General features: G+C 38.5%; 3 protein-coding genes and 1 pseudogene across 13 annotated transcripts in view; 2 read left to right on the plus strand and 2 right to left on the minus strand.

The window, feature by feature from the left end:
• The first annotated feature begins 8968 nt into the window (after positions 1-8968).
• On the plus strand, positions 8969-77906 carry LOC114046317 (four and a half LIM domains protein 2). Of its 4 annotated transcripts, none has more exons than XM_027866615.1 (6): positions 8969-8987; positions 30245-30424; positions 52894-53068; positions 68163-68332; positions 71396-71582; positions 77100-77906. In XM_027866615.1, exons 2-6 carry the CDS (start codon positions 30269-30271, stop codon positions 77249-77251), a joined length of 840 nt encoding a protein of 279 aa, XP_027722416.1. In that variant the 5' UTR covers positions 8969-8987; positions 30245-30268; the 3' UTR covers positions 77252-77906. The 4 variants fall into 4 exon arrangements, with proteins under 4 accessions (XP_027722416.1, XP_027722415.1, XP_027722414.1 ...); XM_027866614.1 differs by lacking the exon at positions 8969-8987 and adding an exon at positions 9168-9270; XM_027866613.1 differs by lacking the exon at positions 8969-8987 and adding an exon at positions 9354-9550.
• A 14436-nt stretch (positions 77907-92342) lies between these two features.
• LOC114046314 (ashwin-like) lies at positions 92343-113747 on the minus strand. 2 transcript variants are annotated; one of them, XM_027866612.1, is made up of 5 exons: positions 113279-113747; positions 111255-111371; positions 99918-100084; positions 96909-97278; positions 92343-95437 (listed from the first exon to the last, which is right to left on the minus strand). In XM_027866612.1, exons 2-5 carry the CDS (start codon positions 111300-111302, stop codon positions 95381-95383), a joined length of 642 nt encoding a protein of 213 aa, XP_027722413.1. In that variant the 5' UTR covers positions 111303-111371; positions 113279-113747; the 3' UTR covers positions 92343-95380. The 2 variants fall into 2 exon arrangements, with proteins under 2 accessions (XP_027722413.1, XP_027722412.1); XM_027866611.1 differs by lacking the exons at positions 111255-111371; positions 113279-113747 and adding an exon at positions 102538-102678.
• A 1319-nt stretch (positions 113748-115066) lies between these two features.
• Positions 115067-139545, plus strand: part of LOC114046248 (transforming growth factor-beta receptor-associated protein 1) — a 69917-nt gene continuing 45438 nt past the window's right edge. For 4 of the 7 annotated variants that reach the window (XM_027866513.1, XM_027866508.1, XM_027866512.1 and 1 more), the window contains exons 1-2: positions 115067-115126; positions 133026-133245. The gene's annotated coding sequence lies outside the window, so the exon portion shown is untranslated. Of the gene's footprint in view, positions 115127-122119; positions 122156-122796; positions 122818-130393; positions 130417-133025; positions 133246-139545 lie in introns of those variants that run through there. The other 3 variants (XM_027866509.1, XM_027866510.1, XM_027866511.1) reach the window with 3 other exon arrangements.
• On the minus strand, positions 128781-133277 carry LOC114046168 (annotated as a pseudogene).

The following is a 139545-nucleotide window of genomic DNA, read 5'->3' on the forward strand; positions in this document are numbered from 1 at the left end:
TAGATAGATAGATAGATAGATAGATAGATAGATAGATAGATAGATAGATAGGTAGATAGATAGATGTAAATATTTATCAGTCATGTCCAACTCTTCATGACCCCATTTCTTCGCAAAGATACTAGAATAATTTGCCATTTCCTTCTCCAGCTCATTTTATAGATGAGGAAACTGAGGCAAGCAGGGTTAACTTGCCCAGGGTCACACAGCTATTCAGGTCTTCCTGACTCCAGAGCCAGCACTCTATTCACTATACTACCTAGTTGCCCCATATGTGTGTGTGTGTGTGTGTGTGTGTGTGTGTGAGTGTGGGTGTGCATGAGAGAGAGTCAGAAAGAGAGAGAAAGAGACAGAGAGATATGATAGGTAGATAGATAGAGGACAACTAGGTGGCACAGTGGATAGAGCACCAGGTCTGAAGTCAGGAGGACCTGAGTCTCAGGCCGGCCTCAGACCAAACACTTGACACTTACTAGCTATGTGATCCTGGGCAAGTCACTTAACCCAATTGCCTATAAATAAATAAATAAATAAATAAATAAATATCAAATCTATCTGATGATTTACCAATCTACATACTCAGTCCCAGGCTCATTCATTGACTATTGGGCATTTCAAATTGGGTGTCATGGAAATATCTCAAATTCAATATGTCCCAAACTGAACTCATTAGCTGTCCTCCCAAATCTACCCTTCTTCCAAATTAATCTATTTCTGTTGAGAAAGACACCATCCTTTCAAGTTCATAACCTTGGCATTAACCTCAGCTCCTTACCCTTGCTCAACCCCAAGTGTTGTCAAATCTTGTTGATTCTACTTTCAAAATATCTCTTGAATCCAACCCCTTATTTCTGCTTTCACAACTACTACCTTAGTTAAGAACTTTAGCTATTGCCTAGATTACTGCAACAGCCTTCTAATTTGGTCTTTGTGTTTCTCCCCTCTCTTGTTCATCTTTTTATTTTCTTTTTATTTTTGGTGAGGCAACTGGGGTTAAATGACTTGCCTAGGGTCACTCAGCTAGTGTCAAGTATCTGAGGTCACATTTGAACTCAGGTCCTCCTGACTCCAGGGCAGGTGCTCTATCCACCGCACCACCTACCTGCCCCGCTCTCCAGTTCATCTTGATCAATGTTACCAGAGTGATTTTCCTTAAGTGCATAGGGAATTTAAATGTGACCATTTCACCACCCTATTCAATAGACTCCAGTGGCTTGCTATCACCTCAAGGATAAAATATAAACTCCTCTGTTCAGCCCTTCACAACCTGTACATCACTCCCCTTCCTATACTCTACAATCTAGAAATATTGGCTTTCTCTGTGCTGCATCCATGCTGTGTTCCATATCTCATCTCAATGCTTTTGCAACGTCTTAGTTGTCTGCTTAATTTTCTTCACGACCTTGGAGCCAGTGGCTTCATCCCTCTGGGATTCAGTATCTTCTGAAAAATCAAGAGGTTAGACTAGTTCACCCGGAAGGCTCCTTCCACCTCTAGAATTCAGTGAATTTCTAAGTCTCTTTTGTTAGTTCAGTAACATCTGCATAAGATGACATTTGAAGGTACATTCAGCTCATAATTACACATGATAAGAGCAGTGATTCATTAACTAAAAACAGTAGCAGCTTCAGCAGCTGTGGGGATGTGAGTTGTTGGGGGAAGGGGAGAAAGTGAAGAGCTTTGTTGCTATTTTGTTTTTTAAGGAGTTTGTTTTCAGCAGCTGGAGTAGATTGATGCTTCTTTGGAATTCTGTTTTGATTGGACTAACATAATACCACCTTACCATTTATATGTTTTTGTTTTGTTTTTACTTTTCTAGTATTTTCATATCTATTGTCTCATTTTATCCTCGAATACTATAAGGTAGTTAGTGTAAATGGTTTTATTTCCACTTTACAACTGAAGAGACTGAGGTGCAGAAGGGTTGTGCCTTACAGTTACATAGCAAGGCAATGTGATATGACGAAAAGACCATCAACTTTAGAGCTGTGAAGGCCAAGGTTCAAGACCAAATTCTACCAACTGTGACTTACTATATAATTTTGGTCAAGTAATTCAGCCTCTTAGTTTGTTCATCTATATAATGAGATGAGTTAGTTGTAAACATATATATGTACATGTGTGTATGTCTGTGGGTATATATATGTATGCTACATATATACACTTATATGTATGTATGCTACATATATGCATATACATACACACATATGTGTGTGTCATAGAAAACAAATAATGAAATATACTTCTCACCTCTCAACAACAAAGCAGGGGACTATGATGGCAGAAGAGTGTTAAATTGTACAGTTATAAGGTTGGCAAAGCACTTATATTATCTCTTTTGATCTTCATAAGAACTCTCTGAAAGAGGTATTATTTTTATCTCCATTTTATAGTTGAGGAAACTGAAGCAAACAGAGGTTAAGCAACTTGCCCAGGGTCCCACAGCTAGTAAATTTCTGAAGTGAGATTCAAGTTCAGGCCTTTCTGACTCAAGGTCCAATGCTCCATCTAATATGTCACCAGCTGCCTATGGTATAAAAACTGAAGGCAATAATAAAACTTTTTTTAAATGAGGGGGATAAACTTTAACATTCTATGAGTTTAAATTAGTGACCTAACATGGACTAAAACCTTGACTCTTGATCCCATATAGTTTTTGTTTGTTTGCTATATTTTCTACCATATCATGCGGCCTCTACCAAAATTAGTTTGTAATCCCTGAACAAAAAAAGAAATAGTCCCAAAGTCTAGTCATAACAGAACAAAACCAACCTGGGATTACAAATTTTGCAGCAGTTGTCCTCGAGATAAACAAGACACTGATGGATAACTGAAAGTTATGCACTTTGAAATAAACATTCTTAGAAATAGCTGATCCCGGGTGAAACTCTCCAGTTTCAGTGAAGCAATGGAGTGATTGTTAGAGACCATATGTGAAAGCTATTCAAGCATGTTAAGAAAGCAAGCACTGTTGAATCAGAATAAGATTTCACCAGTTTATACCAATTCTAGGAATTTACTCTGCCCCCCCAACCCCACCCAATGCAACTTTTAAAATTGACTTCAGAATAGATGGTAACAGGAAAAAGAATCCTTTTAATATTGTCCCCACTCAAGAGTAAAGCAACTTCCAAGTCAATATGAATGAACAGATTACTGCAAATAGGAGCTGAAATTTGAGATGCAGTAAAGCATAGAAACAAGAAAGTTTTTAAAAACTGTTTTTTTTTCCCCTTGACCTCACATGGAGTCAATCAGTCAACTAGTATTTAGTAAGCCCCTACTGTATGCCAGGTGCTCACTGTGCTAACTGCTGGGGATTCAAAGAAAGGCAAAAAACAGTGCCTGCTCTCAATATTAGGAAGACAGAATATCTAAAAAATTCCACCAACATGCAATGATAGCCAACTGCCATGTGAGCCCTATTGGGCTGAAATGTTGGGTCTGCAAGATTCCATACAATTGGTCATTATCCCCAAATAGCAGCTTTCTTTAATGGCCTATCAAGATTGTAATGGAAACTTGTATTAAGGACAACCAAGTTAAGATTGGAATTATTTTGACAATATGATGGCAAACTCTTTAGGACCATATAGTTATTTGTGGATTTGGCCAGAACATTGGAATGTCTTGAGACTTTAGACATTGACAATTTGTATTCATTTAATCATTTTTTCTTTTTCCTCAGAGAAAGAAATTGGATATGGAAAGTTTGCATCTAAGAAAGAAACCAGATTTTTCTCTTTCTAACTAGAATGGGAAGAGGATAGGGAATATTGGCCTTCTGTTTACTTGCAAGGATCAAGGCTGGCTTCACGGTGGGCTGAGCATTTCCTCTGAGCAAACAGAGGCAGAGCTGCAAACTATGCTTGTTTCAATACAAAGAAAACAACAGGAACAGGCCTTGTGAAAAATGGTTAGAGGTGACTCGAGTTTCCTGGGTGGTAAGACCTGTGGGTCACACATTACAATGTGTCATTGCACTCTTCTACCAGGCACTCACACAAACAACCACAACATTTTAGAATATAAAAGATGAAGTTTCCTATGCCCTAATTTTTCTTCTAAAAATAAGGGTTTTTTTCCTCCCCCCAATCTGTATTGTTCTGCAGTTTAAATTCTCTAGTAGCTCTATGATAATAATCAGGGCACGGGGAGTCTTTGAGTGATCTGCATTCTGATGTTGTACAGTAGTAAATGGTACTGGTAGAAATAGTACTGGTTCTTTCCTTAGAAAATCTGGGTTCAAATCTTCCCTCTAAAGTTTGCTACCTGTAGGAACTTAGACTAATCACTTAGCCTTTCTAGGGCTCAGTTTACTCATTTGTAAAATGAGAGGATTGTACTAGATTGCCTTTTAAGATCTATCTTCAGATCCAGATCTATGATACTGTGTATTTCCATTTTCCTTCTGCTTACCACAGCCGTGACAATCATATATGCCCAGGGAGAAATCAGAAGTAGTAAGAATCAGCAAAGGTATTACTAGATTATAAACTTCTTGAGGGCAAGAACTATATCTTGTTCATTTTCGTATCTCCCCTAAGCACAGTGTATTACACCTAAGCATAAGTTATACAGAAAATTAATGTAGAAAGAACCCATACTATATATATATATATATATATATATATATATATACACATACACATTTATGTGCATATAGAGAGAAGAATAGGGATAACAGTGAAAGTGAGAGTTAAGCCATAGTTTAGAGAAAGAGTCTCTTTAATCTTGGACATTGATGCCAAAGATATTCACATAGAACACACTCATCCTAGGCTGCTACTCAGCCCCACTGCTAGCCTGAGAAACCTGGAGTTATCTTTCATTCCTTACCCCCATCCTCCAGCCCCAGCCACAAGTTCCTGACATTCTCTCTTAGGACCTCTTCTCTCCAGATACATTCCTTGTGCTGAGTAGTACTCACAATGTGGGAGAACTTCAGTGTGAGTCACTACACAGGACCCTTCACCCAATTCCTTTGGGACTTAAATGATATTCTAAGACCAGATCAGATACAAAGATATTCATAGATTAGGTCTTTTCCTGTTCCTTCCTATCGTACCCCATTCATTTGTTCCTCTTATTTCTCTCCTACTTTTTTCACCCTTTTTCTCCCTCTTCTTGTTCTTTGATTCCCATTAACCTTTCTAGGTACAACAATAACACTTAGGGAATTAGATGAGTGATTTGTGCTGGTTCTTTCCTGGTGCATAAATGATACATTTAGAGGTCAAGACTATAGTAGATACTGAGGGAAAAAATAGAGGAAGGAGAATATCTTTAAATTATTTCTTTCATTTTTCCTTCCTTCTTTTGTTTCTTCTTATCTTCCTCCCTCCTTTTCTTCTTTCCTTCCTTTCTCTTTCTTTTTTCTTTTTTTCTCTCTTCCTTCTCTTTGCCCTTGAGGATCTTACAGTCTAGTCAGAGGATGCTGCAAGGTGGGGGAGGCACTAGGGAGAATCAGGTAGGGCTTCATGTAGAAGATGGTACTTCAGCTAAGTTTTAAAGGAAAGTAGGGATTCTAAGAGGCAGAGGTGAAGAGAAATTGAAATCCAGGCATGGAGGACAGCCAATGTAGGAGCATGGAGATAAGAGATGGAGAGCCCCATATGAGCAACAGGAAGGCCAGTTTTGTTCAACCATAGGGTGTGAAGAGAAGTAATGTGTATTAAGGTTGGCAAGATAGGTTGGGATCAAATTGTGAAAGGATTTAATTACCCAATAGAGAAGTTCATGTTTAATCCTAAAAGGAATAGAGAGCCCATCTTCTTAACATAAATATTCTCCTGGTGATGTTTTATGGTTGCAAATCTTAGCACAACACAATCTCCAAGAATCGAAGTTGTGATGCAAAGGGAAAGGGAGAGATGGGTGGTACACACAAGTAGGCTTCAGTGTATTTCCAATGATGGCTTATTCACAATCAGTAACATAAGAAATATTATTCCAGAAAAGTATAATAAGAATAGAGGATGATGAGCCATTTATGTCACGAGCCATAAGGCATACTGTGGACATAGCCCAAGTAGTGTAATGATACCAAGGAAATGCAAAAAGATACAGAAAGACCTCCAGCATGCTAGGTAGATTACAGAAGTACAACACTCTCACTTTACAGATGAGGAAATAGAGGCACAGGCAAATGCAGTGACTTGTCCAAAATCAAAGAGGCGATAAGCATTAGAGGTAGGGTTTTCTGTGGAACATTTTTGGGATTTTGGTGGATGAGGATAAGTTTAACACAAGCTGTGAAGGTGGAGAAGGGTTATGATCTACATCAATGGAGATAATATTCACAACAATGATTTCACAGATTTGTTGAAATATAATTTATATACTAAAGTATAAACATTATTTGATCTGAGTGTGACAAGTCAGATGAGCTCTCTGGGCCTCAGCTTCTTGTCTGTAAAACAGGTACGATAATACTGGAGATAGAAATGGCAAACCACTCCAATATCTTTGCCAAGAAAACCCCAAATGGGGTCATGAAGAATTGGACAGGACTGAAATGACTGAACAACAATACCTATATTTCCTAGTTCAGAGAGTTGCTGTGAACAAATTTCTTTGCAAAACTTGAGGCAATACAGAAATGTGAAGGGAGGAGGGACAAGGAGGAAGTCATTGTGTATAATTGGTATTGATATATTGTTGACTAATAACAAGATTTCAGTTCTCACCTGTTCATCTGTTCCCATTCTGACTGGTAAATGTGAGATGATCTAGCACCTGTCCTTTTCTCAAAGAAGGTCAGAATTCATCTGCAGGCATACCACTAGATCATAGATCTGAAGCTGGAAGGGACCTTAGAGGTTACCAAGGTGAACTGCCCCATTTTACAGATGAAAAAACTGAGGCCCTGAGAAACTGAGTGATTTGCCCAGGGTCACACAGCTAGGAAGTGTCTGAGGCAGGTTTTTCTGACTATATAAGTCCAGTACATTATACTATACTTCCTCTCATACTATTAACTCCTTTCTAGCTGTGGTCAGTCACACTGTGGGTCTAGTCTAGGCTTAGGAGAATGGGTCCATCTGTCTGCTGTGAGACTACCTATTAAAAACCACTTGTGCTCTTATGTGCCCTTGCAAAAAAAAAAAGCTGTCTTCCCTTTGAGAGAATTCTTTGTAAATTATTTAATCGTAGTGTTTTTAAAAAGACAGCCCATCTGACTTTTCTTTTCCCTCTAAGTTTTGCTAATAGAGGCTTCCCCTCACTCGAGGAAACTGAAAGGCTAATTGCAGTGAGGATTCAGAGTTCCTGATTCCTGTCTATATTTAGTCTATTGCCAACCCTACCCCAACCCCCAGGGAATTGCCCACTTCATAATGTGTCACTAGTAAATTATCAAGTCCAGAGTTTGAGTCACTGTGCTGTTTTACTTCAGTAATAACCTTTCCCATTCTTTTCTCAAAGTCCTTCCATATGCCCAGATGAGCATGATGTTGTACACCTGGTTTTGTTCTGGATTTCCATATGATTTTTAGTTGAGTGCCTGTGGGAGGCAACAAGGCATAGTAGAAATAACACTGGCTCTGAGGCCTGAGTTCAGATTCCATCTCTAACACTTAACCTACCTCTGTGACCATACTCAAGTCATGTCACCTCTCTAGCCCTCAAGTTTCTGGTATGTTAAATGGGTGTAATAGTATAAAGTGCAAATGATGACCAGCTAGTCAGAATGAAAATGGTACAGTAGAAAGAGCACTGACTCTGGAGTGAGAAGACTCTGATGGGCTGTATGAACCTGGGCAAGTCACTTAATCTCTTCAAGACTTACTTGGCTCACCTGAAAATGAGGGGCTCTGTGTTGGGTAATCACTTGATCATGTGGAGGCACCTTTGGGTGAATTCTGAGCTCAACAGAAAATAGCTGACCATCTCTTTTACAGAATTATAAAACATAAAAATGGCCTTAGAGATAATTTAATCAAGTCCCCTCCCCTAGCCGATAAAGAAAAATGGAGGCTCAGAAAGGGCAGATATTTGCCTAGGCACACATGGGCAGTAACTGGCAGAAGGGGGAGTTGAACCTGGTCCTCTGCCTCCAAATTCAGCGTTATCTCCCTTTGTCTACCTCCAGAGCATTTATTGTGATGAACTTCGTCCAATCTCTGAAAGGTACTATTGCCCAACATATTTCACATTAAAAGCAGCCACTGCAGTTAATCAGCTAATCTCCTTTGGCCTGGATCCGCACAGTTCCCAACTTGAACCTTCTTTACACATTGAAGAAGAAACAGTTGCAATCCCACAGCTTTTTTCACCAGCTTTTAACGAGGCCGCCCTTCCACCCCCCCCCCCACTCACTCACTCAAACTCCTTTCCCTGAGGGTTAGACTATGTTGACTTTTTTCAATTAATGAACCAGTAGAGAGTGTAGCCCTTTATTAGCTAAAGGGTTTTCATTTATCATCTCATATTTTGATTTGTCCCAGTGGAAAAGAAACTAAGGGCTGATCTTTTGCTTTCTTTTCTCAGGTAAAAAAAGGGAGACTTTGCATTTTCATTTCGTTTTGGTCCCCATTAGACTCTGAGCTCCTTGAGAACACTGACTGGCTTTTTGGTTGCTGTTCTAGCTGTTAGTTTCCCGTTTAGCACAGTGCCTGGCACATTGTATTCGCTTAATGAATGCTAGATGATTGACTGACTGACCTACTAGTTTCTTTTATTAACTGAAAGGTGTGCTGAAAGAAAGCGCCAAGCATGCAAATACCTTGCTTTCACTTTTCCTGCTCCTCAAATGCCCTGTCTTTATTCCTCTCTCTCACTCTTATTCCCTCCCTTCCAAAGTCTGTCTGCTTCCCCACCTCATTTGTAAACAGAAGGTGAATGTTTAGCTGACAGAATTATCCGCGTGTGACCAGATTCTGATAACTTCTAGACTAGCAGAAGCAGCAGCCCTGGGCTTGGCACTCTACCCCAGGTGAGGAGCCCTGGAATGCTGGTGTCAGCCTTACTGTAAAACTCTCCTTCCTGTAAGTTGATACGGCTGGGTTTTTCATCAAGATGTTTTCCATGAAAGACATCATTGGGTTAAAAGGGAAAGAAAACATGATGAAAAGAGGTAGCTGAAAGGGGGGTGGGAGTGGAGATGGCAGGAGATGAGAGGAGGGAGGATGGAGGAGGAGTGAGAGTCTGGCTGGAGCAAGAGAGCCTGACAAAGAGTGTTTGGGAGGAAAAGAAAACACACACACACGCACGCACACGCACTACAGACGAGAGAAAGTGTTGAATGCCAGCTGCTGGGAGCCTTAAAGAGTGAGTGTCTCCGATGCTTTTGTCTCCTTATATGGTAAAATGATACGGTGGGGGTTTCGCTAGGCTGCGAAGGCAGGCAGCTTGTATCCACACACCCTGGCCGCCCAACCGAAATCCGCGGAGGCGCCTCCGCTGCCCTTGCACGGTGGCGGGATCCCGGCGGGTGGGTCCTGCGCCTCCGCTCAGTACGCAGGCCATTGTGCTCCTTCCCAGGCTGCCCATGGATGTGACTCCCCATCCCTGGTCCAGCGAGTCCCACTAACGCGGCAGTGGCTGCTCAGTAAGTAGACCTCTCTTCCCTCCCTCGCTCGCTCCCCCGCCCGACTTCAGGCTGATTCCAGATCTCTCCAGAAGAGAAGCAAAAGGTTGGAGGTATGGCTGGAGGTGTGTTGCTTGAATAACAAAGGCTGCGGGGAGAGAAGTCTATTCCGCTGAGGAAGAACAAAAAGGTTGGGAATTTGGAGGGGGATTGTGAGTCTAGGAAGGATCCTGGCTTAACCGTCTCCTCCACATCACCTTACCAAGAGGGTGGTGAGGAAGGGCAGGAGAAAGGGTTCCTTGGGTAAATGAATTCCTTTAGATCCCTACTAGATGACAGAAAGGGACTGTTGTCATGTATTTAGTGAACATTTGAACAAAACTCTTGTTATGTGTGATACTGATGGTCTAATGCCTTGGCGTCTGGCTTAGGAGAGCCCGAGTTTCAATGTTTCTCTTACATCCCCGTGCATATTGAAAGCTTCCAAACTCAACAAAAGAGTGGCTTATTTTTGTGCTCTAACGGTAGTGTCTAAGAACGGAGGAGGATATCTAGGTCCATCTGCTTTTGTGTATCAGGAGTATTGTATTGTAAATAGAGAGAAAAAAAAACCAGATAGTTTAAGATAGAAAAGTTCTCTTTCTTGTGGGGAAAGGAATTGCAAAACCTACAAATCAAGAATCTTTCTTTGTTCTCAATTCAAATTAAAAAAAATTATTAAGCTGTATTCTATTAATTGCTATCTTTGGTTACCCTGTGATCATTGGAAGAAAGGAAAATGAAAATCATTGACTTGCATGCTTTTTCCTGCTTTTGCTTAATAAGACAAATCTAGTTTGTTTGAAATTTACTCCTTACTGCAATAACATAAAGCGCGTGTATTTTTGTTTAGGTGTCCAATTAAACCACTTATTTGGAAGTAATCGTAATTTGAGATTATATTAAAATGAATATAGTAGTGACAATATGTAGAGAAGCATGTCCCAAACCCAGCTGCTTAAGTCTAATTCATCTCAATGTAATGGTGCCAATGCTGCTTGTGTGTGTTTGTATCTAGAAACAGGAAAGGGTTGAGTGTTCTGATCAGTGAGCTAAAAATGTATTTTGTACAGACCTTAATTGGATAGAAATATACACATATGACACCTCTGTTTCAAATATTAGTAAAGTGAAAATGGCCTTGTTTTCCAAATAGTACCTTTACATGGACTTCTAAAAAATGTTGGTAGAGACTTCAGCCAGTTTGGATTTTGCAATATGCATTTCGTTCAGATATCAAATTTCAAATGTGTATGTTTTGGGTACCTGGAAATGTCAAGGAGGTTTTCTGCATGGCCAAAGACATCCACATATTCTTATCAATCCTTCACACTTTTTTTTTCAAAGCAACTCCATGACTAGAAGTAGTCAAGGTTAATAACACACCTGTTGCTTAGAAATCAATGGAGCAATTTTGTTAAATATGAGGAAGAGCTTCCTGAGAGTGAGGGTCATTCAGAAAAATGAAGTCAATAAAAGAGATGTGGGAAAGAGGTCTTTGTAAATAAGAGAGATGGTCATCTATCTAGGGTAGAGTTAGACCTAAGAGGCAAGAGAATAAATTAAACTGATTTTTTCTCCTGTGATTCTCCATGACTTTTCTTCTTTCCTAGAGTCTACCTTGTCTTTTCGTCTGTGAATTCCTTGCAAACTGTTTCTGTCCTTTGTAATTCCATTATACTAGAGTTTAGGCCAGAGTCTGATCTGGATCCTGGGTAGGTTAGTTAACCCAATTTTCTTCCTTCTCTGCATGTCTACTCCATATTGGGAATTGCAGATAAAAGTTGGTGCTTTTGACTTCTCTTTCCTGGGTCATCTAGCCATGAGAAGCTATGTACATGTTTTCTTTTCCACTTGTTAGGCTGCAAGTTCATTGACTCTAAGACTGCATCTTATTATTCATCTTTGTACACACTCACAGCCCCTAGGGTAGGCCCGCATACATACTAACCACTCAATAATTATTTGTTTAAAAATTTTTTCCAATAGAATATCCCTCTGTAGTTTTATCAGATAGAAGCCTCTAAAATGATGCTAAACTTATCATTTAAAAGACAGAACTAAACTTAAAAACCAAAAACCCTTATTTTTCTGAGGATAATCAACACCACTTAAAATATATTTTATAAGTGTGATAAAAAAAAGTTTGGAATAATCCACACATATTATGTCTGTAACAGGCTAGTTCAATTGATGAGTATGTAATGCAACGGAACACAAACTCCTTAATATCAGGGATTTTTTCCCCATTTTTCTTCTTTTATTCTGAGGTCCTTGCTTATAGTTGGCACTTAATAAATGTTGAATTTTTTTAAAGCTACATACAACCCTATACCTTTTTATGTCATGCAGCCACCAAAAAGTATGTCCAGAATTTTGGAAGAGGCAGTGACAACAATTCTCTGGCCATTAGGCCACCATGCTCATGTTCAGTGTCCTTACATCCTTTCTAGTTTTGTGCCTCAAAACTCATCTTCTTCATTAGTGTAAATCAGTCCTAACTTACCTGGAAAAATATATTGTGGGGTAGAATTTGGCTACCAAGAGTACCATGATAGACTTAATAAGTAACATTTCCAAAAAGTTTATAGACAGCAATGGTTTATATGCCTGTAGAGAAGGAAGCACATAAGACCTGATGGAAATGGAAGCAGAAATAGACTGCAAGAGGCAACTAAATAGGAATTGTCTCAATTTTTACTCGAATCATTTAAATAAATGAATGGTGGTGTCACAGTGAAGGATAGAAATAACAATAGTCCTGGGAGAAGGGAAGAGAGAAAATTTTTGATGGGCTGAAGCAGTAAGAAAGAGAACCTAAATTAACAGCATTCATATATAAGATGATCAAGAGAAGTAAAAGAATTTTTAGCTAGATTATGGAAGAGGATGTTGTGCTGGAGAATGATGGTGGTGTTAGAGAGTTAGGACAAAATGAGATTAAGAAATCAAAGATGAACTGAGAGATAAGTTAGAAGAAGGGGAAAAAAATGTAGTCTTCCTTCTCCTGATAGGGGACAGCCCGCAATCCATATAGGCAGAAACATTCATTCAACAATGATTTCTTAAGCAACTGCTATATGCTAGGTGGCACAGTAAAGAGAGTACCAGGCCTGAAGTCAGACTCATCTTCCTAAATTCAAATCCAGCCTCAGACACTTACTAGCATTGTGACTTTGGACAAGTCACTTAACCCTGTTTGCCTCAGTTTCCTCATCTGTAAAATGAGCCAGAGAAGGAAATGGAAATGGTAAACCACTCCAGTATCTTTGCCAAGAAAACCCCAAATGGGGTCACAAAGAGTCAGACACAACTGACACAAATGAACAACAACAATTATATGCTAGGTTTGGAGAATGTAAAGATCAGAAAAGAAACAGCCCTGCTCCCAAGGAGCTTATATTCTATTAGGGGAAAACAACATATAATAGATAAATACAAAGTGTGTTCAAAGTAGATATGAAGTGATTCAGGGATAGGGAGGAGGGTTGGTGAAAGGGAATACTAGCAATTGGAGGAGGGCAAAGATCAAGGTAGGCTTCTGCCAGGAGGAGGGACATCTAACACTGATACAGATGGAAAAGCAAGGTTTTACACACACACACACACACACACACACACACACGAGCCTAAGCCACTGAAACAGATGCCATTCCTCAAAGAAAGAACAAAATAGGGAGAAATATGTGTGTATAGGCATAGATAGATATAACATATATATATATAATGTATGTATAATGTACATCATACAATATACATAGTGTATGTGTGTGTATATATATATGTTATATGTGTTTATAGGCATCTTTATGTAATACTGGTGAAATCCTAAATCCTGGTGCAACTTACAAAAAAATAACCTTAGAATTGAGAGGGATCTCAGAAATCAACTAGCCCAACTCTTTTCTGAAACATGATTGCCTGCTATATCATCACAACTGACAACTATTTGAGGCGACCCACTCTACTATTGGATGTCTTTAACTGCTAAGAAGTTTGTCCTTTTATTGAGCTAAAATAGCTTCCCCTGTAAATTCAGCTAGTTCTGGATGAAAGCAGAAAAAGTCTAGTCCCTCTTCCACGTGACCAAATGCCAAATATTTTTAGGCAGTGATCACCCTCAAGTCTTGTCTTTTTTTCCGGGCTAAATGTCCCCAATTTCTTCAGTGAGTCCTCACATGGCATTATTTTGAGTTCATTTTGAGTTCAGAGGAACACACAGAGAAAAACTGTAAATCAAATGAGAACTGGAGATAAGACCCATAGGATCAAGGACCAGGGTTAGGAAAGAGGCCTTTGGTTTTATGGTAGATCTTCCTTTGCAAGACTAATGGCTGATGAAGAAACAAAGTAGACAAATAAATTTCCTGGATATATTCAAAAATCGGTGGGAAAGCTGGAAAATAGTGTCCTGTTTCATGAATCACAGACCCTACCTAAAGATGTATCTGGTACTGGTGATTCTAGGCACTAGGGTTATAGCCGTTTTTCACTTACTGATCTGGGGTGTTTGAGAATGAAGTACTAGCTAGTATTCACCATGGGCTTTCAGTTCTACAGAGAATGATTCTGTAGCACAAAATAGATACAGAACTATGCACAGTTGATACAGAATGATTGAATTATTATTCACTTTGTCAGAAGTGAATAATTTGGCATTTCTTCTTTTCTCATGTCCTTTCATTTCCAAGTCAATATTTGAAGAATATTTAAGAAGTGATCTGTTTTTGTTTAGTTAAGTATTATTCATATAAAACATTTCTCAGGAATATTTTTTAAAGTTTTGTACTTATAGGGACAGTTAAGTGGCACAGTATATAGCGCACCGGCCCTAGATTCAGGAGGACCTGAGTTCAAATTTGGTCTCAGACACATAACACTTACTAGCTGTGTGACCCTAGGCAAGTCACTTAACCCCATTGCCTAACCAAAAAAACCCAACCAAACAAAAAAACCCCCCAAAGTTTTATACTTACTTAACATTTTTGAAAACTAACAATTTACCTAGAAACACTGTTCACTTTTTCCTTGTGTCATTGATAAGGAGGTAATATGATGTAAAGGACAGAAAGAGAGTTAGATTTTGGGTCAGGAGACCTGTTGTAGTGGACAAGTATACCATTTGTCTATCTGTCTTTCCTTCCGATGTGGGGAAAACCTTCAAACTTTGTTTTCTCTCTTCAAAGCTCCAATCTCTTCTCTACATCCTTTCTCACAGCAGATGTCTTCATCTTCTATGAAAAGACACCAAACATACTGGGCTTCCTCTTTATACCCCATACCTCAGAACCACGTGACATCTTCAGCTGTCCTTTACTCCTTTCCCTGCAGAACAAAGAGGTGGCTTTTCTTTCTCCTTGCCAGCTGCTCTCCTCGGGGTCTCCTCCTTACCCCTACCTATCTCCTCTAAGCTTTGGTTTCACTGATTATTTACTTTCTGTCTTCTCTCTCTCTCCCTGGCTACTGACTATCTCCAGTGCCTATAAATGTGTTTGGATCTAACACATTCTTAAACAAAATAAGACAAACAAAAACTCACTTAATTCTTGAATTAATGTTGTTTTTTCAGAATTCATAAGATCTTTTCCCCCTCAATATTAAAAAAAAAATTGATCAAGTGCTATTCATTCTACTTCCTGAATTTAGTGGCAAGTGCTTCTCCACATGATTTTGTTTGGTGGTAAGAAGGTGATCACACTAGGGAAGAAAAAGGAAATAATCCACTTCCAAAATACTTACCTATCCAAATGAAATTAATTGAAGGACATTCTTTACAAATGGTCAAGTCCCTAGGATATCTGGAAATAGAGAATGCTGCAAATATCCAAGTGTATCAAATCAACAGGGAAGGGAGGGTTTAAGATGTAGCAGCTTCAGAATGGCTTCCCAGCTTTCTCTTTTGTATACCAAAGTGCTGTCACCTCTGATCTGTGTTAATTTTCCTCATATCCTAGGGATTCTAAGGCAGTGGTTGATGGGTAGTGAAAAGTGTTGTTTGAAAGGTCAAAGGAGGGAGAAAAGGAAGACAGAGAGAGTGTTTGACCCACCTCATGACTAACTTTGGACCTGTTCTTATTGACATGGCAGCCTTGACTCTTGTGGCCCTGGTTGGATTCTTCAAAACATTACCAGAGACCAGGAGTTTATTCTTTAGCAAAGTGTCCATGGGCTATATGGTAAAAGATCAAAGATGCCATTACATTTATTCATGGTTTAATTTTCTGATTTAACCCAACTCTTCTGACACTATCCAGACTCTAGTGAATGGTGTCAGTGTGATGAACAGATAAGCATTCGTTTAGGGTCTTAAGTTTAGTATTCCATATACTGAGGTGTTTTGCATTTGTAAGATAGACTAGCAGGCAAATATAAAGTGTGTATATATTTCCCAGTAAGTGCATATATTTTCTAGTAAGCAGTGTCAATCTATTTATATTCACAAAGAAAGAATGGCACTTGTAATTACAAAAATCTTAAATAGGAAATATATTTTTATGAGAAAAGTGACAGCACCAACAAACCAGGCATATGAAATGAATTGCCATGATCATAGTTTAATTAGACCTGCCATTTCCTCAAGCTAATATCTTATATCTCCCCTACTTTTCACTGCCAAAATCCTAGAAAGAGTCTTTACTTCCTTGCCTTCCCATCTTCACCATCCAGTCACTTATTAATTCCTTGCAATCTGGCTTCCTTCCCCCATTATCTGACCAAGATTGCTTTCCCCAAGATCTACAATTGGACGTCTTTAACTGTTAAGAAGTTTGTCCTTACATTGAGCTGAAATAGCTTCCCCTATAAATTCTACTAGTTCTGGATGAAAGCAGAAAAAATCTAGTCCCTCTTCCACATGACCAGATACCAAATATTTTTAGGCAGTGATCACCCTCAAGTCTTATCTTTTTTTGATACCTTTTTAACTGCTAAATCAATTCTGTCTTCTCAGTTCTCATCTATTTTGATCTCACAGCAACTGTCAATACTGCTAAACACCCCCCTCCTCCTGGACACTCTGTCTTTGCTTGGCTTCTGTGACCCTATTTTGTGATTCTTCACCTGTCTTAAAGGTGATTCAGCCAAGGAGACTGGAAAAAGAGTAATCATATATCACCTGCTCCTTTAATGTGAGTACAATCCATGGCTATAACCCATCGGTATAACCCATCTCTCTGTATACTTTCACAGAGAGATGGGTTATACCGATGGAAATTGTGGAAATTTTATCAGCTTCCATGAACCCCAGTATCATTGCTAGGTAGGTGACTTCCAAATCTTTTACTCAGCCCTAACCTCTCCCATGAACTCTAGTTGTAAATATATTAACAACTATCTCCTGGAGACCTCCTTCAGGATCCCTCCTAGTAATCTCGTGCTCAGCATATCCGAAACATAACTTATCTTCTCCTCTATACTCCTTGAGAGGATTGTTCTGTTTTTGTCTTCATATTTTCAGTGCCTAGCACAGTGTCTTGCACATAACAGGTGCCTAATCGTTGTTTATTAAATTAAATTGGGCTGTTATGGAGCTATGCAGGAATTTTATGCTCATGGAAATAGCTATGGGACAAATAAAAATGTAAGCATCTATGGGAATATTAACTTCCAGCAGTACCCTAGAAATCCCCAAATGAAGTTTCCCCTACCCAATATCTCTACTATCGTTACTTCCATAGAAGAATATTCCTTGACCCAAATTTCAGTGTTTTAAAGATGATCTCTATGTCTTTGAATGTGCATAGATTGTGTGTCTGTGCAGAAAGCCAGGGGCTGTTTGATGTTATCTAGAGCTGTAGTGCTTAAAATAAGGGAAGCTGGAGAGTATTCTTCAGGGAATTTCAAAGGAATGTTCTTTCTTTTTCTTTCTTTCTTCCTTCCTTTCTTCCTTCCTTCCTTCCTTCCTTCCTTCCTTCCTTCCTTTCTTTCTTTCTTTCTTTCTTTCTTTCTTTCTTTCTTTCTTTCTTTCTTTCTTTCTTTCTTTCTTTCTTTCTTTCTTTCTTTCTTTCATTCATTCTTTCTTTCTTTCATTCTTTCTCTCTTTCTTTCTAGGCAATCAGGCTTAAGTGACTTGCCCAGAGCCACACAGCTAATAAGTGTCTGAAGCCAGATTGGAACTCAGGTCCTCCTGACGCTAGGTCTCATGCTCTATCAACCGTGCCACCTAGCCACCCTAAAGCAATGTTCTTGATGGCAGCTACTTGACCTAAACTTGTCCTAGACCCCCTCCAGATTGTGCAGCTGGTACATAACTGGGTGCACCATTTGGAGAGATGTTTTCTCCCCCCTGTGGAAAACCATGAAGCTTCATCAAACTTACTATCACCTAGATGGAGGACAGCAAGGGAAATTAGTCTCAGTATGTTATATTCCATTCTTTAAATTAGGAGTGTTTAATACTAGCCATCTTATGTCAGGAATACCTGCCTAGGACCACTAAGAGGTTAAATGTCATAAGGCCACATTGCTAGGATATGCCAGAGCTGAGACTTGAACCAGGATATTCCTGACATCAGGTGGTTAGTCTATGGTGGAAAGGGTGACCTTGGGTCCTCAAAGACTATAATGTTTAAAGTTCACATTATGGAATTCTGGTCTGGAACGGCCCATGGATGAAGTGAAACTAAATTCCAAGATCGTCTAATCATTGACAAATGATGAATGATGAGTGATGACTATTTTTGGCCATAGATACTAAGGAGGCAAGAAGCTATAGTATGCACTGGTAGAAATAGAGCCCACAGGGATAAAATCTCATCCTAAAAGAATTGAAGGAAGTGTCTCATGTAAGACAAATTTACATTTTGGTGATTCATTTAACAACTATTTATTAGATACAAAAGCTCTCTGTGGCACTAAGGGAAATATAAAATATTTTATACCTTCTCTTCCCTAATGATACTTATTTATAAAAAAAAAATATTTCTCATGTCCATTCATTTGGGAGGAAATGGGTGGGGATGAGAGTAAAAGTAATAGTCCACTCTTTAACATATAAATAGGAGAGTGGAAGAAGAGAGAAAAGCTTTTTAAAAGAGTCAACATAACTTCCATTAGTGACTCATTTGCTGTATCCAGATGCATCCATAAATAGGGATATTTAAGTGTTTTCTTAAGGAATGAATCCTGTTATACATAAATTGGTAGGGAACATTCCAAGCTTTGGCAAAGAGGCATTAGGCTCTTAAGAAGCTAGCCTAATATAGATGGCTACATGCAGTGAGGAACTGACAGCGTAAACTAGGTGGTAGTGATTACTTAATGGGGCATCTGCTTACCCTAATGGAGAAGGAAATGGCAAATCACTCCAGTATCTTTGCTAAGAAAACTCCAAATGGGGTCACAAAGAGTCAGACATGACTAACCAACCAAACAAGAACAAACTTACCCTAAATCTCATGCTTGCCTGATCTCCACTGGGCTCCTGGTCATATAGTGAGTATTGAAAGTTACGTAGTAGGATTCTGGTGCAAGGTAGCCCAAATTTAATAGGAAACAAATCTGATTAGTGCTAATCTGTCAGGGGTCTAGCAAATTATAGATAGTTGAGAAATCCTGCTCAGAAAACGCCATCATAAATACCTGATCATGACATTCACAAAATAATAGATTTAGAGGTGAAAGTCATTTAGTCTAACTCCCTCATTTTGTATATGAAGAAACTGAGGCCCAATGACTCGTGCTACCTACATGACCTTCCAACTGTAAATTAGTGATCCAGATCGCAAAACCAGTATTTGAACCCAAGTCTTCTGACACTCTTTCCATGTTCTATCCAACCACAAGCTAAGAGCCAGTAAGACACCAATGACCTGAATGTGTCTCAGTTAGAGATTCTAATCAGAGAAAAATATCATATCCAGGTGTTAGGCAGGAAACCTATGGCTAAGTTTATAGATCAGGGCCCAAAATCCATAGAGAACCCATGAAAATATCAGATAGGATTCACTTCACCCAATCAGGATGAGGCAGCCTCATTTTAGGAAACCCAAGGCCCCACTAGCATTGGCCAGAACTTCATTAGAAATGAGAGCAGAGATAAATTACCCAGGAGGCATACAAGGTTCATGCTTAGGTGCCCTCAATAATAATAGCTACCATTTATATGTGCCAGACACTGTGCTAAGTGCTTTACAGTTATTCTCTCATTTGATCCTCACAACCCTGAGAGGTAAGTGTTATAATTATCCCCATTTTACAAGTGAGGAAACTGAGGCAAATGGAGATTAAGTGACTTGCCCAGGGTCACACAGCTAGTATATATAGGAGGCTGGATTTGAACTCTGATCTTCCCTACTCCGGGCCTGGTGCTGTATTCACTGCACCACCTATTTGCCCCAGTGGAGTTTAAACCTTTCATTTCTAATGCTGTACCCTGTGCATCATACCACCATCACACAGCTCTTGCTCTCTGTCACTCATTTCCAGTTGGAGGAGATTACAGGTAAGTTTTATGTATTTATATCAAACAGTACTGTATTCAAGCAATAATTCCTCCTTATAGCACACATCATGTTAAATATGTGAGCCAGCCTCAGAGCCAGAAAGACCTGTATTCAAGGTCTGCCTCTGACATGTACATACAGACTGTGTGACCCTAGACAATTCATTTAACCTCTGGGTGCTATAGGAGCACCCAGATTATCAGTCTCTCAGACCGTCAGTGAAGAGAAAGTGCCAAGGTTCCTCCCTGTTAGTTCCCTTCTGTTGTTGTTCTGTCATTTTCAGTCATGTCTGACTCTTTGTGACCTCATTTGGAGTTTTCTTCCCCCCCCCTCGAGGCAATCAGGGTAAAGTGACTTGCCCAAGGTCACACAGCTAGTAAGTATCCAGATTTTAACTCAGGTGCTACTGACTCCAGGGCTGGCGCTCTATCCACTGTGCCACCTAGCTGCCCTACCCTTAATTAAATCACAGGTTTAATCCCTCTCCCTATTCACTAATATTAAAAAGATTATGAATCTCTTCATGATTACGTGATCCAAAAAACAAGAAACTATCCATAACATTGTAAAAGGGTTTTTGCTTTTGAAATGCACGTTTGAGAACATAGGCAGAACTTATATACATCTAGCTCATGATTCTATAGAATTTGAAATACGTACTAACCATTATTTGGTGATGAGTAAAGCAGGTCAATAATAACAAACATCTGTATTATGATGTTTTATTTCACTTAATTGTCAGCTTTTCTCAAATTCATTTGACAGTGGAAAGGGCTGGCCCTGGGTTCAAATTCTATCTCTGATTCTTCCTACTTGAGTGACTTTAGACAAGTCATTTAACCTCCTAAGCCTCAGTTTCCTCATTTGTAGCCTGAGGGAGTGGGCTAGATAATATCTAAGCTGTTTTCTTGCCTAAACTGATTATCTTGTGACTTTATTTTTCACAGCTTCATTCAATCTATAGTAGTCTTTTTTTAATTTTCTCTTTGTTTCATACTTTACAAGGCCTTGTTTATGTTCTTAAAACAAATATAGAGCAATAATAATGGTTTATTTTGTGCTTAAATAGAAAATATGACTGAAAATGTTGAAAAATATAACTTGGAAATGAGTTTTTGCTGTAGGACTTTTCCCACTTTAAAAGTATTATAATATTTTTTCGAAAAATAATGTATGATTTGATATGATACCAAACTGTACCAAACATTCGAAAGAAATTCTCTGTAAGACTATGAATTGCAAAAAAGTGACTGATCTGAATTGGTAGTTTCCTTATTGGGAATTCTCTGTAAAGATGAAACCATAAATAATATTTGTTTATTAAATAATAGATAATATCTAATATTTATATTGCTGTGTGTACCATGCTAAGTGTTTTACAATTATTATCTCATTTGATCTCCACAAGAACCCCAAGAAGTAAGTATTATTATCTTGGTTTTATAGATGATGAAACTGAAGCAAACAGGTTAAGTGACTTGCCCAGGGTCTGAAGCCAGATTTGAATTCAGGTCTTCCTTAGTCCAGGCCTGGCACTGACCTAGCTGACCTGATATTTGGTTTTTTTAATGTTACAAACCATGAGAAAAGGTGCCCAAAGTTTTGGTGATTTAGATAGATAGAATTAGATAGGCAGGGATTGTTTTATTTTTGTCTTTGAATTTCCAGCATCTGATGTAATGCCTGGAGTATTTAGTAGGTGTTTAATAAATACTTGATAAGGATGACCAAAAGATTTTAATCCACCATTGAATGAAAATGGGAAGTGTTTCACAGCCCTTCTCCCTCTATAATATCATTTGAAGTGGGTCCTTGGATCCATTCTAAACACAATCTACAGGTATAAATTTCCTGTTTTTATCTTTCTTCTTCTTTGCCCTGAATCTCTTGCTCTTCTCTCCCTCTTTTCTCCCTTCTAATTACTTAACTCTCAATCTTTCTTTCTTCTTTACTTACCCCCCCCTTCCTTTTCTTTTCCTTCTCTCCCATACTTTCGTGATTTTTGAGTCTCCAACTTGAACAGGACAGGTCTTAAGTGTCTTGTTGGCCTGTAGATTATCTAACCCAATACTGGAAGATGTGTGTGTCCAATCGAATTCCCTGTTCAGAGGACAGTTTAATGGAGTAGGACTCAGAGGTCCTGAGTTCTTCTAGTCTTGACTGCTACTAACTGGATTCATTCATCCAATTTCATTCAGCCAATGAAAATAAATTTATCTACAAATATATTTACATTTTATTTGGAGAGATAGAGGGAAAGAAAAGAGAAGCAATTAATAAGCCTCCACATACCCAAAGGTGTTGATCCATATGGTTGGTAGTTGCCTGAGGTTTGAATTACATGTAGGGCAAGCTCTGGGGCTGCACTTAACCCACTTCTTGCTGACTTTCTGGATTTTTTGAGTTGGATGGGTAGCTGGGACTCTGTATTATTGTTTAGCAACTTCATTGGGTAAGTCCCCAACAGAAACAGCCAAATGCAGAGTCTTAAAGTACAGGATGGAAGGTGAGTAGGATGCCCTGCCCACCCTGGTTGTTCAGAAGTATTCTAACAGTTCTGGGAAATGACATCATGGCATGATTGAATCTGTCCAATCTGGGAATTTGTACCTTGAATCAGAGTCAATGAAATAACATTGCAGCAGTCATACCTCAAGCTTGTACGATACCTGTCTCCTTGTAGCTCCAAGTCTTCATTGCATAATCCTTTTCACATTCTTCTGAGCTGAGTAACAGGCAGTAAAGATGATAAGTGATTGGCCTTCCATGGTACCACATAGGGTCACTTCAAAACGGGCATGAAAACTCGAGTGCCCTATTTAAGTGAGAGCAAACTACTCCTAAGTACATTATACGGCAGTGAAAAGGAAGATTCACTGAGACTAGTTTTGTCTCTCTTTCATCTCATATGTCAAGTTCTAAGTCTTATCTTCTAAGTCTAAGGGAAATATGAAGTTGGGGGAGGTGGATACAGTGCAAAGCTCAAAGTAAACAAAAGTCTGTATAAGACAGGGTTTTTATAACTTAAATCCATGGATCATTTGGGGTGTGGGTAGGGATAAGAAAAATATTTCTCTTCTGTTTAGTATCACTTTGAAAAGAAAAGAATTAATTTTAAACTGTTTAGAAGTAGAGAAAGGAACTCCTAGGTCTCCTGATGGTCTGCAGACTATCTAACGCAATACTGGAAAATGTGTGTGTTCAATAGAATTCTGTTAAAATAGAAAACCCTCACTTAAAAAAAAAGAAAACAGAAAACCCTCTTCAAGGGAAAGTTTACTGGAGTAGGAATCAGAGGACATGAGTTCTTCTAATTTACTAAGTCTACTACCAACTAGATTTCATCCAACTGACTTTGGGTGAGAGAGAGTGACATATATAGAGAATAGCAATAAAGCCAATTTGGCTAGAACACGGACTTGGTGAAAAAGAATAATATAAAATAGGCAGGAGCTGTAGTAAAAAGGGCTTTGGATGCCATGCATCTAAGGTCTCTGTATCTTATCCAAAAGCAACAAGGAGTCACTGGAGTAACCTCCCTTGACTGTTTCCCAAGCCAGATGTATGGTTTTAGCCAAGTTGTAACTTCCCTGAGGCCCATAAAAATCTCTGCTAAATGAATGTAAAAGTACATGTCCTGCCTATCTCACATGGTCATTGTAAGGATTAAGTGAAATGTAAAGAACACATTATAGTAATTTATAATGGTGATATTATTGTAAAGCTACTGAATAATGACTTTAGCAAGTAATACATGTCTTAACATGTAGTTCATCAGTGATAGCCTAAAGTTACTGTTGCTTCTTAGGGAAGACACAGAGCAAAGTGGACAATGTATACACACACATACACACACACACACACACATACATGTTTATTGTTGTTCAGTTGTTTTCAGTCACGTCCTATTCTTCGTGACCCCATTTGGGATTTTCTTGGCAGAGATACTGGAGTGATTTGCCATTTCCTTCTCCAATTCATTTTACGGATGAGGAAACTAAGGCATACAGGGTTAAGTGACTTGCTCAGGGTCACATAACTAATAAGTGTGTGAGGCCATATTTGAACTCTGGAAGATGAGTCTTCCTGACTTCAGACCAAACTGATGGGAAATTGTGCAGGAGTCTGCTGGTTCACTCTCCTGACCACACAAGGTATCACACAGACCAGTGTCCTATCACAGACATATCAAACTAATGGATCTCACTTGTACTTTTACTTCAGTATTTAAATTTATGAGTTCATCATTGTGGATACTCCATCCACCCATGTGGATCACAGCCCTTCTACACCTTTTTTTGACTATGTCCTTATATAAATCTTCTGTAGTAGGACTGAATGCAATGAAAGCACTCCTCTTATGCTTAAGTAAAATTTTGTGAATGACATGACAACAATTACACTGTCCATTTGTTGTCATTTCCTCCTACAGTGTGATAGACCCATCTTCTTCTCAAATCATATGGAGTATGAGGGAGGTGATCAGGATAGCCCTGATCAACTGATTTCCCCTGGATCTGTTGATGCAGTTACAAAATATCAGGGTGGAGGGGCAGCTTGGTGGTGCAGTGGATAGAGCACCAGCCCTGAAGTCAGGAGGACCTGAGTTCAAATGCGGCCTCGGACCAAACACTTGACGCTAGCTGCGTGACCCTGGGCAAGTCACTTAACCCCAATTGCCTAAAAAAAAATATCAGGGTCAGCTAAGAAAGACAACAGGGTGTTCTGGCCTTAAAGTGCCGAAAGGTGTCTACGTTGTCTACTCTGTTACCCCTTTAAGTGGCGTGAAGAAATTCTTTAGTCAAGCTTTATGGAATTAGAGGGATCAGTCAGAGTTCCCAGAGGCCTATTAAAAAAGCAAGACACACTTTCTAAGAAGATAGTTAATGCAGGAGAGAGCCGTGAGGAATGTGAACTCTGATCGTTAATAAGAGAGTCAGTTCCTTGAACCTTAATGAACTTCTTAGAGAAGCCATAGTGGGTGGCAGCATAACGGAAAGTCATTGAAGCCATCTTGCCAAAGTACAAAAAACAGATGGTTATCTCAAACGCTTTGTGGAGGATCAAGATTGAGAAGCCAAGATGATCTGATGGAGGTCATGTATGAGCCAAGGACAGCATGAGCACAAGCATGTAAAACAGCACAAGCTGGTGAGATGCATTAAACCCAAGCTGCAACATTTTCCTTCCCATCTTCATCCACAAAGGATATATATGGAGAGGGAACTTATTTCTCATTTACTTCCTGACCATTCACTTCCTGTTTCCATCATTCCCTTCTAGGTTCTTTGATCTGTATTCGTTTTTATGTTTTTCCCCTAAATGCTTACTTTGATTTATAAGCCATTTTAGCAATGATAAATGTGTTTGGCCAGCAAACTCAAGCTATTTGCTGTAGTTATTGTATAAATTACAAAAGAAAGAAAGGATTCTCAAAAAGAGAGAATCAGTTATGGAAGAAGAATTCGGTCTTTGAGAGGGAATTATTCTCACCTCTGTGGCACTCATCCAGTAGAAGGAACAGCACCCAGGGGGAGCGACAAGAGAAAACCACTAAAGGACTAGAAAGGACTCTGAAAGCCTGCATGGCCAGAAGTGAGATTTGCCTGGACCACATATGTTCCCTATGTGTATGCCTCTCTACTAGTATACTCTATAAACCAAATCCTTCTCCTGACCACACACACACACACACACACACACACTCACGTATTTGTTGTTCAGTTGTTTTCTATCATGGCTGATAGAGGTGTGAGTGTAGCCCATAGAAAGGCAAGAGTTGGGAGATAGAGTTGCTTATGAGACGAACAACAAAAAGGCCAGCATTGTTGACTTGTAGAGTGCACGTACGTTAAAAAGTAGGGTGTAAGAAGACTGGAAAAATAGGAAAAGGCCAGGTTTTAAAGGGCTTGAAAAGTGAGTGGATTTTATGTTTGATCCTGGAGGTAATAGAGAGCCACTGGAGTTTATTGAGGCAGGGGATGGGGTGAAGGGAGCACGATGGGGACTATGACATGGTCAAACCTGTGTTTCAGAAAAGTCGCTTTGGCGGTTGAGTGAAGGATGGCTTGGAGTATGGAGAGACATGAATCTGGAAGACCATCCAGAAGGCTAATGTAGTAGTCTAGGTGTTAGGTGATGAGCTTTTTGAGTAGAGAGAAGGGGATGCATACAAGAGATATTGCAAAGGTAGGACCAATGAAACAACCAACAGATGGGATATGTGGGGAGGGGGGGTTTTAAGTGAGAAGTTAAAAATAACTATAAAAAAGTCTTTCTTGGTTTAACTCTCCCAAATTTCATCTTCTTAGAATTTCTCCCAATTCTTTCCATATAGGATTAGAAGGGAGGAGACATTTATTTAGTGCCTACCATGTGCCAGGTAGAGTGCTAAGAATTTTACAAATACCTCATTTGGTCATCACACCAATCCTGTGTGGTACTACTATTATCTCCATTTTATAGTTGAGGAAACTGAGGCAGACAAACAGAGGTTAAGTGACTTGCCCAGGGTCACACAATAGTGCATGTCTGAGGATCTGAACTTAAATATTCCTGATTCCAGGTCCAGCACTCCCAAGTTTCCCAGCTGCTTCAGCTAGGACAGGAAGACAAGATTAGCAAGATAGTGTAGAACATGTAATTTGAGATTTCAGAGCCAGAAGGAATTCTGGGCATCATCTAATACAACTTTCCCATTTTGCAAATGAAAAAATTGAGGTCCAGAGGTGAAGCTCACAGAGCTGGTAAATTATAGAGCTGAGATTTCCCTCCTTATCTTTTGACTCCAAGTCCAATTAAGATTCAGCTGTATGACACTCGTATGTCATGTGTTCATACCTATATACCTGAGTAGTGAGGTATAGCAGAAGGACCCTTGATTCAGAGTCAGGAGTGTTGGGTTGGGGGGGGGTTGGGATCTAATTAAGACTCTGATTCTTAACTGTGCAACTATGCAACTCTGAACCTTGGTTTCCTCAACTGCAAAATGAAGATAATGGGGGGCAGCTAGGTGGCACAATAGATAGAGCACCAGCTCTGGAGTCAGGAAGACTTGAGTTCAAATCCAGCCTCAGACACATACTTCCTTAGCTGTGTGACTCTGGGCAAGTCACTTAACTCCAACTGCCTCACCAAAAAAAAAAAAAATTGAGATGATGATATGTGTTGTACCTGAACTAAGAAAATGTATAGGAAGCACTTTGTAAAATAAAGAGCGGTATGTAATATCAGCTGGGATGATGTTTTCCACTGCCTTGTTCATAGCTACATGCTTAGTAAATGTTTGGTTAATTGTGTACTGTGATCACTAGTTTGCCAGAAAAAATCCTCTTGCTGAAGAAAATAGAAAAGGTACCATGTAAAGGCTTAAACACCTATATTAATAGCAGACTTTTCAATTCAATAATCTTGGTGATGTAGAATATTCATCTCCCTTCTTAGATGAAGTCACATGATTTATTTCAACCAAAGTTTATTAAACCCTCCTATATCCACGGCAATGTTTTGGGTACAGGTGATACCAAGGCAAAAAACAAACAAACAAACAAACAAAAATGAAACCCACAGCTACTGCCTTCAAGGAGGTTGCATTTCTGCTGGATACACCAACTACTACTACCACTTTTCACTTACCGTAGTTTGAGCATCATTGTCTTTTCAGGTTCAGTGGATATTTGTGTAAGTTCTATCTACTCTTCTCATCTCCTTTTGCTGCTTCCATTTCTGAACAAACCACCATCCTCTCATTTAAGCAAGCAAAAGATCCCATATATCTGTGTGTGTGTGTGTGTGTGTGTGTGTATAGATACACATCCCTTCTTACCTCCAGTTATTTTGTAGTCTTCCCTTGAAAGAAACTCATATTGGAAAAGCTATTGTCAGCTGTTAGAAGAAAATACCTGATTCGTGTTGACTTTGCTAATAACTGTTGACTTAAAGGAACGTATTAAATCTCTTGCCAGTATAACCACTGCAGGGCAAGATGGCAAAGGTACAAAGTATCTTTGCACGATGGGTTTTAGAAGAACAACTTAAATGCGTAAGGTTCACATTGTGCTATCCCAAGAATGTCCAAAACAATGTTTTCTTTGACTCCAAGAAGAAAGATTAAGTGGGGTGGACAATATCCTATGTGTCTAACTATATGTCTAGATTCCTTGAAAGAACAGTATCATATAAATTCAAGAGTAATTAAGAATGAATACACAAAAAGAAGATGGCAGTTTCTTTGCTTATAGCTATTCAAGCTTCAAGCACACAATAGCACCAAGTCAGTCCTTTCATTCTATAGGCTGTCACCACAAGCTATGCAGGTATTTTCAATTTGACTTTAATTGTGTCTTTCTTGTCATTTCAATAACTTTTTAAGTGAAACAAAAGTCAATTATTGGGTATCCTTTAGAACTTTACTCAGCTATATGGCACAAATTGATATACTTACTGATTTTTTTTGCCTCAAACTCAGAATCAAGTTTTCAGTAATCATAAACAGAAATGTTACCATTTTCCTTTAATGTACCTATTCATGACCATTTTCCATTTACAAAGTGCTGTTCATTCAAGGAATCTTAACATACAGCTGGTCATATGTGCCGACGTCCAACCTATCTTTCTTCCCTTTTGCTTTTAGTAAATTAACCATTCCTCTTAACTTGTAAAAGAAGAAGAAACACACATGTGCATATGTACTCCTGAAAAAAGTAAATTGTATCAAGTATTATTAGTACAATGGAAAAAAATTTCCCTGCCAAGTAGCACCGGTCATGATGCAATAAAATAATTGGAAGGAGTTCTGGATTATGAGTCAGGAAACCTGGATTCAGTTACTGGTTCTGCCATTTAATTATTTGTGGGAATTTGGGCAAGGTACAGAGCCTCCATTCCTCATCTGTATATGTCAGGTTAGATGGCCTCTCAAGTCCCTTCCAGCTCTAATTCTGTAATTCTATGATTCACATCTCTACTCCTCACTAGTTGTGCAACTTTGCATAAATTACTTCACCTTTTCTCAGTTTTCTCATCTCTAAAATAAAATCACCAAACTAGGTAATGTCCTAGGTCCCTCCTAGGTCCAGCTATTCATAAATCTTGACTTAGTACCCATAAATTTATGGAAAAATCCTAACAGGTCTGTATGAAATAGTCTATGAGGAACAGTGAAAAACATTCCCCACCCCTGCTTCCAGTCACCCCACCTCCACAGTAGTCAGGCACAGTATATGCTCATTCTGGAAAAATTCATCATGACTGTCTTATTGCCAAAGCACGGAGACTCATACTTGCTTCTCTTAGAAATGAGCCCAGTGTTGCCTGTCAGTGCTACTGTTTGAGGTCACTGCTTTTGAAATTGTACAATCGTCTTTGTGTTTTTGAAGAGAGCCCTTTTGCTTCATCCTGCTCCAGTAATGCCCATGCAGCTGAATTAAGGTTTTTTAAGTTGGGGATAAATGAAGCACTTGGGTCATTTCTCTTTTGCTTATGTATTTCCTAATGCAACCTCATAGTCGAGGATACTGTGCCCATTTTCCCTCAGATTGACTATCCCCTGATGCTCTGGCCCACCTCCTACCGCTGCTGTTTCTTAACATTTAAACTTGTGAATCATGAAAAGAAGCTCATGGAAAATCTTTTAATAGAAATGAACATATTGTTTTAAGTTCCTGCCTATTTCAGGGGAAAGGGGAAGAGGAAGAATTGATTTATGATGATATTACATATTTAAAACACATATAAAAAGCAAGAGAGGGGGCAGCTAGATGGTGCAGTGGTTAGAGCTTGGACCTTGGAGTCAGGAAGACCTGAGTTCAAATGCGGCCTCAGACACTTGACATTTACTACCTGTGTGACCCTGGGCAATTCACTTAATCCCGATTGCCTCACCAAAAAAAAAAAAGCAAGAGAGATTAAAGAGCCATGGTCTAGAGTTTCACTTTTCTGCCAAATTGATACGGTCTTATACAGCATTGAGAAAAAAAAATAGATTTTAGAATAGAATTTGTGGGAAAACTCATGCCACTAAGGGAAAAATAAAAAAGCTTTTTTCCCGTTGCGCACTAATTTAGTAAACAAAAGATTTGTGTTACTTAAACTAGCCAATGTGAAATTATTCACCAAGTAGAAACAGAATATCACTTGACTGAAACTGATAACAATGTCACTCTGCTTGATTCCTGAATGTGCCTAGTGACAAAGAAGCATTAATGGAGCTTGGAATTTTTTTTCCTTTTGACAGGTTGCCGGAAACAAAGGTGTCAAAATGACTGAGCGTTTTGATTGCCACCACTGCAGTGAGTCCCTGTTTGGAAAGAAATACATCCTGAGAGAAGAGGATCCCTACTGTGTGAAGTGCTTTGAGAGCCTGTACTCCAACACATGTGAGGAGTGCAAGAAACCCATTGGCTGTGACTGCAAGGTATCTTAGGCTGATGTCTTATCTTGATAGCCTCTGTCAGGCTGAACTGAACAAATTAGTTCCTTGGGCCAATCACGGGGAATATTGTTTGCTTTCATGTTCTGCATGTGTTAGAATTGTCTCTCTAGCTAAACTGTAAGATTATAGAGGGCACGATCACCTCAGATTTCTTCTCTATTCTCCACAGCACCTACCTTGGTGTTGGTGGCACAGAAAACATAGAAATCATGGAGCTTGAAGAGACTTTAATGATCGTCCAGCCTAACTCCCTCATTTTATAGCTAGGGAAACTGAGGCCCAGAGAATTGCTCAAGATCATAATGGTGGTAAGCAGCAGAAACATACAAATTTGACCCTGTTCCCTAAAATCCTTCAGGCTGGGAATTCTGATAATCCAATTTGAACTTTCTAGGGTTATAACCCAAGTAAAACTGGCTCTAACCTAAATTTATGGGATTTCATATGCCTTCTTTTAATCCTGCTGCTCTTCCTTAAGACTAAAAACTTTGGGGGAGTTTCATCATGTGTCCCCTAAAGTTATAAATACCAGATTTAACTATGGGCAGAGGGAAAGGTATCTATAATTAGATAATCCAGATATTTTTCAGCTTTTGTGTTAGCTTCATTTATCAAGTTGTCCCTAGGAAAGGCAATTCTAACAGGATTGTCTCATTGCCTTCTGCTGTTAAATGTTAAATGACAAGTGAGCAATAATCCATCTTTCCCTCCCCCCAACTCCCATGCACAGGAAGTCTTGTGAAGAAATGAGATGAGGAATGTGCAACATGGCCCTTTTTATGTCTCATGAAACCAAACTACAGCAATGTATTTTTTGGCTATAGCACAGGAGTGAGATGCCAAATGTAAAAGAAACAAAACTGAACGGTAGTATTGTGTAAACTTTGAAGGGTTCAGAGGTTTAGAGATAGCAAAAATTAGTTGACCTAGCTCATCTTAAAAATGATTTCTCTTCTGTCAATTAACTGACATCTCTCCCTGATGCTTAGTGAGAGTTATTGTACCCTTTCTCAATAAAGCACTCAACAAGTAGGTTATTAAATGGCTGTTTAGTGCAAGGCAGTATGCTAGGCATTGGCAACACAAGTACAAAGAACAGCTACCCCTGCTCTCAGTGAGCTTACCTTCTTATGGGGAAGACAACCAGTACATCTAAAAATATACACAGCATAAATATATGCTAAATCCATAAAAACATCCAAAGTAACCAAATGTGGTGGCTTTTGGGAGGGAGGGTACTAGCAGTTGGGGGATCAGGAAAAATATTATGCACAAGATAATATTTGAGATGGCTTGAAGGAAGGAGGAAGTGAATTCCAGACATTTAGGACAGTCACTGCCAAGGCATGTTCACCCTTATAGAAGTCCAGTCCTCTTCCTTCCTTCCAACAATGTCACCAGTTTTCTGGAGTGTATTTTCTTTGCACATCTCATGGAACCTGAGTCCCCAGTGTGGAAATTTCACGATTTTTAAAATGTGTATTTGGGTTAAAGTAAGGGCTAAAATTCCAGTAAAGTTGCCTGAGACAACTCAAATGCATGAGAAGTCCATCAGTTGGAAAGCCCAACTCTTTAGAGATAAGAATTATAGCTACTTGGGGCTACTGTTCCTTGGCCCGTGAATACATGAAAAAACTGAAATGACTTTCCTTTTCTTGGGAATATGATTTAGTCAAAAGTCTCTTTAAACCAGCAATCCTTCAAGAAATGTTTTATGTGTTAATGGACAAAAATCCCACCGAATTGGGCCAAAATCAACAAGTCTTTACCAAAGTCAGGAATTAATAAGCCTGAACTTTTCAACTTGGATTTAGAGGTCTTAGAAATGTGGTATTATTATTCAATGTGATTTTCTGTATTTTAAAACAAAAAGAAATCGATGGGGCTAGACCACCCAGATTGGGGAATTTTTAATATTAAAGGTGTTTGGGGGTGTGTATTTTTAGATGTTTAAAAGTGAATAAAATTAATTGGGGCGGGGGGGAAGGGGGGAGAATGTAGTCTTAGAGAAAATTGGTCTGTTTTTTTTCAGGAAGTGAAGCAAAAACTCCTGGCAGGACACCCAGCAGAGCAATTGAACTGATAAATCTGGTTTGCAGTTCTATTTCTTAAAATAATAAGATAGCCCACAAGTCTCTTCCCCCCACCCCTAAGTGGTATATGCATACAATTTTTAAAAAATCAGTAAGTCTGAGAGAATGAAGCTAATTTTGATGTGTGGACTTGTGTGGGTCAGTTAAGTCTACTAGCATTTATTAAGCACCTACTATTTGCTGATCATTGTGCTAAGCACTGGGGATACAAAAAGAGGCAAAAGACAGTCCTTGATCTCAAGGAGGTTATATAGTTTAACAGGGGAAACAATTCAAAAACGACTGTGTGTGAACAAGATGTATAAAGGATAAATTAGGAGTAGTCTCTCAGGGTGGGCACTAAGATTAAGGAGTACCGGGAAAGATTTATTACAGAAGAGGGGATTTTAAATGAGGTTTGAAGGAAGCCAAAGAAGATAGGAACATAGATAAGGAGAGAGAGTGTTTCAGGCATGAGGGATAGCCAGGAAAGTGCTTGGAATTGAGAGATGGAGTATAGTGTTCAAGGAACAGTGAGGAAGCCAGTGCCACTAGAAGAATAAGTAGAAAGGGGGCAGCTAGGTGGCACAGTAGATAGAGCAGTGGCCCTGGAGTCAAGAGGACCTGAGTTCAAATCCAGCCTCAGACATATGATACTAGCTGTGTGACCCTGGGCTTGTCACTTAACCCTGATTGCCTTGCCAAAAAAAAAAAAGGGGGGAATAAGTAGAAAGGAATAATGTATAAGAAGATTGGAAAGGTAAGAAAGGGCCAGTTAATAAAAAGTTTTAACGGTCAGAGAGTTCTGTTTGATCCTGGAGGTTATAGACAGCCACTGGAATTTATTGAATGGAGTGGGAGGAGATGATATAGTCAGACTTGTGTTTTAGGAAGACAAGTTTATTAGCTGAGTGAAAGGTAGATTGCAGCAAGGAGAGACTTGACATATTACAGGCTACTGCAATAATCTGAGCATGCAGTAATGACCACCAGGGTGGTGGCAGTGTCAGAGGAGAGATGGGGTGTATATGAGAGATGTTATGAAGGCATAAATGACAGGATTTGTCAACTGATTGGATATGGGAAGGTGAAAGAGAGTGAAGTCAGGGATTACATCTAGAAGATGAGACAGGGTGATGGGGAAGATGATGGCACCCTTTATCGTAATAGGAAAGTTAGGAGAGAGAAGGAGCTTGGGGTGGGGAAAGATAAGTGTAGTGTTGGACACATTGAATTTCAAAGAATAGTTTGAGATGTCTTACAAGTAATTGGAGATGCAAGACTGGAGCTCAGGAGAGAGGTTAGAGCTGAGAATTATCTGTACTGAGATGACAACTGAATCCTTGGGGGGTGATGATATCACTAAGTTATGAAGATAAAAATGGTAATATTTGACCAATGATTGAACATGGAGGCTGAGAGAAAGCGAGGAATTGAGGATGACATCTAGGCTGTGAACCTGGGTAACTGGGAGGGTTGTGGTAACCTCCATAGTAATAAGGAAGTTAGGAAGAAGGGAGGGTTGGAGGGAAACAATCATAAGTTCAGTTTTAGATATATTGAATTAAGATGTTTGTAGGACATTCAGTTCAAGATGTCTGCTAAGTAATTGGAGATGCAGGACTGGAGAGGGAGAGACTTTAGAACTTGTGTGCCTTCTCCTTATCCCTGTATGCTTAGCATAATCTCTATGAATTCCTTAAGCATATTTTATATTACTATAATGTAATTATATTATTTTAATTAAGTAATTCTAATTAATATAATTTAGCGTTATATTATATATATGTATATTAATAGAGAGGTATTGCAGTGTAATGAATAAAGAATAGATCTTGGATTCAGGAAGACCTGTGCTCAAATTCTACCTCAAACACATGCTGGATGCAAATCACTTAACCTCTCAAGGCCCCAGGCAACTAAGATTTTAAGTTGCAGAGATGGTGTCAACCTTTGGTGGTGGAAGGCATTTGCCCCATCAGGAGATCCCCGGAACAATGAAATCACAGGTCTTGCCCTGTGCTTAACTCTGAGAAAAGATGGAAATGTTCTTCAAGGAAAGATCTCTTGTTTTTCTGGACTGGGGCAGGAGTGGTGGTGATAAGGACTTTGTCATTTCCCCCCAGAAATATGGACTCTATGGGGCTTTGTTGTCACTAGTAATATGGTTCTTGTTGACTGACAACTAATTTCATTGGATACTTTCACGAGAGAAGCTGGGAAATGAAAGAATGGGACTGAAGCAGGCAGATTATAAACATCTATTAAAGGGGTGGAAATAAATGTTTACATAAAGCCTATTGTGTGCCAGGTACTGTGCTAAGCACTTTTTTACAAATATTTTGCAAATATTCTCTCATTTGAGCCCTATTATCATCCCTATTTTACAGTTGGGGAAACTGAGGCAAACAGGTTGTTTTTTTCGTTTTTTGTTTTTTGTTTTTGTTTTGTTTTTTGTTTTTTTTGTTTTTGTTTTTTTAAGAGACTTGCCTAGGATCACACAGCTAGTAGGTATGAGGCCAGATCTGATCTCAAATCTATCCTGACTTCAGGCCTTGCACTATATCCACTGTGCCACCAGCTGGCTATGCTTACCGTGGCATTGTTGTGGTTGTATGGTTTGTCCTTTGTTCTCAAAGAGGACCGTGACATCAGGTTGATGATGACATGATTTGCAATTGACTTTGATTTAGGTGAGGAAAGGCTGTGCAAAGTCACCAGCGTGGCGTACAAAGAAAGGCAAACACTTTTTTTTTTTATGAAGAAGCTGACATTTTAATGGAGGAGATACTATGTAAATAACTAGGTGGTGTTGTTCAGGTCTGTCCGACTCTTCACGACACCATATGGGGTTTTCTAAGCAAAGATACTGGGTTGGTTTGCCATTTCCTTCCCCAGTGGATTAAGACAAACAGAGGTTAAATGCATTACTCAGAGTCACACAGCTAGTGCATTTCTGAGGCCTAATTTGAATTCAGGTCTTCCTGTTGTGAGGCCCAACACTCTATCCACTGATACCTAGCTGCCTCCAAGTAACTAGGTGTTGTTTGTCCTTTGATTTCAAAGAGAACCAGTGACATCACGGGTAATGTCTTGACTTGCACCTAAATTGGATTTCAGTGAGGTAGAGTCATCCGCCTCTCTCTCTCTTCCTGAGTCATAGAAGTCCAGTGACAGACAAAAGTCAGGACAACTGGCAATGGCTGAGGATACAGTGGTTGGCACCTTTGTGTCTGACAAAGCTCTAAATGCTCCACAATACCTGCCTCAGCCATTTCATGGCCATTGGAACAAATTGTCCTCACCTCCACTGGGCAGTCTTCACATGCTTAGGTAGACATCCCCCTAACTTACCAAAACATTTGAGACCTATGGGTTACCTTCAGTCCTGGTTTAGCCCATCTGTCAAGGTGGTTTTACCAGGGTGTGGCTGTTGTGCATGCTGGTGAGAGCTGGGTGAAGGTGGACACCAAAGGTGAGCGAGCAGCTCTCAAAAAGCCTTGGCAGCCCTCACACCCTGCATTTGAGGGGCATCTCCATGGAGATTGAGGACATATCCTGGATGGTATCTGGCTAAAAGGGCAGCCGAGTGGTGCAGTAGATACAGCTCTGGACCTGAAATCAGGAAGACTTATCATCCCGAATTGAAATCCAGCCTCAGATTTACTAGCTGTGTGACCCTAAACATGTCATTTAACCTTGTTTGCCTCAGTTTCCTCATCTGTCAAGAAAACCCTAAATGGGGTCATGAAGAGTCAGACACAACTGAAACAATTGAACAGCAACATCTGGCTGAAAGGACAAAGTTGCTGAATGGGTCTTAGAGCTGCCTCTAAGATGACTGGCAGGCTGGTATTGGGGGACAGACACAGAGGGGCAATCTCTCGGTGCTCTACCAGTTCTTTCAGACTCTCTCTTGGACTTCCGTCTCACACTCAGAAAACAGATCAGTGAGCAGCAGAGCAGATTTGGTCCTTGGGGGGCTTAGGGGAAGGGAGAAGGAAACATTCATGCTCAATTAGCTCTCCCCAGGAAGTATGAAAGGTTGCCTTGGGGCAAAAGAACATAGGAATTGCCTATGTTTGTATATGACTCACAAGAAAAAATTGTGTGTGGGCTTTGCCAGCTCAAGAAATGGTGTCAATCTACAGAAGCAGACATGCATATGCTGCATATGCTGAGGAGAGAGCTCAGGCTTGGGCATTGTCTCATGGGTGTGACCTCAAAATCAAGAGTTTCAAAGCTTGAGAGTGCAGACATTGGACTTTGTAGAGAGAAGGGAATTTCCTGCTGCAGTGTGCTCCTTGGAAAAAGAGAAGGAAAACCTATCTAGTTGTTGAGCATTATCCTGCTTAGAAAGTAAAGGCAGCAGGTATTATGATTTTGTTGTTTAGTCATTTTTCAGCCATGTCCATGGGATCTTTGTGACCCCATTTGGGGTTTTTTAAGCAAAGATACTGGAATGACTTGTCATTTCCTTCTCCAGCTCATTTTATGGATGAAGAAACTGAGACAAACAGGGTTAAGTGACTTGCCCAGGGTCACACAGCTAGCAAGGGTCTAAGGTGTGTGAACTCAGGTCTTTCTGACTCCAGAGTTGGCATTCTATTCACTGTGCCAACTAGCTGCCCCAAACAGCTATTCTGATAGGGAAGGTCTAATGGCAAAGGCATACTTGTTATTCAGCAGCCCCAAACTGTTTTCCTCCTTCTGATTGGAATCCAAACCACAGTGTGATGCTAGCCAGCTGTGAGGAAATGTGTAAAACCCTGTAGGAGGGCCAGGTATCAACCAGAATGTCAAAGAATTGCTGTGAAGATGTGTAGTTTAATCCCTTTCTAAGGTGAGCTGACAGGCCGAGTGTTTCATGTGTTTCTGAATCTGATCCTTGGCTCCTATGAGACCTTTGCATCTTCAGCATCTTTTGTGGGATGAGGTAAAGATTCTGGTACCCACATGCCTTTGAGTGCTTCTATAGGATCAGTTACCCACCAGTGGAAAAATCTAGGAATGAGCTCTAGCACAAGTACAGTAGGAGGTTTTCCTAGAGAAACTCCTGGTGGGAAGCAGTGAGCCAAGGGCAGATCATGACCCTTTTGGGGGCCAGCTCCCAGGATAGAACCTGGTCAATTCAAGCCTGGAATCTTGGGAGAGTCTTGGAACATGGATTCACTTAGTTTAATGTTTATAAAATTATTGATGGATGAATAAAAGAAACTTTCAAAGTCCTATAACTGAAGACAATCTTGAAACAATGAGAGCACCTGCAACGCTCACAACCAGTACACATCTTTCTTTTTAGACTGCCTCTTAACTTGTCATGGAATAGGGACTAGGCCTGTGATTTTAATTAGTATAGAGAACTCCCAGATGACGAAACTACCTTTACCAGTGCAGGTCACCGCCATCTTCTCTGAGACTTGTGGTTTTAGAGAATTGCCTGGAGGCCTGAGAGGTTAAGATTAAAAATCATCCCTCTTTTCCAGAGCAATAGAAATGGGTAAAACTCTCTGCATTCTCAAAATTGAAGTCATTACATGGTACAACACCGGAGAAGGCACTGTACCTAGAATCAGGAAGACCTGAGTTTGAATTCTGCCTCAAACATTTCCTGGCTGTGACCCTGGGCAAGTTACTTAACCTCTGTCTGCCTGTTTCCTCGTCTATAAAATGGAGATAATAATTGCACCTACCTCTCAGGGTTGTTGTGGGGATCAGATGAGGAAATATATGTAAAGCATTTTGTAAACTTTAAAGAGCTACATAAAAGTGAGTTATAATAATAATAGTTATTATTATTTACTGTTATTATTGTTAGTTTCCCCACTGATGTTTCCTCTGGGAATACCTTTTTTGCTAACTCTCACTTCCACATTCTTAGTTAACAATCTAGCGCTTCTGTTAATTTGGTGAAGGTATTTCTACATTCTTAAAAGATAGTAATTGGTGGGGGGGCAGCAGTTAGGTGGAGCAGTGGATAGAACACTGGCCCTAGAGTCAGGAGGACTTGAGTTCAAATCCAGCCTTAGACACTTACTAGGAAAAAAAAAAGACATTTACTAGCTAGCTGTGTGATCCTGGGCAAGTCATTTAACCCCTAGAGGCAATAGGAGTTATTGCCTCTAAAAAAATTAAAATTAAAAAAAAATAAAAGGAAAAGATAAAAATAAGTCCCTCTAGGAATTTACTAGTAACATTTGGATACCCAGGATATAACTAGCACCAGAAATACAGTAAACATATTTGTATCTTTCCTTACAAAAGAATAAGTTATGAAAAAGAGAAGAAAAAATGTTAAAGCAGCATTCAGTATTTGGAAACGAAAGAGATTGGGTAGTAGAAGGGAGAGATCTGATTGGAGTGAGAATATTGAGTCTCAAATCCTGTCCTGTTTCCCTGAGGCTTCAGTTTTCTCATTTATAGAATGGAGTTGGGCTGGCTTGGAGGGGCAGAGGAGGAGATGGGGAGTGGACAAGTTGAGTTGTTGACAAGTTGATCCTGTTTAACTCTTTTTGTCTAAGTGAAATTATGGCATAAAATCATCTTCAGTTTACAGCAGAGTCCAGTTAATTCTAAGTCATTAGCTCAGCTATTCTCAGAAACAACAGTGCTGCACATCAAATTCAAGTTAGAAGCATTTCCCATGTCTTGAAATATTTCTGAAATGAAAAATTCTGAAATTTTTTTGGGGAGAAGGATTTGATCCCAATCTTGTTATATTATCAGCATTCTCTTCATTTAAGATTTCTATGGGTACCAGGTTTGTCTTAGTATTTTTCCAGTGGGCTAAGAGGTTTTAAAAGTATCCTTTTATGGGTACCTGTCTGTTTATCTATCTATCTACACATATACACATATATAACACATATACATATATACTTGCACGCATATATACATATATATCTAGGATAATTTAAGTTCTTTGAAGATAAATAAATGACTATAAAATTCAGAGATATTCAGGTACCTCGGGGGTAATAATAGCACCAATTTCATGGAGTCAGTGTCAAGATCAAATATGATAACATATGTAATACACTTTGCAGACCTTAAAGATCTATATAAATGATAAATATTGTTAATTAGGTAGATAGGTGACATAGTGAGTAGGGTGTTAAACTTGGAGTCAGGAAGTCCTGAATTCAAATACTGCCTTCAACATGTAATAGCCATGTGACCCTGGGCAAGTCACCTAACCCCTCTCACACTAACGTTCTCATTTGTAAAATAAGGTTAATAATAGCACCTAACCCAGGGTTTTTTGAGGCTCAGATGACATAACATCTAAAATGCTCTTAAAGCATTATATAAATGTTAGCTGTTATAATTACAAAAGCTTAAAGCTGCAAGGATTATACCTTTTGGTAAATTGAGTCTAGTATGTAGCATGGGAATGTTTGATGAATAGAGAAAGGATCCAGGTAAGTGAGGAAACTCTCTCCATGCAGGCTGACACCTTTTCTGCAACTTACAGATTTAGAGGAGTGACTCTTAACCTTTTTTGTGTCATGGACCCCTTTGGCAATCTGGTGAAGTTGGTGAACCCTCTCAGAATAATGTGTTTAAATTCATAAAATACAAGAAAACCAAGGGTTATTGAGAATGAAATATATACATACATACATATGCACATATATATACACATGTGTGCATACACACACACACATATACATACACATATAAAACACATGGCCGTATTTTTTCCCACTCATGTTCTCTGGCAAAAGATCTTCTAAAATCTATCTGTAGACTCAGGTTAAGAACACCAAATATGGGGCAGCTGGGTGCACAGTGGATAAAACACCAGCCCTGGAGTCAGGAGGACCTGAATTCAAATTTGACCTCTGACACTTACTAGCTGGGTGACCCTGGGCAAGTCACTTAACTTCAATTGCCTAAAAAGAAAAAGAAAAAAAATTATCAATCGTACCAAAATACCTAGAACACTGAGAAATTAAATGAAGACTTGACCCCAGGTCTTAATGTCTCTAAGGCTAGCTCTTTATCTTCTGTGTCATGCTGACTCTCTTGTATTAAGTTAATTTGTTAAGTAAAGTAGCAGTGAAATCTTAGGTCAGATATTGAAAAATTTATACCGTAGGCAGCAGAAAGGGAGTTTGGGAAAGAGTCTTTCACTGATTAATAGCAAGATTATTTTTACCTAGCACAGTTTCATGCACATGCATACCTGTATATCATTTTAATTTTTAGCTTCTTTAGCTTCATTGTTTTGAGATGTACTTGGGGAAGTCACAGAGCTAACATCTTGCTTCTTATGTTGAAGTTACAATCCATCAGTGTCACTAGCTCAATGGTATTCCAGTAGAAAGCAGCTCAGATAGATGTATTACTTTACATAGTCTTCTAGATACAGCTTGGTGGTGCTAGGCTTGGAGTCAGGAAATCCTCAGTTCAAATCTCAGCCCTTGGACACTTAGTAGCTGTGTGACCTTGGAAATGTTACTTAACTTCTGTTTGCCTCAGCTTCCTCATCTATAAAATGGGGATCATACCTTGTATATAACCCTACCTTGTATATAACCCTACCTTGTAGGGTTGGTGTGAAGTAATTTGTAAAGCATTTAACAAACTGCATAACAGACAGTAAGTACCATAAAAATGTCTATTCCATTCCTTTTCTTCCTTTCTAACGAGAGTACAAATTTAGAATTTTTTAGGTATAGGAAAATATGATGAGCTCTTTTGAATAGATAAGATAGTTTTGTTAATGTTTAATGCTGAAAGATGTTTATCATATGTAGACTGCCTTAAATGTTATGTAAAAAGCCCTCATTTTTTACCAGATTTTCAAAAAAAAATATTGAACTCTCCTCCTTACTCCATGTTTTTTATAATGCAATTTACTCATTAATTATCTTGGTTCAGATTTTATTCCAATAAAATTAAGAACTTCATAGAATTTTTTACAACACAATTTGAAAGGTCATAATAAAGATAACATAACTGATATTTATTAACAAAATCTTCACTGATCATATTTTTACAGAATCTTTTTAATTTTAGGATAGGAGTTGAACCCATGACTTAATTAGCATAGGAAGGAACTTCCTCTGTTAATATAGCTTAGCATCTTCTCCGTAATGTATGTTGTTGTTCAGTTGTTTTCAGTCATGTCTGATACTTCTTGACCCCATTTGGGGTTTTCTTGGTCAAGATACTGTAGTGGCTGCCATTTCCTTTTCCAGCTCATTTTACAGATGAGCAAACTGAGGCAAACAGGGTTAAATGACTTGTTCAGGGTCACAGCTAGTAAGTGTCTGAGACCAGATTTGAACCCAAAAAGATGAGTCTCCCTGAATCCAGGCCCCACTCTATTCACTGTATCACCTAGTTGCCATTTCGTACTGTATAATCTTAGACAATTGTGAGAGCACTGACAGGGTAAGTGATTTGCTCAGGATCACTTAGTAAATTTCAGAGGCAGGATTTGCACCCAGATCTTTTTGGCTCCAGAGTCAAATCTCTATTCAATACCTAGGACTGCCACTTTAGTTTTATGTCAAATTATTTTTATTATTTTATTATCTATTTTTCATCTCTGTTCATTGTTTGGTAAGAATTCTCTCTTTTGCTATAGTTATGAAAAGTGCCTCATCTCATTCTCTTCTAATTTGTTTTTGGTGTGATCCTTTATAATCAGATCATATATGCATTGTAATCATACTGCGGTATATGTTACAAGATATTATTCTAAATCTAACTTTTGCCAAACCCCTTTCCAATTTTCTCAACTGTCCTTGTTAAATAACTTCTCCTAGTAATTTATGTTAGGTTTATTAGATACTGGACTATGGTTTTAGCTTGCATCTATTCCTTAATTATCAAGTCTCTTCTCATCTACTTTTCTGTTTCTATAACCAACACAAAATATTTTTTGATGATTACTGCTTTCCAATTTAGTTTGAAGTTAGGTAAGAGCAGTGGATAGAGTACTGGGCTTGGAATCAGGAAGGTTCATCTTTATGAGTTCAAATCTGACCTCAGACCCTTATTAGCTATGTGACACTGGGTAATTCACTCAACATTGTTTGCCTCAGTTTCCTCATCTGGAAAATGAACTGGAAAAGGAAATGGTAAACCACTCCAGTATCTTTGCCAAGAAAACACAAAAGAGGGTCACAAAGAGTCAGATACTACTGAACAACAGTAATGCTATTGTAAATATATTCACACTCTCTTAAAATTCTAGATCTTTTGTTCTTCCAAATTAATTTTGCTAATTTGTCTATTCTAAAAAAAAGTAACCTATCAGTAATTTGATTGATATATTACTAAATCTGTAAATTGACATAGGTAGCATTGTCATTTTATTATATTAGTAGGCTCCACCTGTGAGTAATGAGTATTTTGTTATTTAAGCCTTCCTTTATTCCTCTCAAAGAGTTTTATAGTTATATTTATATAACCATGTGTGTTTCTCAATCGGGCAAGTCCCTACCATTTTTTCAATTTATAGTTTGTTTTTTCAAATGGAATTTCTCTTACTTCTCTCTGGGTATTGTTAGTAACTGTGTAGAAATGCTGATTTTTTATGGCTTTATTTTGTAGCCTATGATCTTACTGCAGTTAATTATCAATAAACAAGCATTTAAATACCTACTATGTATCAGAAACCTGCTGTGCCAGCCTCTGGGGCTACACAGAATTAAATAACCTACTTACTTAGATTAATTTACCTTAGATTCTACTGGGGAGGAAAGGGTGGGACAATATATAAATACAAAATAAATATAAGGTAGTTATGAAGGGAGAGCACAAGCATTGGAGAATAGGAAATGGGATGGGGAGATGGATGGAGAAAGACTTAATGTAGAAGGTAATAGTTGAACTTTGTCTGGAAGGAAGAAAAGGGTTTTATGAGGCAGAAGTGAGGGGTGAGTGCAGAGGCACCAGGGCTGGGAAGGGGCCCCGTGCAAAGACGTGAAGGGGGGAGAAGGAGTGTTGCATGTGAAGACCAGAGAAAAGGACTGTTTGGCTGGCTCACAGAGTGCCAGAGAGAAGTAATGTAAAATGAGGCTGGAAGATAAGGTGGGGCCTGGTATCAGGTGATTCAATATTAGCTATCAGAGGTCTCTGCAATTCAGCCCTCTAGGCAGGAAGATGGAGAGAATCATTTTTGAGCATCTGCCCTGTGGCAAGCTGATTACAAGTCACATCATCTGAAGAAATCTGGCATAGATTACTGGGAAACAACAACAGGAACAGTTTGAATCTTAGAAGAGCTTAATTTCTAGAATATTTTTTAAACAACAGAGAGCATGTTTTGGTAGAAACAGTGAAAGGGTTATCAGAGGCTCACAGACTATCAGACCATCACCATTGCAAGTAATTTCAGAGGCTATCTAATTCAACAGGAACAGGAACCCTGGTCGTCCATTCTTTCCATGGAGACCTCCAGGGTGGGCAAACATAATACTTCTCAGGTCAGACCATGCCACTTTTGGATAATTCAAATTTTTTTGTTGTTGTTGTTCAGTCATTTCCAACTCTTTGTGACCCCATTTATTAAAGATACTGGAGTGGTTTGCTGTTTCCTTCTTCAGCTCATATTACAGGTAAGGAAATGAGACAAACAGAGTAAAGTGACTTGCCCAGAGTCACAAAGCTAGTGTCTGAGGATAGATTTGAACTCAGGAAGACGAGACTTCCCGATTCCAGGCCCTGCACTTTATCCTCTGCACCACATAGCTGTCCTAGTGTTTCCTTATATCAAGACTAAAGCTGCCTTTTTGCAACTTCTACCCAGTGTTGCAAAGAGCTGAGTAACATAGACCTTCTCCACATGATTCCTTTCAGATACTCAAAGATGGCCATCATTTTCCCCTCCCCCAAGTCTTCTCTTCTGCAGGATAAATATCCCCAATTTCATCTCATATGACATATCCCCCAAACACCCGATCATCCTGGGTGCCTGTTTCTGGATGCACTCCAGCTTGTCAATATCCTTTTAAAATGTGATATCCAACAAGTGAACTGAATACAATGCTCTAATTACAGTCTGTCCAGGATAGAGTATAACATGATGATCTTCTCCCTAGTCTTGAGCAGTATAATGCTCTTAAATAAAAGTTAAAATCACATTAATATTTTGGCTGCCATCTTGTACTATTGATTTCTTGGGCTCATAGGGTGCTAACCACCAATCCCCAAAATCTTTTTCAGATGAATTTCTGTCTAATTACCAGACCTTCATTTTATATTGTGAAATTAACTTTTTGAATACAAATGTAAGATTTGACTCTTCAATATTCTGCTGGATCTGTGACCTTGGCAATGTGGGTACTCTATCCAAAGAGGTAGATCACAACCCATTAACACCTTTTCTTCCTGAGCAGGAGTTGTCTGTGACCTCCTATAAATCCTCCACTGGGAGGTCTGTCTCTTCTGATCTATCCTAAGATCCATTCTAGCTCTTAAAAACTGGGATACATTGATGTTATGAGTCTGAGCAGAACGTCAGTAGCAGACACGTTTGAGGTTGAAGGTGAAATCAGAGTAGGAACCCATGTCATAGTAGACTATGAGTATGAGTCAAAATGATGGTAGAGCCAGTCCATTGGTTGTAATTCATTTTTATTCTTTGACTAGCCTATCTCCTTTTCAATTCATTCATTTTGTTTCATGCCTTATTTGATTTTTAATTACCATCAAAAAATTATCTCAGCTGTTAACATCTCTTAAAGGAGTCTTGTGTGACTTTAGCACGTGCATGGGAGAAACCTTGTTGGAAGAGGGAGAAGACAGCATTTTGCTCTCCCAAATTAAGTGCTTGGTATTTCGGTTATTTTAAATACCTATCCCTCAAAACTGTGTCTCCTTCATGACACATACCACCTCTGGTCTACTCTAGTGTTATTCTCATCTTTCTTTTCTTTAGCACCATTTATAATTCTTCGAACAACATTTCAGGGACTGTAGGATGGGAATCCAAATTCAGTGGTTCCATTGTAGATAACCCTATATTTAGCCCTGTTAAATTTTACCTTATTTAATCTAATTGGCCCAGCATTAAGGTGTGTAGAGTTCTTTTGGCTCCTGACCACATGACCCAAACTGTAAGCCATCACTTCTAGAGTTGTGTCATCTGTAAATTAGATAATTACATCATCCATCATTTTATTTAATATCTATCATATTATCTATTTATCATAAAAATGTTAAACAGCACAGGGCCTGTCCCAGATCTTTGGGACCCTCCATTAGCAACTTCCTTCCAAGTTACATCAAACCATTAATATCAATCCCTTGGATGTGAACAAATTGTTTTTAAGCCATTTATCCTATGTCTATCTTTCTCAGAGGAATGGGAAGTTTCTGTTAAATGCCTTGCTAAAGTTTAAGCAAATTATAACTACAGCATTTTCTGATTGAATAATCCTGTGAACAAAAGAAGTGAGATTAGTTTAACATGATTTGTTCTTGCTGAAGCCCTGTTGATTGGATCTTCATGATCAATGCTTCCTTTCTTAGACATTCCCTAACCATTCCATTCACACATTCAAAATTTTTGCTTGGAATTTAAGTCAAGCTCATTGGTCTTGAATCATAAGTCTAGATTCAAATCTTGGCAATATTACTGGTTGAGTGACTTTGATCAAGTTATTTAAACTCTCTGAGTCTTATTGTTCTCATTTGTACAGTGGAGATGGGGATACCTGTCCCATTTACTCCCATGAGGTTGTTATGGAGATCCAATGTAATGATGTATTTTAAAGCACTTAGTATATTGTTATTGTTCAGTTGTTTCAGTCATGTCTACCTGTTTGTGACCCTCTTTTGGAATTTTCTTGGCAAAGATACTGGAGTGGTTTACCATTTCCTTTTCCAGCTCATTTTACAGATGAGGAAACTGAGGCAAACAGCGTTACGTGACTTACCCAGGGTCAGATAGCTAGTAAGTGTCTGAGGTGGCATTTGAACTAGGTCTTCCTGACTCCAGGCCCAGCACTCTGTCCACTGTGCCACCTAGCTGCCTGGGAATGATGATACCTGCTTCACTTACACCATAAGGTTGTTGTGGAGATCCAATTTAATGATGTATAAAGAAGGACTTAGTGGATACTAAAATTCTATAGAAATGTAAGAACCATAAAGTGATTTTTCTTTGTGCACTCAAGACAGGCTTATTCGATTCATCTTCTCTATGTATATAAGCGTTCACCCTAAACTTCTCCTTTAGTGGTTACTGGGGACAAAATAAGCAACACAGGATACCATGATGAAGTCCTTATGGTTTTCTGCTTTTATGATGTTTTGCTTGGAGGTTCTTTCTCAAAAATTTTTGAAGTTCAGCCTAAAAAGGCAAAATCCCTTGGACTTCTATTTATTTTTCTTTTTTTCCTTGTCCTAATAACTTGTATCCCGGGTCTCTGCATGAGGTTTACCCTCTGAGCTGAGTAGCCAACATGTATAAACAAACCAGCATCAAAAGATGCAAATCATTAACATTTCTTCCCCTTTTCCCCCCTGCTCCTGGGTTTCTCATCTCATGCTAGGAGATGAGTCACTGGACGTGGAAAGCATTTTGCTGTTTTTCCACCATGGGGAGGGCAGTACTTTGTCAGGTGACATGATGAGCACAGAAGAAACAGTTGACTGACTGAAGAGAAATTTTTCACTTGGTCTACTTTAATCAAGATCTCAAATCCTGTTTTTTGGTCAGAGGAGGCAAGGTAATGCAATGGAAAGAACCTCTGGACTTGGATCCAGGGAATCTGAGTGGGAATGCCTGTCTGGCACTGTTACTGCCTGTGTGACTTTGGGCAAGTCACTAACCCTCTCTGGGCTTCAGTTCCTTTCATCTGTCAAATGAAAGGGATGGAGTAGATGGCCTTTAAGGTCACTTGAAACTTTTGATCCATTCTTTGAAGATGTTTTGTTAGGCTTCTCAAATGACCAAAGAAAGCCAAGAAAGAAAAATGAAACACAGTGGCTTAGTTTTAATGATAGCAGCTATATGCTTAAAGCTAAAAGGACTTTAGGTATCATCCAATTCAGCACCTCTCCTCCCACTCCACATTTTGCAGCTTGAGGAAATTGAGACCACTAAGCTTAATTGGTTAAGTAGCAGAGAATTTGACCTAAGTCTCTGCCTCCGAGTCCTGTGCTCTTTCCACTAATAGTAATAACAGCTGGGATTTAAATAGCACTTTGAATTTACCAATATTCTCATGTTAACCCTGGGAGGTAGATGCAATTATTAGCCCCATTTTACAGAGCAGGAAATTGAGGCAGACAGAGGTTATGTAACTTGCCCAGGGTCACACAGCTAATAAGCATCTGAGGCAGGATTTGAACTCAAGATCTTCGTGAATTCCAAGTTCACTGCACCATTTAGGTTCCCCATTTGTTGCAGTTGTTCAGTCATTTCAGTTATGTCTGACTCTTCATGACCCAATTTGGCAAAGATACTGGAGTGGTTTGCCATTTCCTTCTCCAGCTCATTTTACATATGAGGAAACTGAGGCAAACAGGGTTAAGTAACTTGCCTAGGGTCACACAGCTGTAAGTATGTGAGGCCAGATTTGAATTAAGGTCTTCCTGATTCCAGGTCCAGAGTTCTATCCATTGTGCAACCAGGTTCCCCATTACACTGATATTAATGTAATGAAATGAAAGAATAAGGAAAGGCCATCAAGTAAGAATGCCAGACTTGAACTGGCAATTGGGGGAAATTAAATTAGCAATGCAAGCAGCAGAACTATAATTAAGAGCCTTTTCACTTGAGGCAGAAAACAGTTGAGCAGGGCAAGAGAGCAACAGCACAGAGAGAGGGCAGTCCAGTGGTGAAGTGGGGTGGGGTCAGAACAGTCTGAAAAAATCCATTCCTAGGTCCCTAAGGAGTCTGAGGGGTAAAGGCTTCTAATAACCCCCAGGAAAGTGGGGGAAAGCACATACCCTAATATTAGTCTCCTGACATATAGCCTCTATCACCATGTCATTCTTACGGCTCTGGTAAAAAGTAACTAAAAAGCATATATAATCATGGACTTCATCTGTAGTCATACTGCCTCAGAAAGATGGAAGCTTGGGTCCCTTCTGCATGACTAGCCCCAGAATGTAGTATTTCACAATTGGCACTTACTGATTAGAAAGTAGTACTAGAACAAGGGAAGAGAACATGGCATGTTCAACTTGAATATATAACAAATATGACATCTAGGTAGAGGTGCGTAAGAAGTACAGCAAGAGTATTGAAGAGCAGAAAGGTAAACACAGTTAATTTGCCTGATATTTTAAAGCTGATTGAACACGTGCTATCAGAGAGGACAGAGAAAAGGAGGGAATTGTATGTAATTCTACTGTGTCTCTGATCTGTTAACATCTTTTTTTTTAATGGCTCAAGAGAAGGAACTAGAAAAAGCAGAGAGACCAAGAAAGGACCAAATGGGCATGTTCCATTTTATTACACCTTCTTGTTATGATAAACTACAGCTGTTTTGTAGTTCATTTCCCAAAAATTCATTCATATTCAGAAGTCTATACCTATAGAATACAAGTCATTTAGTTTTTGGTTTGTTGTTTTCCTCTCACATCAGGAGTCTGAATCATATTTTGATTTCTGCCTAAAGAAATCTACCTAGGAAAAGAGGGAATAATTGAACACTATTTGTGTGTATGTGGGAGGGGGAGTTTTGCAACAGAAAACAACCCACATACCAATCTCATCCAGAAATCAAATAGCAAGCTTGGAAGGTGCGGAGGATTGTAGGTGAGACCAGGGGAGAAGACAAGGAAAAAATAACAAGAAATATGTGTATGTTTTCATGTCATGGAAGATAATAGTAAAGATAGCCTATCATTCCATTTTCCAGAGCACCAATATCAGAGTTTTAAACAAACAAAAACAACTCTTCCCAATTGAATCTAACTTGCATTTTTCTCTTAAAAGATAGAAAAAAAAAGATTGCTCCCCTGAGACTGATTGTTTTTTTTTCAACTTCTTTTGTTGGGGTGGGGAAATGAATTGAATGAATTGTTGCAAAATGTGATACTGAAAGGTTTAAGATTTTGGTTGCTTCAGAAGTTTGAAATAGTACAAAACAGAGTTCATTATGCAAAACCATTATAGAAAAAGACATGAGAAGTATGAACATCAGGACATGCTGATAGCATACACATAAAGGAAAATACCTGCGAGGGTTTCTTTCTAAACGATAGATGAGGACAGGACCCAAGCTACCCGAAACCTCTTTTGAGTAGAGAGGTGTCTGTTAATGTGTTACGACCAGTGACTGAAATGTTGAAGGAGTTTGTATTCATCTCCATTTGGTTAAAAAAAAACAAACCCATTGCATCATGATGTTCCAGATTTCTAGCCCACCATGGTCTTTCCCTTCTTTTTGGTTTGTGGTAAGAGGAGCAAGGAGCAGTTGTTTCACCATGTTTTCTTTCTAGTTATCATGATACATGATACTCTTATTGATCTCAAAGAGGGGGCAGCTAGGTGGCACAGTGGATAGAGCACCAGCCCTGAAGTCAGGAGGATCTGAGTTCAAATGCAGCCTCAGACCAAATACTTGACACTTACTAGCTGTGTGACCCTGGGCAAGTCACTTAACCCCAATTGCCTAAAAATAAAAAAAAATAATTATTGATCTCAGAGAAACCCAGGGCATGCAGGGGACAGCCGTGATCTAGACAAGAAGATACATCAAGCAGTAAACATTTATTAAGTGTTATGTTCCAGGAATCATGCTAGGTGCTGGGCTTGAAAATACAAATATGAAATTGTCCCTGCCCTCAAGCAGCTTAAATTCTTAGAAGTGGTACAGTATGTTCACAGATAAAAAGATAAAAGCAAAGTGGTTTGGAGGTGGGGCATCAACAACTATGGGGATAACCAAGAAAGGTCTCCTGAAGGTTGTTGTTCATCCTTCGTTCTGGATGAGTATCAATGACATCTCTTTCAGGAGGTCACACTGGCACGGAGCCTTGAAGGGATTTATGCGTCCCAAGAGGTGGAGGTAAGGAGGGGGAAGTATTCTAGGAACGAGGCTTAGCCTGTGCAAAGGTACAGAGAGACATCATGAAAACAAATGCCTACAAAAATGCTTTGGCACAGGTTTATGGTCATCTTATCAAACATCTTCCAACTATTGGGTAAAAGAGGTTTCTAACCAAAGTGGGAAGAAGGAAAATGTGAAAATCAAGACCAGAATTAGGTTTATCCTTTCAGGTATCTGTCCATATACATAATTGTTGGTTAGTGGATTTATTCCTTTGATTTTTTTTTTTTGGTACAGACCCATGATTTTGTTGGTTTAATGAGTATTTGGTGAGAAAACAATGCAGCCTGATAGGCATCTGTCATTTATAGTACTAGAATTACTTGGAGGCTCTGAAAGGTTGAGTGATTTCCTAAGGGTCACTAGTTATCATAGGTAGTGTGTATCAAAGGTAATATTTGAACCCAGGTCTCGACTCCAAGACCAGCCATCTGTCCAGCACACCATACTTCATAGGCATCTAGAAAAGGATTAGAGGTGAACGGACTTACCTCTGATTTCACTGGTATAGAGAACTTATGATTCTCGCTGAAACTTCATCTATAGATGTGGATTTGTACCTGCTTTTTAGTTTAGAGTCATAGAGAGTTACTTGGCAGCATTGAGAGATTTAGTGTCTTGCCCACAGTAATACAGACTCTATGTGTCAGAAACTGGACTTGGTCCAGTGCCTGCCTGATTCAGAGGCCAACTCTTTATCTGAGACCCCACACTGCTATAGCAGGTAAATGCATCAATTATTTGCAGAGTGTTAACATTTTTCAAATTGCTTGAACTAAACCATATTGTAAGTGAAAAACAAACCAACTGACTTTAGCTTGATTTACCTCAATCAAAAGATCTGTGATTTCTTTGGTGCAGTGCTCCCAGGACCAATGCTGATCCCAACATTTCCACGGCTACCTAGATAGAAAATCTTCGTGAGTTTTTAGGACTGAAAAAAAGTCATAACCTGGTGGTCAGACCTCGCTGTACGTCAGAAAATTGCATTTATGGATTTGGTTTAGTTTACATCTCAGCACGATAGTTCTGTCATGTTTTGGGGTCCGTAGCCTCATCCAAATTTGTGTTCCGGTCGCCGAGTCAGTACAGTTCAACATTTCACACTCTAGTGTTTTCCCCCTAGCAATTCTTAGGTCTAGAGTTGGAAGGGACCGCAGGAACCATCTAATCCTTTCCCTTAATTTTACATTTGAGGAAACTGAGGCTGAGGAAGCTAAGTAGCATCAGAGGGGGGATATAAGTCCTCTTAATTCAGAGCCAGCCCTCTTTTTCTGCCTTGTAGATACCTTCCACTTCTGAGAAGGGTGGGTAAAATGGGTTGCTTTGGAGTATCTTCTTGCATGTGGCTGTTTCTCAACATGCTTCCTGTTAACCATTTTCAGTAACAGAAATACCTTGAGAAAGATATTTTTGTCAGGAAGCTTTAATTGTGTAGTCCTACTGCCTAGTAGCATCGTGAGGAGAACTCGCCTCTGGCTCATAATTCTGTCTCTTCTTCAATAATAAATAGTTTCTGGTCAGTTGTGAATAAAAACCCAAAGGAAAAAATAATGTAAAAATATCAATCATAAGAGGAAGATAGGACAGAATTGGATGTACCTTTTTGATTTTGCATTAGCTCTTTCAAGACACTGGCATGTAATTTAGTAAATTACCTTTGCTTTTTGGCCCCAAAGAGCCTTAATGATCCTCCCAAATATGAAAAATGCGTTCTTAATTGTCAGTCAGCATTGGGGGTGTTATCCATCATGAAGACTGATGTTTACTAAAAAATGAGGCTCCTAAGTGAAATGCTGCCTGTTTTTCTACAGCATTACAAAAAATCCAACTGAGATGCTTTTAGATTTTTAATTTTAATTTATTTTTTCAATTAGCAAGAATTTATTTTCTCTCCTTCCCCACCCATACCCATTTAGAAAAATGAAAAGTAAAGCACACCCATTGTAATAAATAAGCATAGTCAAGAAAAACAAATTCCTGTATTGACAATGTCAAAAAATGTATGTCTCATTCTGCATCTTGAGTCCCATTACTTCTCTGTCAGTAGGTGATAAGCATCCTTCATCATTGATCCCCTGGAATGGTGGCTGGTCACTGTATTGGTCAGAGTTAAGGTGGTATTTTAAATCGACATAAAAATGAACAATTTTACTCTCTCTTCAGCAGTCAGACAGGGCAAGATTAAAAAAAATCAATGTCTGTCCTGATACTGGACATTTGATTGTTTTGCATTGCAGGTTTGCATCATAAACCCCGGTTAGGAATTGTGCCGAGATGTCTTTAGGGTTCCTTGACTCTTAATTCTGCCAAATATTCACCATTTTCTTGGTGGTTTGGGATTCTGCAGGATCTGTCCTACAAAGATCGGCACTGGCATGAGAGCTGCTTTCACTGCTTCCAATGCAAGAACTCTCTGGTGGACAAGCCTTTCGCTGCCAAAGATGAACATCTCCTTTGTACTGAGTGTTACTCCAATGAGTACTCTTCCAAATGCTCGGAGTGCAAGAAGACAATCATGCCAGGTCAGGACATGTTGCTTTCTATTTCAGAAAAAGGATTAAATATAAAGGGATTAAATTAATGGTTATACTAATCCTAACATTTTGCCCTTATGTGAAAGTAGCCTTGATCTGCCATTTGCATAGCCTTTGGTCCAGAGTTATGTGCTGATTGACTAGTTACACCCTTTTGCTTACAGTTTTTGATTACATAGAAGTAGTTAAAACTCCCAGAAAACCCAGGTGGGGGTGTACTGGATCATGCTTTTTAGGAATAGTACCTTTATTTAATGGAGGTATGCTTTGCATGTATCTAAAGGAATGATCATATCAAGCAACTAACTGTTGAACTCAAGCCATCTCATTGCGTCTTCATCATCAACGTGCAAGTTGTTTTCTCTCATTTATCCTCCACTAACAATTGAATTTTGAAGATGAAATCATGTTTATTGATGGGAAAGAAAGTAGCTTGAGAGTAGTCAGGTAAGAAGAGACTGATAGAATTGGATGGAGGTGGGGGGAGGAGGTAACCCTTTTTCCCTCCAAATCATTGTCACTGTGTGAGAACCAGATTCAAAGCCAAGAAGAGTGGTTTCAAGTACCACCCCTGATGCACATACTGGCTTCATAACTGAACAAGTCACTTAACATCTCAGTGCTCTAGGCAAGTCTCTAAGACTGTTAATTGGAGAGAAGATGCCAATGTGAATTGGTAGAGGGAGTTTACTCCCCTGGGAGTTTGCCATATAAATGAAATTGCAGTCCCTATCACCATTTTTATATAACTTATACCAAAATAGTCTAGATTTTCAGACTTATATTAAAAATCAGAGCAAATTTTGTAAACCTTAGGTCCATGAGGAGGCTTGAGAAATCATCTCATCTGGTGTCCTGCTTTGGTCAGCAGACATCAAAATCAAGATAAAAAATAGACCAAAAATGATTGGGGGAACCCCTGAATTACTAGACTAGAGCACCTCCCATGAAGCTGGACTTTGACTCTTTGCTGAGGATAGCCTAGGGAACTACTGATTGGGTCCTGTTGACTAGGGGGTTGAGCAAAAGATGGCTAATAACTGAGCATGGAGGGGTTGGGATCAGAGAAGATAGATGATTGCTAAAGCAACCTTTCCTCCCCTCTTTGGTCTACAGGAACATGAAGAAAGCCCCTCTACTCTCTTACTGAAAGTCCAAGGGAGAGAAAACTTACCTAAATTGAGAGGGAGGGTAGAATCATTTCCACATGTCTTAGAGACTCTGTTCAGGGAGAACATTTCTTCAATAAAAGTCTGAACCCTCTGACGCTTGATCACATATTGTTGTCTCAACTCCCCACACCCCAAGGTGCTGATGAACCCATTAGGAGTTTCTTGTGAATGTCCCTGAGCAAGCAGTCAAGATGAAATCCAGTTCCATGGGAATTTACCAATTCAGAGATTCCCTGATCACTTCTTATAACAGGCAGTAATCTTCCTATTTCAAACAACATGGAGAAATTCTGCAACCTCTCTTTAAAACTCAGTCCAAAATTTAATAACTTCTTACCATCATATAATTCTCATTATCCTAGTCTGAGACCCTGTTTCAGAAGTTTAAAGTAACTCCCTCCTAGTATGAGAAACCAAAGACACAAAAAATGATTTCTTTTACCCATAGTATGAAAAACCTAGGTTTTCTTTTTTCTAAAGGACAGAGAGGAAGGTAGATCTTTTCCTGGCTTGTACAAACTGTTAAAAGGAGGGAAGTCCTATTTGGAAGCTAATCTCATAATGATATTCTCCTATACAAGCATTCATTTGGTTCTAATCTTTTAAAAAGTAGTTTTTTTGGACTAAATCAAACAGGTTTCCATGTGGAAGAGATTTGCTTTCAAACATTCATCTAACAAATAAGTGTTTTCCAGTATTTCTCAAATATAGCCAGGTAGAGCCAGAATGTCTGTACCATATTTGTAGAAATATTTGAGGTTTTGCAAGCAGTTATGGTTAGTGTTTAGTATGCTATCAAAATAGAAGTCAAAGCATTTATGTATTTTCAGGCTGTTTCCAAAATGAAACCTTTTACTTACAAATTCAGTTCAGGGTTATGTGAATTTTGATTCAGTTTTTCCATTTCCTGACAGCAAAAAAGGGAAATTAAAGATTGCTAGGAACCCTTTAATTAAGGTTTCTTGGCATATTTACTTTAAGTCTAATCCAATATTTTCCGGACTTGATCATCATTATGAGTACCATTAAAAATTGATAAACATTTGTGGAATGCTTACTAGAGCAAGGCACCATGCTGGCTGCTAGGAATACAAAGAAGTCTATGAGACAGGAGCCCCTGCCATCAACGAATATTTAATCATCTAGTTTCCTTTAGTTGTTAGTGCTATATCCCACCTATTCAAATTTGTGCACATGTTATATCCCCATGCTATATCCCGCTCAACCCTCCCTAAAAGAAAGTAAAATCCCTTGGGAGGAAGAAAAGTGGATCAGTCATGGGTTTTTTTTCCTTCCAGCTATGTCCAACTCTTCATGGACCCATTTGGGATTTTCTTGGCAGAGATATAGGAGTGGTTTGCCATTTCTCTTCTTCAGTTTATTTTACAGATGAAACAACTGAGGCAAGCAGGGTTAAATGACTTACCCAAAGTTACACAGCTGGTGTCAGAGGCCAGATTTGAACTCAAGTCTTCCTGACTTCAGGCCCAGCACTCTAGCCTCTGTGCCACCTACCAGCCCAAGATGGCCACTAAGGAAAGAGGGCTCTTTTGCTATTTCTTTTGTCCTTGTAGCCCTAGCACATGATAGGTACTTTATAAAATGTTTGTTGGGTTAGACTAGCCTGAAAGTTGCAGAACAGGTGCTTTTTTTGCACTGGCAAAAAGAGTTCTTTAACCAGAGCTCCTATACCAATGAAATCATAGGTTTGGTAAAAAATAATAATAATAATAATAACAACAACAACAACAACAACACTATGGGGATAAAACAATAGTTACCTTAGAATCAGGAAGATGTAAGATCAAATTCTATATTTTACACACATTAGTCATGTGACCATGGGTAAGTCTTTTAAACTCTTAGAGCCTCATGTGGTTTTTTAAGACTGAAGTTATAGAGGAATTGTTGATCTATATTAATGGAGGAAGTTTCCACACCAGGAGATTCCCCAGACTCCCCCCCCAAAAAAATAAACCCACATCTGGAACGAAAGCAATTAAGACTACAAAATGGCATATGCTAAACACCAAATGAATGATGTAAGAGTTTAGAGGAGGGAGAAATCACTGTGTACTAGAATGGCCTGAAGAGTGCCAGTAAATATTTAACAAGTCCCTCCCCCACAAAAAAAAAAGTACATACAGTTTTAACTTTAGTCTGAATTGTTAACATTTTCTCCATCATTTTGTTAAGTCCAGACAATCAACAAAATAATAAATCAAGCCCTAATATATATTGTTTGTCACTTTCTAAGGTATAAATACACTGAAAATTTGACAGTGGATTTCATCAGAATAGTTTGAGCTGACTCTGGCTCCCCCTGGATGAAGATGAAGGATGCCCCAAAGATGTCTTCATTTTAAGACTGGATAACTGGGAGAATGAAATATTTCATTCAATGCCTAATACAATGTTTCTTAACATAGTAGGCATTTGGCAAATGTTTTGGGGACAGATCAATGAAGAACAGAACTTTTTGTAAGGAAATGGTAAAATTTAAGACAATAAAGTGAAGTAAGTAGAACCAGGAGAGCATTGTACACAATAACAGCAACATTGTATGATGATCAACTGTAAATGACTTAGCTATTCCCAGCAATACAGTGACCCAAGACAAATCCAAAAGACTCACGAGGAAAATTGCTACGCACATCCAGAGGGAGAACCGATGGAGTCTGAATGCAGATTGAAGCGTACTATTTTCACTTTCTTTGTGTTTTTCATACTTTTTTCTTTTGATCTGTTTCTTCTTTCACTACATGACTAATATGGAAATATATTTTTCATGATTGCACATATATAACCTATATAAACTTACTTACCATCTTAGGGCAAGGGGGAAATGAGAAAGGGAGGGAGAAAATTTGGAACTGAAATTTTCAAATGGATGTCAGAATTTGTCTTTACATGTAATTAAAATTTAAGAAAAGAGAGGTAAACGGAGGCCACATTACAGAGGACTATTCTAGGAAGATTGGATTTTATTTTGTAGGCAATAGGAAGCCACTGAAGGTGTGACTGAAAGACAAGAATGACATCTACAAAAATTAATCTGGTAGTGGTATATAGAATAGATGAGAGGTTAAGATGCTGAAGGCAGGGAGCCCTCCTTGGAAACTGTCACAATAGTGTAAAATGAGATAATAGTGAGGGCCTGAGTTGAGAGAATGGGAGTGGAAATAGGAAAAACAACACAAAACGGAGGAAAATATGTAAAGGAACTACCCCAAGATTTGCTAGGCGTAGTGATGGAGGATGGGAAAATCAGGGATAATTTCAAGGTGTATGTAAGCCTGGATGTCTAGATGAATGCTGGTATTTATAAGAGAAGTAGGAAGTCCAGAGAAGCTGCTGTTTTAGGGGAGAAAGATCGTTTTGTTTTTAGACAAGTTGAGTTTGACATGATGGCAAGATATCTAAATGGGAATGAACAAGAAGCAAGTTAAAATGTCACACTCAAAGACGAGAAAGATGAAGGCCAAAGATACAATTTTGGGAGTTGTCCATATCTACAGAGGTGATGGGTGCAGCTATTAGAATGGATAAAATCTCAAGGGAAAAGGATGTAAGTGAGAGTTATTTGTTTAGTGGTGACTGTCCTGCCTGAAGTTATTACTACTCAACTTCATGACTGTTTCCCAAAGGTTTAAAAATACTTTCCTGTCCGGAGTCAGAAAGTACGAGTGATATCCCTATTTTACAAATAAGGAAACAGAGGCTGAGAGAGGTAATATGACTTAACTACAGTCACAGAGCTAGCCAATGTTAGGGCTGGGTTTCAAGCTTGAGACCCTCCTGAGAGGGTTCCTTTCCATTAGACCATAACTCTTCTATAATTCATATTGAGAAAAATAGTTCTTACACAGGATGGGCTAGCCCAGAATGCATCTGAATGTTTAAATCATAGAACTCAAGAACTGAATAGACCTTAATTGTTATTTTGTCCAATATCTTCATTTTAAGATAAACAGATGCTTTTGACTTGATTTTCATAGAAGAGGAAACTGAGGCCCAGAATGTTGAAGTGACATAGTGGGATAGGGGTAGAACCAGGACTAGGTCACAAATCTTCTGACTCCCAGTTGATTGTTCTAGAATATGATTTCAGGGTCGTTGAAGTCCTTTGGTGATCTATTAGATTTATAGGGGTGGGGTAACCTGCAGCCTCGAGGCCACATGTGGCCCCTCTAGGTCCTCAAATGAGGCCCTTTGACTATTTGGATTCAATCATATATATTAAACAGAGGCATATAGATATAAAACAGAGACATAATATTCATTAGGGATCTAAGCAAAAGTGCTAACCTCCCCACCTGTATGGTAAATGAGAATCAGCTACAGTCATTATTTCCATAGGGTAAATAAATGTGTACAACAAAAACTCTGTTTCCATCAATTCTTTCGGAATCCAGATGCACTCTTTTTATAGAGAGAGGGCATAGCACAATGATCGAGGGCTCATCTTTTGAGTCAGAAAGGCCTGGATTCAAATCTTGGTTCTGACAACACTAATTTGTCACCCTAACTTAAGTGACTTAACCTCTCAATGACCCAGGTAATTTTTTAGAACTATGAAAACAGAACAGTTGCTGATCTGCCTTGGTATTATTTCCACACTGGGACTTCCATATTCTCATGAAAACACAAGTGGATCCAAGAAAAATGGAAACAAAACAAAACTCATTATTTGGGTTACAATACCAATAAAACAGGATGGCGTCAGGAAGATTAGGAGTCAGGAGGCCAAGATTAGTGACTCAACTCTGTCCCCAAACGGCTCTATTACACTAGACAAGTCAGTTCAGTCCCTTCAGTCTCAGATTTCTCATTTGTAAAATGAGACAAGAGGGGAAAACAAGGAAAGGTAGATGGTATGATAACAGAGAGATGATATAGAAGATATATATGTGTGCGTGTGTATGTATGTATATGTATACATGTATGTGTGTATGTATACACACACACACAATATGATATAGGAGAGACTGTGTAATTACTCATCTCCTAGTTTGTTTCTGTTTTCTCTCTACCACTGAGAATAATCTTCAGTCTGGAAAGAGTAGACACAAAAATTTTAAGAAGAATATGAAACAAGATAGGTCCTATAATCTCCTTATTTATCAGCTCTCAATGAATTTATCACCTTAACTTGAAGGCACAGTGGTATACAGGATAGAATGCTAGACTAGGAGTCAGCAGGACTTTGGTTCAAATACCATTTCTGATACTGTGTGACCGTTAGCAAATCATTTAATCTCTCTGAGCCTCAGATTCACCATTTGTAAAATGAGAGAATTGATCTAGATGGCCTCTACAATCCCTTCCTGTATCTGTGTCTAAGATCCTGGGGCCTTGTCCAAAGGATTTGTATCAGATTACTGAAAGACCTTAGAGATGTCATTAGGAGCCATTGTCAGTGACCTTAGAGGCCAGGAATAATGGGAAAATGTAGCAAGCCTGGGGACAGACAGATATTGTGCTGGCTTTCTAAAAGGGAGGAAAGGTAGACCCTTCAAATTATGCCACAATGAACTTGACTTTGTTTCCTGGCAAAACTCTAGAATATGTTATTAAAGGTGTATGAGCCCTAATAGGGGAAGCTGAGGCTGAGGCTAGTGGATTGCTTGAATTTGGGAGTTTTGAGTTTCAGTATGGCTGAAACTGAGCAGATGGTTACACTGAGTTTGTCAGCAATATGGTGAGACCCCAAGAGCAGGGAAGCATTAAGCTGACTAAGGAAGGGCAATCAGGCCCACATTGGAAATGGAGCAGGTCAAAACTTCCATGCAGATCAGCAGTAGTAGGGTAAGGCCCATGAATAGTTTCTGAACTTTTAGATTGGGTAAGATTGAGAGACTCCCAAAAAACAAATAAACAAACAAAAAAAACCTGAACAGACTAGAATCATCTTTCCGAGTCTAATAACACACCATTTAATAGATATAAGTGTAAAGTCCCTGACTTGGGTTCAAAAAAATTAACCACATGAGTATTTTATGGGGAAAACATAGCTGTAAAGCAGATCATGTAAAAGGTTTTAGAATTTTAGTGAATTTCAAGCTCAAATGAGTCCACAGTGTGGTGTGGCAGCCCTAAAATTTAAAGGGCTGTTGGCCTGGATTAACAGAAGTACAATTTCAACAATTATAGAAGTGAAGTCTCATCATACTGTACTCTGATCAGATCATATTTTTTATGTTCAAAAAATGTTAGTGTAGTAGTATAGTGTTCAATTTAAGGTCCTTTATTTTATTTTATTTTATTTTCACATTAGTCATGTTGTAATGAAGAATTAGAACCAATAGGAGGAACCACAGGAAAGAAGAAACAAAGCAAAACAGAAGAGAAAAAAAAGCAAATAGTGTGCTTCGATCTGCATTCTAACTCCATAGTCCTTTCTCTGGATTAGCATTTTTCGTCCTGAGACTTTTGAAGATGTCTTAGATCCTTGCATTGCTGAAAAGAGCTAAGTCTGTCCAAGTTAGTCATCACACAATGTGGCTGTTACTGTCTACAATGTTCTTCTGGTTCTCCTCACTTCACTCAGCATTAGTCCATATAAGTCTTTCCAGGTTTTTCTGAAGTCCACTTGCTCATCATTTTTTTTATAGCACAGGAGTATTGCATTACATTCATATATCACAACTTGTTCAGCCACTCCCCAATTGATGGGCATCCCCTCAATTTCCAATTTTTTGCCCCCACAGAAAGAGTTGCTTTAAATATTTTTGTACATGTGGGTCCTTTTCCTGTTTTTATGCTCTCTCTGGGATTCAGCCCTGGAAGTGCTATTGCTGGGTCAAAGGGTGTGCACATTTTCATAGTCCTTTGGGCATAGTTTAGGTCCTTTATTTTAAGAAATATAATGACTAAGCTGGAGCACAGAAGACAAATGTGTCCTTACCTTTGACTTTTCTATCTATTATTCCCTAATTGACATTTTGTTTTGTTTACACTTGCTGGGTTTTCACATAACTTCTCAGTTATTAGTACACTGAGGAGAAAATGATGGGGTTGCAGAAATGATTTTTTCCAGTGACTACCTGTAATTGGAGTGGTAAGTGAAGTAATGCCTAAGACCTGAACTCCTAACATGAGTCATGATGTAAAACAAAATTTCAAAATTAGGAGGTTCAGGTTCAGTCATGTCCGATTCTTTGTGACCCCATTTGGGGTTTTCTTGGCAAAGATACTGGAGTGGTTCACCATTTCCTTCTCCAGCTCATTTTACAGATGAGGAAACTGAGGCAAACAGTGTTGAGTGACTTGCCCAGGGTCATAGAGCTAAGTGTCTGAGGCCAGATTTGAACTCAGGAAGATGAGTCTTCCTGTCTCCAAGCTGGGCACTCTAACTGCCCCTTAGAGATCATCAACTTGTTTGATTCCTGTGACTTCTGTCTCTGCTCTGACAACCTCCCAAAAGGATGGTCATGCAGATCTCACCATTTCCCAAAACTATTTTACCTTCATGATAATGAGCTCCCAAATCTTCTGTGATCATTCTTACCATGACTTCCAAATCTTCCATCCCTCCGTTTTCCCAGTGTGTCGTTTCTGTTCTGGGCTTTTCTTCACCACATTGACCCTATGGCTAACTAGTTTAGACTTTGAATCCCTCATGTTTTTACCCATCATTCTTTCCTTCCCTATCTGTTCTCACCCCTAGCATATCCCTTCTCTCCTGCTCCTGAGCTGCTCAACACTCATAGTCAAAGTCAGGCACTATGTCTATTATAAATATATATTACTTAAACTCAACTGGGCCCTCACTACTGTATTACAAACTTTTTACTTACTCTTCACTGGTTGTCTATTATGTTTGTTCACTGCAATACCATGATGACTGAGAAATTTCTCAAAAATTTCTCTCCCCTCAAGTCCCCAGTGCCTAGTATTATGGGCAAATTGAACTGAATGCCACCCCAACCGTTTTCTCATAGCAGATGACCTTACCTCCTACTTTACTGAAAAAATTAGACCACCTATAATGAATTTCCTACTTGTCCCTTACTCTGTATCTCTAAATCATTTTATATCTTCAACTGTCCTTCTTTCTCCTCCTTCTCTCCCTCATTCTCTAGAAGAAATGCTCTCTCTCTGTCTCTGTCTCAGTCTCTCTGTCTCTCTCTGTGTCTCTGTCTCTCTCTCTATGTCTCTCTCTCTCTTCATCTCCATCTAAGAAAAGAGGTGACCTTTCTCCTTTTCAAGACTACATCGTCTTCTTGTGCCCAGCCCTTTCCAACTCTTCCAAGAGTTCATCTTATTGAACATTCTTTCTCCCTTTTATCTTTATTCTTTCCCTTTCAAGTGACTTCTTCTCTATTGATTACATATATATTGAGGTCTCTTTGTCCTTAAAAAAATCTTCATTTGACCCTGCCAGTCCCTCAAGCTATCAAGCTTTTATCTCACCTTCCTTTCACTGCCAAATTCTTCTAGTCATCTGTATTTATTGACTCCTCTTTCTCACTATCCACTTACTTCTCAATCCCTTACCATCTTGCTTCTGACTCCATTACTACTGAAACTACTCTTTCCAAGGTTACCAAAGATCTCTTAAATGATAGACCCAATGGTCTTTCCTCAGCCCTCATCTTCCTTGACTTTTCTGCAGCTTCTGACACTGTTAACTATTTTCTCTTCCCTTCAGTTCCATGACACTATTCTCTTTCATTTCTCCTCTTAGCTATCCAAATGTTCATCCTCAGGTTCCATTGCTACTTACTTATTTATCACCAAACCAATATACAAAGGTGTTCCTTAGAACTCCTTCCATGAACCTTTGCTCTTCTTTCTCTGTGTCCTCTCTTCATGATGTCATTGGCTCCCATAGGTTCAACCTTCCTCTCTTCACAAATTATTCTCAAAGCTACCTCTAATTTTTCTTGTGAACTCCAGTCCTGCAGCACTAATTACCTGATGTTGAAAATACCTTGCATTTATGTAGCACCCTCAATTTGTAAAGCATTTTACATTATCTCATTTATTATTTACATTGTCTCATTTGATCATCACAGAAATTCTATGAGGCAGTTGCTATTATTTCCCCCATTTTATTGATAAGAAACCTAAAGCTGAGAGAGGTTAAGTGATTTGTTCAGGCTGACATAGCTAGTAAATGTCCAAGACAGGATTTGAACTCAAGTCTTCCCAATGCCAAGTCCAACACTATCCACTGTGCCACGTAGCTGCCTATGCACACTCCCACCTGAATGTCCAATCAACATCATAAACTCTACCTCCCCAAAAATAGAACTCAACATCTATCCCATTACTTGCTTTTCTCCTAAACCTCCTTATTTCTATTGAGACCACCACCATCCTTCCAGTCACCCAGGATGACAACATTGGAGTCAAATGAAGCAATACCTCTCAAGTGCTTTGTAAATCTTAAAGAGCTATATAAAATATTAGCTGTTGTTTGTTGTTGTTTTTATTCTAAGAGGCTTCTCTCTCCCTCACTTTGATATCTTTTGCAAAATCCTGACGGTTCTATTCTCGTGATGTGTGTTGTATTGTCTCCTCTCCACTCATACCAGTCACCACCCTGATTCCTGCCCTTATCATGTCTCCCCTAGACTGTTGGCATAGCCCCTTGATTGGTCTCCCTGACTCTGGTCTCTCTCCTTATCCAGTCCATTCCCCACACAGCTATCAAAATCATATCCTAAGGCACAGGTCTGACCGTGGCATTCCTTTGCTCAAAGCTTCCCTACTGCCTTTAGGAAACATACAAACCCCTCAGCTTGGCATTTAAGGCTCTTCACAACCTGGTCCTAATCTACCTTTCCAGGTTTATTTAACATTGCTTCCTTTTATATACCTCTATTCTAGCCAAACTTGGGACTCCAACCTTGGTCAATCTCACAAGTTACTCATTCCCCTTGCCTAGAATGAATGCTCTCTCTCAGTCTCTGTCTGTCTCTGTCTCTCTCTTTCTCTCTCCATCTCCATCTCCCCCTTCCCCTCTCTCCCTCCCTCCCTCCATTCCTTCCTGTCCTCCTCTCTCCTCCCCCTTCCCCCTTTCCTCTCCCTCTCTCTTACCATTTCCCTCCATCCCACTCCCTCCTTCTCCAATCTCCCCCTCCCTTGCTCCTTCTCTCCCTCACTCTCACTCTCTCATCTTCCTCCCTCCTGCCCTTTAAGGCTCAACTCCAGGACCACCTCCTCCATGGAGCCTTCCTAGGTCCCTTCAGTGGTCAGTCCTCACTTCCTCTCCAACTTAGCATATGTGAATATATTTGTGTGCCTGCAATATCAGTGCGTAATATAAGTTCCTTTAGGGCAGGAACTGTTTATAATTATGTCTCTGTATCTCCGATGCCTCCGTGCTCGCCCATAATTGGCACTTAACAAAGTTTGTTAAATTAAATTCTAAGGGGAGGCAAAAGAGTAGGGTTACAGGATTATTATTTTTTTCATTCTTCACAGAGGAAAGTTCAGTAGGATGAAGGTTTGTAAAGACAGAAGGAACTCAGAAGGCAAGACTGAGTATGTCTCACTAATAGATTGAAAAGCCAGGAGATGTTCATGAATTTTTACTGAAGTGTTCATTTTTATGATGAAGTCTTACTTTTAGGATAGTGTTTTTGAAGTCAGGAAATTAGATAACTTGTCATTGGGATCATTTCTATTCAAAAACTGATAAACCATCATCTTCTAAACATAAAGCCTTTCCTGGTTCCACCTAACTGCTAAAGCCCTTCCTCCTTAACTACTTTGCCTTTAGCTACCTTGTATTTGGGGCAGCTAGATGGCGCCATAGTGCACAGAGTGCTGGGTCTGGAGTCAGGAAGACTCATCTTGCTGAGTTCAAATCTGGCCTCAGACACTTATTAGCTATGTGATCCTGGGCAAGTCACTTAACCCTGTTTGCCTCAGTTTCCTCTCTGTAAAAATGAGCTGGAGAAGGAAATGGCAAACCACTCCAATATCTTTGCCAAGAAAACCCCAAGTGGGATTACAGAGAGTTGGAATATGACTGAACAATAACAAACTTTGTATATATTATATATATATACATGTTATAGATGTATATATAGTATATATAAAGTATATAGTATATATATATAAAGCAAACCAGCAAACCAGGTTCGGTCCTGGGGGAGACTAGTCTATAAAAGTTGAATATGACTCTTTCTTGAATTCTCTTAGGTCTTTATACCTCTACCCAGGAGAGGATCACTTACAATTTACATTTGGCTCATGTCTAGGGTCTCCCCAAAAGGAGAAGTAGAAAGTTACTCAATGTACTATGTAGAGCAAGCATAGGACAGCTATTTATTTTCTCTACGGTAAAAAAAAAATTCTTAACACACACAAAACCCACACATAGGCACTGGCAGAAAGGTAAACAATCAGCACTAATATATAACTACAGTTACCCTCTCCTGGGAATTTGAGACTTCAGTGTATTTCGTATCTCAGCATTGCACTGTCCAAAAACAATTCCCTCCAATTCCATGTCTTCTAGCAAACCAAACCAGGCATTGATTGGGCTCATTCTCTTGCTGATGGTCATCTGGAAGTTGCCAAAGGAGCTCTAATACACATTCCATGAAATGACCCCTTTAAGTCCCCTACCCATGCATGCTCCCTGAGGTGAAACCCCTACTATGTATAAATATAATGCCTCCCCCCCCCCAAATAGCATATAAGCTCCTTGAGAGGAAAGACTGGGGTTTTTTTTGTCTTTATATCTTCATTTCCTAGCACACAGTAGGTATTTAATAAATGTTTGTTGATTGATTGATCTTAATCATTCATGGGTTAAGTTTTTACAAGTGGTACAGTTTTCTCTGCAATTTATAGTCATAGAGAATGGGTAAGGCACTGAGAGATTTGTCCAGGGTCACATAGACAGTATGTATCAGAGGTAGATTTGGAACCTAAGTTCTCCTGGCTCTGAAGTTAACTCTCTATCCACTGTACCATATTGCCTCTCTGATATAATTACGAGAAAATGAGAATGTGGGACTTTTATTAAAACCACACATCTGGAATTTACACAAATCTAAATTTTAACCTACCAAATTGTGTGTCCATGTTTCCAGATACCTCTCACAAGAAACATTCAGGACTTCTAACCAGGCTTAACGAGAAGTTTTAGAAATAATTCCTCATAGAATTTTCTGGAGTTGCTTCCTGTCATGTTAACTGCTTACTTGTCCCAGCTCTCTTTTTCTGAAAATAGCAACTTCTCACTCTTTATGCTACCAGAGGGAGTGAATAGATTACAAACGTATTAGAGCTTCCTCTGCACAGGTGTCAGTATAAGGCAGTTATTCTAGAACCCTTCAAGAATGCTGTTTTATCATATTGCTTGGTATATTGCTGATATATTCATATTACTAGGGAGTATTTGATTTTCAAAAAGAAAATGGTAAGGGTGTGTTGAGAAATGATATGTGTGTTATTTTCACACATTGTATGTGATATGCATGTGATATTTTATATATAACATTTATACAGGACTAATGACATATGTTGCATGATTGTATTATGCATATATCATATCATATATTTACAACTGGAAGAAACTTAGAGGTCACCCACTCATTTCATAGATAAATTTCAATTCAAGAAAATATGCCTATATTAAGCATCTACTATGTGCAAGGCACTGTGCTAAGTGCTTGGGGTAGAAAAACAAAAATGAAACAGTCCCTGGCTTTAAGGAGCTTGGGTAAAAACAGAATTTGACAGAATTCTACTAAAAACAGAATTTGAGAGAAGCTAAGTGATTTGCCTAAAGTTACACAGGTATTAAGTGACAGAGTCAAGATTAGAACCCAGATCATGTATTCTTTCTCTTGTATATTTTTAAGTCATATTTTATTAATGTCCTTTTTCAAAAATCACATTTATCTACAAATTTATGCCTTCCTATTTCCCTATTCAATGAACCATCTCTTATAACAAAGTTTAAAAAAGAAAGAGGTGAAAAAACAAAACAGTTCAGGAAAACTAATCAACATGTCAGCTGTGTCTGGAATCCTATCCAGTATTCCATACCGTAGCCCCTTAGCTCTGCAAGCCCCCTGCTTCATGCCTTTTTCTTTTAAAGTAGAGGTTTTTTAATTATTTTTGTGCAATGGACTCCCTTGGCAGTCTGCTGAAACCTCTAGACCCCTTCTCAGCACAATGTTTTTAAATGCATAAAATAAAATACATAAGATTACAAAAGATACCAGTTACTAAGAGCTTCTTGTTTTGGAGTATCTGACACATAGAAATCAAAACTATGAACAGATATCACAACTTGGATTAAATAACTAATTTTGTAGAGTGGTGATATCAAATTCAAATGGAAAACAGGCCACTAAAATGTTCATAAGGATCCCTGCAGTGACATATTGACTTAAACTTAGAAATCCACCATGTAATGTTAATACATTACATTCTTTTGTGTTTTCATTTTATTAAATATTTTCCAATTACATTTTAATACGTTTGGGTTACACTCCAAAGTGTTGCGGGCAGCAATGTGGTCTGCGGCCTGTGTTTGGAACCTATGAGGCTAGTTTATTAATATAACCATCTTCTCTTTCTTCAGATACACTCATAGAAAACTGCCCTCCCTAGAAAGTAGCAGGGATACATTGACTGGCAGCTCAAGTTGTGCCAACAGGGCACATAAGTAATGTTGAATATGTGGTCCCTGCATCAGTGAATCTTCCACTGTAAAGACCTCAGTATTCCAAGCTGATATAACTAAGAGAAAATGAGAATGTGGGTCTTTTATTAAAACCACAGATCTAGAATTGACACAAATCTAAATTTCCACCTACCAAATGGTGTGTCTGTGTATCCAGATACCTCTCACAAGAAATGCTTCTCAGTGTTCCAACCTGTGCATTGTGAAAAAAAATAATAATTTTGTCCTTGGTTCTTGTCCTCGGCGGCAGGTACCCGCAAGATGGAGTACAGGGGCAATAGCTGGCATGAGACCTGCTTCATCTGTCATCGCTGCCAGCAACCAATTGGAACTAAGAGCTTCATTCCTAAGGATGATCAGAATTTCTGTGTGCCCTGCTATGAGAAGCAATTTGCTATGCAGTGTGTTCAATGCAAGAAGGTACTTTTACTCTCTCAATGACATTTCACAATTTTGTCACTTTGCTTCTGGACTTCCCCTGTGTGATTTTGGCCTTTAACTCCGTATACACACACACACACACACACACACACACATATACACACACACACACATATATATATATATATATATATACACTGCTTCATTAGATTCACCCTCATTTAAACTTCTTGAGCTCTCTGGTATATCATGAAGTTAGAAATCTTTTATCTGTGCCTCCTTCTAGAAAACTTCCAAATATTTTTTCACATAGGTAAATATTAATTTTTGAACTTTATTTTTCTCATTAGTCTTCTTTGCTGTGCTGCTATGTGTTTTTTTCATACGCTGCTCTTCCACAGTATAAAGAAAGGGTGCTCATGCTATTGTTTGCCTTCTTGAGGAGAGCATACACTATTTACTATCTACCTCCAGTTTCAATTCCACTCCCTTTTGATATTGTTTAGATCCATCTCTGGCTCAAATTTCATAGATTTTTAGAGCTGGAAGGGGTCTTAAGAAACATAATGTAATAATGTACATAATGTAAAGTGTTTTGCAAACCTTAGCACACTAAATAAATTCTAGGTGGTGGTAGTAGCGGTGGTGGTGTTAGTAGCAGTAGTCGTAGTAGTAGTAGTAGTAGTAGTATTGTCATGATACAGTACAAACAATGCTAGCCTTTAAATCAAGAGACTTGGGTTTGAGTTCCACTGCTGGCGCTTAAAGTTATATGATCATTGGAAAGTCATTTTACCTTAAGTTTCCTTATCTGGAAAATGAGGTTTGTTGTTTTTCAGTCGTTTCAGTCATGTCCAACTTTTGTGACCCTATTTGGGGTTTTCTTGGAGTGGTTTGCCATTTCCTTATCCAGATTATTTTGCAGAAGAGGAAACTGAGGCAAACAGGGTCAAGTGACCTGCCCGAGATCACACAGCTAGTAAGTGTTTGAGGCCAGATTTGAACTCAGGAAGATGAGTCTTCCTGACTCCAGGCCCAGCATTCTATCTACTGCACCACCTAGAAAATGGGGTACCTGTCAGCTGTTATCTAGTCTGGGTTGCTTACTTTTGAGAGGAAAAAACTGAGACCCAGTCACATAGCAGCAGAGCCAATGGAAAGAACACTGAATTTGGAGTCTAAAAACCTAGGTTCAATCCTGGTTCTGCCACTTATTCCCTCCCTGTGTGATCTTAGGCAAGCTGATTAACCCTTATGACTTTGGTTTTCTCATCCATGAAAAGAAAAATGAGAGGCTTATACTAGCTGATCTCTAAGGGTCTTCCAAATCTAAATTTCTGTTATTTGAACTCGAGCCTTCTTAGTCCAGGTCCAGGGTATATTCAGCACCCTTCTCAGAACCTGATTTAATTTTTTGCAGATAGATAGATGGATGGATAGATAAACAGATAGACAGATAAAGTTTCTTTTAAGAAAGCAAACACCCTCATAGATTGTGTCCCCAGATTTCTTGGTCTTATAATTAACAAATATGTTCTGGGCACTATTAACTTCATCTAGGTCAATTGCAGAATTTATTTGAAACCATTACTGATGCCTGCCTTTATCTTTATCACTAAAATTCCTTCTGTTTCACCATTTAAGGGTTTTTTCTTCCCTTTTTCAGGAAGGCCTATTGTTTGGGGAAACTGCACATTAATCTCTCAGTTTATCACTATTAACTTTTGGCTAAGTCCCACCCCATGCTTTTCCTTTCTGTCAGTCAACCTTAGCCAAAGTGCTTTCAATGAGAGACTTTACTGCCCCTTTTGGAAGTATAGAATCTGTGTGCTAATTTTCAATAATTCAATTCAATAATTTTCAATAATTCACTTTTGAAGCTGCTTTCTCAGACATTTTTTCCCTTTTCTCTACTTACACTGCTTTTAATTTCATCTCTTCCTTAATCCCTGCCTTCTTTCTGCTTCTTATACTTTTGCTTAATTTTCTTTCCATCCTTAAACAACAATCTCCTTTTGTTTGGAGCTCTTGGTTGGTTTTATCTTGGTAAGACCTGGGCAAAATTCATTGTTACTTCTAGCTTTTGTCCCAGCAGGGAAATTGAAATAAATACCTCTTCCCTCTGCTACTAGAAATTTGCCTCTAATACAGAACTTTGAATTTTAAAAATCAGTTTATATCAGAAGCTACCTTATAAAGGGCAGCTAGTTGGCACGATGGATAGAGTACCAGGCCTGGAGTCAGGAGACTCATCTCAGGAGACTCATCTTCTTGAGTTCAAATCTGGTCTCAGACAGTTACTAGGTATGTGACTCTGGGCAAGTCAGTTAACTATTGGCCTCAGTTCCTCATCTGTAAAAGGGACTGGAGAAGGAAATGGCAAACCACTCCAGTATCTTTGCCAAGAAAATCCTAAATAGGGTCACAAAGAGTTGGACAAGACTGAAAAATGACTGAACCTTATAAGGGGACCAGCACCCCTCCTCTAATTGAAAAACCCACCACAATATTTAAACAGTAGAGTTAACAGGCTCTTTTAAAAAGCTATTTACAAGGTTTCCATCACATTCATGACTTTCTTTTTCTAATGAGGGCTGATCTTGGGCTGGCCCTCTTCTTTCTCTGTCCTGCTCTAGAAGTTCCATAAGTTAAAATGTTCTGGAGTATCCAGTATTTCTACCCTAAGTCCTGGAATGTAGTGTATCCATTATGTTATGGTCAGCCCTTTCCAGGCATAGATTGTTTAATTTTTGAATTTGTATCCCTATCACCTATCATAGGACCCCAATGAAAGTACATAGCTTGATTATGCCCCCAAACTACAGATTGCTGCAACATCTCTCCCTAGGGACAAATATTTCAATCGCCATTTTAGAGCTGAAGAAACCAGAGGCAAAAGGTATTGAATAAAATTGTGTGATAACGCTATAAGAAGAAAGAGTGAGGTCTGTAGGGAAATTTCCAAAAACTTACCTATTTTGCTTTAGAAGAATTCTGAAAAGGACCAAATATTGGCAGGTGAGAAAGTTCATTGCTCCGTGAACACACAGGCGATTGTCATTAAGAAGTTGACCCTATAAAAACCTTTGTTTTTCTTATTAGGCCATTACTACTGGAGGAGTCACTTACAGGGAACAACCTTGGCATAAAGAGTGCTTTGTCTGCACTGCGTGCAAGAAGCAGCTGTCCGGACAACGTTTCACTTCTCGGGATGAGGATGCCTACTGCCTCAACTGCTTCTGTAATTTATATGCCAAGAAGTGTGCTGGGTGCACCAACCCCATCAGTGGTAGGTGTTTGCTTTGAATTAAGCAGGAAATGCCTACAAATTCAAAGAGAATCCATTTTTGCATGTGTCAGCTTAAAGTTTGAAAGTATAGCATTTTATAAAAATGAATCTGATTTTGTTAACTGCCTGAACTTTACTCACCATAGGCCAGGGGTGTATGGATCCCTTGGGCAGTCAAGGGCAGCCCAATACTACCATGGTTTGTACCCTGTATTCATAATTGAAGAAAAGGTTTTAGCTAGAAAGAGGTGAAAATAAAGATGTAATTATTTTCCCCATCCAGGTTCATGGACTGTTTAAAATCTACCCCAGGTTAAAAACCCCTGCTGTAGGCTAATATTCTGAGAAAACCTCTTTAGTCTCCTTGACCTATCTCTTTCCACAGATTGCTATTCAACTTTAGCTTGTCTGGTCACTTCTCATCTATCAGGTCTTTTGACATGGAGTTTACTATTTCTGCTTCAAGTTGGATTATTTCCTGCACTGCTGTTTATTAACACATGACAAGCACATGCGATAAAAGAAAGCAGGTGATTCAGACTTGGCAGCTTTGCCCTGTTGGGACTCCTGTTCAAGGTCAAATTGACTTTTTTTATTATAAGGCCTGGCGTAGTGGATATAGAGCAGGCCTTGGAGTCTGAAAGATCTGGGTTCAGGTTTCCCCTTTGATATACATTGGCTGTGTGACCCCATGCAAATCCTTTCATGTCTCAGTGCCCCATGAAACTCTCTGAGTTGCAGAGTAGGTACCTGTCTGAATAGTGGAAATTTCTCATTGAGGTTCAGATCACAGGTCCAGGCCACAAAAGAAAAAAGAAATCCATAGCTCATTGAGGATAAACATAATGAAGTTTTGTTTCTAGTTTTGTTTTTTAATTTCACACCTCTAGTCAGGGTTCACTAGTGGCTCAAAAAATATTTGATTGGTTGACTAGACGAGGAGTGGGGAACGTGCAGCCTCAAGGCCACCTTCCAGGTCCTTGGGTGGGGCCTTTTGATTGAGTCCAAATTTTACAGTACAAATCCTTTACAACACAAATTCTCTGTGAAGTTTGAATTCAGTCAAAGGGCCACATTTGAGGGCCACATGTGGCCTCGAGGCTGTAGATTCCCCACACCTGAATTGGACTGTAATATACACATCAAAGGATCAGATGAGCAATGAGGCATAGTTGGTAGTCAAAGTTAGGAAAAGGGTTATTGTTGTTCAGTTGTGTCCAACTCTCTGTGACCACATTTGGGGTTTTCTTGGCAGAGATACTGGAGTGGTTTGCCATTCCCTTCTCCAGCTCATTTTCAGATGAGGAACTGAGGCAAATAGGGTTAAGTGACTTGCCCAAGGTCACACAGCTGGTAAGTGTCTGAGGCCAGATTTGAACTCAGGAAGATGTCTTCCTGACTTCAGGCCCAGCATTTTATCCATTGCGCCACCAGCTGGCCTAGTTAGAAAAATACAGGTCTACAATCCCATCTCTGAAACTTAGTGGCTGTGTGACCGTGGGCCAAACACTTAATTTCTCTGAGTCTTAGTTTCCTAATCTGTAAAAGAGATAATAACACCCATAGTACCTACCTCACTGGCCTGTTGTAAAGTTTAAAAGAATGTCTGTAAAGAGCTTGACAGATTTTAACACATTACAAGTGTAGGTTATTAGTTTTAAAGTCTTTCTAAGACTGTAAGTTCCGTGAGGGTAGGGACTGTCTTTTGCCTTTTTTTTTTTAATATCCCCAGTGCTTAGCACAGTGCTTGACACATATTAGGGATTTAATAAATGTTTATTGGTTGATTTTCCTGTGTTACAATGCAAAGAGTGACTTTGCATATCTTAGCATTATCCTAGAATTATAAAATATTAGAGCTGAAAGGGACCTTGGAGGTCATCTAGTCCTTTGGCAGATAAGGAAACTGAGGCCCAGAGAGGTAAGGAGACCTTTTAGAATTAAAAAATAAAGAAAAAGGAATGATGGAATTTATTTTGATTTGAAATTCACCTTCCAATGTTTCTTTTTTAGATTTCTTTCTTAATCATACAACAGTTTCATGGTATTGGGCAATAAAATATTGAATTCACTACAACCTCATAGACGTTTCTATTGTAGGAATAATAACAATAATAATAATAGTAATAATAATCCAGCACTTGACAGTTTGCAACATGCTTTATGATTACAAAGTCTTCTCTAGACAGAAACTGATAGGATAGAAATTCCATGAAAAGAGGGAAACTAATTTTCTGAAAAAGAAAAGTAGAATCTTGAGGCCCATGAGAAGAACTTTTGAAAACATAGTTAAAAGACACCTTTTCTGGATTTTCACACCAGTGCACACGGGTCTGGTAAGGTGAATTTCTGGCAAACATCAGGACTCTTATCCTGATTGAGAAAAATGCAGTTTTAAAAACATGATTTCTTTTTAAAGATTAGAATTATCACACTTTGTGAAAGAAGATGCTTAATGTGACTATAGACTCCTTCCATCCCTCTTGCCTCCTTTGCTGTATTCTTTCTATTGGGCTAAGCAAGACAAATAGTGGTGCTTCTTATACTAGGTTTTTGTTTTTTTTTTTTAAATTGGGATAGAAGATATATTCTTTCTTCTCAGGCTTAGCCAACTGACTCCAACCTATGGAACATAGTTAGTAAAATAGCAACAGGGATAAAAGGGCTTCTCCATAATTTCACAGTTTGGTAGAGTATTGAAAAGTGCATTTCTATCACTTTCTGCCTATATGATGACCTCTGGGAATTCACTTTTAACTCCCTGGGGTCTCAGTTTCATTAAATATAAAATGAGGGAATTGAACAAGGAATAAGTGAGACTCATTTGCCCCCTTCCTCTTTATTATTCCACGGTGGGAGGAAAGGCTGGTCTCTTACTGGAAAGATTACCAATGAGAAACCAATCTCACAAAGTACTTTGTTTTGCACCTATTTAGAGTATTTATTGTAGGATATTGTATATTATATGTATATGTGTGTGTCTTATTCTCAGTTCCATGAGGGCAGGAAGAACTGCATATTATTTAACTTTGTATCTCTTTCATTCACAAGCATTTATTGAACTAGTCACTGCGCCTCAGAGTCTATGTAGATATTTAATGCTTTTTTCATTGAAGTGAACTCTTGCTTTAGGTTTTACATAACTCAAGGCATGGTCTAAATGACTTCAAAGTCATTCCTACCTGTAGTGAGTTAAGTAATTTTAAGGCACTTTATAGCTGTGGTGTTCATGTGTCCTTGATTTTCCAGGATAGCCCCAATTTCAAGGAAAGAAGGGTACATTTAATAAGATATGCAAAAATAATATTCTTTGACCATATATTCTTGGTTTAGAATATATGGTCACCCATTGCCTTAAAATACAGTATTCCAGTCATTGGGTCTTTGTTGGTTGTTCATTACAAATCAATCTAGTTCCTCTTGAGAGATGCCATCTGTGAAGGTGGAAGATATATATGTGGAAATGAAGGTGATGTTTTACTTAATTTTTTAAATTAATTTTTATTGAAATCTTTTTTACATAATCATTTTCCTAGTATCCTAATATGAGCCATCTCATATTACAAGTAGTATTTTTAAAGATTAAAAAAAAGGAAAAAGAAAAAGGAAAGGAAAAAATCAGTACAACTGATCGATACTCTGAAAAAGTCTAAAAACATGTGCAATGTGGGATCCCTGTGGATGCCCCATCTCCTCAAAAAGGAGACTTGAGATAATCCTTTCATATTTCTTCTTTTGAGACATGTTTATTCTTCATAATTTTGCAACATTTACTTCTGATTTTTGTGTGTGTAATTTTTCTTTCCATTTATATTGTTGTAATCATTGTCTGTATTGTTTTCTTGACTCTGCTTTACATCAATTCATGTGGAAATGAAGGTAATACAAAAAAATTATATCAGTTGCTTAAAATCCATTAAGAAAGAGTTGTAGGATTTGGATTAATATGCTTTATCTGTAGTAGACTGGAGGTAATCAATGGTCAAAATTCAGCTTAAGCAGTTGATAGTAATAATAGCTAGCCCATACAATACATACATACATACATACAGATATACATACCAGCTGGGTGGCACAGTGGATAGAGTACTGGGTCTAGAATCAGTAAGACTCATCTTTTTTAATTCAAATTTGGCCTTAGACATTTACTAGCTATGTGACCCTGGGCAAGTCACTTAACCCTATTTGTGTCAGTTTCCTCATCTGTAAAATGAGCTGGAGGAGGAAATGGCAAACCACTCCAATATCTTTGCCAAGAAAACTACAAATGGGGTCACAAATAGTTGGATATGACTGAAACAACTGAACAACAACCACAACTCTGTGTTTGTGTGTGTGTGTGTGTATGTATGTGTGTAATCCCATTTTAAGGTATGCAAAGCAAATTACATACATTATCTCATTTGATCCACGTAACAACTCTTGAAGGTAAGTGTTAGTATTGTTCCCATTTTACAAATAGGGAAGGGCCATTGCCAGTTGGCTTGACTCACATCTTGCCACTAGACTCACATGACCCTGGTAGAGAGAGTAAGGCTGATGACTTTGCATAGCTCTGCCTCACTTAAATCCAGTTCACTTGCCAGTTAAGGCATTGCCCTCATGATGTCAGTCAGTCCTTTTCAAGAACAGAAAGACGAACAACCAATAGGGAAACTGAAGCAAAGAGCAGTTAACTAACTTGCTCAGGGTCATGCAGCTACTTGGTGTCTGAGGCAGGATTTGAACTTGAGTCCTCCTCACTGCAGGTTCAGTGCTCTATCCACTGTGCCACCTAACTGTCTGAGTTACTCAGCACTAGGGATTCTAGGAATAGACATTACTCAACAGTGGTTTTTTTTTTTCCTTTAATGTAAATATTATAGGGACATTTTGCTTTAAACTACAGCCATAAGGATTTTTCTTATAAGGAACTCCTCTCTATAATTTAAATCTACGTACAAAATTTCCCTAGAATTTGTTTTAATAATTACAGAAGGCATGCCCATTTGAAAATTATAGCAGACTGCATTTTATTTCCAGATGACATACTGAATTTCAGAACTAAAGGTATCCTTGTGGAGTACCTTTCTCCTTTTCAGCTTCCTTTTCTGTGTTAGAAATGTAAGCCCTTTGAGGGCAGGGACATTCTTTCTTTCTACTTATATTTATATTCCTGATGCTTAGCACACAGCAAGTACTTAATAAATATTTGTTGACTAAATTACTGAATTTAATGTACTTCTTAATACCCTTTTCCAAGTCTACTATTTTTTTTTCTAATGGAGTGATATTTAGTCACAGTCAGTCAGTTTCCTTAAAGATCTTTGTGTAGACAAATAGGAAAGACCAAGCAGTCAAGCTCAGAGGGACTTCATTTCCTTTGAGCAAAAATTAGCCCCAGTTTCCATAGGCTTCTTGTAAGCCTTAGCAATAGATGATTCATATTCCTCCTACTTCACTCTTCTTCTCAGCCCAAGAAGCCCTAGGTCGATATGCCTTTAGTGCTGTATCTGATGCAAATTTTCCTTTCACCAGGACTTGGAGGAACAAAGTATATCTCTTTTGAAGAACGCCAGTGGCACAATGACTGCTTCAACTGCAAGAAGTGTTCTCTGTCCTTAGTTGGACGTGGCTTCCTCACCGAGAGGGATGATATCCTTTGCCCAGAGTGTGGAAAAGATATTTGAAGCTCAAAAACAAGGGGAAAGCTGTGCTTGCCAAATACATGCATACATATATATATATATTTTTTTTTCCTGAAATATGCCTATGTTGTATACTAGCTTTAATGAGCCACACGCAGACTTTCTTTGTGGGTTTTGCAGTGGGCCTCACATCTATAAAACTTTTTTTCTCCTGGGTTGGACGTGTCCAGAGGAAATAGCAAATACTTTTTCTTCTAGCTATAGCAAGGGAAGTGGTTCTGAATTTGTGTAACTGAGGCAGGTCCAAGAGTGAATAGATAACCGATCAATATGAGCTAATTTTCTTTCTTTGATTGAATGATTGATGCAAAGAGAAAATACGGTCAACGTAGGATTTGAAAATCTTTCCAAAACACGAGGGAATGTCCTGGCTGAGGATGGTGTTCGTTGACTGTGTAACCACATGTGATACAAGGTGTAGAGTAAATTCTTGTGGTTTAGAATGTGTATATGTCAGAACAAAACTTTGTGCCACACACAGTGTGAAATGATAATTAATCACTGAAGGCAGAAATGTTATGTAACAAGCACCTGCTGTGTTGCATGATTAGGTAATTGACTGTGTCAGTGTTAACTGAAATTGCATCACGCCTTATCTTTTTCAAAATAATAAAAATTATGTCAGCCAACAACGTCACATTTCCCTTTTAATTGTCTGTTTCTCCCTCAAAATATTTTTGCTTGAAATTTGTGGCTTTGTCAACAGGCATTTATTAAGTGCTTAACTATGGTGCCAGGCACTGAGCTCAGTGCTGGGGCCACAAAGGAAGGAAAAAAACAATCCTTGCCCTCAAAGAATTCACATTCTAATGGGATGGGCAACAACAGGCAAATAACTATGTATATAAAATATATATACAAATTAAATTGGAGGGACCAGCATTAAGTGGGAAAAACTTATAGAAGGTGGAAATCCAGGGAAAATACATTGGGTAGAGAGATGGAGTGTGAGGAACAGCAAGGATACCAGTGTCACTGAATCATAAGACTAGGTGGAAGATAGAAAGGTGTAAGAAGACTAGAAAGGTAGGAAGGGGTCAGGGTGTGAAGGGCTTTAAAAACCAAAAAGAGGATCCTGGAATTAATAGGGTACAGGGAGCTGAGTAGAAGATGGGCTGGAATTGGGAAAGACTTCAGGTAGTGACACTGTCCAGGACACTATTATAATAGTCCAAGTATGAGGGATGAGGATCCATACCAGGGTGATGGCAATGTCAGAGAGGAGAAGAATAAGGCATATAGGAGAGGAGATGTGACAGGCAACAGATTAGATATGTGAGGTGAATGAAAGTGATAATTATACCTGGGTTGGTAGCTTGGGTAATTGGGGGCATGGTGTTAACCTTCAACAGTAATAGAGAAGTTCAGAAGAGGGGAGGATTTACAAGAAGAAATGATGAGTTCATTTTTGGATAGCCGAGTTTAAGATGTCTTTAGGACATCTAGTTCAAGATGCCCAGAAGATAATTGAAGATATGAAACTAGAGATCAGAAAAGGAGTTTAGGACTGAGTAAATAAATCTGAGAATCATCTGAATAAAGATGGTCATTGAACTCTTGGAGCCAATCTCACAAAATGAACTAGTGTTGGGAGAGAAGAGAAGTGGGCTCAGGACAAAGCCTTGGGGTACCCAAGGTTAGTAGGCATCACTTAGATGATTGAGGACTGAGCAACCAGTGACTGAAGAGCCAGAGAGGTAGGAAGAGAGCTAGGAGACAACAGTGTCTCAAAATTTGAGAAAGAAGAGAGTATTAAGGAATAGAGAGTAACTGACAGTATTAAAGGCTACATAGAGGTCAAGAAGGATGAAGGCTGAGAAAAGGCCATAGATTTGGCGATTTAGCGATCACCAGAAACTTTGGAGAGACAGGTCAGAAGCTAGAGTGCAGAGAGTTTAGAAGAGAGTGAGAGGACAAAAAGCACCATTTGTAGATAGCTTTTTTTTTTTTTTTTTGGTGAGGCAATTGGGGTTAAGTGACTTGCCCAGAGTCACACAGCTAGTAAGTGTTATGTGTCTGAGGCCAGATTTGCATTGTAGATAGCTTTCTTAAGGATTTTAACTACAAAAAGGAGAGATACAGAAGATAGCTATCAGGGATGGATGGGTCAAGGGAGGGTTTCTAAAGGATGGGAGTAACATGGGTGTTTATGTAAGCAGTAGCCAGGCAGAGATTGAAGATTATTAGTGAAAGATTCGCAATGATGGAGAGGGCAATCTGCTGGAGAAAACAAGAATAAATGGAATCAGGGTGCATGTACAAGGGTTAGCCTTGGCAAGGACAACTACCTCTTCATGTGAAACAAGTAAAAGAGGAGAGAGGGAGAGAAGAAATATGAATGACATGCTATGATCGCATGATGTCTAAGGTAAGCAACAAGTTCAAATCTGCAGTTAACTGGAGCTAATGATAAAGAGATCACCATCACAGGTTTACTCTTTGCTTGAATATTATTTCATGGTAAAAGACAATACACCTAGCATTGAGGTGCTATTCATTGCTAAGTGTTAGTGTGCTATTATGTTGGCTATGATTTTTTCTAAAAAACATACCTTTGTGTCACAAAGGCTAAAATTTTAAATTGCTTAAAAATTTAATAGGAAAACCACAAGCTCACACATAAGCTCAAACTGCTGACACCAAGTGCTCAATTAGTAGTTATTATGATATTACAACACTTATCTTAAGAGAGCCAATTAGAAGGAAACAAAATATCCTGGAAAGGGTACTCGAATATCACTATTACTGTTGAGAGCAGTACCATTTCCCCAGGCACCCAGGCTCACAAATAAGGGGTCATTGTCAACTACGATTCACTCACTTCACATACCCAAATGGCATTTCTACCTTCACAACATCTCTCACATCTGAACCCTTCTTTCCACTTACACAGCCATCATCCAGGTTCAAGCCCTCATTATGTCTTACCTAGAGTATTGCAATAGCCCCTTTAAAAAATTCAGTTTTATTTTCAGTTACAAATTCTCTTCCTTCCATTTCCCCATCCCTCACCAATTGAGAAAGCACCCATTACTATATGTGTGTGTATATATATATATATATATATGTTTTGGCATTAGCTATGTCCGAAAAAAAATGTTTCAGTCTGTACTTTAAGTCTGTCACCTGTCTGAAAGTAGATAGCATATTTCATCTTGAGTCCTCTGCAACTATATAATTGGTTCCTCTGTATTGATCAGAGTTCCTAAGTCTTTGAAAGCTGTCTTATAGTATTGTTATTGTATAAATTATTTTCTGATTTTGCTCACATCATTTTGCATGTATGTTTATACAAGTATTCCCAGGCATTTCTAAAAGCACCCCCTTCATCATTTCTTACACCACAGAAAATCCCATCATAAACATATACCATAACTTACTGAGTCATTCCTCAATTGATGGGCATCCCTTCAGTTTCCAATTCTTTGCCACCATGAAAAGAGCTGCTATAAATATTTTTGTACAAATAAGTCCTTTTCCTCTTTCTTTGATCTCTTTGGAATGTAGACCTAGTAGTTGTTGCTGGATCAAAGGATATGCAAAGTTTATTAGCTTTTGGGGCATAGTCCCAAATTGTTTTCCAGAAAGGCAGGACCAGTTCACAATTCCACCGACAATGAAATAATGTACTTGTTTCTCAAGTCCTTCTAATATTGTTATTTCCTTTTTTTTTTAACTTTGCCAAGCTGATGGATGTGAAGTGGTATCTTGGAGTTGTTTTCATTTGCATTTCTCTAATTATTAGTGATTTAGATTTTTTTTTTTTTGGCATATGGCTATTGATAGATTGGATTTCTACTTCCAAAAACTTCCTTTTCACATCCTTCAACCTTCAGTAGCCTTCTAATTGATTTCCCTGCCTCAAGACTCTTTCTACTCCCAGCCTATCTTCCACTCAGCTCCTAAGGTCATCTTTCTAAGGTATAGGTATGAGTGGGTCTCTTACCTACAGAATCAAACAGAAATTCCTCTGGCTTTTAAAGCTCTTCAAAACATAGACCTTTCTGGTCTCCTTACACCTTACTCCCCTTCATGTATTCTGTGTTGCAGCTATACTGACTTCCTTCTTGTTTTTCAAACAGGATACTCTGCCTACCATCTCTGTAGCTTTGCCCTAGCTGCCCCCCCTCCACACCCACCCTATGCCTGGAATGCTCTGCCCTCTCACCTCCACTTTTTCATTTCCCTGGATTCTTTCCAAGCTCAACTCAAATCCTATCTTTTACAGAAGGCCTTTCTGGGTCTCTCTAGCTACTAGTGCCTTCCCCCCTTATATATTTTCAAACATGTTGTTTGTCCCTAGTTATTACATTTTGTATGTAACCTCCTTGAGGACAGGGACCATTTTCCCCTTTCTCTCTATCCCCAAAGCTGGCCTAGTGCCTGGTTTATAGTAAGCATTTAATAAATACTTGTTGACTGAGTCAGAGGACTCAAGTTCTGCTACCAGTGTTATCACTAACTGGTCACATGATCTCAGGCAACTTGCTTAATATCCCTGGGATTCAGTTTTCTCCAATGTTAAAGAAGGCGAATGAACTAAACCATTAAGTTCCTTTCTAGTTCTAAAATTCTAAGATTGTATAACATCTGTTGCTACATATTTTAAAAGTGACCACCACTTAGAACTTTATCCAATGCCCAGAACAAGGCAGTTTTCATTATATTCCCTGAACTAAGGTTATAATCTCTCATTCTGCCATTTCTTATGTCATGGAATCATAACTAGATCTGAGAGAAAAGTTAGAGCCCCTCCAGTCCACTCATTTTACAGGTAAACAAACAGGTTCAGAAAGCTTATAAACTTGGGAATTATAAACTTGGGAAACTAAACAGAATGATGCAAGTGGTGATTTATGATGGAAAGAGATTTGGGGTTAGACCTGGATTCAAATCCCAGGTTTCCTACCATCTATGTGGCCCTGGGCTACAACATCATCCTGTTAAGTTTCTCAGTTTTGTAATTTCTTTTGAACTTAAAAAGACACAAACATCTGGAAAACAGGAAACTACATTTAGATTTTGCTATCCTGTACTTCTTAGAGTAGCAGGTGACTTTACCAAAAAACCTATTTTTAAGCTCTAGACAGATCATCTCACCTATAGGGCAACCCTAAAGCATTTAATTTTTAACAACATTTTATTTTCCCCCAGTTATGTGTAAAGACAATTTTTAACATTCATTTTTTTTGGAAATTTTGAGTTCCAAATTTTCTCTCTCCCTCCCCCACATACCGTGCTCCCTGAGACAGTAAGCAATTTGATATAGTTATACATGTTCAATCATGTAGCATCTAATTTTTTTGAATGTATGAAGTGTGTACCATTTACAAAGCACTGTGCTAGGCACTGGAGATACATAGATTAAAAAAAATTAACAAGTCTGGGGGCAGCTAGGTGGCGCAGTGGATAGAGCACCGGCCTTGGAGTGAGGAGGACCCGAGTTCAAATTCGGTCTCAGACCAGAGACTTGACACTTACTAGCTGTGTGACCCTGGGCAAGTCACTTAGCCCCAGTTGCCTTGCCACCCCCAAAAAATTACCAAGTCCCAAACTGCAATGAGCTTTTATAATCTAAGGTGGGGAAGGGGGATAAGTCTAGAAAAAATATTATAAAAGTCTTTTAATTGACTCCCTAGTTACATTCCCTTCCCCTTTCCAATCCATCCTGCACATGGCTGCCCAGATAAGCTGCCTAATGCACAAGCTTGATGTGATACAGTGAAAAGAGCCCTGACCCTAGAGTCAGAAGACTTGGGTTAAAATCACACCTGATGCTTTTTATCTGGGTGACTTTGTGCAAGCAATCAAAGACCTCAGTTTCCCAATGTACAAAATATAGGGGAATGGTCAGAGGTGTTTAACATGCTGCCCTCAGGCCACATACAGACCACAATACTCCCTAGTTCATTCCAACCAAATTAAAATGTAATCAATAAACATTTAACAACAACAAATATATATGAAATAGCATGTAATGTTAATATGTCATTTTCTAAGTTAATATGTGACCCTCAAGGACTCTTAGGTACAGTTTGGCGGCCCCAGTTTTATTTCAGTTTGATACCACTGGTCTTGTTCAATCATTCAGCTATGTCTGGCTCTTTGTGACTCCCTCCATCAAAGGTAGTTTGCCATTTTCTTCTCCAGTGGATTAAGGCAAATAGAGGTTAAGTGACTGGCCCAGGGTCACACAGCTAGTGTGTCTGAGGCTGGATTTCTACTCAGGTCTTCCTGACTACAGGACCACCTAGACCATCTATAATGCTATGGTCTTCCTAAGCATGTCATGCTTCTACTCAAAAAACCTTCAGTGGCACTTCCAGTGGTCATTAGGAAAAACCCCACAAATTCTTTGGTAAGGCACTTAAGACTCTTCACAATCAGGCTCCTAACTTCCTTTTTGGCCATATTTCACTTGACTCCCAAATCTCTTTCCATCATAACACACCACTTGCATCATTCTCTTTAGTTTCCCAAGTTTATAATTCCCAAGTTTATAAGCTTTCTGAACCTGTTTGTTTACCTGTAAAATGAGTGGACTGGAGGGGCTCTAACTTTTCTCCCAGATCTAGTTATGATTCCATGACACAAATAAGAGTATTCACATACACTACCTTCTAGGCAAATTGGACTAGTAGTTTTTCTCCATTCTTTTCCTACAGTTTCCTTGTCTTCCTTCTCCTCCTCTGCTTTATCCTGAGGCCCCACTCTCCTAACTGATGACTTTCTACATGGACCACTATTCCAGTCATGCCCTACCTCCACCTCCTAGCTTTTTAGCTCCTATCTATGAGCCATCTTTCCTTATTAGAATATAAGCTCCTTAATGGTAGAGACTGTCTTGGTTGCTTGTATTTGTATCCTCAGCACTTCAGCATAGTGCTTAATAAATGCTAATTTATGCCTAATTTCCCACAAGCCATTCCTGGAACAGACCAATCAATTAATATTTACCAAGCACTGGAATGCTGCACTGGGTCTGGATTCAGGAAGACCTGAGTTCAAATCCAGACTCAGACACTAACTGTATGGCCCTGGGCAAGTCACTTAACCCTGTTTGCCTCAGTTTCTTCATCTGTAAAATGAGCTGGAGAAGGAAATGGCAAACCACTCTAGTATCCTTGCCAAGAAAATCACAAATGGGGTGGCAAAGAGTCAGACACAACCAAACAACAAGCACATACTATATGCCAGGCACAGTGCTATGTACTAAGAATATAATTACAAAGAATAAAACAATTCCTAAAAATAATAAGCTTACAATCTAATAGGGGAGACAAATATATGTATATATATACACACATATATATTTACATCATTAATGTATTATATGCAAATACATAATTTATATTACATATATGATTTCCATGTATTCCATGGGATCTCATGTGTATGTGCATATATATTTACATAGCATATAGAAAGTATATTAATACAAGGTAACTTAAGAGGGACAGCACTAACAGTTGGGAGAATCAGGAAAGGCTCCATGTAGAAGTTGGGGCTTGTGCTGTATGTTAAAGATTAAGAGGTACTCTATGAGGTGGAGTTAAAGACAGTGCATTCCAGAAACAGGGGATGGCCAGGAATAAATAGGCAGTTGCAAAGATACAAAGACAGGAGATAGGGTGTTGGGTACAGAAGAGAAAGACAGTTTGGCTGGATCTCAGAGTGCAAGAAGGGGAGTTGGAAATATTTTGTTGTTTGGTCATTTGAGTTGTGTGCAACTCTGTAACCCCATTTGGGATTTTCTTGGCAAAGATACTGGAGTGGTTTGCTATTTCCTTCTCCAGCTCATTTTACAAATAAGGAACTGAGGCAAACAGGGCTAAGTAAAACAGTAAACAGGCCCAGGGTCACCCAGCTGGTAAGTACCTGAGGCTGGATTTGAACTCAGGAAGATGAATCTTCTTGACTTCAGGCCTGGCACTCTATCCATTGTGCCACCTAGCTGCTGAAATATAGATTGGGGCTAAATTATGTAGGGATTTAAAATAGAGTAATTTATATTTTATTCTAGAGGCAATAGGAAGACATTGGAGTTGGTGGAATCTGGGATCACATGGTCAGATTTGCAGTTGTGTAGGATGGCCTAGAGTGAACAGAGACTTAAGGCTTGGATACAGGAAACTGTTGAAATAATCTAGGGGGGAAGTGATGAGGGTCTGAACTAAATCAGTAGCTGTGAGTAATGAGAATGGTTTGGATATAAGAGATTTTGTGAAAATAGAAATCACAAGATTTAGCAACAAATTCGATACATGGGGTAAAGGAGGATTCCAGAATAAGGCAGTAATAATCTCTCTAACCTGGGAGACTAAAAGGATGGTGGTGCCTTCAACAAGAATAGGAAGTTTTAAAGAGGAGAGGATTTGGGGGGAAAGATAACATGTTCAGTTCTAGCATGTTGAATTTAAGATGTCTCTGGCACATCTAGTTTAAAATGTTAAAAAAAGCACAGGGTTGAAGATAAGGGGAGGTAATGAGGAATGGACATACAGATCTGAGAATCACCTGCATAGAGAGGACAGTTAAATGCACAGGATCTCATGAGGTTACCACGAGAGTATGGAGGAAGAAGAGAAAAGGGCCGAGGATAAAACCTTGGAAAACAGTTAAAGGGCATGATGTGGACGATGAGCTAACAAAGGAGACTGAGGAATGGTATGACAGCCAAGAGAAACTATCACCATTAAAACCCAGAGAAGAGACAGTATCCAAGAAGAAAGAATGGTCAGCAGTGTCAAAAGTAGCAGATGGGTCAGGGAGGATTAGTCTGAGAAAAGACGACTAGATTTGGCAATTAAGAATTCACTGACAGCTTTGGAGAGAGCAGTTTCAGATTGCAAAGGGGAAAGAAGGGGAAAGGAAGTGGAGGCAAATGGAACAAATGTAGACTTTTTTTCAATTTGGATGACAAAGAGAGGAAAGATATAGGACAAAGATTTGAGGGGAGAGTAGGGTGAAGGTCTTTTTGTAGTTTTTCACATATATTTTTTTTCAATTATTAAGCAATTATTTTCTCTACCTCTCGCCTCCCTTGCTGTAACTGAAAAAAAAATTAAAATAAATATGCATAGGTGGGATAAATTCCAACATTGCCCGTTTCCAAAACTGTTCGCTTCATTCTGTATCTTCAGTCCATTGTGTTTTGTCACTTCAAGTCTTTCAAATTTATTTTTCTTTAAGCTGTCATTGCAAGTCTTTCTCATGGTGTTTGCTTTACTCTGCATCAGTTAATACAGATCTTCCAAGGTTTCTCTGAAACTGTCAAGTTTGTTATTTAAGGCACAATATTCTACTACCTTCATACACCATATATATATATATATATATATATATATATATTTTATTTATTTTTTTTTTTGGTGAGGCAATTGGGGTTAAGTGACTTGCCCAGAGTCACATAGCTGTAGTGAGTGTTATGTGTCTGAGATCAGATGTGACCTCAGGTCCTCCTGAATCCAGGCCGGTGCTCTATCCACAGTGCCACCTAGCTGCCCCTATATGTCATAATTTATTAAGCCATTCCTCAATAGGTGAGCACTCCTTCAGTTTTCAATTTGGGGTTGCTACAAAAAAGAGCTTCTATAAATGTTTTCATGCATATGGGCCGTTTTTCTTTTGTTAATCTCTAACCAGGTCAAAAAGTATGAAGAGTTTGATGACTTTTTGGGTATAGATCCAAATTGCTTTTCAGAATAGCTTTACTAATTCAAAGCTCCACATTAGTGTGGCTGTTTTTCCCACACAGCCCTTCCATATCTTTTTGTAACTTACACTCATTGCTCCTGGTCCTGTCCTTACTAATTAGAGTTGTCCAAAAGTGAAATGGGTGGCCTCCAGATGTAGTAGCCTCGATGAAGATCTTCAAGCAGATCCTCAAGGAGTTTCTTTAGGATATGAGTTAGACAAGATGGCTATTGAGGTCAGTTCCACTCAAATTCAGCAATTCTATAAAATCCATCTTCCTTCAGGTCCAACTCAGGTGCCGTAATATTCATAAAATCTTCTCTGACCCATCCAGCTTTAGTTGATTTCTGGCTCCTCAAATGTTTTATGGCTCTTTGTCCAGATCTTTCTTTTGCCCCTACATTATCACTGCTTTTTTAGGCACATAACAAGTCCTTATTCCTATTCGACTTCAATCTACATTAGGAGAAGGCAAGGACCATGCCAATTTTCATCTACATATCTATTGCCTAACACATCTTTCACATGCCAAGTATTTAATAAATGTTTAATGTTCAAGGGTCAAAAAAGAGCAGTACGAGAAATTCTAGTGAGAAGGGAATACTTCTAGTTGGGGGTACCAGCACTCTTGGAATATGTAACATCTAAGTTGGGCTTTAAGAGGATTGGGAACTGCCATGAAGTGGAAGACAGGTTCAAGGAGGACAGTGGGGAAGAGTCCCTTTCAAGCATGGTAATCAGCATAAAACAATATCCAGGGGAGAAGGTAGGATCAAAATTAGGCAATAATAAGAAGTTGAATTTGGCTAGAATGTACAGTGCAAATAAAAAATTTAGAAAAATAAGGTGGGGCGAGATTTTGGAAGTTCCTGTTCCCCCACCCCAATCTGGGTCAGGAGATAGTGTGAATTATATCCTGTACACAATGAAAAGCCTCTGAAAGTGTTTGAAAAAGAGAGTAATCAGATTATCTTCTGAATTAGGAAGATTACTTTGGCAGCAGTGTGAAAGATGGATTGGCACGGAGAAGAGACTGCAGGCATGGAAATGCTGGAACAATAACCAAGCAAGTGTAACATGACCTCAAATGGTCACAGTGTGAGTGAATAAGGTAATGGATGATATTTTGAAGGTAGAATTTATAGGATTTAGCAACTGACTGATGTACAGAATGAGAAAAGGACATCAAAGATGTATCCAGTGTTTCAAATACCGGTGACTTCTCAGTGCCATCAACAAAATGAGTGAGGTTGAGGATTAGCTTAGGGGGAGATGAAGAGTAGTTCACTTTTAGATACATTGAGTTTGAGATGTTAGCAGAACCTCCTGATGATGTTAAAGTGGGTAGTTCAAGGACTGAGGATGCGAAGAGTTCAAAGGAACAGGTTGAACACAGATGTATAGATTTGGGAGTTATTCTTACATATACTCTGAATTGACTTTCACTTACCATACTGTTTTGTAAGCTTAAAATCCACTATGAACTGTCATATTTCATAACTTACCTATGAAGACTAACATCTGCCGTCATTCATTGTCCAGCTTTTAAGGGTATACAGTAGATTAAAGAGTGAAGGTTGGGCACAGTGTAGGTTATCTCTGAATGTAACTGCAAAGTCATAAAATCTTCTATTTTATTATCCTCATATCTTCTACTCCCCATTAACTTAGGTAATTCTACTTAGGACCAGTAATAGTAGAATGGTATCAATGGAGTTAGTTACAAAGTAACAAAATACCCACATTACATGAACTTACCTATGAAGCAGTCTAATTCCATTCAGCTCAACAAATTTAAGTTTGGTTTGTGTTTTGTTTTTTTTTTAATGCCTACTATGAGCAAGTCACTTGCTGAGTTTAAACTATATGCTATTGAGAGGTACTATAGAATAGTTGCAAGAATACTGGCCTTAGAACCATAAGACCTAAATTAAAGTGCCGCTTCAGCTATTAAATCTGGTGTGCACCTCTCTGGTTCTAGGTTTCCTTATATGCAAAATGAGGGAGATGGACTAGGGTTCCGTTAAACACTAACTTCTTGTTGTTCAGTCATTTTTTCAGTTGTGTCTGATTCTTCATGACCCCATTGGGGTTTTCTTGGCAAAGGTAGTAGAATGGTTTACCATTTCCTTCTACAACTCATTTTACGGATGAGGAAACTGAGGCAAACAAGGTTAAGTGACTTGCCCAAGGTCACACAGCTAGTAAATGTCCGAGGCCAGATTTGAATTCAGGTAGACGAATCTTCCTGACTGCAGGCCTGGCACTTTATCCACTGTGCCACCTAGCTGCCCTTAAGCACTAAAATTTTTTTCTAAATGATGGCTGGAAAGCATACACTTCAAGGGCTTATTTTTCTCTCCATATAAGTATTGATGTAGACACATCTGAAAGTAATCATTAGCTAAATGGTGTTTAACAGTTTGAGTAAGACTAAAACTACTTGTAAATGAATCTTTAAAATTAGATTATTTCCCATCTTACCATGATGTCACATTTTGGCATTTACTTATTTGATATGCTTTGAAGGATAAGAATTAAAAACTAAAATAATATAAAAATTCTTACACATTACAAAAGATGATCGAGAAAATGAATATTCATAATTTTTTGATGTTATGGACATTTGGGAGTAAAGTGTCTGTCTAGAAATTATATATTTGAAACAGTATATGAATTAAGGAACTGACATTTTAAGACCTGGAAATTTTTCTTAAAAGATGTCAACAGTAAAATTTCAGTCACATCATGTTTATAATGCTAAGTATCTAGGAAGGAACTGGAATTGGAAATAAGTGAAAAATCACTCGTGCTTTATAGAATCAAAGGATTAAAGCTTTATAGATCTCAAAAGAAGTTGAAAGGCCAACTCCCTCAATTTTATAGATAAGGAAAATGAGACCCAGAGGACTCAGATATTTGCCCAAGGTCACAGGTAAGCACCAGAGTCAAAATTTGAACCCAAGTCTTCTGAATCCAGAGGAAGTGCATGAATTGTCTTGTTAGTCTCACCCATTAATAACCTGACCATTAATTTAAGGTATTAAGAAAGAAATAACACCAAGAGAAAGTAGCCATTGCATAAAACATTATGCAATGTCTTGTGTAATCCCAGACCCTCAAATTCGTTGGCTTCCATTCTGAGTATGTAGTCAAAATTCAAATGAGACCCAAACTGAGATAAATCTATTCTCTTCCATCACTACAACTTTAACAACACTAGTGTTAATTTCATTTTGTAGAAGTGTAAAATATTTAGAATAGGCTTACATAAATGATAGTTATGTTTTATACATTATATATTTCTCTAACAGTACAACTGGTGACATTTTCCTAAATTTCAGGAAGACAGGAATTACCAACATAGAAATATACATTAATGGAAAAATATTTTGTCTAAAGACTAATTTTATTTGATAAATTTTAGATTATTAACTTCTGTCATTATATTAATTTTGTCTATTACATTGATTAAAATGGAAGGGTTTTTTTTTGCACATCTGGAGGAAATAGGCCATATTACTGAAATTATGGATCTAGGTGCACCAAAAAACTAATAATTTAGAATACACTGAAGCAGCTTGTAATTTTATATAAACTTAAAAAAGGATCTTCACAAAAATCTTTGCAACAAGATTGTCTGATAAAAATCTCATTTCCAAGATAATAAGGCACTGATTCAAATTTATGAGTCATTCTCTAACTAATAAATGATCAAATGATATGAACAGGCATTTTTTGCAAAGGAAGAAATCTAACCTATCTATAGCTATATGAAAAAATGCTCCATATCACTAATAGTCAGAGAAATACAAATTAAAACAACTATGAAGTTCCATCTCACACCATTAGACTGACAAAGCTGACAAAACAAGAAAATGACAAATATTGGAGGGGTTACATTAACACCCTGTTGGCATCACTGTGAATTGGTCCATCCATTCTGGAAAGCAATTTGGAACTAGCTAAAACTTGGTAAAGCGTGCGTGTTTTTTGACAGCAATACCAATACGAGGCCTATACCCCAAAAGAGAGAAAAGAGGAAAAGGATATATATGTGCAAAAGTATTTACAGTAATCTTTAATAGAAGCAAAGAACTAAGGGGCAAGGTATTAACTGTGAAAGGCAGAACAAATTATGTAACACAAATGTAATGTAGTTGTGACACATTTAAATAGATAGGGATTCTTGCTTTGGAGCCTACAGCATACTGATTTAGAAAACCACAAATTAACATAATTTTTGTTATATTTTTTATTTATTTTGTTAAACATTTCCCAATTTTAATTTTGCATTTTAATTTGGTTCGGGCTGCACTATGGAATTGTGCTGACCTTGAGTTTGATACAACTGTAATATAATAGAACATCACTGCACCATAAGAAATGATGATAGGGATAGTTTCATTCAACTGATGCAGTGAGGCGAACAGAATCAAATTTATAAAATAATACTGTAAAGAAAAGCAACTCTGAAAGACTTAAGAATTATGATCAATGCAATGACCAACCACAATTCCATAAGATAATGAAAAATGTCATCCACCTCCTGACAGAGAGGTGATAGACTCAAGATGTAGAATGAGATATGCATGACTAATATGGGAATTTTTTTTGCTTAATTATGTATATTTCTTACAAGGTTCCCTACTCACCCAAGAGGGGAGTGAAGAGATGTGAGGAAAAAATAAATGCTTATTAAATTAATTAAAAATATAAATAAAAGTACCTTTACAGTACTTAAAATTCTGGGATAGAAATTAAGATGCAGAGCAAACCAATTTATCCTGATCCCCCCCCCCCATCTATGTATCCCTGATTTATTTTTTATTATCTTCTTGAATGAACTAGTTCACAGAAAGGTATTTTTCCAGCCCATCCCTCTGGAATTGTAAAGAGGCTGAACAAGTTCCCATGTGACAGTTTTTATAGCAGAATGCATCTCTATTCCCAATCCTTTACAATTCTTCTCCCACTGGGAGCTGAGGACTGGGATCTGAGACATGTCAAGATTATTGGCATTTCAGGAAATCTGGACCATATTCCAATCAAGATACGGAAGTCTGTGCTATAAAAATCTATACATTCTTCTTTTAGAGTAGTTGATTAAAATAAAAAGGACTGTCACTTTATATTCACATATTAGTAGAAGGTGCTTTACAAATAACAGACTTTTTCAGGGCAGCTAGGTGGCGCAAGTGGATAGAGTATCAGTCCTGGAGTCAGGAGGACCTGAGTTCAAATGCGACCTCAGATACATAACACTAACTTAGCTGTGTGACTCTGGGCAAGTCACTTAACCCCAATTGTCTCACCAAAAAAAAAAAAAAGTGACAAATAAAAGACTTCTTCAAAAGTAGAGCTGAATTAATTTTATTTAAATAAGGATAAGGCTACTTAAAAGAATCTTTACATACAAAAAAATGTACATTACAATATTAAACTTTCCTGTACTGAAGTACAAAACCTGCACAAATGTTTAGTAAAAGAGCACACTTTTTAAAAAAGAACATTTTGACCATTTTACAGCATCTAAATGTAATTGAAAATCCACAATAGTGAAGAAGGGAAGCTAACACCTATTCATGACAGTCTATTGGTATTTTTACTTAATGTAAACTTAAAAAAAGTAATTGCTACTTCATGAGCTTTCAGATCACTTTTAGGACCCTTTTCCACAGTTTAAGTCAAGGAAACGCCAAGAAGCACATTGTGAGAGCTTCAATAAAGACATTTATTGATCATGGTCATTTATAAGATCATGGTCATAATATTAGTTGAACCAGCTTCTCCTAGTGCCTAGTAACTTTTGAGGTTTTAATATGAGATTTTTAAATGGTACATTACTTTTTAGACCAGTGATGCTATTTGGTATATCTGTATAATGCTATCTGTAGTTAACAGGAACCTGTGGCTCAAAAGTGAAAGAATATCCAGGGCTTAGATAAGGCAGGAGCAAGTAATCCCTTCTGCCCTCAATGTCATCAATAGACCAAATGCCCATGGGTGCCATTGGCAAGACTCAAGCTTAGGCAGTGGAGAAGGGGAAGAAATGGATGAAAATAAAGGAAAACTCAAGAAGAAGGAAAAAGGAATAAAAAAATTTAAGAAAAAGGTATATATGAAGGGCAAAAGTGACACAATGCCACTAAAATTTCATCAGGCCACACAGTGACACCAATACCACATTGCCTACTCCTACACTAAGAGAATCTGGCTCTTGTGGATGGTAGAATTAGAAACTACAACTTAGACTTGAAAAATGTTAGTGAATAAAGGATGATCCAAAAAGAAGTTCTTCTAAGTTCAAACCAAGTTCTTCCAAAGCCCTTTAAAACCATTATAAAAAGAGAGACATAAACATACTACACAAAAATTTAAAACATTGAGCTTCCAATACTTTTATACCCCAACACCTGTCCTTTAATGTACATTATTATGTGGAGAAAGGTTTTTCTTGGATTGAGAAAATGCATCTATACCTTGAGAAGATGCTTATATTTCATACATATGTGGCATGGCACTCTTCTACTCTGACTTCTCCACAATGTTTCAAACAGAAAAAAATAGCTTAATAATGTGCTGCCATATGTGCATTTTACTCTGAATGACCATAATATAAACTTCAATTTGAAGCAATGGTGTTACACAGTTCAGCTGTTATTACCAACTTAACCTGTATGTTAAACACACAAATAAGAAATTAATTTCATTGAGTAATAAAAGCAATTATAATGTTTCCATTGACTAAGAATTGCCAATAGGATAATTTTCACTCAACTGAGAGAGAAATGGAAATGAAAGCAAAGTGTGACTACAGAATGCAAAATATAATCTTTCATATTACTCCAAATTTGTAATTGTGTAAATACTTAAACATATACATTTATGACTGTAGTTGTCCTCCAAGATCATATAAATCAGCCCTGCAGATTACCACATATCCAAAAATCATCAACACCTAGGCTTTATCTAGTTTACTATACATAGTACAAGTTATACAGCCTGAGCTGAAGGCATATGATGTTTAAAGAAATCATGGGTTGGAATTTTAAAAAGTATTATCCACAAAGCTAAATTACAGTTTATAAGGCTAGTCAAGAACTAAACTCAAGTAAATAAGCTCAGCATCAAAAAGTAAAGGTACTACTCTACAAAATATCAGAAAAATTCTACCCCAAATTGAAAGTCGACAAGTACTTTACGGAAACAATGTTTTCAAGAAAAGTTAGATGTAAAGCACATTAATGTAAAGTGAATCCTTCTTTACCACTGGCTTTCACTGAAAAATCAGAACTGTATGCCCAATGAAACAAATTATCCAATAAATTAAAATGTTTGGTGATTAAAGAGTTAAGACAATGGCCACTCACATGTCAGGCCATTAAAATATACCAGCATGTTATACCTAGTTAAGAGTTCAATTAGACAGTTCATGTTTCCTTTGTAGGAAATTTCTAGCTCCAGAACCTTTTCTTCTGCCCATGCCAGACCATTTCTCCTTGCCTCTATACATACAACTAATACAATTCTTTCTTACCTAGGAGTACTGACAGTATCTAATAGGGTTGCCTACAGTAGCACACACTGTCAACAGCTGCTACTATTTTAATAAGCCTTTAAGTTAAATATGAGTTGATCACTTCTGTATGTTCAAAATTTCTTTAACCTCAAATTCAATTGCAGTGAGTGATATCTATATTCTTAAGTGCAAGATCATAACAGATCAAAAAGGTGACATGTAAATTCCCACAGGTGGGTAAACTTTAGATTAAACATCATTATACCTAATAAATTCATAACTAAACCAGTCTGTCGTCATTACTAGTTCCATCAATGAAAGTAGCAGCAGCTTACAGGTAAATTCTGATTATGTTTAAGTGCCATGTTATGAATTCACTTTACTTGATGATCTCTTGGGAATTAGTTTAGTGATATTTGCTGACACATCTATATGACAAACATTCTTCCACTGAGCACATATTGATGGAGGAAACCCACTAAACTGGCTATAACAAAGAGTGGGAGATGAACAAAAATTTAGAAAATTGTCACATACTCTGAAGTTGTCTGGTGAAAATTATTTCTGTACTAAATCAGAAAGCTTATCAAACTTGCAAACAGCCATTTGGCCAAGATGATTAATGACATATATCAGGACTTTAGTAAAAAATACTGATTTTTAACGATTTGACTACTAGTGTATGAGAGGGAAGGATTAAAAAGAAAAAAATGTTTAAGGGGAAGGTAAATTTTTGGAACTTATCTGCAAGGCTTTCTTAAACCTTTTAAGAAAATTCCACAGCAATCAGAATCCCTGTAAATATAGTACTTAAAGTGGTCAATAAATATGACCTTTTTGTTCTGAAATCTATGGTTATAGGATATATTTACATTTTGGGGAACCCCATTCATTCATGGCCATGTAACATGCTGGATCTTCCTCTTTGCTTCTGTGGGCTTTAATTCACTCTGAAAAGAAAGATGGTTAAATAAATTATTACATGTATTTCAATGAAAAACAAACAACATATACAACCACAGGTTTGCGAAGATGGTGCTACATGGTAGATCACTGCTGCCATCTGGTGGAAATACATTTTATTTCATGTTCAGTAAAATAAAAGCCAGAGATACTAGAAAAAAACTGAAAAATCCAAAAAACTGAAAATTTAACAGCAAATTCTAATTTAAGGAGAGACAGCAGGGTATAGTGGCTAGAGAGCCAGCCTCAAAGTCAGGAAGACCTGGTTCCAAGTCCTACCTTTGATATATTGTCTCTGTGACCCTACATAAGAAGTCACATAACTTCTCTGTGACCTATACAACATTCTAAAACTAAGCTGTAACCAATCTGCATTAGTGGAGGGGGTTTTCTCACCAGAAGCTCCCTATACCAATAAAATCACACGTCTAGAACTCTTCCCATGCTTCCAAAAAGAATAAACCGCATGGCGGTTGCTAAAATATTATTTATACAAGTGCTACCTAAATTGTGAAGTACCATAATATTTGTAGTGGGTTTCTTTCCATATTTAAGTTGTACAGGTCTTATTTATTAAGATTTATTCTATTTTATTTGTACTATTTGGAGTTATGCTCTCCCGAGTGATCCCTCCCTCCTAAAAAAAAAAAACAACTTATCATAAAAGTGATTTCTAGACCTCTTCCTTGTCTGTAAAATGAGGGTGGTGTTTAAATAAACCATCAATAAGACACCACCCGCATAAATCTTAAAACTAAAAAATCACCCAACAGTTAGTTGTGAAGAATGTCTGAGTACCTCCACAAGCACAATGAGAAACAAATTAGGGAAATGAGCTAACTTAAATTCTCCTTTGTTAAAAAGTGAATTCTTTGTAAGAATAGTGAATATATATGTATATGTGTATGTTTATGTGTGTGTGTGTGTGTGTGTGTGTGTATAAGTATGTGTATACACACACAAGGATCGCAAAATAAACTTTTGAAGAGGAACTACCTAGCTAGCTAACCCATCTCGAAATATTCACCTAACAGATTAAAACATCTACCAGATATATTCACTAAGTATATTACACTACTGTAGCAATTTTATGAGTTTATGATAATTCCAAGCATTTCAGTGTTAAATGATATTAACTGAATACAGCATAACAATGACTTATCTAAATAGTCCTCAGAAAAGGAGAGTTCATATAGCAACTCTCTACCACTTAGAAGTAAGAGTACAATGTGTTTTTCTGACCTAAAAATAGTTCATTTAAAGACATTATAAATGGATACAAAAGTGAATGAGACAGAGATTGAAACCATGGTTATTTTTTAGTTTTCCAAGCCTCAAAGTATTCAAAAATGAAAAAGAAAAACAACCATTAATAGATCGAAGATGAACAAGTGAGATCTTAGCCTCACCATTCACTTTTCAGGCCCCTTATTAGTATGAAAACCACCATATACCTACCACTGATTCTGCTTCTTCTTTTGGAACAGTTCTCTTTAATTTCACAACAGTAGTTCCACCAACAGGAGATAAAGGTGGTGATTTTACATTGGCCAATGTACTCCTACTAGTCATTAGCACATGGTTCTGTTTAGTGTCATTATTGGTTTCCACTTTAATGTCTGTAGGCAAGGTAGAAGGCAGAATAAGGGAGGAAGCATTTGAATTTGGTAACTTCCTAAAGGTATTGTTAGTAATGCCTACTGATGGAGGAAGCTTCAGATGATCATTAGCTCCATTTTCAGTCTTTCTCACTTTTATGCTTGTACTTGTTGAATTTCCATCAAAGACAATGAGGGGTCTTTTCCGTAAACCTTCCACACTCATATCCCTGAAAAATAAAGAAACCTTTTAACTCCTGAAAAATAGCATCTGCACTAGTAAACCAGTTACATGAAATTCAAATACAAAATAAGCTATTTTGTTTTTTTAAAAGGGTGAAAGGAGGTATGAAGCACTGTGTGTGTGAGGGGAATTTGTAAAGCTATGCCTAAGTACTAATAACCAGGTTTACAGTTACAAAATAGAAGAAAATGATTATTAGTAATTTATCCCAATATTTTATATATACATAATACATTGAAACTCAAGCTTTAATGTGCATACAAGGTAATACAGAGGTTGTTTTAAAAATGGAAATCTACACTAAGAACCAAACTTTCTCCAAGAACTTAGATAATTGACACTCATAGCTGTCTTTGCCTTGAGCAATAGTCTAGATTAGATATTGAATTCTAAGACTGCATGAAATCTTTGAAATGTTAGCAAAATCTATGGTCAATGTAGCATAGTAATTCCATTTCCTTAAATAAAAGATATACAAAGAAAGGGTACCTTGGATATTTGCTGTAAAGTCTTATTAGTGGCATCACATCCAGTATCTGGAATACTTTAATCATTAGTAGCTAATCTATACATTCAATCATAAATGGTAAACTGATCATGAGATTCATTTGTGAATCCAATATAATAAAGGGCCTAAATTTATGGAATAGATCTGTTTCTGAAAAAGTGGTTAGCTAGCTCATCCTAATAAATCAAATAATTTTAAATGCATGAAAGGGAGCTTGAGGAAGGAAATTGTACTATGATGCCTTTCATAAACCAAAATCATTCTTTGTTTATTTTTTGAGCAAATCAGGACTTTCACATGCCAGATTTTAAGTACAGCTATGTTATCATTAAATTTTTGCTCAAAAAACACTGAGTCAATCATGTGAGAATTGTCACGTTACAAATCAAAACAGGCAACTATAGCAAAGTATGTGTAAAAAGTCTTTTTGTTGACAGCTCTAAAGAGACTGCCACAGTATATATTGTTACAAATTACTGGAAACCAACAGCAACACATAAACTGCTTTATCATATAACCTTTAAGACAAATGGAGACAAAAATGGCATGTTCATCATCAAGCAAACAAAAAGCTGTCTCAGAGGCTCAACTATCTAACGTAGTTAGGTTTTATGCAATAATAGTTTTAAACCAATCTAACACTCTGAGATAATGATAACAGAATGTTCAACATTAATACATTAACAATTTGATGGATTTTGTATATGAAGATGACTCTGGTAACAAACTATAAATGAGGCAAGAGCTTTGAGCTGTCTTTCCAATAGCAGTAATGGATTTCCTAATGATCAATCTACCTTCCCCTCCTAAGTCTTGTTACCTTGTGATCAATGGCATATATTTGTGAAATGCCTAGGTAGGATTTCTTGTGCAGTCTGTAGCTAAAGAACAGAGCAAAACTTTCTGAATCAGTCTAGGATGGAACCAACAATGATGGTCTCTTCAGCAGGATGCTCTAATTTAATGAACTAATGACACTATCCTTGGAACATCAAAGTACTGTAACTGAAGCAGAATGTTGTTCCTTGTTTCCTGAATTAGGCACCACCTACACAAGAACAGGTAACCCAAGATGATAAGCCTCTGTCAGCCCCTATAAAAAGACACACAGCAGAGACAGCTGGAAGGGCTTCCATGGTTTGCAATTACCTTTGAGGTAATCACCAATCTGGAAGTGATTCGGATGAAAATGCACGAAACCAAGGACAGAAAGCCAGTAAAATGGAAAGATGAACCTAATCCTAAAGCCTATCTTTCCAATGCCCAGCTCTGTCAGCACACAGGCCCTGATAATATCAGAACCACAGAATCTTAGAGGAAGATAGCACTAGTCCAAGTTGTACCTAAACAGGAATAGTCTCCAAAACATCCTTGACAAATGGCCATCCAAACCTTCACCTAAAGACCTTTAATGAAAGGAAAACCTAATATTACATTTTAAGGCAGTCCTAAGTTGTTAGGAAGTTTTCCCTTACATTAAGCCTATGGCTCTTTCTCTGAAACTTCTACCCACTGCTCCTACCTTTGTCCTCTGGAGTTAAGTAAAATAGGTCCATTATCTCTTTTCCACATGACAGCCCTTCAAATACTTAAAGACAGCTATCTTGTCTCTCCTTACCCAGCTCCACTGCACAAAGTTTCCTCTTCTCTAGGCTAAACATCTAGAGTTCCTTCAAGTGGGCTGTGTATGGCAGTTTCCAGACCCCTAAACAGCCTGCTCACCCTCCTCTGGGCATGATTCAGCCTACAAATATACTTCTTAAAATGTGGTACACCAAACTGAAAACAATATTCTACATAGGATCTGCCCAGGACAGTCATTCTGGACACTGTACTTCTCTTAATGAAGTCCAAGATTCTATTAGCTTTTAGCTTCCATGTCACACTATCAACTCATACCGAGCTTGCAATCACTGAATCCCCCAGATATGTTTAACACCAACTAGTGTTGAACCATACTTCTTCCATTCTATAGAATTTCAATCCTCCATTCCTGAAAGAAGGCATTTGACTGGGTAATATTACCTTTACATCATACATTTTTGTAATACCTTAAATATTTTCATAGGTGCAAACTATATGAAATGAAATTAAAACCAGAAGCACTACAAAAGTACCTTTTATGCTCATTTTTCAATTCATTTTGCCCTCTTTTCTTTTCCATCATTTTCCCCCATCTACTTTTTGGTAATTCCCTTTGAGGCAATGGTATGGCATATTGAACATAGAGATCAGTAAGGTCATCTTTGCTGATCTTTATTTCCTCTTCAACAACTATATTCTTCTGTGGAAAAGAGAACAAGAAAATTTTCAAAAAGTTAACATGATAATGAAATAAGCTTTTTAGACCATTCCTTCCTAAAGCCTAAAAAAGTCTAATAACTATAAAAGACCCAGATACACATAGTGAAAAAATACAAGATGTACTGTAACAGTATCAAGTTTGCAAACAGCAATTATAGCAAAAACCTAGACTATTTTTATGAGCAAAAAAGACTGCTTAGCACTACACATTGGTCACTTTAGCCACACAAAAACAAAAAGGCTAATGTTCCATAGTATAAATTTTACCAAGCATAAAAATGACTATCTACTACATCCTCCCTCAAAACTTTTTTTTACTGCCACTAAGTCTCCATTCTGTGTTGGACAACCTGATCTAGTACAGCATTTATGCTAGCATCTAAAAGCATTATTCCTTATATCAATGATACCTGCAGGAGGTATTGGAATCAAAAGCTGTACCTTCAAAAAGCTATTTCTGAGGCTGGCAGTAGTATATTATTAGAGCAATCTGTTCTATATATTCTATCAACTACTGTATTTTGGTTTTGTTTTTGTTTTGTTTTTCCCACCCATCATCCAAACATCCTAACTATGCCTCGCTCTGTCACCTCACTCCCTTCCGCTCCTAACTATTCTGGAAAACAAAAGGCAAGATATAATCATAACTTTTTTCTTCTATCAACAGAATGGCAATCTTGTATTATCTCTACCCAACTCCCAATCCATTTCTAGTTATGGGATGAAAAAGTTCAAAGAATCAATCAACAAGCATTTATTAAGTGCCTACTAGGCACCAGGCACTGTGCTACGACCTGGGGGATTCAAACACAAAGAATGAAACAAGCCCTTCACTCAAGCTTACAACCCCTGTGTTCTAGAATAATATACAGCTTTACATGACACTGGAATTTCAAAATTTAAAAACATTCAATTAAGAGGTTGATATGCTTATTTCTTCAGAGTTGATTCAATAATAGAGGCTGAAGTGTGAATGGGAAATTAAGTGATACTACCCTTAATTCTTTCCAGAAAGGCCTAAAAGTGCAGTGACATCTTTTAGTTTAATTGTTCAAAAGTATCACCTACTTGTAAACATACTACTTGCTATTTCTCCAAATGAACACAAACTGCTCTGACCTATTTTTTCCCTCTATGATGAACCATAACTTTCTTACAAATTTAAATCCTTTACCAACTTAAAAACAGTTAGAAAAAAAAAAACACCTTGGGATTTCAGATCTTCATTAGAAAATATATCATTAGATAATAGAAACATAAGTGCACAATATGTAAAACCTTCATAGTTACAAAGTGTTTTATAGACATTATTTCATTTGATTAACAAGCCTGTCAGATAGGTAGGTAATGCAAATATTCCCACCTTAGCTATGATGAAACTGATGCACAGAGAGGTTAAATGACTCACCTAGTTTTATAGCTAGTTAACTGATATAAATGAACCCAATTTTTCTGACTCTAAATCCAGTATTTCCCCCCTTACAACACTCTACTTATTTTAACTTAATAGTCTATATGATTGAGTAGGGAAAAAAAGAAACAGGGGAAATTACCTCAAGCATCAGACCCTCGATTTATTAAGTGCCTAACACATGTCAGGCACTGTGCTAAGTGCTGGGGATACAAAGAAAAGTAAAAGACAGTCCCCTCTCAAGGAGGCCACAATCGAATAGGGGAGAAATAATGCAAACAACTATGTACCAAGAAGCTATCTAGGGGACAAATTGGAAATAATCAATAGAGGGAAGGCCCTAGAATTAAGAGGGATACACAATGCAAATGCAGGGTAGGTTACCCAAAGGCAGACACATTTTTGGTAGTTACTTTTCTATCCTCAGTTTTTCTTCTTTTTCACTCCCTCCCTCTGTCCTGGCTCCTATTCTCCCTTTCTCCTCCTTTCCTTCCGTGAAGCAACATGTTGCAGTAAAATACGTGCTGGAGTTAAAGTACAGGAATTAGTCTACTACTTACCAGCCCTCCGCAAACCCCTTAAGACCCTGCGTCTCAGTTTCTTCACCAGGATAATGGGATATAAGACTTGCATCAACTACCTCCGGGGCTGGTTCTGAGGAAGTGCCACAGATAGGTGGACTCTTATCATTACAGTAATTCCCTCCCTCCATCCTCACCTAACGGGCCTCTTTCCGCAGGCCTGCCCGGGCCTCTGCAGTTGGCACCTAGAAGCTCAGGTGGAATGAATGAAAGAGGAAGAGGCCCGCACCCCCGCCGTCCAGAAAACCATTTCAGACGCCGAGGGGTGTGGCAAGCGGTCGCCAGGCAAGCCTCGGGCGAGCACACGAGGGCCTCCCTCCTTCGCCCGCCGGGGCTCCCGGGAGCGGTTGCGATCACCACCGCGACCCGTTCCGAGGGCCAGCGTCGCGGCGGCCTGAGGCGGAGGACCCCACTCCCTGGCCCGGCCGGGGGGCGCCTCACCTGCTCCAGCGTGAGCAGCAGGAACTCCTGGGACAGCAGCTCCGGGTGCAGGAGCATCTCCGAGCCTGGGCAGCCACGACCTCCCGCATCCCCGGCCATGGTCGTCTCCAGGAGACCCCGGCCGGCCACCCACAATGCCTGGCGAGGGAGCCTGGTAGGAAGTGACGTAACGGGGGCGGGGACAGGAAGGGTGGGTTCCGTGCGCGAGCCTGGCCCCGCCCACTCCCCTTCAGACTGGGTGACCCTCCTATGGAGGAGGGCTTATCTCTGCTCAGGCGGGCTTGGGGCCCTGCTGCTCTTCTCCCGGGGTCCGCTTGTGCATGAGACGGTTTTGTGTTTTATGTGGAACCTTGCAGTGTTAATCTTACGTAATTTACACGTAGCTCATGGTACCTTAAGGGGATTAAGAAGAAAATGCAAGAAGCAAAAACACTAATGAAAAAACCACAGGAATGGAGAAAAGAATGAAAAGAACGGAACGCGAGATAATTGGCTGCGTTTTCTGTGACGTCAGCATAGTCTCAGGAAACCAAAGGTTCCAAGGGCACGTAGAAGGCGCTTACTGGATACTTGGTTATTGAATAAATGTTTGTACTGCCTGTCAGGACATTCAATTTCCCATTTGGGAAACTGCCATAAAGTATTTCCGCATAATAGTAGATCGTCGATTTGGAGCTAGAAGGACGTTTTAAGTCTTCTAGCTCTATCCTCTCATTTTACAAATGACGAAACTGAGTCTGGAGAAGTGAAGTGACTTATCCAAAGCTACTCAGTAATAAGGAGAACTGAGATTTAACCCTAAATCCTCTGATGCCCGATCCTCTATTCATTGCCTCAATGCCTTAATGATGGTTGTAGTTAAAAGATCAGAGTTTCAAGCTAACAATACAATCACAAACTAGATTGTTAGTGGAAATTTCTAGAGCTCAGAAGAGATATTCATTTCCCTAGATGCCCTGAAACAGGAGGAAACTGTCCCAGAAAGCAACATAATCACAGCCTCCCTTAATGCAGTATGGAATTATTGTGAATATCAAATGAGATAACTTTCTTAAATTACAAAGTTGCAATAGACCAGCAAGCTGTTGTTATCATAATATGAATTTCCAGCATAATATGAATTTCCAACATTGAAGATACAGGGTTGAAATGAATTCTAAAAAAACAAAGACCTCCTAAAGTCTTTCTTTAAAGTGAAAATAGAGTGTACTACTACCTCTTCAAGAGTGGAGTTAATATGAATCAGGCTTAGAATATTAAGAGTTTTACAAAGTTTCAGTCATCTACAAATTCATTTATTCTTTCCAGATTTCCAGTCCCATATCTCCAAAGGTATGCTTGATATCATCACCTAGATGTCTCATGGGCATCTCAAACCCAACATACATAAAACAGAATTTATTATCTTTTCCCCAAAACCCTTTCCTCTTTTCATTGCTTCCCTATTTCTGTTGAAGGAACCACCATCTTTCCAACCTCGCTGGTTCACAATCTTAAAAATCATACTCCACTCTTCCTCTTCCTTATCCCTCATTCAATCAGTAGCCAAGTCTTACTGATTCTCCACCTCAAATACATCTCATGTCAGTCACTTCTATCTACTCATACAGTTACTGCTCTAAACCAACCTCAAACCATCATTTTTTGCTTGGAATACTGCAATAACCTCCTAAGTGATCTCCATGTATCCAGTCTCTTCCTCTCCAAACAATGCTCCACACAGCTCCCAAATTGATATTCCTAAAGCAGAGGTCTGACCATGTCACTCCTCTGCTTAAGAAGCTTCAGCAGAAATGATAAACGTTGGAGAAGATGTGGGAAAATTGGAACACTAATACATTATTGGTGGAGTTGTGAAATGATCCAACCATTTTGGAGAGCAATTTGGAACTATCCCCAAAATGCTATAAAAATGTGCATACCCTTTGACTCAGCAATAGCACTTCTAGGGCTATATCCCACAGAGATTATGCAAATGGGAAAAGGACCCACATGTACAAAAATATTTATAGCAGCTCTCTTTGTGGTGGCAAGGAATTGGAAATTGAGAGAATGCCCATCAATTGCGGAATGGCTGAACAAGTTGTGGTATATAAATGTGATGGAATACTAATGTGCTATAAGAAATGATGAGCAGGTGGACTTCAGAAAAACCTGGAGACTTGTACAGTTTGATGCTGAGTGAAGTGAGCAGAACCAGGAGAACGTTGTACATAGTAAGAGCCACATTGTACGATGACTAATATTGATAAACTTAACACTTCTCAGCAATACAAGGATCTAGGACTTCTCCAAAGTGATGGAAAATGCTATCCACATCCAGAGAAAGAACTATGGAGTTTGAATGCAGATCCAAGCATACTATTTGCTATTTTTTTCTTCTGTTTTGTTTCCTCTTTCTTGTAGTTTCTCTTATTGGTTCTAATTCTTCTTTACAACATGTATGTGTAGAGCCTATTTCAGATGCTGTCTTGGGGAGGAAGGTGGGGAGAAAAATTTGAAACTCAAAAGCTTATGGAAGTGATTGTTGATAAAGCAAAAGAAATTAACAAAAAAAAAGAAAAAAAGTCATGATAAAAAAAAGAAAGAAATGACCACAATGAATCCAGAAAAGCCTGGGAAGAGTCACATGAACTGATTCAGAGTAAAATGAGCAGAGCCAAGAACCAAGCTTACTATGACTTATGCATTCTATGTTCCAGTCAGACTGGGCTATTTGCTTTTCCACATGTGTGGCATTTCTCCCATGCCAGTCTTTGCACAGAGTGTCCTCCATGCTTGGAATACCCTCCACTCCTACCTCCTGAAGCCTGTAGCTCTCTTCTAGGTACATCTCAGGTGTCACCTGTTATGAGGCCTTTCTTGTAGCAGTATATCACAAAGATCAAACACTCTGAGCAGGCTAGATTTATGCCAGAAATTCAGGTTTGGTTTGATATTAGGAAAACTATAAGCATAATTTACTATATTGATAACAAAATCAACAAAAATCATATGATTATTTCAATAGATGAAGAAAAAGCTTCTGACAAAATACAACACCCCATTCTTGTCTAAAAAAAAAACTTGAAAGCATAAGAATAAATGAATTTTCCTTAAAATAAGTAGTATCTATCTAAAATCAAGAGCCAGAATTATTTGTAATTTGAATAAGCTAAAAAGCTTTTCCAGCAAGATCAAGGGTGAAGCAAGGTTGTCCATTATCACCACTATTATTCGATACTGTACTCAAAATGCTAACTATAGCAATAAGAAAAGAAAAAGAAATCAAAGGAATAAGCATAGGCAAAGAAGAAACAAAGTTTATTACTTTTCGTAGATGATATGATGGTTTACTTAGAGAACTCTGGAGCATCAACTAAAAAATTAATTGAAACAATTAACTTCAGCAAAGTTGCAGGATATAAAATAAACCACACAAATCATTGACGTTTCCATAAACAACAATAAAATCTAGCAGGAAGAAATGGAAAGAGAAATTCCACTTAAGATAATCAAAGATAGTATAAAATACTTGTAAGTCTACCTGACAATACACATACAAGACCTATATGTACATAATTACAAAACAATCTTTACACAAATAGAGATCTAAATAATTAGAGAAATATTAATTGCTCAGGGCTGTGGGAAAGCAGAACTTTCCTCCTTTCTGGTGCTTGTGAACCTGGAACCAGCTGAGGAATGGGAGGTTTTGATGAAGAACCAGAACTGATCTATGAGACTGTGTGGATGAGGCCTCAGCTCTGGGGTGGGAGTGGCGGGGGAGAGGATTCTTCCCCAGACATAGTCCTGACATGGATGATGGGGTTTGGTTCAGTGAAAACTCGGCCTCTTTTCCTTGCCCTCAGTGGAAGGACTCCCAGAGCCCTTGCTGTCTTGAGTTCTGCTTGGTAAACTTTTGCTCTAGATTGTAGGGACATTGTTGGAGATGCTGCTCTGAACTCTCAGGCCTTCTTCAGGTACAGAGGCCAGGTCTCGAACCTGCTGGTGAGTCTAGACCTCCATGTTCTACTCCCCAAAGTAGGACAAGACCTAGGCCTCCCAGGGCTAGGCCGTTGAGATGGTCAGTCTGAACCAAACTTGCCCTCTAATGCTAGCCTCCCCTGGGACCAGATAGGGTGAGCCAAATGCAGTTGAGACATGGGGTGGCAAGGCACAGGGCCCTCTTCCCACCTGTGGGCAGCAGGTGCCCCCACAGAACCACAGCAATGACCCTTGGAGATAATGGAACCCCTTCATCTAAGAGGGGGGGATGCAGCTGCAAAAAGGTTGGGTGACTTCACCACCAGAGGCCTTCAACGTCACCCAAGGTAGACCCAAGGCTGTCTGTAGATGTGGGTACCCCTAACATGCTTCTTTCTAGTCGATCATGCTCTCTCTTGATCCATCTTGATCCCCTGGGCCTTCTCCATCTGGTGCTTCTCTCTTTGGCTGAGCCAGGCCCAGGTAGGAGGGGACTTGATTTGGAGCTGCCAAGAGACTCCCTTTTCCCTCTCCTATACCATCTTCTCTGCTTTGATGGCCAGTGTGGGTTTGGTGGGGAACAAAATGATGCACCCTTGCCTCTAGCCCAGGATGGTCTAGAAAGACCCAAAATCTTGAAGCTGGGCCCTTACTTTGAGGGACAAGGGCAATGCATACCTTTGATGTCCTGGGCCCCTGGCCTAGGCCCAGGTGTGGGAGCTGGGGTCTTTGTAAGCCCCTCCCTCAGGAGTAGCCTGGCCCACTTTCATCTCCTTGCTGAACTGAAGCCAGCTGTCACTGGGCTTGCTTCTGGATCAGTGTTTGGTCTATGAAGGCCAATCTTGGCTGGCCTGTGGTCATTCCTTTAGTGGACCAAGGAGTTTAGGGACAAAGATTCCCTTCTCACCCCTGTGATTGCTCAAGTTATCACTACCAGGAAGAGCACTTCTTTCACACCCATGATCCCATGGTTTAGTAGTTCCCAATTTTGTGAATTCTAAAAGCTATGGACTAATGAGTCAGTAGCCAGGAAAATTGTATTCTAGAGAGTCTGGAAGTATTTAGAAAGGGAAGTAAATGGTGATCACCAGGAGCCAGCATGAGTCCTCTAAGATGAGTTCTGCCAGCCTTTCCTTTCCTTTTTTGACAGGATTATTGGACTGGTAGGTCATGGAAGGTTAGAGGCCATCCTTAACCAGACTGGTTTTGGCAGTCCTGACTGGTGTCCCATGTGGTGTGAATAGGGGTAACATACAGATTTCAATGCTAGTGATATTTTTCCCTCCAAAATATTAAATATGAAATTATATATGTCCCCAGGATACTCGTATAGCAGTTTTTCAGTATGAAAATAGATGTGATTTCCTCTTATTTTTAATCTAACATTTCCCTGACTGCTGCCACCCCTCCCCCTAATTCTGTATATATAGGCTAGAAATATCCCTATCCCCAACTGCTTCCAGCCGTCTCTTTAACCCAAAGTTGTCTGTGGTAATGATTTTGGGTGCCCTCTTCACACACATACAATGTATACACATACATGCACATGTGCACACACTCTCCTGTCCCCGAATATATGTTGGCTTTGAATTCCTAAGACCTCTCCCAGTCCCCAACTCAGTGCCATGAGCCAGAGACCCCATGGGTCATGTTTTGAAACAGACCCCTGGGGTCCAGTAGGGGTGGGTTCCCTCCAGATCAGCCTGTCTAGACAGGTCCCTGCCCTACCCTGGTATGGGAGGGTTACAGCACCCCCACAATACCTTTCTACTACTCCATCTTGGCCCACAGACCGGGGCAGGGAGGGAAGACTTGGGCACCTTCACACCTCCCTCCTTTGCCTATTTGTCATTCCAGCCGATTCTCCCCTATCCAGTGTCTGCCCCAACTCTTTGTGCCTCCCATAAGTGTCCTTCCTTCTCTCTGCACTGTTTTAGTGAAAAAGCCCTTATGAGTTCCACTCACTGTTTGTAAAGACAAAACCACCCCACAAAACTCTCTCCTCCCTTCCTCTCTCTCCTCCCTTCTGGAGATGCAAATAAATAGTGTGAACAGCTTGCTAAAAAAAAATTAATTGCTCATAGGTAAGCCAAAACAATTAACAAAAATGACAATACTACCTACATTAATATACTTATTCAGTGCCATACCAATCAAACTATCAAAGAATTATTTTATGGAACCAAAAAAAATGACCACAAAATTCATCCAGAGAAATAAATGGTCATGAATATCTAGGGAATCAATGAAAAAAAAAATGGGAAGGAAGCAGTACTAAATCTGAAACTCTATTACTAGTCTATAATCACAAAACAATTTGGTACTGGGTAAGAAACTGAGAGATTGTGAAACAGATTAGGCATGCAATACACAGAAGCAAATGAACATTTTTGTAGTTGTTCAATTGCTTTGGTAGTGTCCAAACCCTTGTGATGTCCCACCCCCCTCCACAAATTTACATAGTGACCTATTATTTGATCCATCCAAAGATTCCAGCTATTTGGGGCAATAACTTACTATTCAGCAAAAGTGTTGGGAAAACAGGAAAAAAGTCTGGTAGGAACTAAGTAGAGATCAACATCTCACACAATATACCAAGATAAGCTCAAAATGGGTACATGATTTAAATATAAAGAGTAACATCAAAAGCAAATTAGTAGAAAATGAAAGAAATTACTTCTCAGATCTATAGATAGGAGAAGAGGTTATGCCCAAAAAAAAGAGATAGAGAGATTCACAGGAAGTAAAATGGATCATTTTGACTACATAAAATTAAAAAGTTTTTGCACAAACAAAACCAATGCATCTGAAATTAGAAGAAAAGCAGAAAACTGGGGGAAAGTCTTTGCAGCAAGTTTCTCTGATAAAAGTCTCATTTCTAAGATATATAGGGAAGTTAGTTAACTTTATAAGAATAAGAGCCATTCCCCAGTTGATAAATGGTCAAGAGATATGAATAGGCAGTTTTCAAAGGAAGATATCCAAGGTATCAATGTCAAGTGAAAAAAATCATCTCACTAATAATTAGAGAAATGCAAATTAAAACAACTCTGAGGTACCATCTCATGCCCATCAGATTGGCTAGAATGGCAAAACAGTAAAATGACAGATGCTAAAGGAAATCACTAAGCACACTAAAGCACTGTTGTAAACTAATTAAAAAATTATGGGAAGCAATTTGGAACTATGTCTAAAAAGCCATTAAATTGTTTATACCCTTTGACCCAGCAATACTGCTAATAGGTCTACATTCCAAAGAGATCACACAAAGAGAAAAAGGATCCATATGTACAAAATATTTATAGTAACTCTTTTTGTGGAAGTAAAGAATTAGAAACTGAGCAGATATGTATCAGCTGTGGAATGGCTAAACAAATTATGATATGTTAATATGATGGAATATTATTGTGCTGTAAAAGATGAAGGGGATGGTTTCAGAAAAACCTGGGAAGGCACATATGAACTAATGCAAAGTGAAGTGAGCAGAACTAGTAACAGTATTATAAAGAGAATGAACTTTGAAATACTTAGGAACTCCGATCAACACAATGACCAACCACAACTCCAAAGAATTCATGATGAAGCATGCTGTCCACCACCAGATAGAGAACTAATGGATTCAAAGTACAAATTGAAGCATATTTTCTTCTCCTTTAAAAAAGATTTCTTTTGAATATGACTAATGTGAGTATTTGTTTTGCATGACTATGCACTTTGTAATGGATTTTGCTTTTCTTACATTTTCAATGTGTAGAGGAGGGGGAGAAAGGGAAAGAATTTGGGACAGAAAATAAAATAAAATTGAATTTGTAAATTGAATTTTAGTAGTTAATGCCCCCCTTAGAAACTACTTTGTTTGTATTTTGCATAGGTTTTTTTTGGGGGGGGGGTTTAAGAGTGTGTGTATTTACTGTCCATATAAACAACTTGACCACAAGGACTTTTCAATGTTGTCTTTGCATCCCTAACACAACAGCACCTGGCACATAGTAGGCACTTAATAATTGCTTACTGATTAATAAAATACTTATTGAACTGAATATAGTTCAGCAGCTAGCTATTCAATATCAAAGTTGGGTTTTGAAACAGCATGCAGATCTGACAACTATTAATCCAGTTTATATATTTGCATCTATTTAATAGCCTGAAATTTATGTTTAATCATCTGTCTTTTTGTTCACATCTCTTTCTTGCTCTGTAAATCTCAAACAAGTCTAGTGCAGACCATCTCCTAATGGTCACCTGGAAGTCTTATTCAGGACTCATTTCTAACCCTATATACATTATTAAATGAACTGATATATAAATTTGGTTGACATATGTCATATTGTAGACCTTGGTAAGGGCAGTTTCAGTGAAGGTAGAAAGGAAGCCAGGTTTCTGGGGACTAAGAAATGAGTGGGTAGTAAAGAAGTGGAGATAGCCAAATATAAACTATTCTCTTTGGAAGTTTACCAGTGAATAGGTAGGAACATATATGATAATAACTTAAGGAAGTGACAGGGTCAATGTTAGGGTTGTTTGTTTTGTTTTGTTTTTTCAGATAAAGAAAACCTAAGCATAGCACTAATAGCATTGTAGACTATCTAAAACAATAACACAAGCACTGCCTCTGCACTCTAATAGCAAATAAATGAAAATACATAATCAAAAACATTTGTATGTACAGGCAGGATAGCTATACAGTTGTTCTAAACTAGTCCCCTACTATAACCCAGATCATTGCCAGTAGTCTGGATCAGTAGTCTTACCATTGGACTCCAGTGACTCTGGGGGAGAGAGTGAAGCTGATTTTGCATGGCTCTGCCTCACTTAAATCCAATTCACTTGCAAGTCAAGTCATTGTCCCCATGAAGTCCTCGGTCTTCCTCAAGAACAAAGGATGAACAACAATTCCAAAGGATCTGTGATCTCGTTCACGTGGATATCTTTTCAATAACATAGATTAAAACTGATCCATACCTGCCAATTCTATATGACTATAGTCCATATCTTCCAATAAATTCAATATATTAAATTCTAACTTGCAGAGGCCCTTCCTTGAATTCTCTTAACATGAAGAAGGTAGGGGCATCTAGGTGGTGCAGTGGATAGAGCATTGCGCCTGAAGTCAGGAGGACCTGAGTTCAAATCTGACCTCAGACCAAACACTTGACACTAGCCATGTGAGCCTGGGCAAGTCGCTTAACCCCAATTGCCTAAAAAGAAAAAAAAAAATCAAGAAGGTACCAGTTGTAAGTGATAGCATCAGCTATCCCTCCTAGTTGTTTTTTTTTTTTGTCACATATTTGAGAACATCTCTTGCCTAATTTGTCACATACAATAATTTGCAGCCTATTCAAAGCCATCAAATGACTTTCCATTGCCCTTTGGGTGATCAACTTTAGTTCTTTGGAGACTATAGTATTCCAAGACTCATAGTCACATATCAGTGTAAGATTATTGGTATCAAAAAGTTAAGCCTTTCTTTTAGGTAAAGCTTGGGATAATCAGAACTGTGGAAAGAAAATCTAGCTTGCTTTCTTCCTCCTATTCAACCTAAGATAAAAAATTATTTACAATTGTGTATTTTGGATCAAACTGTGGTTTTATTTAAAACTATAACACTGAGGTCAGAACATCTACTACTAAACACTACAAAAATAATGGGGATGGAATTGAAAGACTGCTTTGCTTAAATTTGAACTTCGACTATGATGAAAAGGTGGAAGAACCCAAAGAAGACCATTAGGTAGATATAGATATAAAGGGGAACAAAGAAAAAATATTTAAATGGAAAAAATAAATCTCATTAAAAGTATGTTGGTGAGGATTTTATATTTTCTTTCTTTTTTGCAGGGAGGCAATTGGGGTTAAGTGACTTGCCCACAGTCACCCAGCTAGTGAGTGTTATGTGTCTGAGGCTGGATTTGAACTTAGGTTCTCCTGACTTCAGAGCCGGTGATCTATCCACTGTACCACCTAGCAGTCCCAGGTTTTATGGTTTCAAAGTATAAACTAGTGGAGGTGTATGTGTATGCAGGGGAGTTTGGGGGTACACGTGTAGAATGTCATTTCACCTCCATTTAGAGAAGAATTCTTCAAGCAACACGAGGTTTTAGGGACAATTTAGGCAAGGGAAGATGGAACAAAGTAGGCTCACCTGGCTATCAGGCACGTAGGACCTTTCCACTCTAATGTCATAGATTCTAACACCTTTGCTTTACTGATTTTGCCTCCTGGAGTGGAGGTTGCTTTTGCCAGGAATATCTTTTCTGATTATGATGACCAAGGTTGGCTTGGAAAAAGAGAGGTACCTCTTTCACTTCTTTGCAGAAGTGAGAGACTAAGGGTATGGAACACTACATACACTGTCAGATTCCACTTTAAGTTTTGGTTAGTTTTACCAAATTATTTTTCCCTCTTCCTTTGTTATTGTTATAATGGATGACTCCTTGAGTGACAGTGAGGGAGGTATATTTGGAAATTAAGGTTTTACTAAACTGTTTTTCTCCCTTTCTTTTTTGTTATAAGGGATGGCTCCCTGGGTGGAGGTGGGGGGGCAGATATATTTGGAAATGAAGGTAATGAAAAAACAAAATATAGCAATATTTTTTAAAATTATGAGTACACTCTTTTGACCACACTGAATTTTTTTCATGTATATATCCTTGTTCCTCTCAGTTAACTACTCCAGAAAGCAATGAATTTGCCTCCCCTCCCCTACATAGAAACCTTGCATTTGTGGGGATGGAGAGATAAGTTGACTAGGGAGAGGGTCAAAGAAATGACTTACAGAAGCAGCTTTGTGTCTTGGTACCAGGACTAGCCCTAGGTAAAGTAGCGGTAGGCAAGAATTTGTCTCCAGGGCCTTCTTCACCTCTATTCCTTTCTGCTCCAAGCTTAGCATTCTTACTCAACATTGCTCTGGGGTCTTGATTGTCTGGAGGAAAGATGTTGTTGTTGTTGTTTTTAAGTTGAATTTTTGCTGTTATCTTTTGTTTTTGTATCATCTTCACCACTATACATTTTCTAAAAATTCATTGCCCCCTCCCATCCAGAGAGCAATTTCCTGTAATTAAGGGGAGGGGAAGAAAAAGGGGAAATAAAGCAATTCAACCTAACCAACCAACACTTCTACAAAGGCAACACCCATAGTCCCCTTCCTCTGCAAAGAGAGAGGTTTGCATTTTATTAGGATTTCTAAGAGAAGAAATTTCCTTCATAATCAGAATTTCAGCCAAAGATCAAGCTTTTTGCTAATCAGAATTGCATAATTCTCTTTCAGCAAAAAGCCAAGCTTGATCTTTATAATAAACAGTTAACACTAATGCACTGCAACCAACAATTTCAACAAGCAAAACACTAAACGTATGAAACATTGAAAGGGTTATCACTCTCCAAGAATAGAACCTGCATTTTAAAAGAAGACTAACCAGAAAGGGCAATGTTTGACCTAGAGGAATAAATCTCTAATGGCATAATTTCAGCCACTGGGAAGAAAAAGATTTGGGGTCAAGGGGTACCTTCCTAGAACTCAACTTTCAACAGTGTGTTGAAGGTTCTTCCAGATATTAGGAACCTTCTCCTACCTCACAACGGGAAGATCCACCCTCCTTTTTGCCCTGGGTCAAAGTGGATGGGCGTGGGAAGAAAGGGAGAGGGGGAGGAAGGGGGAGGGAGAGGAAGAGAGAAAGAGGGAAGGGGCAGAGAAAGAGAGGAAGAAGGAAAGAGAGAGGAAGGAAAGAGGAGAGAAAGAAGGGGGAGGGGAGAAAAAGAAAGATGGGAGAGAAGGGGGAAAAGGAAGGGAGAGCGGTGAGGGGGGAGAGAAAGAGGGGGAGGGGGAGAGAAGGGATAGATAAGGAGAGAATAAGAGAGAGGGAGGGGGAAAGAGAAAAAGAGAGACAGACAGAGACAGAGAGAGAGAGGGAGACAGAGACAACTCGGAGGAAGGAAAGAAGGGAAAAGGAGAGGGGACAGGGCAGAGAAGGAGGGGAAGGGGAGAAGGGGGAGAGGAGAAGGTAAGGGGGGTAAGGCGAAGGAGGTGTAGGCGGAGCTAATGTCACTATTATCCCAGCTACTAGGAGAACACCTGCCCTGCTGCGCCTGGGGCGCCCGCCCGGCCCAGGCCCGGAGCTCCAGGCCCGAGCACACGCGGCTCGGCGCAGCCCGGACACAGGGAGCGCGGCGCCCTCACACCCACTCCCCGGGGAGAGCGCAGGGACCGTAAGGCCGTGAAGCTCGAGCCCTCCCCAGCCCCCTCCCTCCGTGCCCCTCCTCCTCCGCCGCGGGCAGGGAAGGGGAGGGGAGGGGAGGGGGTCGGGAGCGCGGCTGCGAGGATCAGGTGCCGGGTTCCCCTCTCGGCTCCTGTCAATCAGAGGCGCAGGCCTTCGTCCTTTTGTACACCGGGGCGGGCCCCCACGTGACGGGAAGCGGCGGCGGGGCCCGGACGGAGCCCCTGGGGGAGCTGCGGAGCCAACCCGGAGCGGGGCCGGGCGGGGCCGAGCCGGGCGGAGGGCGCGTGTGCGGGGCCCAGCAGTCTCGGGCCTTGGCAGCTGCCAGAGCCGGAGTAGCGTGCGGGAGGCTGGGCGGCGGGCTGCGCAACGCGGCTCGGAGCGAGGAGGCCTAGACTGGGCGAGCGCCGGTGAGGGGGGTCCTGGGGCCCCGGGCGGGCCGGGCCGGGCTGTCACAGCCAGCTGGGGCGGGGGCGGGCGGAGGGCGGCGGGGCGGCAGCGCCGGAGCCCCGGAGGACGCGACCGGGCTGTGGTGTGCGTGCGTGTGTGTGAGGTTGGGGAGGACGGGGCTGTGTGCGATATCCTGGTGTGTGCCGATGTGTTTGTGCTTTAGGAGGATGGGGTGCAGTGTGTGTGTGTGTGAGAGAGACAGAGATTCAGGAGTCTGGGATTCTGTGTGTATGATCTAGTAGTGTGTGTGTGTGTGTGTGTGTGTGTGAAAGAGTGTCAGGAGGCTGGGATTCAGTGTGTGTGATCTCGTAGTGTGTGTGTGAGAGAGAGTGTCAGGAGGCTGGGATTCAGTGTGTGTGTGTGTGTGAGAGAGAGAGAGAGATTCAGGAGGCTGGGATTCTGTGTATGATCTAGTAGTGTGTGTGTCTGTGAGAGAGAGAGAGTGTCAGGAGGCTGGGATTCTGTGTGTGTGATCTTGTAGTGTGTGTGTGTGTGTGAGAGAGAGATTCAGGAGGCTGGGATTCTGTGTGTATGATCTTGTGGGGTGTGTGTGTGTGTTGGGGGCTGTATGTGGTTTAGGAGAATGGGACTCTGTATGGGAGTTAGGAGGATGGGACTTAATGATTTTTTGTGTGTATATTAGGTTGGGGTTGTATGTGGTTTAGGAGGATAAGACTTGTGTGTGGGGGGTTAGGAGGATGACACTTTGTGCGTGTGTGTGTGTGTGTGTGTATGTGTGACTTGGGGTTTGTATGTTTTAGGTGGGGAGTATATATGGTTTGGGAGGATAGGACTCTGTGTGGGTGTGGGTGTGTTTTAGGTTAGGGGTGTGTGTGTGTGTGGCTTAAGTTACGAGTTAATTGTGTCTGTAGGTTAGAAGGATGCAGCCCTGGATGTCTGTGTGTTTGGGGGATGGGGAGAGATCCTGGAGACTCATTGTTTGATTTGGAAGTCAAGGTTGAATACCCTAATGACTAGGAAAGTGAATGAAGAGAATACCCCTGTGGTCTTTTCCCCCATACCTTGGACCATTTGGGGGCAAGGTGCAAGTGTGTGTAAATCATAAGTTGTTCCTAGGGATCTTGAAGTTTTAGAATATTGAAGGTTTATCTTTGCCCCAATGGACAAGAGAACCTCATGGATGAAAAGGTATTGGGGTCCAGTGTTGAATTCAAATGGCTGGCTCTTTAGGACAGATAGAATTGCTCAAAGACAAAATCCTGGGAGATTTTTCTCTTTGCATTGTGAGGTGCAGGTAGTGAATTAGTTTTCACTTGTAGTTGATAACTATCTCCCCTTTGAGTACAGGGAGCTTTCCATAAATATGGACAAAGGGCTTAGTTTTCAGGCACCTGTACTTGTCAACATTGCAACCAGAACTGTTAGGTTCACCTGTATGGAATCTCCTTTCGCTGCATTTGTCCACAAAGCTGACCAGGGCCCGTGGATTATCTGCTGTCCACAAGGATTCCATGTAGTCATCATTAATGTTAGTTTTGTAGGTTGAAATTTAATTGAGTACGGGGTTAATCACTTTTGATATTACTGCACTGTGAGAGACTTCATCTATTTGTTTTCAGAGAGGTCGGAATATTAGCATTATTGTATTTGGCAGATTAAAGCATTGATAAATCCTGTACGAGCATAGTAGTACTATAATGTGAGATGCTTTATTTGTAGGTCAGAATTGATGTCTGAAAACTGGCCCTTTGCTCAAATGAAGCCTGAAGTTGGTGCCCAACTACTCTTTTGTAGTTTTTGTGCTTCCTCTTTTGTAGTTAGACCAAAGTAGGAAGACATCTGAGTTTTACTACAAGACATGGGGGAAAAACATTTGGACAGTTTTTGTCCTTTCCTGCTTGCTAAGTCTACTTCCTTTGCCTCTTGTCTTCAAAACACCCACGAAGCCAGTCCTTTTTGGCTCAGCGTTTTTTTTTTTTTTAAAGCAGCTGCAGTGGTGTGGAAAGAGCATTGGTTTAGCAAGTCAGATACTTGGGTGTTAACACAGATTCTTAGACTAAAACAGTGACCTTGGAAAAAAAAATCAGTTGATCTTTGGGCCTCTTTTCATTATCTTTGAAGTTAGTAAATTGAGCTGGAAGACCTCTAGATTTTCTTCCAGTACAAAACTTCTTTATTTCTATGTGCTTTTGATTGCTGTCTTCGACAGTAAATGATCTATATTTCTGAATAAGTTCACTTGTGGATTCTCTAACCTAATTTCTGTTTATGCAATGGTTAAGTTAGAATAGAAATCATAACAACACACTTAGCTTTCATTCATTCTGTGTCGTTTTCAGTCATGTATTTATTTCTAAGATAGTTTTCATCCAACTTTAAGATAATATGATTATTAGAGATCATCTAATTCAACCTCTCATTCTAGGCTTAAATCCTTTCTAAAGGATCCTTGATATGTGATAGTTCAGTTTCTGCTTAACTGCTTAAATATGTCCAGTCAGAGCATACTCAATACCTTATAATGTCATTTGTTTCATTGTTGGATGGCTTTAGTCACTGAAGTCTTTGAAAATGAACGGAAACTATTACACTTTTAAAATGCTACAGATTCAAATTCCAATGTTCTACTGGCCCTTTTATTGAAGGAAAATGAAGTCCAAATATATTTAAAAGATTTTTTAATAGACCCCCTCCTGCTTGTATTAAGAGTTTGAGATTCTCTTAAAGAAACTCTAGGCATTTTACTTAATGAGTTTAAGCCTTTTCATCTTGGTTAGAATCCAGTCCTCATTAGAAATACATTAAAGTAATTATTTTCTGGAGCCAGGTGTTGGAAGGATATTCAGTAATTTGGCCCATACTTAGAACCCATTTCCTGTGTGACAAGATGGACCAGTTTTTCTGTATTAAAACAAACAAACCAACCCACTCAAACACCCCCCTTCCCCAAGAACTGCAAAGTGAATGTAGAATAACTTCTCATATTGGCTAAGGTTTTCTAATATTAAATATTAATAGAAAAATTGCTGTCTCATATAAGAAAAAGCTAAACACTGGTTTCAAAATATACAAGCAACATGAAACTAAGATGTTTCTTTAGTAGCACAATCTAAAGTAGTTAATTTGTTAACTGTTAAAAATGTAGCTAAAAAAAGCTAACACAATATTTTGGAAATCTGACACTGAGGAAAGTACTGTTTATTAAATATTCCATTCCAAAGATCATTACTCCACCCTTATAAGCTGATCTGTCTTGAACTGGTATTAACAGATAGGTCAGAATCTAAACTGAATTTACCTAGGTTAAAAAAAATTACATTTGGGAATGTCATACAAACTTTGCAGTTACAGTTGTACACATAGATTATACACCATTAGCAGCAGCATCTTTAAATAAGGATAGTAAATATACAAAACATGATTATTTCTTTATATCCTTACAGATAGTTTTTTCACTTTAGTGAACTCTTTTGTGTGTTAGTGGAATATAGGGAGACTAAATAATGTGTAGACATAGTGCTATTTTTCAAATGGGGAAAAGAATAGATTCTGGTAAACATAGGTAAAACTTTGATGGCTATCCCAGAGAAAATAATAGTAACAGCTAGCATTTATATAGTACTTTAAGGTTTTCAATATACTTTATATGTTATCTCACTTAATCCTTACAACAACTTCTAAGGTAGATGCTGTAATTATCTCCATTTTACAGATGAGGAGACTGAGTCTGAGAGAGGTTGAGTGACTTATCCAGGGTCATATAGATACTGTCTGGGACAGGATTTAAACTCAGGTCTTCCTGACTCCAACATTCTATCGTTGTGCCACCTCACTGCCCACAGAATTCTAGAGTAGATTATTAAACAGATGTTTTATAAGAACTTAAAAAAAAGAGTTGGACACTAGGAACCAGTATGGGTTCAGTAAGAATGTCATGCTAAACTAACTTCATTTTCCTTTTTGATAAGGTTACAAAATTAAAAGACCATGGGAATGCCCAAGATCTAGTATTTTCTTTTCTTTTTTTTAATTTAATTTTTTTGGTTACATTTTAAGTTCTGAACTATCTCTCCCCCTCTCCATGTGTGTGTGTGTGTGTGTGTGTGTGTGTGTGTGTGTGTGTATGTAAAACCATACTATGCATACTTCTATTTATCAGTTCTTTCTCTGGAAGTAGATAGCATCTTTCTTTGTAGTTGATTTGAGTAATTATAATACTCAGAACAACTTAGTCATTCACAGTTATTCTTCAAATAATATTTTTGTTACTGCATACAACATTCTCTTGGTTCTGCTCATTTCACTCTTCCTTATTTCTTGCAAATTTTTCCATGTTTTCCTGAAATCAACTTGCTCATCATTTCTTTTTTAAATGTTTTTTTTTTAAAAAATATTTTTAGTTTTCATCATTCACTTCCATAAGATTTTGAGTTTTAAATTTTCTTCCCATCCCTTCCTTCCCCCCTCCCCAAAATAGTGTGCAATCTGATATAGGTTTTACTTATATGTTCATATTAAACATATTTTCACATTAGTTGTGAAATAAAGAAGAATTAGAATTAATGAGAGGAACTATGAGAAAGAACAAACAAAACAAAAGGAGAGCAAATAGTATGCTTCCATCTGCATTCAGACTCCAGAGTTCTTTATCTTGATGTGGATAGCATTTTCCATAGTAAATCTTTGAGGCCTTTGGAGATGTCTTAGATCCTTGTATTGCCAGGAAGGGTTAAGTGTATCAATATTTGTCATCATACACTGTGGCTGTTACTCTGTACAACATTCTTCTGGTTCTGCTCACTTCACTCAGCATCAGACCATACAAGTCTTTCCAGGTTTTTCTGAAGTCAGCCTGTTCATCATTTCTTGTATCACAATAGTATTCCATTACATTCATATACCACAGCTTGTTCAGCCATTTCCCGATTGATGGACATTCTCTCAATTTCCAGTTCTTTGCCACCACAAAAAGAGCTGCTGTAAATATTTTTGTACATGTGGGTCTTTCCCCATTTATGTGGTCTCTCTGGGATATAGCCCTAGAAGTGCTATTGCTGGGTCAAAGGGTATGTACAGTTTTATAACCCTTTGGACATAGTTCCAAATTGTTCTCCAGAATGGTTGGATCAGTTCACAACTCCACCGACAATGCATTAGTGTTCCAATTTTCCCACATCTTCTCCAACATTTATCATTTTCCTGTTTTGTCATGTTGACCAGTCTGATAGGTGTGATGTGGTACCTCAGAGTTGTTTTGATTTGCATTTCTCTAATCAAAAGTGATTTAGAGCATTTTTTCATATGACTATAGATGGCTTTCATTTCTTCATCTGAGAACTGCCTGTTCACATCCTTTGACCATTTATCAATTGGGCAATGACTTGTATTGTTATAAATTTGACTTAATTCTCTATATATTTTAGAAATGAGGCTCTTACCAGAGAGACTGGTTGTAAAAATTCTTTCTCAATTTTCTACCTTCCTTCTAATCTCGGTTATGTTGGCTTTGTTTGTGTAAAAACTTTAATATAATCAAAGTTATCCATTTTGCTTTTCATAATGTACTCTATCTCCTGTTTGGTTATGAATTCTTCTGTTTTCCATAAATCTGATAGGTAAACTATTCCTTGCTCTCCCAGTTTGCTTATAGAATCAGCCTTTATATCTAAATCATGAACCCATTTTGACTTAATTTTGGTATATGGTGTGAGATTTTGATCTATGCCTAGTTTCTGCCATACTGTTTTCCAGTTTTCCCAGTTTTTGTAAAAGAGTGGGTTCTTATCCCAGAAGCTGGGGTCTTTGAGTTTATCAAATAATAGATTACTATAGTCATTGACACTGTGTCTTGCATACTTAACCTATTCCACTGATCCACCACTTTATTGCTTAGCCAGTACCAAGGAGTTTTGATGATTGCTGCTTTATAATACAATTTAAGATCTAGAATTGCTAGGCCACCTTCCCCTGCATTTCTTTTCATTAGTTCCTTTGATATTCTAGACCTTTTGTTATTCCAAATGAATCTTATTATTTTTTCTAACTCTATAAAATATTTTTTTGGTAGTTTGATTGGTATGGCACTGAATAAAGTAAATTAGCTTAGGTAGAGTTGTCATTTTTAGTATATTAGCTCAGCCTACCCATGAGCAACTGATGTTCTTCAAGTTATTTAGATCTGACTTTATTTGTGCGAAAAGTGTTTTGTAATTGTGTTCATATAGTTCCTGGGTTTGTTTTGGGAGGTAGACTCCTAAATATTTTATAATGTCTTACAGTAACTTTAAATGGAATTTCTCTTTCTATCTCTTGCTGTTGGACTTTGTTGGTAACATATAGAAATGCCGATGATCTATGTGGATTTAACTTTGCTAAAGTTGTTTATTATTTCAAGTAGTTTTTTACTTGATTCTCTAGGATTCTCTCAGTATATCATATCATCTGCATAGAGTGATAGTTTTGTTTCTTCTTTGCCTATTCTAATACCTTCAATTTCTTTTCTTCTCTTATTGCTAAAGCTAACATTTCCAGTACGATATTGAACAACAGTGGTGATAATGGACATCCTAGTTTCACCCCCGATCTTACTGGAAATGTTTCTAGCTTGTCCCCATTACATATGATGCTTGCTGAAGATTTTAAGTAGATGCTATTTATTATTTTAGGGAAGACTCCATTTATTCCTGTGTTCTCTAATGTTTTTAATAGGAATGGGTGTTGTATTTTGTCAAAAGGTTTTTCTGCATCTATTGAGATGATCATGTGGTTTCTGATGGTTTTGGTGTTGATGTGATCAATTATGCTGATAGTTTTCCTAATATTGAACCAGCCCTGCATTCCTGGTATAAACTCTACCAGGTCATACTGTATTATTCTTGTGATAAGTTGCTGTAATCTATTTGTAATATTTTATTTAAAATTTTTTGCATCTATATTCATTAGGGAAATTGGTCTGTAATTTTCTTTTTCTGTTTTGACTCTTCCCGGTTTAGGTATCAACACCATATTTGTATCATAAGAAGAATTTGGTAAGACTCCTTCACCTATTTTCCCAAATAGTCTATATAGTATTGGAATTAATTGTTATTTAAATGTTTGATAGAATTCGCTTGTAAATCCATTTGACCCTGGAGATTTTTTCCTAGGGAGTTCATCAATGGCTTGTTCAATTTCTTTTTCTGAGATGGGGTTATTTAAGTATTTTACTTCCTCTTCTGTTAATCTGGCCAATTTATATTTTTGTAAATATATATCCATTTCACTAAGATTGTCAAATTTGTTGGCATACAGTTGGGCAAAATAGTTCCTAATTATTATTTTAATTTCCTTTTCCTTGGTGGTGGCTTCACCCTTTTCATTTTTGATACTGGTAGTTTGGTTTTCTTCTTTCTTTTTTTTAATTAAATTAACCAAAGGTTTATCTATTTTATTGGTTTTTTCATAAAACCAGCTCTTAGTTTTATTCATTAGTTCAATAGTTTTCTTAATTTCAATTTTCTTAATTTCTCCTTTGGTTTTCAGTATTTCTAATTTGGTGTTTAATTGAGGATTTTTAATTTGTTCTTTTTCTAGTTTTTCTTAGTTGTATGCCCAATTCATTGATCTCCTCTTTTTCTATTTTATTCATCTATGCATTCAGAGATATAAAACTTCCCCTAAGAACTACTTTCGCTGCATCCCGTAAGTTTTGGTATGTTGTCTCATTACTGTCATTCTCTTGAATGAAGTTATTGATTGTTTCTATGATTTGATGTTTAACCCAATCATTTTTTAGGATTAGATTATTTAGTTTCCAATTATTTTTTAGTCTGTCTTTCCATGGCCCTTTATTACATATAATTTTTATTGTATCATGATCTGAAAAGGAAGCATTCAATATTTCTGCCTTTCTGCAATGGATTGTGAGGTTTTTATGCTCTAGTACATGGTCAGTTTTTGTGTATGTGCCACGTACTGCCGAGAAAAAAGTATATTCCTTTCTATCCCCATTCAGTTTTCTCCAGAGGTCTGTCATTCCTAACTTTTTTAATGTTCGGTTCACCTCCTTAACTTCTTTCTTGTTTATTTTGTGGTTAGATTTATGTAGTTCAGAGAGGGGGAGATTGAGGTCCTCCACTAGTATAGTTTTGTTGTCTGTTTCTTCCTGTAACTCCCTGAACGTCTCCTCTAAGAATTTGGATGCTATACCATTTGGTGCATATGTGTTTAGTAATGATATTACTTCATTGTCTATGGGGCCTTTAAGCAGGATGTAGTTTCCTTCCTTATCTCTTTTGATAAGATCTATTTTTGCTTTTGTTTTGTCTGAGATCAGGGTTACTACCCCTGCTTTTTTTACTTCAGCTGAAGCATAATATATTCTGTTCCAGCCTTTTACCTTTACCCTGTCTGTGTCACTCTTTTTCAAGTGTGTTTCCTGTACACACCATATTGTAGGACTATGATTTTTAATCCATTCTGCTGTCTGCTTCTGTTTTATGGGAGAGTTCATCCCATTCACATTCACAGTTAGGATTACTATCTGTGTGTTTTTCTCCATCCTTTTTCTCCCGTTTATGCTTTTCATTCTCCTTTCTCCTTTTCCCTTCTCACTAGTGTTTTGCTTTTGACCACAGCCTCCCTCAGTCCCTCCTCCTTTCTATTAGCTCCTTCCCTTTTCTTCCCCTTTACCCTTACAGCTTCTTCCCTCCCTTCTATCCCCCCTCCCTTTTCTTTCCCCTTTTCCCTCCTACTGCCTAAAGAGTTTAGACTTCTATACTTGATTATGTTATTCCTGTCTTGAGCCAAATCTGATGAGAGTAAGGTTCAAACAATGCTCATCTCCCTCCCTTCTTTCCTTCTGCTGTAATAGGTTTTTGTGCCTTTTCCTGTGATGTAATTTACCTTTGTCTGTCTCCTCCTTTCCTTTTCTCTTAGTACATTTTCTTAGTTAAATCAGATTAATCCACTTCCTTGAATCCATTTAATCTACTTGATTAGATTTCTTATCATTAAAATTATATATATAATATATAAATTATATATATGAATAAATATGTACATGTATATTTATATATCATATACATATATATTATAAATATAATAGATATAAATAATATATATTATTTATATATTATTTATCATTTTTTATCATTATCAAGTCAATTTATACCTATCCCCTTTATGTATACCCCTTTAACATGGTGTAATAACAATACAGCTCTTAAGAGTTACAAGTGTCATCTTCCCTTATAGGGATGTAAACAGTTTGCCCTTATTAACAACATGTTGTATTTTTCTGTCACATTTACCTTTTTATGTCTCTCTTGAGTCTTGTATATGAAGATCAAATTTTCTGTTGAGCTCTGGTCTTTTTATCAGGAAGGCTTGGAAGTCCCCTATTTCGTTGAATGTCCATCTCCTCCCCTGAAAGTTCATGCTCATTTTCGCTGGGTAGTTGATCCTTCGTTGTAATCCAAGCTCTTGTGCCTTACAGAATATTATATTCCATGCTCTACGGTCTTTTAATGTAGAGGCTGCAAGGTTCTGTGTAATCCTGACTGTGGTTCCATGATATTTAAATTTATTTCTTTCTGGCCTGCTTGCAGTATTTTCTCTTTCACCTGGTAATTTTGAAATTTGGCTACTATATTCCTTGGCGTTTTCAATTTGGGATCTCTTTCAGGAGGTGATAGATGGATTCTTTCTATGGATATTTTACCCTCTGGTTCTAAGACCTCAGGGCAGTTTTCCTTTATGATTTCCTGAAAGATACTGTCCAAGCTCTTATTTTCATCATGATTTTCATGTAGACCAATAATTTTTAAATTGTCTCTCCTGGATCAATTTTCCAGGTCAGTTGTTTTATCAGTGAGGCATTTTACGTTTCCATCTATTTTTTCATTCTTTTGTTTCTGTTTGACTGATTCGTGCTCTCTCATAGAGTCATTAGCTTCCATTTGCCCTATTCTAATTTTTAATGAATTGTTTTCTTCTATTAGATTTTGTACCTCCTTCCCCATTTGTCCAATTGTATTTTTTAGGGACTTGTTTTCTTCAGTGTACTTTTTTTCCAGTTGGCCAATTATATTTTTTAAGGACTTGTTTTCTACAGTTAATTTTTGTCCTTCTTTTTCCAGGTTATTGACTCTCTTTTGCATACCTCTCATTTTTTCTTCTACCTATCTCATCTGACTTTTAAAATCCTTCTTGAACTCTTCTAAGAAGGCTTTTTGGGCTTCAGACCAATTCATATTTCCTTTTGTGGTTCCAGATGTGGATATGTTGACAATGTTGTCCTCTTCAGCATTTCTGCCTTGGTCTTCACTGTTCTCATCATATGAATCTATGGCATGTTTCTTTTTGCTCATAGTTCTTATTTCCTGGCCTTTAAAGAGATTGAGCTCTGCTGCTGAGGAGCAGAGGGCACTGACCCAAGCTTCTTGTGTTGGGAGCCTAGGGCCTGGTCACTGGCTTTGTGTGCTGGGGCCTCCAATGTTGGCAGTTGGAGGCTGTAGGGTTCTGGCAGCTTACCTGGTGTTGGGCTGGAATCAGCAAGACTGGAACTCTAAGGCAACGCTAGGTTGCCTGCTTTTCCTTTCCTTTTTGATTTCTTCAGCTCCTTTCAGATGGATGTTGTAGGGTGTTTATCTGCCTGCAGCCCTTTGTAATGCTGCTTCCCTTATTTTTGCTGAGGCACTGGGAGACCCAGTTGCTATAGAACGCCTAGGCACCTGCTGGTTTTCTGAGCTGGTTTCCACTGGTTCCCCAGCCCTCACTGAGGCACTGGGGGTCCAGGTGTTGGTGTTTACTTGCTCCACTACCTGGGTTTCAGGATCTCCTCCTGGTATGCTGAGGTGGGGCTTTCTGCTAGCTTGATGGGACACCTCCCAATCTGTATTGCTTCCCTTCCCCCAGGGCAGGAGGGGCCTTTCCAGTTAATCCCTCAAGCTACCTGGGCTACAGGGCTGCTGCACCCCGTCTTCCTTCTGGTTCAGCTGTTCCAGGATTTTTCCATGGGTGATATTTTCTGGGTTTTCAGGGGTTAATACAGGAGGGTAAGAGCGACTTACCTCTTACTCTGCCATCTTGGCTCCAGAAAGCGGAACTCCCATAGCGTTCTTAGGTACTGACTTTCTTGACCTACTTCATATACAGCCTTCATTTTCAGTCTTTAGGTCTTTGCTCTAGCTGTCTTCATTCCTGGAATACTCTCACTCCTCACCTCTGTCTTAGAGAATCCCTTACTTTCTTCATGACTTAGCTCAAATGCTGCCTTCTTCATAAAGCCTTTTCTGATCCCCCTGACAATGGCTAGTGCCTTCCCTCTCTAAACTGGTGTGTGTGTACTAGCTTTTATTTATTCTCTGTGTGTATATATATATATACACATAAATACACACATGTACATATTTATATGTTATCTCCCCTAATAGAATGTAAGCTATTTGAGAGCAAGAATTATTTAACTTTTGTCTTTCTATCACCTGGGGCTTGGCATATGATGGATGCTTAATAAATGTGTATTGATTGATAGAATCAGGATTCAACAGGATATTCATAAATTAGAAGAACTGGCCAAACCAAAAAGTAAAATATAACAAGTATAGGTATATAGTCTGATATTAGGTTTAAATAATGTACATAGATATATGATGGGGGAAACCTGGCTTAATAGGAGTTTTTTTTGGAAAAGACAAAAGTTTTAATAGACTAAAATTTCCCTGTAAGCTATTGTTATGCCGCTGTTACTTTAAAAAAAAAAGCTAATGTCCTATTTGGTCTGCATCAATAGTACATTAAACGGTATATTAAAGGAGGTCAATGTTCTATACATTAGACCACTGGAATATAGTGTGCACTTGCGATTGTCACATTTTCAGAGGGACATTGTATGTCTAGAAGAAGGCCCCTAGGGTGATAAGGGGATTTGGAAAATATTATTTAAAGACAGGTGAGGGAACTAGGGATGGTTAGACAGGAGAAAAGAAGAGTAAAGAGTGACATGATAGCTGTCTTTAGGTATTTGAAGAGTGGCAAAGAAATTAGGTTTATTTTTTATTCTCACATTCCATGAAGAGAACACTGAATTTAGATGTCAGAAAACCTGATATCTGACTACATTTTACTGTATTAAAAAAAATCAAATATTATAATGAAACAGAAACTCCTTGAGGATTTTTGTCATTGTATTCCCATTGCATAGTGCAGTAATTGGCATATAATAAATGCTGATTGAATTGAATAGTATTGAAGGATCTCCTGTTCTCTGTACCTCTCCCAGTTGTATAAGTGTGAAAATGTGGTCTGCTGGAGAAAACTTTGGAAAGCTTATCTGTTTCTGTCTCATAATGTGAAAACTGTAAGGAATGTCTGTGTCATTCATATAAGGATTTAATAAAGATGAGTAAGGCCTCAGTAGTACTTACATGCTTTCAGTCACTTTTAAAAATATGTAATTGTCCCCCCATCATAGAATTGTAGACTTAGAGATCAAAAGTCCACCTACTTCATTGATCTTATTTTACAGATGGCTTGCCCAAAGTCACGTAGGTGGTAAGTGTCTAAGACTGGATTTGAACTTAGGTCCTCATATTTCAAAACCTTATTAGCTTTTTCTACTGTATCATGCCACCTCTGTAATGATTTGGTATCCTCTTTTAGATATCATAAAAATTGATCTCTCATTGCTTTCAAAATCATTACCTTCAGCTGAGATTTCTTCTCAGCCCAATGTAGCTGCTCTTTCCAATGCCTATTTCTGATGCAAACGAGGCACTGAAATGTTGAGTCCAGATATTGTTCGGTTGTAACCAGTGATGATGGTTTTGTTGTGTAAAAGCCAACAAGTCTATTCCATTTTTCATCAATTTGTTGTTTTCCCTCCAGTTTCATCTGCGAATGCTCTTGAAATGATCTGGCTTACTTGATTTTTAAACCAAGGTTTCTGAAGACTTATTTACCCTTTCCATTGCTGTTTGCTGTTTTGTGAGGTGAAAATCCCATGAAATAAAGTAGGAAAACACTTATTTTAGCCATTAGAATAATATAATTTTAGAAATGTAAAAGACTTTGAGGTCATCTAGTATAACCCTCTCATCTAAGACAAAACTAAGAAGTCACAATTATTTGCCCCGGGTCCCACTTCCATTTTGTGACAGGATAGTTAAAGTGATTTTTTTTTTTTAGCCTCTTTCTCACTCCCTCAGCCAGTGGCTATGAAAGGGAGCAGTGAGAATCAAAGTATAAGACTAGAGAAGAATAGAAAGCAAGAAATCAAGGCTACATATAGCACTGGCTAGAGCATCAGTCTCTGAATATCCACCACTGACTTTTTTTTTGTCTTTTAGTAAAATGTTTTATTTGTCTGAAGGAAAACAAACAAGCCACATATAGAGGACTATCAGAGGAGTAGTAAAGAAACAGGAAACCACTCTTTTTTGGCTACTTCCAGCATCAGACAATTTTTTTTTTTTGCTGGCATCTCAAAGGGCAAGGAAAGTTCATTTGTGGAATTTGTGGTGAAATTCTCATAGAAATAATCCTCCCTATATAGTAGAAGTTTCAGGCAGTTATTTCCAAATGTGGTTCCTAGTAAGGTCTTTTTGTTTTGATTGCATGTGGACAGTAGGAAACAAATGCCCCCAATATGGGGAAAAGATGTAGCTACTGTGTCTACGGGAACTCAGGCTGTACTTGTGCTACCTTGCGGAATGTGTGTGTGCCAGAGCCCTGCATCTCGCACCAGCTGATGGTTACCATCCAGACACCTGCTGATTCACTGTGGGCCACCCCTACTCCCAGCTCATTTTCTGCAGTTGTCACCAGGCAATTGGACCGTACATTGTCCAAGGGAAACCACGTTAGCCCACACGATGTCACTTGGGCAGAAACTCTTACATAGTTCAACCTTGTCTTTTTTCGGCAGCCTGAACGTCTTCCTTCCTGACTATTCCTCTAAAGGAGTTCTTGAGTGATGTGTATCTCACATATAAGATAGATTCTTTGTAAAGGCGAGAACTAATGTTAGAGACATTATAGGTTAAGATCATTCCCACATCTGGCAGCAGCTGGGACTCGGTCTCTTTGTTACTGACACCGCTGGAAGCTTGCTATTGTTGCTCAATTAAACCAGGAAGCCAGAGAGCAAGGAGAAGATGCATCCGTGCCAGGTGTAGGTGTCGCTGCAGGGGTTGGCCTCCTTCAGGTTACACAGTTGCTTCGCTGGGGCGCCATCCTTGGCTTTTTTTTTTTTGGTTAGGCAGTGGCGTTAAGTGACTTGCCCAGGGTCACACAGCTAGTAAAGGGTTATGTGTCTGAGGCTGGATTTGGACTCAAGTCCTTTTGAATCCAGGGCTGGTGATCTAATCACTGTGCCACCTAGTTGACCCCATCATTGGCTTTCTAAAATTAATTTTTATTTCTACCTTTTGTTTCACCTACTTTTTCCAGTGTATCTTTTCTTCCCCAACCTAGGGAACCTTCTCTTAAAACAAAGAATAAAGAAGAATGGGGACAAAAACAGTTCAGCAAAAGTAACCAACATATCCAAAAAAGTATTTTTATGTTTTCTCATGTTTCTTCATAGTCTTCATTTCTTATAGCACAGTAATAACCCATTACATCTTTGACTTCTAAGCCTTGCCTTTTTCTCTGTGGAACTTAATCATTATACTTAAGAATAGTACAGCATAGTTTTTATAGAATATTTTCTTTGAAATTAAGTAAAGCCTTTTTGGCCCATGAGGAGTAAATATATTATTATTCTGAAGACAACTGATTCGAAAAATAACTTCGAACTCATTTTTTTCCCCAGACCAATGATTTCACTGGTATAGGGAACTACCTCTACTAATATAGATCAATTATTATTTTTCAACTTATATTCTGAGAGTTGCTTGGGATACTGAATCATTAAGTAGCTTGTCCTGAATCACATAGCTAGTATGTGTCACACATGGGATTTGAACCCAGGTCCCTCCTGACTTTGAGACTAAATATTTATCCATTCCTATATACTACTTCATTTACCTGTGGACTCCATATCTTGTTTAAAATGCTATTATTAAACATAGGGAAAATAAAGCACAGTTTTACAGATATCATAATGGTTACTCAGTATCTCATATCACTTATTAAGTACTTCCCATTGTATTCCTAGGGACTCTAAATTAATTTACATTCATTCCTGGTATACAATCTAAGCACTCATTTGGGTAAATCTGCAGAAGTAACACAATAGAATAGAGACACTGAGTGAAGATTAAATATGGAGTAGTGGACTTGTGTTTTGAAAACAGAACCAAGCTAGGTAAGTACATTTGCGGGGCAGAGAACATGTTCTTAGAAAGAAAGTGTTGCATATTATTAACAAAGCCCAACAGCAAGAGATAGAAAGAGAAGTTACTGTGGACATTATAAAATATTTGGGATTCTACCTGCCAAAACGAACCCAGGAACTGTATGAACACAATTACAAAACACTTTTCACGCAATGTCAGATCTAAATAATTGGAAAAATATCAATTGCTCATGGGTAGACCAAGCTAATATAATAAAAATGACAATTCTACCTAAATTAATTTACTTATTCAGTGCCATACCAATCAAACTACCAAAATTTATTTTATAGAGCTAGAAAAAACAATAACATTTCATCTGGAAGAACAAAAGGTTCAGAGTATCAAAGGAATTAATGAAAAGAAATGCAAGGGAATGTGACCTGGCTGTACCAGCTCTTAAATTGTACTATAAAATAGCAATCATCAAAACTACTTGGTACTGGCTAAGAAATAGAGTGGTGGATCAGTGGAATAGGTTAAGTACACAAGACACTATAGTCAGTGACTATAGAAATCTACCGTTTGATCCAAAGATTCCAGCTTCTGGGATAAGAACTCACTATTTAACAAAAACAGCTGGGAAAACTGGAAAACAGTATGACAGAAACTAGACATAGACCAGCTACCTTACACCATACACTAAGATAAAGTCAAAATGGGTACAAGATTTAGATATAAAAGCTGATACTATAAGCAGACTAGGAGAGCAAGGAATAGTTAACCTGTCAGATCTGTGGAGAACAGAAGACTTTATGACCAAACAGGAGATAGAGAACATTATGAAATGCAAAATGGATGATTTTGATTACATTAAATTGAAAAGTTTTTGCACAAACAGAGCCAATGCAACTAAGATTAGAAGGAAAGCAGAAAGCTGGGAAACAATTTTTATAGCCAGTGTCTCTGATAAAGGCCTCATTTCTAAAATACATAGAGAACTGAGTCAAATTTATAGGATTACAAGTCATTCCCCAATTGACAAATGGTCAAAGCATATGAACAGGCAGTTTTCAGATGAAGAAATGAAAGCCATCTATAGTCATATGAAAAAATGCTCTAAATCACTATTGATTAGAGAAATGCAAATAGAAACAACCCTGAGGTACCACACTTTTGTGTGGCAAACATGACAAAACAGGAAAATGATCAATGTTGGAGAAGATGTGGGAAAATTGGAACACCAATGCATTGTCAGTGGAATTGTGAACTGATCCAGCCATTCTGGAGAGCAATTTGGAACTATGCCCAAAGGGTTATAAAACTGTACATACCCTTTGTCCTAGCAATACCATTTCTAGGTCTGTATCCCAAAGAGATCGTGAAAAAGGGAAAAGGACCCACATGTACAAAAATACTTATAGCAGCTCTTTTTGTCATGGCCAAGAATTGGAAATTAAGGGGATGCCCATCAGTTGGGGAATGACTGAACAAGTTGTGGTATATGAATGTAATGGAATACTGTTGTGCTATAAGAAATGATGAGTAGGCGGACTTCAGAAAAACCTGGAAAGACTTACATGAACTGATGCTGAGTGAAATGAGCAGAACTAGGAGAACATTGTACATAGTACACATTGTGCAATGACTAATTTTCATAGACTTGGCTTTTCTCAGCAGTGCAAGAATCTAAGATGACTCCAAAAGACTTATGATAGAAAATGCTGTCCAAATCCAGAGAAAGAACTATGGAGTCTGAATGCAGATTGAAGCATACTACTTGCTCTCTTTGTTTTTTTTCTTCTTTCTTGCGGTTCCTCCTATTGGTCCTAATTCTTCTTTACAACATGTCTAATGTGAAAATATGTTTAATATGAACGTAGATGTAGAACCTATATCAGATTGCATGCTTTCTTGGGGAGAGGAGAGGGAAGGGATGGGGAGAAAATTTAAAAGTCAAAATCTTATGGAAGTGAATGTTGAAAACTAATAATTAATTAATTATAAATTAATTTTTTGAAAAGCGCTGGAGAAGCAGAAATCTTCTAGTCTCTTTATGGAAGGTTTCCTTGTTAGTGACACTATTTGATAATAGAATACAATTGGCAGGGACCAAGTAATGTAAGTGATGGGGGAGGAGGGGAGTTGCTGAACCAAAATGATAAATAACTTGCTTCCCAGCAAAGACTTATTTTTAGAATTTCATTACATGTCTTTTTGAAGTACTGAAAAATTGAGGAGGCTGATCTTCTGATGTATTAAGAAGGCAGTCTGCTGTCCTTGTTAGAAGACTGCTCAAAGATTTAACAATCTAGTTTCAAGTCCCACTTCTGACACATACTGGCTTGGTGACCCTGGGCAGGTCACTTGACTTCTTTGTGTCCCTAGACATTTTCTAAGGCTACAAGTTAGTTACAGAGAAGGTACTGATCTGCACTGTAGAGGGAGTTTTCTCATGAAGAGTTCTCTACACTGAGGACACACAAAAAAAATTCTGAGATAATACCTGTGCTTGTCACAGTTTTTTTTGCGCTATTTTAATTTTTTTTCTTTTTTCTCTTTTTCTTTCTTTCTCTTTCTTTTGTTCTTTAATTTCTTCCTTCCTTCCTTCCCTTCCTTCCTTCCTTTTTTTTTTTTGCAGAAGGAAGTGGTATATTGCATAAGGTCGTGTATTGGCCAGACGGAACCATGAAATTTTGAATTTTCAAGATGAATGAGATCTTAGAGATGATCCAGTATAGCCCAACACCCTCATTTTGCAGAAAAGGAAACTGAAGTCCAAAGAGGTTGAATTACCTAGTCAAACACCTGGTTTCTGGCAGCACCAGGACGAGAAGCCAGGTCTCCAAACTCCCAGCCAGGTATTCTTTCTACTGTATACACTGCTGTCCATGGTCCACCTCAAATCAGTGGTAATACTCAAGTTAAGTGGTTGGTTTTCCAGGCTAGGGCTTGACATACTGTCTTCTGTAAGCCCTCAATCCATCCTTCTTTTTTCTGACAAGATTTTATCTTTAGATAAAACAAGTCTTAGAATTAAGTTCCTAGCCTGGGGCCCCTTAAAATGAGTCTTCAGGAGACTTCATAGCTCCTTTTTCACTGTCCTATGAAAAGTCATAAGAACTTTCTAAACTGCTTTCTGGCCTTTTATGTTCTCACAAGGGCCCATGGCAGGCCACTAAGTGGCCAATGAGAATAAGCCCACTTTCATCTAAGATAAATCCAAACCCCTTTCAGGGAATCATTTCAGATAGGAAGCTATCTCTAGTACTTCATTCCATAGCCTAAGCCCTAAGGTAATTTTTGCTAATTACAGGACTTCTCTAGCCAGACTAGTCAGGACCATAGCAGATCTAAGACACTTCCCTGTGGGAATTTCTCTATTTAGGTTTAGGTGAATATAAGTAGTAGTATGTTCTGTGAAGCACAGAGAAAGCTGCTACTTAAAAGAATCACCCATGCTGGAATTCACATGGAGCATGCTCTTAGAACTTGAGGGATATAGGAGCAGATGCTTTGGTAAGCTCCCTTACATCTCTAAGAATTTGTGAATGTAGGACCTTACTGATTACTTAATACCCTCATTTTACCAAGTAGGAAACATACCCTAATCCTTTCTCTCTACCATACCTAGTATAGAGGTATAATTCTGTATCAGCAATTTGTTCTCCAGGCTATTGGCATTTAGCCTTCTTTTAAAATGCAGGTATTCCTGGAAAGAGAAGTGCAGTAAGTCTTTATTACCTCAGTGTGAACTAATTTGTTACTTGACTTCTTTGATAAGAAAAACAAGAGCAACATGAGAACATTGGAAGCCTGGTTAGAAATTGGGATGCAGAGTGCTGAAAGGAAGGGGCAGGTCAGAAATGGTAGAGTGTGGGCACAGCCCTGCTAGATAGATTTCATTCACCAACCATTTTATTAAGTGGTCGGTCACTGCTTGATATAGTCTGTGAGACCCTGTGCTAAGTGCTGAGAATACAAAGATGGGTCTCATACCATGTTCTCAAGGAGTTTATAATCTATTGGGGATATAAGAACAAGTACATATATAGCTAAGATGTTACGTAGAAAGGGAAGGTTAGGTGCAAAGAAGAGGTCCAGACAGAATGTTACGTGAAAGATGAGCAAAAAATACCATTTATTTTTTTTCTGGGGAGTTAGTGAATATACAACTGACAGTGCTTTTGGTTTTACAAAGCATTTCACATAAATTATCTCATCACAACTGCCTCATAAGGTAGGTACTATAGGTATTATTGTAGCAGATGAGGAAACAGGCTCAGAGAGGTTAAGTCACTTGCATACAGTCACATAGTAAGTGACAGGTGGCGTTCAAATCCAGGGCTTTCTGATTCCTGATCCAGCACTGCCTCAAGGCTTCATGGAGAAAGTAACATCTGACATCAGTCTTCATCTCCTTCATGGATTGCCTAGGGTTGATCTCATACTGACTGATCAAGTTGGCTCAAATTCTAGAGGAACAGTCACAGAATATTTTAGCTTCAAAAGAAAAGTTGGAGGTTATCTAGTCCTAATGCAAGTCCCTTAATTTACTACTAAGGAAACTGAGACCCAGAAAGGTGAGGTGACTTGTCTAAGGTCACACAGCTAGTAAGTGACATCACTTACTAGGAATCTAGGTCTTTTGATTCCTAGTTCAGTGTTGGGGTCCATCACACTCTCTGCACATGCCCTTATTCTCAGAGTAGACTTGTTTCTGAAGCAGCAGGAGCAGCACTGATGATATTCACCAGTGGCTCTGGGAGCTTTGTGGTGGAAATAGTTTGGGGTGGGGGGGAATAGTTAAAGGACATCTCCTTTCTTAAGTGACTTTTAGTTCAGTAAAGTATGTTGAGTTTAACTCTCTAGTGTGAAATTCATAGTTCATTCATTCATCATTTATTAACTAAACTTTGCTGCCTCACATGATGTTTGAAATGCTGTATTATATTTATTTGTATATGTGACATATCTCCCTTACTAGATTTTTAAATGTAGGAACTGCCTTATTTATGTATTTCTCAAAGTGCCTTGCACATAGGCACTGCGTAAGTATTTGTCGAATGAATGATTGGAATTAAAATAGAAAGCCTTACTTAAACAATTTGATTTAAGAATAGACAGTTAATATGCCTAAACAGTTATAAAACTGTGCCTACCTTTTGATCTAGCACTACCACTGCTAGGTCTATAACCCAAACACATAAAAAAAGGGGGAAAGGACCTATTTATACAACAGTATTTATAGCAGCTCTTTTTTGTGATGACTAAGAATTAGAAATCAAAGGAAATCAAAGATGCCCATCAATTGGGGAAGGGCTAAACAAGTTGTGGTATATGATTGTAATGGAGTTGTACTATAAGAAATGACAAGCAGGATGGTTTCAGAAAAAACCTGGAAAGACTTACATGAACTGATGCATAGTGAAGTGAACAGAACCAGAAGATCTTTGATAGAACAGTAATAGCAATATTGTTCAACGAAGAACTGTGAATGACTTAGCTATTCTCAGCAATACAATGATCCAAGACAATTCCAAAGGACTAATGATGAAGCATTGTATCTGCCTCCAGAGAAATAACTGATGTTGTTTTAATATAGACTGAAGCATGCTATTTTTAACTTTCTTTCATTTTTTTCTTTTGCTTGAGGCTTCTTTACAAAATTACTAATATGGAAATGTTTTACATAATTGTACACATATATATAACCTTTATCTCATTGATTGCCATGGCAGGGTAGAGATAGAATTTGGAACTCAAAACTTTAAATAAAAATGTTTAAAAAATTGAAAAAAATAGACAGTTAAGAAATCATAGTTTCATAGATCTAGGACTAGAAGGATTCTCAGAGGCCTTTAGCCCAACCCTTTCATTTTACAGATGAAGAAACTCAGGAACAAAGATGTTAAGTGATTTGCCCATGGGCAAACACAGGATTTGAATCCAGATCCTCTTCCTTTGATGGCAGATTTTTTTCACTGTACTACATTGTCTCTATTTCAAGATTATCATACTTAAGACTATTAGCCATGGTGTATCATATACTTGTGTGTGCGTGTGTGTGTGTGTGTGTGTGTGTGTGTGTGTGTGTGTTTAGTCAGAAGATTAGATGCCTAAGAATTGTTATTTTTTTCCCTTACATATTACACTTGAGTGTTATCTCTCCAGAAGACCAGCTTTTTTACTACCAGCGTGTTGTTGTAATAAGTGTTTGTATTGAATTGAACTGGAGTAGAGAGCGCCCTGGGCTTAGTCATAAAACTCGGGTTCAAATTCTCCCCCTGCCCCCTTACTCGCCACGTGGCCTTGGGCAAGCATCTTAACCTTTCTTAATTTGTTTCCTCTTCTGTAAGATGGAGCTATTAATACTTACACTATCTACTTCATAGGATTATTGTGTGGATCAAATGAAAGTAACTAGAAAATGCTCTATAAATTTGTTCAGCTGTTATTGATTGTATATTGATATGTATATTATACATTTAAGTAACCGCTGAAGGGAGAGGAAGTAAGCTAAGTGGACTGATGAAAGTTCCTATTATCTGGCCTGATTGTATTTAGAGATTTTTGCTAGACATTCTCAAAGGCCACTGAAGCCTTTGGACCTTTGAGAGGTAAAGAGGGACTTTAAGAGATCATCCAGGCCAGTGCTTCTTAACCTGAGCTTCATGATCTGTTATTGTTTTTGTTTTTTTTTTTTTTGATAGGTATCTTTCAAAATAATTGATTTCCTTTGCAGTAAACCTATATATTTTATTTATGCCTTTAAAAACACTATTCTGGGAATCCATAGACTTAAAAAATAAAGGTTCAGAATTCCTAATCAAAGAATTCCTAGTTGCTTCATTTTATAGAAAAGGAAACAAAAGCTTTGAGAAAGTAAGTGACTTCTTCAAGGCCACGTGGATGGTGAGTGGCAAAACTGTAATTTGAACTCAGGGCTTCTGACTACAAATCCTGCCGTGTTTCAACTAGAACACATCACCCTTGAGATTCTGTGTCCCTATCAGTTCCTCCTTGTTAGAAAAGGAACTTTTAAGCTGTTCTCTTCAGATTCCATGCCATAATTTCATTCTAACTGATTATCGTTGAGGTTCATCACTCTTTCTCCACTTGCCCTTTCTCTGGGTTTGGTTCAGACTTGTTTCTGGAGCAACGGGAGCAGCATTAATGAGATTCATTTCAGTTCTATGGTGTTTCTGCTACACTCAAAAAAGTTATTGATGGTAGCAGAGGCACCATCATGCTATTCCCCTTTCCTCTGCTCCTGGTAAGCTTCAATGATATCAATATTTTCATGTTTCCCATTTCCCATTACATTTTTCTGTTATTTCCACGTACTTCAACTCCTAATTGCCACATTATACCTGGAGGACTTCAGTTAGATTTTTCTGATGAGCCAGCTGCATGTTTAAAAAAAAATCCCAGGACTTCTTTCCATAACCTAAACCTCTGCACTTTTCATTAAAAAACTAAACATGGTAGTAACTGCTGAACTTTTAAGAAATATTAAACTTTAGCTCATACTTAGAGTGGTCACCAGGAAAAATCATATTTCATTTTTTTCATGGCCTTGAGACCACATGGGTGCAACTAAGATTAATCACTCAAGTCATACCTCCCCCCTTTAAAATTATTGCTAGTCAGCAGAGCACAATATTTTGTGTAGCAAGGTAATGCTCCAGAGAACATATTTGTGTATATATGCTACTTAGACTTTTGAGACACTTGTGTGTTCATTTGTATTTTGTGTAGGTTTTGAAGGTAGGTAATTAATTCATAGAGAACCCACCACACTGTCCCATATTGATCAAGGTTTCAGAAATCTGCATCTCAGGATAACTGGGTAGGATATGTGTTCCAAGCTCAGTGGTCCACTTCATGTAGGAACTAAAGCCGCAGGACTGTCAGTAATTGTTAAAGCATAATAGAAATATAAACTGTGGTTCCTATTTTTAGTTCCTTTTTGTGAGGCAATTGATTACAAACTTAAGTATTTAGCTTTTGTGTTAGTATAAAGAGCTTGACAATGATCTCTTTTTATTTTCATTCAAGACGAAGAATTCCAAGTAATTAGTCAATAAACATTTACTATGTGCCAGGCACTGTACTAAGTGCTGGAGATACAAAAACAGGCAAAAGACAGTCTCTGGCTTCAAGTAGTTCACAATATAATGGAGGAGAAAACAAACAAACAGATATGTACAAATAGGCTAAATTCAGGATAAGTAGACAATAATTAAGAGAGGGAAAGGCACTAAAATTGAGAGATTTGGAAAAGTTTGCTGTAAGAAGATGAAATTTTAGTTGGGATTTAAAGGAAACTTGGAAAGGCAGTAGGCAGAGATAAGGAGGAAGAACATTGCAGACATAGGAGACAGCCAGAGAGAATGCCCAGAGTTGAAAGTATCTTGTTTGTGGAACAGCAAGGAAGCCATTGTCAGTGGATTGAAGAGTATATGGTGGAGCGTAAGGTGTAAGAAGACTGGAAAGGTAGGAGGGGGCTAAGTATGAAGGACTTTGAACACCAAATAGAGGATTTTGGATTTGATCTTGGAAGCTATGGGGAGCCACTGGAATTTAATGACTAGAGGGGTGACATGATTGAACCTGCGCTTTAGGAAAATCACTTCCGTGGCTGAAAGGAGGATGGATTGGAATGGGGAGAGACTTGAGGTAGAGAGACCCCTAGTAATCCAGGTATAAGGTGATGAGGAGCTACACCAAGGTCGTGGCAATGTTAGAGGACAGAAGAGGGCATGTTAGAAAGATGTTTCAAAGGTGAAATGGACTGGTCTTGGCAACAGAATGGATATGGAGATGAGAGATAATGAGGAGTCAGCAGTGACACTCAGGTTTTGAGCCTGAGGGAGTTGAAGAATGGTATTGCCCTCTACATATTGTCTTCTACAGTAATAGGTAAGATAGGAGGCAGGGGATAGCCTAGGGTTTTTGTTCATCGTGGCTGTTTGATACCTCTTTGGTGTTATAAGGTTTGTGTTTAAATCTCAGCTATGTCATTAGCTACCTATGTGATCTTAGGCAAGTCACTTAAACTTTCTGGGTTTCAGTTTCTTCATCTGTAAAAGAAGGTATAGTACTAGATAAAACCTTTATCTAGTTAAAGGTTAAAGATAACCTTTATCTAGTTAAAG

Source organism: Vombatus ursinus, unplaced genomic scaffold (genome assembly GCF_900497805.2).
Source record: "Vombatus ursinus unplaced genomic scaffold, bare-nosed wombat genome assembly UNPS02014781.1, whole genome shotgun sequence".
Classification (NCBI taxonomy): domain Eukaryota; kingdom Metazoa; phylum Chordata; class Mammalia; order Diprotodontia; family Vombatidae; genus Vombatus; species Vombatus ursinus.

Bases quoted from the DNA above. Each gene is read 5' to 3' on its own strand.
- LOC114046317 (XM_027866615.1), top strand. From the start codon at position 30,269: ATGACTGAGCGTTTTGATTGCCACCACTGCAGTGAGTCCCTGTTTGGA. The intron at 53,069-68,162 runs GTCAGGACATGT...CCTCGGCGGCAG, and splicing joins CAAGAAGACAATCATGCCAG to GTACCCGCAAGATGGAGTAC. The intron at 68,333-71,395 runs GTACTTTTACTC...TTTTCTTATTAG, and splicing joins AGTGTGTTCAATGCAAGAAG to GCCATTACTACTGGAGGAGT.
- LOC114046314 (XM_027866611.1), bottom strand. From the start codon at position 102,636: ATGGCCGGGGATGCGGGAGGTCGTGGCTGCCCAGGCTCGGAGATGCTC. The intron at 100,085-102,537 runs GTGAGGCGCCCC...TCTTTTCCACAG, and splicing joins TGCTGCTCACGCTGGAGCAG to AAGAATATAGTTGTTGAAGA. The intron at 97,279-99,917 runs GTACTTTTGTAG...TTTATTTTTCAG, and splicing joins TTGAAAAATGAGCATAAAAG to GGATATGAGTGTGGAAGGTT.